Source organism: Dermacentor silvarum, chromosome 2, assembly GCF_013339745.2.
Source record: "Dermacentor silvarum isolate Dsil-2018 chromosome 2, BIME_Dsil_1.4, whole genome shotgun sequence".
NCBI classification, from domain to species: Eukaryota; Metazoa; Arthropoda; class Arachnida; order Ixodida; family Ixodidae; genus Dermacentor; species Dermacentor silvarum.
Window position 1 is genome coordinate 14,886,603 of NC_051155.1, and position 126,359 is coordinate 15,012,961.

General features: G+C 48.2%; 1 protein-coding gene and 1 pseudogene across 1 annotated transcript; one reads left to right on the plus strand and one right to left on the minus strand.

The window, feature by feature from the left end:
• Positions 1-19,632: 19,632 nt before the first annotated feature.
• LOC119441331 (replication protein A 14 kDa subunit) lies at positions 19,633-71,809 on the plus strand. Its single transcript, XM_037705948.2, has 4 exons — positions 19,633-19,798; positions 20,140-20,214; positions 41,281-41,392; positions 71,568-71,809. Exons 1-4 carry the CDS (start codon positions 19,727-19,729, stop codon positions 71,642-71,644), a joined length of 336 nt encoding a protein of 111 aa, XP_037561876.1. The 5' UTR covers positions 19,633-19,726; the 3' UTR covers positions 71,645-71,809.
• Positions 71,810-95,547: 23,738 nt separating this feature from the next.
• Positions 95,548-96,960, minus strand: LOC125942909 (uncharacterized; annotated as a pseudogene).
• Positions 96,961-126,359: the final 29,399 nt, after the last annotated feature.

Below are 126,359 nucleotides of genomic sequence, written 5' to 3' on the forward strand. Positions count from 1 at the left end.
CGACGGCAGAAATCTGCTTTGGAGTGTCCATATAATTGCCATCGCAATAAAAATTGTCGCAGTTTCACCAGAAAGGCGCAGCATCAATTGTGATCGCAAATTAGTAGAGAGCTATACGGAGTAAGGATAGCAGTTTTATCAGCTGTATAAACTTGGACGTGCAGCAGAACCAGCAACGCGCAGAACTGTTCCCGATGCCGTCGGCGTTTTGCCCGCGTTCGCACCGAACGCGCGCGGCGTTGGTGACTGTTGCCGTTGCCTCTGGGGGCGGCTCGGAGGTTTTCGACGAGATCAGATCGGGACACTTGTCGAGCAGCGTCGGAAGTCTTTACCACCTTCTCGCCTCGCAACGTTTTTATATAAATAGACATTTGATGCCGCAGCTAAACGTCGCCTCCCCTCCCTCCCTCCCGTTCCCACACGGCCTTTCGCGCGACGGAAGCAGCCGCGTTTGCTCTATATATATAGTGATTGTAAACGAGGGAAGAGACGCTTAATTCTGCAGCCCTTCATGGAGTACGGCGCAGAACACGCGTTTGCTCTCCGCCATGCGTTCGCTCCCCGTGAAAGCGCGCGTCCCTCACGCCCTTTCACTCGCACATACAGCATACGGCGCGCGGTGACGATTTCATCGCCGTTGACGTCGATACGGAACCTCACGGAGAATGCGACGGCGACAGCGATGGCTTTGGAGTGTCCACTTTGGAATCACTTTGGAGTGTCCATATAATTGCTATCGCAATAAAATAACCACCCGCACGCGAGACAGCTAAACGAGCGTCCCTCGCGCCCTTTCACTCGCACATACAGCGTCCGGAGCGCGGCGACGATTTCATCGCCGTTGACGTCATACGGAACCTCACGGCGACGGCGACGCCGTCGGCAGAAATCTGCTTTGGAGTGTCCATATAATTGCTATCGCAATAAAAAAAGTTCTCGCAGTTTCACCTGAAAGGCGAAGCATCAATTGCGATAGCAAATTTGTAGAGAGCTATACGGAGTAATGATATTAGCTTTATCAGCTGTATAAATTTGGACATGCAGCAGCACCGGCAACACGCTGAACTTGTCGACGCCGTCGGCGTTTTGCCCGCGTTTGCTCAAAATGCGTGTGGCGTTGGTGACTGTTGCCGGAGCCTCTGATATAAATAGGCACTTGGTGCCGCAGCTAAACGTCGCCTCCCACCCCCCCCCTCCCCCACGGCCTCTCGCGCGTCGGAAGAAGGCGCGTTTGCTCTACATATATGGTGATTGTAAAGGAGGAAAGAGACGCCTACTTCTGCAGCCCTTAAGCGATCACGGCTCAGAACGCGCGTTTGTTCTCCGCCGTGCGTTCACTCCCCGTGAAAGCGCGCGCCCCTCACGCCCTTTCACTCGCACATACAGCGTTCGGCGCGCGGCAACGATTTCATCTCCATTGACGTCATACGGAACCTCACGGCGACGGCGACGGCGATGACGACGGCGACGCCGACGGCAGAAATCTGCTTTTGAGTGTCCATATAAGTGCTATCGCAATAAAACTCTCAGTGGCCGTATGCTGTATTTGCGAGTGAAAGCGCGTGAGGGCGTGGGACGCGCGCTTTCACGGGGAGCGATCGCACAGCGGAGAGCAAACGCGACTTATCTGGAGTGAAAGCGCGTGAGGGCGAGGAACGAGCGCTTTCACGGGGAGCGAGCGCACGGCGGAGCGCAAACGTGACTCACGTGCGAGTGAAAGCGCGCGAGGGCGAGGGATGCGCGCTTTCGGGGAGCGAACGCACGGCGGAGAGCAAATGCGACTTCCCAGTCGAAAGGGAGCGGTGGGCGAAGAGGGAGGGCATCGAGGCACCCTAGACCAACGTTTAGGAGGCGTTGCCTAGACTGTGTGTGCGTGCCCGCTCTCGCACTGCGGTGCATGCGCGCAGCGTTGCGTTGACTCTCTCTGGGCTCTCGCCCGCCTCTCCCCTAACAGTGTCAACAACGGCGTTTAGCCGTTCCGTCAAATATTTGACAGCGGTTGTGTGCGGTCACACAACGCGCACAGCTGTTGACGGCGGCTGCGTTTTGCCCGCGTTCGCACCGAACGCGCGCGGCATTGGCGACATGTTTATGAAGAACGTGCCAACCTTTGCCGTGCGCCCTATGGTGATGTACCGTCGGCATTGGTGACATGTTTATGAAGAACGAGCCAACCTTTGCCGTGAACCCTATGGCGATGTACCGTAGCGACCATAAGGCGATGGTCCCTGTGGTCACTAAATAAATGAAAACCACCGGATCATATGTATTTCTCATTCTTTAATCGTTCAAATAACCAATTATACCATCACATCTTAATAATCATAATTGGAAATATATAATTCCCACCATAGTACAGCTTCGCTGGTCTTCCATCTCCACCCTAGTGGAAGGGCTGACAGTTGTTTTTTCAGGGGCTTTAGGAGGCTGGAGCGCATAGAGTTAGTATACTGACTCTAGAGGAAAATCTGGGCGAAAAAAGTGGGGACCGCATAGGCGCCGCCATGTTGCTGCGACTAATTTTTGGAGTACTAAAAATATGCAAAATATTATTCGAAAGGAAGCACTTACTTACACGTATCACGGAGACACGGACAACATTTGAAGTTCATTCGGTATAGTTTTCAGAACGATCGGATGGCTTTTTAGAAAATTTTGATGCAATATTTACGGTGTACTAAAGGCTGCGTTTGCAGGCGCGTTAACTAGATGGCACTACCATACTGACGGAGGCTCGGGATCACGTTGCTTGCGCGCCTTGTCTCAATGGCATCTCGTCGTGTGCGCCTCCGCGCCTCCACAGAGTAGCATCATGGCTGCGCCCTCGTGGTTTCCGATTTCAATACATGGGCGCTATGGGGAGCTTTTCCTTTAGAGTTGGTTATATTAACACTATGCTTATAGTGCCTAGAATATTAGCTAGTGTGCCGAGCACCCTCCCTTTACAATAGGGTAGTGTGGCGCCGTCTGCAATGAATGCCCACAGTGGCCGGCAGGGGTCGCAGCCGTGTAACGTGGGTGCCGCCAACGCGTGTCGATCGTCTGCTTGGCTAGAGCAGTTTCGCTGCGGTTGCGTCGATTTCTGTTTGCGTTTTGAGTGTCATTACGGTGTTGCATGTTTGTTCTTGCGTCGACAAAGCTTGCAGTGAGTGGTTGGTGTGTTCCCGTGCCTGTTAGTAGGAGAACTACGTGACGGTGGTGAAAGAATACTGAAATCACAGCTACAGTGAAGAGAGGACTTGCTTTGCGTGGTTGTGCTGGAGTAGTTACTGCTCGAGCAGAGGGATTGTATTCTTGTTCACTGCACCATCTAACGGCACGCGGCTCACAGAATGGGAAGGAGGATAAAAAGAAACGACAAATCTCTGACGCCAACTGCTGTGGTTTGCGAGAAGTATTTCAAAAGCCGTTTCATCGAACGCACGTTCACTATCATCGTGAACGGCGTTTTCAACGATCTCCGCCGCGATAAATCGCGTCTGAAATTGATGCGATACGTACGATATTCCATAAGTATCCTATACAGCCTTGTATCTCAAAGCAGAAAATTAGGAGACAAAATATATATTCGTGCGAAATAACTTCCATCAAAGTGGCACAGGCGCACCGAATCGGTGGCCTCCTTGTTGTGCTCAGCCGTTGAGAGCGCCGAATGGAAGAACTTCAAAGGATCTGGTGTCCACCGCTGTATCGGAAGAGTGCGCCCCATGCTGTATTTTCAAAGCCGCGAGCGTTGATGGATTGCAAAATGATGGTGCACAGCGGCCGCAAACCACCAGCGAAAGTCGCCATCTGTACTGCAATACGCCCTCGTGGAGTCTTTATGGTAAATAAATTAAATGAAATCTTGATCTCTATTCCAGTCATGTGGATGAAAGTGCTATCTGGGCTAGTGGCATCATTAGCACATACCTATTGAGAAGGTGAAATGAATAACTTAAAATAATTTACTTACCACGTTTATTTAAAGAAAATGGTAGTATTCTGAATGCTGTGATGAAGACAGAAGACAAAACTGGTCGCACAACTAGTGATGAGGTAGTGATCAAGAAAGTGCCTACTTAGCAGCTGCAGTTTGTTTATGGTCGACGCAGATTAATTAAAGCCTGCTTCAAAGAAGCAGTACTATAGAGACATGGTTCTCGCTAAAAAATGCTAGTTATAGCTTATGAAAAGAAGTACAATGTACGGGGGACATTGTACGTATTTTCTGCATCTAACAAACAGTTCTCATGTACCAATCAAGCTACCATCCTTCTCGGCTCACCTTCGCAAGCTTCCGCTCGCACCTACATAATACGGCGTGCAGCCGCAATGTTATCGCACTTGGACTTCATATACGGAACGTCACGGCGACGGTGGAAATTCGCCGGGAGTGTCCACACAATTGCTATTGCAAAAAAAAGCGAAAGTGCAGGAAAGTATGGGGGAAACGAGCAATCGATCGGAATAATTCCATATAGGAACATTTTCGCAAATGAAGCAAAAGTTAATATTTTGCCCTGAAAGAGCAGCTCTTGTTGCACGACGTCGGGCACCGCTCGACGTCACCGCCCTGCGTGCCCTGTCAATCAGGCTAAGCTGATCGTCCAAGGCCCTGTTGGCCAGCAGCGACTCCCACCGCTCCGCGCTCGGGTGTTGGATGGGGGGTACAGCAGTGGTTGCACGACACGCCCATGTAATGTGGAATAGAGTGGCTTTCTCGGAACACCACCGGCAGCGTGAAGGGTGTGCCGTGGGGTGGATTTTGCTGAGGAGGTGGAGGTTGGGGTAGATACCTGCCTGGATAAGTCTCCAGCTGGTAGCCTCCTCTTTGGTGAGTGAGCGATGGGGGGGGGGGGGGGGAGTATTTTTTTCGGGTACCCTTATAATAATTTATAATGGACGAATAGTCACACGGTACTGGAACGGGTGCCTCAGGGGCAGGGTGATCGGGTGCTCGGCTTGTATACCCTCGAGCGGCCCTGTCCGCCACCTGGTTTCCCTCCAGCCCCGCGTGTCCAGGTGTCCATATGATCTTATGCCTGATCTGAGGTGTTCGAATATGCTCGCCAGCATCATGTGCCCTTAGGAGGACATCGAGCGCTGGTTGACAAACGTGGCCTTTTAGGTAGTTGCGGCAGGCGGCCTGGCAGTCCGTGAGAACGTGAACCGACCATCCTAGCTTGTTGCCGTGAGCGAGAGCGATGGCAAGTGCGATGGCAACTTCTTCAGCGTCCGTGATGTTCTGGCAGTGGAGAGAGGCACTGGCTAGCTCCCTGTGGTGGTGGTCGAGGACGACCGCCACTGCTCGAGTGTGGGTGGTGTCATACAGTGCTGCGTCGGTGTAGCAAGTGGTGTTCTCACCGTCCATGAGGTCGAAGGCCTCAACTCGTGCTTCCCGTCGGCCTTGGTACAATAGGGGGGTCCATGTTGCTGGGAATAGGCGCAACAGTGTGTGTTGAGCGGACTTGATCTGGAACTAGGTGTTGTCGGGCTGCCTCCCGGAGGGTACCAGTGTGTCCGAGGTGCTCCAGGAGGGCGCGGCCTGTGGGTGTGAGCGTTATGCGCTGGAGCTGAGTGGCCATTTGTGCTTCCCATAGTTCAGTGAAGGTGTTATGTACCTCCATGGCAAGGAATTTGCTCGTTGGGGCGCCAGAGGGGAGCTTTAAGGCCACCCGATAGACCCGACGCATCATGACGTCAATTTGGTTGCGTTCTTGCTGATTTAGGTGATAGTAGGGGAGGCCGTAGACGATTCGACTCACTATCAGACTTCGAACGAGCTTGAGAGTGTCTTCTTCCCGCGTGCCATGGCGGCGGGTGGTGACACGGGCAATCATGCTGGCCACTTGTAGCGTTGTGTTGAGCAAGAGCGTGAGGGTATGTGTGGCGCGACGGTTGGATTGCAGCCACGCACATAGAACTCTTATGATGGAGCGTTCGGGGACGACTTTGCCAGCGAGGAGGACCCGGATGGGGTTTTCTTGGGCAGTCTGGCGCGGCATGGGTTGTGGAGTGGCGAACTCGGAGCAGCTCATATTTTTCGGTGGAGCAGGCCAGCCCGCAGGCATAAACATATTGCTCGACACAAGTGGCGGCTTGCTGGAGGATGTATTCTTTTTCGCCGAGGGAGCCCTGGGTAGCCCAGACCGTGATATCGTCTGCATACATGGCATGGCAAACGCCCTCGATGTGTTAGTGTTGATGTGCCAGGCACACCATGGCCACGTTGAAAAGGAGGGGGGAGATGACCGAACCCTGCGGCGTACCCTTATTAGGGACTATGAGGGTGTCTGATCGGATCGTCCCCATCCCGACAGTGGCAGTGCGATCAGTCAGGAATGCTTTGACGTAGTTGAAGGCACGGTTGCTGCAGTTCAGGGCTGCAAGGCCTCCGAGAATGGCTGGGTGGCTGACGTTGTCAAATGCTCCCTTGATATCAAGCGCCATGATAACGTCTTCGCCATAGCGAGGTACGGGTTCAATGACTTCCTCTTTTAGTTGGAGGAAGACGTCCTGAGTGGACAGATGCGCACGGAACCCGAACATCCTGTGTGGGAGCAGGTTGCCATCTTCAAGGTAAGTCTGAAAGCGGAAGATGATCACGCGTTCGAAAAGCTTGTCCAGACAAGAAGTAAGGGAGATCGGACGCAGGTTCTCGATTTGCAACTTCGTGCCTGGTTTCGGGATAAGGATCACCTCGGCATGCTTCCACCCCGGGGGGATAGTGGCGTTCTGCCAGTGGGTGTTCAAGAACGCCGTGAGATCTTGCAGGGCGGTGTCATTGATGTTACGGATAAGCGAATATGTAATGCGGTCAGCCCCAGCAGCAGTGTTGCGTGTGCTTGCGCGGACGGCTGCATACACTTCCTCGATCGTTATGGGGCAGTCCAGGAGGGCGTTTTGGGAGCCATTGTAGACAGTGTTGGCAGGGGGTGGGTTGTGATCGCCAAAACATTCCTGTGGAGCTGGTCGAGAAGGTCGTCGTCAGTACCATCAAATGCGTGAATGAGGCGATTCAGGCGTTCCCAGTTTGTGTCGGGCTGTGTCCTTTGTTGTTGGGCAGCCTGCGGGAGCAGCGGGGAGGAGGCTCGGTCGTCATCACTGGCCGAGGTAAGTTCCTCCAGCTCCTGTCGGTCCGCGAGCTCGGGCATTGGGGGGGGGGGGGGGGGGGAGGGGGGCTGGAAGGGGCTGCATGGCCGGAGATTGTCCGGCTTGCAGGCCCGTATGCAGGTGGTGTATCGATGGGGTTAAGGAGGCCACGTCACGAGGCGCAGCAGGTCATCGCTCGCCGAGTGCGAGCTAGGCCTACTTGCAACGTTTAGCGGGTCGGCGCCCGCTTCGTTCTTCTCGAACCGATAAGAGGAGGTGGGATGGTCCTACCGGTTGAGAGTGGGGTCGTCAGGGTCCCGCCGATAAGGGCTCGGATTTCCGGCACAGTGCTTGGGGCGATAGCGAGGTAGACCGGTCAGAACGGGCAAATTTAGCGGAGCCGAGGCGACGTGCGACCACTCAGCCCGGCGGCCATCTTGCTCTCTTCCACCGCCATAGGGTGTATGGCAAAGGTTGGCACGTTCTTCATATACATGTCGCCGACGACGCGCGCGTTCGGTGCGAACGCGAGCAAAACACCGCCGCCGTTGACAATAGTTGTGCGCGTTGTTTGTGTGGCTACTACTACTGGTGTTTATTATGAGTAAGAAAGAGGCGTTTAATTCTGCAGTCGATCAGGGAGCACGGCGCAGCGTGGTAGGGGATAGGGGGAGTAGGAGGTAAAAAGGAAAGAGAGATAGTTCAGGGGGCTCGTCCGCGCATGGGTAGGCAGCAGAGGCGGCAGGGACCGGCATAGGCAGGAACGCTCAGCGGTATGCTGCTGTCCCACTCGTCTCCACGAACTCCATGAGGCTGTGTAGGGCGGGAAGATGGGAGCGGGATGGGAACAGCAGGTTGGTGAGTGAGTCAGCAGGAAGTCCTTCCAGTCTATAGACTCGGATGACCTTCGAACGTTCCTGTGCTAGGGCCGGACAAGCACTCGAGTGTCTCGGGGTCGCCGCATCGTCGGCACGAGGGAGAGATGATGCGGCCTTTGGTATGAAGCCTGGCTGCTGTCCATATACAGCCAGTCCGGAGTCGCAGGGTGGCCCTGTCTCGCCTGGTGAGGCCAGACTCGGGGAGCAGCTTAGGTCCCTTGCCATTTGTCACCCTCGGTCGGGGTGGATCGCCAGTAGAAGCTGCTTCAGTCGTGACCTTGAGTAGTCTGAAGCCGCCACTGATCGAGTGAATGCGACTCCTAGGTGGTGGGCAGCTTTAGCGATCGTGTCCGCCTTCTCGTTACCAGCTATGCCCACATGGGAGGGCAGCCAGTGAAAGGACGCAGACACTCCGGAGGAGGCGAGCGCCTAGAACTTCGCGGCCAAGAGGGACCCCGTCAGTCCAACTCGATGGCAGTTTTAAAGGAACTACAGCGCCGGTTTACTGTCGCATAGCACAGCGACCGGCTGTGCAGGTGGGTCCTCAGCCAGGAGGTCAGCAGCCAGGTGAAGCCCCGCCAGTTCCGCCGCTGTCGAACTCGCTGAGAACGGGATACGGCATTGTCTGCTGATGGCTCTGGCAGGGATGACGCACGCCGCTGCTGCTGGCCCATCCGGCATCACAGATCCGTCGGTGAACACCTGCAGCCGACCCTCCAGCTGCTCCTGGAGTTTGCAGGATGCTGCCTGCTGCAGAGCAGCCACATCATCAGGCTTTGTTATTATAATCAAAACACCTACTCGAGTAACGGTGTCCACCTCGCCTGCGCTAGACTTGCTAATTACAAACTGCGAAATTGTAATTCGTGAATCTGGTACATTAGTATGGGAAATTAGCGACCATTGTCCAATTTTTATGCGTTATGATGCTCCTGGGAAAACCGGAAAACGTCAGTGCGACGCAGTTACTGTTCAGTGCATCTCCGATGATGCCTTAGAGGCTTTCAAATCTAATATCTCTTCGCAAGATTGGTCCTGCGTATATGAAAAAAAAAGAAATATTAATGACACATATTCAGAATATCTGGAGACACTTACGAACATTCACATGATGCATTTTCCTTTTAAAACTTTCAGACCATCCAGAAAAATAAGAAAACCGTGGGTAACGCCTGCACACAAAAGAGAAATAAATCGCAAAAACAAGCTTTTCCACGCTTTCTTAAAGACAAGATGTCCTACTGCACTGAAGAAGTTCAAAGAAGTTAGAAATAAGCTAAATGCGGAACTACGGCGAGCTAAGGCAACTTATCACGAAAATATTTTTGGTAACATTTCAAACAACGACTCCTCTGCAGCATGGAGTGCCGTAAATAAAGTTTTAGGCCATGAAAGAAAAAATGCGTCTCCGGAAGAAATAACGCACGAAAACAGAGTTTATACTGGTGATGCTCTCGCAGAATTTTTTAATAAGCACTTCATTGGCAATAACACTCCTGCTCGGCGATGACTTGGCGATGACCCTACTCGGCGATGACTTGGCCAATATCTGCACTGAAAGTATGTCCCTTCATCCCACATATGAAGTCGAAGTTTATAGGACTTTCATTTCTTTAAATAATGCGAGAGCACTAGACATAGACAACCTCCAAATTAGACCAATCAAAACAATACTTGAATACATAGTGCCCGTACTTGCATACACATATAACTTGTCGATAGCACTAGATGAATTCCCAGATGCAATGAAACGATCAAGAGTGTCTGTTGTATCTAAAGGCGGAGACAAAAACGTGCCTAAAAATTACCGACCTATATCTATCATACCTATCTTTGCTAAAGCCTTTGAAAAAATCCTGCATTATCGGCTCAATAACTATCATACCTATCTTTGCTAAAGCCTTTGAAAAAATCCTCCATTATCGGCTCAATAACTTTTTTCAGAGGATACAGCTTCTGTCAGAATCACAACATGGTTTTCGTAAGGTACGGTCAACCGAATCAGCATTATTAGAATTGAAAGAACATGTACTAATAAACATTCAAAAGAAACTAATAACTCTAGCCTTATTCATAGATTTAATTCAGCAAAGCATTTTATTCACTTGACCATAAAGTTTTAGCACATATCGCATTTGCTCTCCGCCGTGCGTTCGCTCCCCGTGAAAGCGCGCGTCCCTCGCCCTCGCGCGCTTTCACTCCACATAATTCGCATTTGCTCTCCTCCGTGCGTTCGCTCCCCGTGAAAGCGCGCGTCCCTCGCCCTCGCACGCTCTCTCTCCAGATAAGTCGCGTTTGCTCTCCGCCGTACGTTCGCTCCCCGTGAAAGCGCGCGTCCCACGCCCTCACGCGCTTTCACTCGCAAATACAGCATACGGCCACTGAGAGTTTTTATCGCGATATCAATTATATGGACACTCCAAAGCAGATTTCTGTCGTCGGCGTCGCCGTCGGCGTCGCCGTCGCCGTGAGGTTCCGTATGACGTGAACGGCGATGAAATCGTCGCCGCGCTCCGGACGCTGTATGTGCGAGTGAAAGGGCGCGAGGGACGCTCGCTTTCACAGGGAACGAACGCACGTGATAAGTGGTTCTTGAGGGAAAGGGAAAGGTTGGCGCTATCATCTGCAGCCCTTGAGGGAGCACGGCTCAGCGCCAACGGGGAGGGGTAAGTGGGAGCGAAAGAAGGAATAGAGTGGGGTCGCCATGGCTGGGCGAAGCAAAACCGGCAGGCATAGGCGGCACGTATCAGGCCGAGATGGAAGGCCTTGGTGTGCTGCAGAGTCTGCAGGGGTGTTGTGCCAGGCCGGTCAGGCCCGGGGTGGGGTGGGAGGCCGTGAGGCCTTCCCGCTTGTAGAAATGTCCTTAGAGGCGTGCGGAGAGCCCGGACGAGTCAAGGAACTCCACGACGCCTCGAAGTGCAGAAAGGTGGTGTCGGCCGGGGAAGAGGAGATCTTCCTCCTTGCCAGAGGGGAGGCCCAGGCGGCGGAACTCCTGCAGGAGTGGGCCCCGCTGCTGGAGGTACGCCGGGCAGGCCAGCAGGAGATGTTCGATCGTCTCCGGCTCCCCGCAGGAGCTGCAGGCCGGGGACGTCGCTCGTCCCAGTCGGTAGCTGCGTGCTGCCGTCCAGCTGCAGCCGATGCGGAGCCGGAGAAGGAGCGAGGTCTCCCTGCGAGCCAGGCCTCGCAGGGGGAGTGGTCGTGGGGGGCATCCCAGTGCCACCCGTTTGTCTGGGTGGTGGGTCGCCAGGTGTCGCCGCAGCCTCAGTCCTGTGCCCTCCGTCACGGCCCGACTGAGGGGCACAGTGGCGTGGTGGGCGTCCTTCGCCAGGGTGTCGGCTGCCTCGTTGCCCGGGATCCCTACGTGGGCGGGGATCCGTCGGAGAGCAAACGCACGTTCTGCGCCGTGCTCCCTGAAGGGCTGCAGAATTAAGCGCCTCTTTCCTCCTTTCCATACATACAGAGCAAACGCAACTTTTTCCGTCGCGCGAAAGGCTGTGGGGGGACGGGAGGAGGGAGGGGAGGCTACGTTTAGCTGCGGCACCAAATACGTATTTATATAAAAACGCCGCGCGCGTTCGGTGCGAACGCGGGCAAAACGCTGACGGCGTCGACAACAGTTCTGCGCGTTGCTGGTGCTGCTGCATGTCCAAGTTTATACCACTGATAAAACTACTACCCTTAGTCTGTGTAGCTCTCTACTAATTTGCTATCGCAATTGGTGCTTCGCCTTTCGGGTGAAACTGCGACAAACGTTTTTTATATTGCCGGACGCAACCATCGAAGAGTGAGCCCTTAGCAGCTTCGCTGTAATAAATTTTTGCTAATTCGTCTTCTGAAGCTCACTTTCTTATAAGCGGCTATGTCCGCCTCGCCTATGAACTCGTCTGCGAGAACACCACGTTCGCTTCGTTCATTACGTTTTAAAGATAAAAATCTGTATTGTATAACAAAAAAACATCCTATATATGTAGTCAGTTTCACAGGTCCATATAAATTAGGCATTCTCGGGAGCAGCGGGAACGCATTGTCGTCGCTTCAATTCCACGCAACGTTCATCCCGAACACAACGTGGGTCGGAGACGAGCTAGGGTCAAGGCTCTCCTGGGCAAGGCTCGTGAAGAGGCTCCGGATTGCTGTTTTGTTGATGCTGCCCGGTAGCCCGACGGGACGGCGTTCGTAGCGGTGGGCATCGATCACGATGGGAAAATCACGAACTCTGCGACTGTTCGAACGAAGTCGGCCGAGGTGGCGGAGCAGGTGGCCATAGCCCAGACCCTGCTGGACGACAAAAGGACCACGATCTACAGCGACTCGCGGACGGCTGTCCGAGTTTTCGCCAAGGGCACCGTTTCGGAGCAGGTCCTGCGCATTCTGCGGGACAAGGATATCAAGTCGCACACGATCATCTGGTTCCCTGCACACATGGGGCAGATCGAGGGCGCCCCGCCCAACCTCAACTAGTCGGCCCACAGAGCTGCGCGAGGAATCGTTGACCGCGTAGCTGCCGGGTGGCGCGACGCTGAGGTTATGGGCAATTGGGACCCTCCCTCCTCATATAACGAACTTACCAAACATTTTTACATGGGACGGAGACAATATCATCCGCCACCTAGGAAACTAGACAGACCACAGGCGTTGACACTCAGATTACTCCAGGTCGGGGCATACCCTAACCCAGCACTGTTACACAGAATCTATCCAGAGATACAATCGACCAATGCTTACGAGCTATGCTCATACCTAGCTGACTTGAAACATATGCTCTGGCGGTGCCCCGCGTTACACGACGGCGACGATGTCACGTCGACCAAATGGGAGGCTGCCCTAAGCAGCCCCGATCTTGAAGCACAGCTATGGGCTGTCCATCGGGCCCGCGACGCAGCAGAGAGGCTCGGCCTTTCTGTACCAACGAGGGTTCGACACTCAAAACAGAGTTAGCTAATACGTAAGCTCAAACGCAGGCAGCAAGCATTAAATAAGCCTTATTATAGTCAAAAGAAACCCTAAATTAGAAATCACCTTCCTACATGAGAAACTTACTTCTCCTACGGCTTTATAAATACAAAACGCGCAGCTGCCCTGTGAAAACACGGCGGTCTATGAGGAGCGGGCGGCGCCGCGGCACCCACCCGCACTGCTGCGCTCCTAGCGGCAGCCGCCGACATTCATTGCAAACGGTGCCATTCGGGAGGCCGCGGTCGGCACACTAGCCAGAATGGGGCGCCGGGGGGGTGCGACTGTTTTCACAACAAATCCGTGCAGGGGTGGGGCCTCGCCGCGTTGACGCATCAGCATTTTCTTTTTTTTCTCTCTCTCTCTCTCTGTTTGGCGGCGCGGTCGATGTGCAGCGCCTCAGTTCGGATCAGCTCATCCCACGTGAGTCATAAGTTGGCGCGCGTATCATATTCGCGGCGTGCGCTGTTTTGTTTCGCTTGTGAAAGCGCGGAATGCAACGATGAGCGAGCCTCCTGACCGGCAGAAGGTGATCGAAAAGTACCTCTCATTCCACGTGAGCGAGAAGTTGGCGCGCGTATCATATTCGCGGCGTGCGTTGTTTTGTTTCGCTTGTGAAAGCGCCGAATGCAACGATGAGCGAGCCACCTGACCGACAGAAGGTGATCGAAAAGTACCTCTCATTCCACGTGAGCGAGAAGTTGGCGCGCGTATCATATTCGCGGCGTGCGTTGTTTTGTTTCGCTTGTGAAAGCGCGGAATGCAACGATGAGCGAGCCACCTGACCGACAGAAGGTGATCGAAAAGTACCTCAAAGGGTTACATCATCAGGACAACGGCTGCTCCCATGGCTACCTGAAGTCAGACGAGCTGCTTAAGCTTTTTGAGAGGTCCTTGGCTGCCGTCAACGAGAGGTATGCTGTGCAGGCATCAAGAGACCTGAACAAGCCGTCTAAATGTAAGGATGTATTGACTGTTTCTTAATGTTTCGCTCTGCGCGTAGATTTATCATTGAAAAACGCAGTAGTCATTTTGACTAGGGACTTAACACGGCAGAACGACTTGTTTTCAGTTGCGGTTAATGCACAACACTAGACAATTGATTTATCTTGATTCGCCTTTTTGAAGATCTGGTTATCATTGTTCTGGCTGCCGGTTCAGAGTTTCCCTGGCACCGATTTATTTCAGTTTGAGTGGAGTATTGTTCTGGTTACCGCGACATGACCCAATCCTCAGAAATTTTGATAAACGTAAAAATAACTGAACTGTTATTTTTCGGTTTGTTTCAGTCATGATTAGAACCGCGCATGCAAGCTAATTGTGACTTTAAAAAATTAGAAAGTCTGCCCCTGTGCTCTTTACATAAATGCTTCAGAGCTGCGCTTGTGCGTTTGTTTTGTAAGCATCTGCGCTTGTTTTTTTTTTTTTTGTTTTTTTTATAGATTGAAAAAGCAATCGTGCGCAACACGCGCACCACGAGACACGAATTGCCGTGGGGCTGTACTATGGTGGCTATAGAAGGGCCACCATAGCTGTACTCCATGTCGTAACACGGCCGTGTGTGCCATCCGTGGTCCTGCTACAAGGCATAGGCCTGAACGGTTCAATGTTAAAAAAATCAATTTTCAATGAATTGAGTTGAATTCAATGTTCAATGAATGTATTCAATGACTGTATTGAATTCAATGTTCAAAAACACATGCGCAGATGCTTACAAAACAAACGCCTAAGCGCAGCTCTGAAGCATTTGTGTAAAGAGCACAGGGGCAGACTTTCTCATTTTTTAGAGTCACAATTAGCTTGCATGCGCGGTTCTCATCATGACTGAAAACGGAAAATAACAGTTCAGTTATTTTACGCTTATCAAAATTTCTGAGGCAGGTGATGTCGCGGCAACCAGAACAATGCTGCTCTCAAACCGAAATAAGTCGGTGTCAGGGGAACTCTGGACTGGTAACCAGAACAATGATAACCAGATCTTCTAAAAGGCGAATCAATATAAATCAATTGTCTAGTGTTGCGCACTAACCGAAACTGAAAACAAGTCGTTCTGCCGGGTTGAGTCCCTAGTTAAAATTACTACTGCGTTTTTCAATGATAAATATACGCGCAGAGCGAAACATTAAGAAGCAGTCGATACATCCTTACATTTAGACGGCTTATTCAGGTATCTTGATGTCCGCACAGCATACCTCTCGTTGACGGCAGCCAAGGACCTCTCAAAAAGCTTAAGCTCATCGTCTGTCTTCAGGTAGCCTTGGGAGTAGCCGTCGTCATGATGATGTAACCCTTGGAGGTACTTTTGATCACCTTCTGTCGGTCAGGAGGCTCGCTCATCGTTCCATTCCTCGCTTTCACAAGCGAAACAAAACAACTCACGCCGCGAATATGATACGCGCGCCAAGTTCTCGCTCACGTGGATGAGCCGATCCGAACTGAGGCGCCGCACACCGACCGCGCCACCAAACAGAGAAGAAATAAAAATAAAATGGTGATACGTCATCGAGGTGAGGGTACGTCATCGAGGTTATGCCCCGCCCCTGCACGGATTTGTTGTGAAAACAGTCGCACCGGCACCGGGGGACCAGACATTCCCTGGCCACCGTGCTACTGTGTACTACCGTGCTGGGAGCGCGCTTTGCAGCATGTGCTTTTTTACAGTGCCTGCTACTGTTTTAAGCGACAAACCTTAAGCCACTGTCTCAACGTTACTGAATCTTAAAATGGTATTTTAATTGCTGAGGTGCAGTGCTGCATTTTCGAAACCTAAGCGTATATTACTTCTCTCAGTGCCGCGCTGACAGTTATTCACGACGGAAAAGAGACTAGAGACAAATGCAACTTGTAAACAACAACAACAAAAAAAAAAGATGTCAATCGATGTGCAGGAGGCACCTGTACCCATGTAGCCTCTCTCTAGGGCTCCGTGTTTTTGATGTTTATTTTTCTTGAAAATCGGCGGGTGTTTGTCGGAGTTTATATTTCCAGCGGAAATTTGGCGTTTATCGGAGTTTATTTCCCGTAAATCCCCAATTCTCCGAAATTCCAAGTTTTGCATTATTCTCAAAACCCGCAAATCTTAGATCAATTCATATCTGAATACTAAAATATCAAAACACACGAAGCACATTTTATTTTTCCTAGAACGAACAAAAACGTATACGCACAAGGACAAAAACGGACAAAATAGACAAAAATGGACAAAAACGTATACGCACAAGCGAAATACTTGAACACATAACACCTTTAATTTTGCGTATAACAACCTTAGCTTAAAGCTTATTGTAAAACACGCAAGCATACTTTGCGAGATTGCTGTCAGGGATCGAAGCGCGCTCCTTTCTATTGACGACTCTCAGCTTTGAAAACGCCCTTTCAACGTTAGCGCTAGAAACAGCAAGCGCCAGGAGACGCAGCGCGCAGCGAGAAAGCACTGGTCACTCGACATTGTGAAGTCTCCAAAACGACAGGGGTTCAACAATGTTACGTATTTCATAGCACTGATAGTTCGCAAAATCACTCAGGAGCTGGCTCAAGTCGTCAGTTTCAAGAAGCACTAACTTAAAAATAGGCGCATAGGTTTTGAACGCGCAGGGAAGCTCAAACTTCACATTTGGGTTCAAAATTTGAACACAGTACCAAAACGATTCTTTGGTGTACTGGAGTTGATCGCACAGGTTCCTCCCAGATGTCTGTCTCCACTTTTCGGCGACAGCAGCGTAGTATCCGTTAAAGTCTGCGACAGTCGTTAAGCGTTGATTCTCGTCAAGGAGGTCCAACATACTTGTGACATATGAAGGGAAGACCTCGGTTGGATCCCGCCATTGACTGATGAGTGCGTGCAAACGAACTCATCTTGTGAGATAAACTTGCAAGGTGTACCAGGGTACTCTCTGCCTCAAGTTCCTTATTGAGATCACGGCACACGCATTGGTCTTCAGAAACCTCATCTTAACGAGCAAGTCGTGCACAGCTTCAGGCGATGAAACAAGACTGCTGAGCTTCTCACACTTCGTCCCCTTGGCTTCGTCGCTTCTGAAGTAGGACAAAATGGCGCGCCAGTAGTCCAAAATATCTTCTAGAGCTTCATAAAGAGAGAATCACCTCGACGAACATACGGTTTTCAGCGACTTGATGGTCATGCCCATGGCCAAGCACACAAGACCCTACTTACGGCGCAGCTCCCGCGACTATTTCAACATGGCAGGAAAGTGCACAACAAAATCGTGAACTACGTTGAACGAGCTTCTCCTGATTCCATCTTCCAGAGCGTTGTTCAGTAGGTGGCACGGATATTTGAAGTGAAGCGCCTTGAATTCGGGGTTGGATAGTTGCAAGTCCTTGTGACGCTTCTGCATGTAGGAAGCTGAGTCAGCGCACAATACAGCTACGTCGCCTAAGGTCTTTCCAACCTTCTGAAGGGCGGTTTGTATCAACATGCCAATTGATACTTGGCATGCCAATTGATACTTGGCAAGCAACACCACGGCCGGACGTCCACGAAGTTCCGGTGACTCGTCGATGGTGACGGAAATGGGCTCGTCTTTCGTCAAAGAGCTTATCGTCTCAAGGTCTTTGTCACTGACACCATGGAGGTATTTCCGATATAGTTGGTCACTACCTGGCATCGTGCGTGCCGCCGGACACTTGCTTCGAAAGAGGTTGCCAAGAGGTCCATCAGCCTGGTGCAGTGGAATCCCGGCATGACAGAGTGCACGGCAAAACTGATGCAGGATGTCATTCGCATCTTCTCTCTTTGAGCGGGCCCGAGTGATGCATTCTTCCAGAGAACTTTGCTGTGGCGAATTGCCTGTGAGATAGGAATAACAAGACGATGTGTACAAATCAGACTCTAACCATGCAATTAAGTCTGTTTAGACCCTGGCATAGAAGTAAGCGTGCACAATGAAACCCCATGAAACTGTACGAAGCATGCTGCATTGACTCTCACGCAGCCGTTAATTCGAAGCACCAACACGTCAGCAAGATCTGACCTGTGTTTGCGTGGCGCTTCTTCATATCGCCTTAAGCTTTCGTTTTCTTCCCATTTTGCTCGCGCGAAATTTCTCTTGACGCGCCACAGAAATGCGTCATGTGAGCATGCGAAAGTTTCCGTGAGCAGGCTTTCCACGCTTGACCCTCACTGTCGTGGCTGTCTGAAACTGTTCTCTCTCGCGCGTGCCTGCTAGCAGACCAATCACACACACCCAATACTCCGCGTGGCTGCAATTCACTCCAATGAAATCTCTTGAGGGGGGCAGCGGGTGGCGAAGCCCGGGGCCCGTATATTCGATGTTGTCTAGGCGCCCTAGCGCCGCTGTCGCCTGGCGCGCCTTATAGTGTCGCCAGGGAACCGTTTATCAAGATGCCGTCGCGCGCTTCTGGTGCGCCTACATTCGTTGACCTGTTGACGTCTCTCGCTTCGTGCGCGCCGTTATTAAATGTGCGATGGGTGCTGTCTCCGAGATACTGTCGACGCGCAGTAAACTTTAAATCGGTCAAAGCAGAAGTTGTATAAATGAGCGCTTAGAATTGGCCCTTTCGATAAAGAACGGAGCCAGACCATATTGTCCCTTGAAATCGGATTTTATCGGATAAATCCGAATTGTCAAAAATTTTACCGGAGAATGTTTATCGGATTTTTTCGAATAAAACCGAAAACACGGAGCCCTACATATCTCGTAGCCTAGTTTTACACGAGCGTAGCCAGTTTTATCAAATTTGCTCTCCTGGACGTGCTGATGAGAACATATTTATTATGCATTGCTGTCCGTGAACTTGTGACATACGCCGGGTCAAAGTGCTCCTCATCCGTACTTTCCTGATCGCAGGACTCCACATTCGAGAGCATCCTACGAACCATGCAGTGGGCTCTTTTCACTGAGCATGGAAACTCCGCCTTTGCGCATGCAAGACCCGCTGTTGCAGTTTGCTGCGAATCACTTCTTGCCTACAATCCGTCTTCACCAGGCAACGTCGCATCTCGAGATGCAGACTTCTCTTCCCTCTCCTGAGATTCAGACTGTTTGTCTGAATTTTTAAACGCTTACCAAGAACGACGATTATAGATTGCTCAATTTTGAAGTAAACATAAACGTATTCGGGAAATTCCATGATAAAAAATTATCATTTATATGGCTTCCTCTGCTCTGCTTTTAAGGTAGTTCATTGATGCGACCAGTGCAGGCTTTAGAAATCATCAGCGTGATGCAATGCGTTGCGATGAAGGTGCACAGAGAGCAAGCGCGACCAGCCCAGCGAACGGAGAATCGCGTGCCAGAGCCGTCATCCGTCGAACCGGAAGCTCCGAGCAGACGATGTGTCCCATGAGCCCTTGAGAGTTTATGCTGTTTCAGGCTCTTTAAATCGCTTTCGCCGCATTAAACAAGCAATATTATAGCCCTTCAGATCCACGTTTTAAATTCAGAGGACGTCACCCTATAGAGCGTAGATTTAAGCGCGGGGTTATGTCCTCTGAAATTGTAATGCGAGTCTTAAAGGCTGTGCTTTTGCTGATTGAATGCGGCAGAAGTGATTGCAAGAGCCGGAAATTCGTCACAGACGTTGGGTTTTGGACACGAGCTATTCCACCAATACTTTGTTTAGAAAACACATAAAAACGCTCTAGACATATTAAAAATGTTGTTATTTTATATGTTTTGTAAAGATATTGCGACACGCTTACATGACGCAGACCGGTTCAACGAGGGCCGGTTATGACATGATCATCATTGAAATCGGGAACGCGCGGCATTCTCGCGCGGCTCGCAGGCTCGCCACCCTTCAGCTTTTGTGCACGGGTGAAAGTTACTGAGTGCAACATGCGCGTTAACGCCAAGCTCCTCGCTAATTACCAGAGGCAAACTGTGTGCCTTGTCGGCAAGGTTCTCCAGGTACTGTCTTTTTGTCTTCTTCCGTTGTTCTCGAGTCAGCCGAGTGCTTTGAACGATTGGCGCGCGGCACTGGAGCATTTGTTCATTCAAGACAAACCGCAGAACGAGACGTGTACCGTGGAAAGCGATAACCGGCATAGCTTGGTGGCAGTATTTAACAGCAAAATAATCGAGAAAGGGCGCATGCACGAGAAGCAGTAGCTGACTTGTTCGATTGTACGCGTCTTTCTGTATTACGTGATCTTGCTTTTACCACAGACTGACTCAGTACGCGCTGTAAACATTTGCGGGCAAAAGTTCCGCTTACAGTATTATAACTGGATTGCCCTACTCTTACGCAGAGCGAACCCCAGGGCATGTCCTTCAAGATGGAATCCCCAGACAAGCAGGTGGTTCAAGTAATCATGAAGAATCCAGTGAGTTGGAATTGCTGGCTTCTCATGACGGGCGTTGTTTGGCTTTTGGCATGTAGTTCATGCTGTCTTTTATTCGCCTACTGATCTATATTTGATGGAGAGAAAGAGGGGGAGGTCTCGCAGCATGGTGCTGCATGCGGACTTTCTATCAAGAGGTTACGTGAACAGTAAAAAAGCATCGTGTGGTGCTTTTTTGTGTTTTGTGGGCTTCTTTCTGGCTTAGAAAAAAAGTACTGTGTATAAATAACCAGTATAAATAACTTGTGAGAGATTAGGTAACATATTAATCCTAGATGTGTGGTCAGATGTATGCGGAACTGTACAGGTATCGTTTAATCATATTCTTACCACCAGCTTTCGAGAAAATTGACTCATTTGATATAGGCCGTTGCATTGCCACAGCATACGAAAAGCCACCATGAAGTTTGTCTTGAACAGCACTAGATACCTGCTGCAGTGGCTAAGATGCTGAGCATGAGGTTGCTGGATCGAATCCCAGCCACGTTGGCTGCATTTTGATGGAGGCAAAATGCAAAAATGCCCGTGTGATTGCGTTGTAGTGCACGTTAAAGAACCCCAGGTGGTCAAAATTAATATGGAGCCCTCCACTACGGCATGCCTCATAATCAGAACTCGTTTTGGCACGAACCCCAGGACGAACAAGATGAACGCAGGCACTTTTCCCTTGATTAAAGATTCCTTACACATACCGCAAACTCTAAAAAGAAGAAACAGCACTTGATAAGTAGAAAATCAAGGATCCAGTGTCAACACGGCAACCCATCATATGATGTTGCATCATCTACATGTTTATGTAAAGGAACACAGTTTTTACTTTAACGGTGCCCTGAAACACTTTTTTTGAACATTGCAATAAAATGTTGCCGATCTGTCGTAGAGGCTGGTGTGAACACTGGAGCCAAATGTTACTGCACTGCATGCAGCGGGGAATTTACAGTCTTCTGTCGAACACAGTGAGAAATCGCTTGCTCTAGCTTTCCGTAATGCTGCCATGCAGCGTCACTGAGAGCAGCTGGCCCACCAACGCTATTGGCATATTTCATGATCACGAAACCATTCTTATTTTCAGTCTTAATTTTATTTAAATAGTCTGAAGAAGGCAGGAAAATCGTCTCATCCTTGCACTGCATGTAGCTGCATCTGTTGCATGTGGCCTTCGAGCATTATTACGAGATGGTTACTGTCATCGTGTGCTTCCAACATTTAACAGTGACATTTTAACAACAAAAAAAAATTGTTTTTCACCTTTGTAACATGCCAGTCAGTAACAAGAGCCAATGACCATGCGCCGTCTTCAGATCTCTTCTTTCTAGGGTTTTACGTGCCAAAACCAGTTTTGATCATGCGCTTGTCTTCGTCTTCGAAGCTTCTTGCTTGTCATGTCTGTGTGCAAAGTATACAAGCCTGCACGGCATCAACTTCATGCAGCAAATAGCGCAAGTGAGAAATGTGATCTCACAGCTTAAGATCACAAACAACTAAATAAAGGACTGTCACTAAGAAGAATTCAGTATCTTCTAACTGTGCATGGTACTGCAATCTTAATGCTGCCTATCGAAGACATCATGTAATGGTTTTGAAGCAAAGTCATATTCTACAGAGAGCAAAAAATTGCATTGGGGATACACACCTATGTCACCTGGAGCCGTGGTGCTTTATTGCAAACTCACCTGGTGTTTCGTGTGCTGCTCGTTGTTTGAGGCTGTCAGTTGGCTGTGTTATAGTTTGTGCTTTCGCATCCGCTGACGACACTGTAAATGCTACACTTGGGGCTGCAAAGAGAGTTGTGCTTCAGGCCTCGTCAGAGGGACCAATGAAAACCTTTCGCTCACTTGGCCCTTGATTGGGTCTAGCCTTCTTAGGATGTTCAGAGATTGAGAATAGTATACTTGCGGACAACTTTCGGTGGCAATGAATGGAAACGTTTAGGGGTGAAGCTTCTGCATATGTGTTACTGCGGCAAGTAGTTTGGCAGCGCTTTTGGTTTCTCAGAATAGACACTGCAATTGACTCTGCTTCGACGTGCGGCAGTTTGCATTTGCCCATACACCGAAGGCAAAAGATGCAAAGCAAGTCAACTTCAGCACTCTATGGTGTGCTTTGTCTTATTTAGCTGTTGTAGATAAGGTGTCTGTTTTCACTTCCCCAACTTAAACTAACATAGATGAAAATTTGGGACTTTTTTTAGAACCGCTCTCGCTTGTGCACACTTTGCCGCTGTAAATTTCCCTTCATTGCGACTGAAAGTTGTCCGCGAGTATAGCCAAGTGGGAACTGCTCCTGGAACTGCAATGCTAATAACTTTTTTTAAATGATGAGTTGAAGCCACGTAAGGGCTGCATTCCCTTCATTAGAAACACCTTTTTATTGCAGAGTTTTCATTTGTGTAATAAATCCAGTGGGTTCTATTGTCACACGCATGGCTCAACGACATGTAGAGACCATAGGTAGATTTCATGGCTGAGCACGCTGCCAAGTTTTGACGAAAGACAGGTAAAAGAAGACGCAAGTCACACCAGCTAGCCCCTGTCGCTGCTTTACTACCATAGGTAGAAGGGGCTGAACATAATATTGACTTAAAGCGCAGGGCTGCCATGACAGCTGCACTAATGCACTTTGTTGCACTGTTAAAATCCAGTTGTAACATATCTTTACTATATGGCCGCTATGCAGGATAAACCAAATCTGCCATGATGAAGGAAGCTTCTGCTGCAAAGGTTCCTTCTCTTGAATGAATGCCCACATACAGCATGAACTTCTTGTGCAGCACTTAGTTGGCAAACACAATAGGAAGAAATAAGTAGCAGAGACATGAAACCTACATGTTCAGCATTCCTGTATCACTTTTGCTAGTAAAACCCTGCCACCACATCTGTTGCCCTATAAACCAAGGCGTGCATTTACAGTGAAGATGTCCGGCAGATCAGGCAGTGGTTGAAGCAGAGACCATTCCTTCATCAAACTCCCTCGGAGATGGAAGTACTGCGCCATTTTACGACAGTCGATCTAGTTGCGCCTACCTGAGCCAAAACACTAATTTTGAATGAAGTTCACAAATTTAGCAGGATGTGCGTGTTGAGCAGCAACCTCACAGCTGCAGTCATGCGTTGGCTATCGTTTAGCCCTGTAAACCGAGGCTAAGCAATCCGTTTCAGCGTCGGCGTCTTTGGAGTCTGTTTGGTGGTGCGTTGTAATATGGCCACATAGAAATGAAAATCTTTTTGTGCTATACAATGCATTACGAATGTTTTATAAAAGTCTTGTGGCATTTGCATACCATGTGGGCCAGCTGATTTAAACTCGCACCATTTTTTATGCCGCAGTCGGAAAGAAAAGCCATGCTCTCAGCTGAAGGGACGTAGCTCAACAGTTTTATTATACGTTTTAGTGCTCGCTTGTACGTGCTATTGATAAATCTGCGTCAATTAATAGGGGACATTCAAAATCAAATACGTACCACGTCCAGTTACCGGCACGCCGATAAACGACCTGCTTGCTTTCATGAAGCTTCTTGGCCGCAAATATTCGATGGCAACTGTAATCAGACTTCGACTCTGACTACACTATTTTTCACATAACCACACCACACAAAATCAGGCTTTTGCCACCATGGAATGCAAGCCAAGGATGTAAAATTTCAGTTTTGGTCAACCCTATCAGCCAAATGGTAGTTGTCAAATTTTCGTGAAAACACGAAATTGCGTTCATGGCAACAATGTTCATGACGTGATTGGCGCAGGTCAAGTCTGAAAATTTTGTACATCGTTGTGTGGTGTCCAAAATATCGGTTGCCATTTTACATTGGCTTTATGAGGCCTGTGGACGATGTCTGAAGAAGACCGAATAATTGAGCTTTTGTAAAATATTGGTCAACGATCCAGATCGGAAAGCCAGTGAAAATTTTTATCCCTTTATTAGTTTCAAAAATATCAGCTTTTCTTTTTTTCTCCAAGTGATGTGAAATACTGGCAAAGGTGCAATGACCAGGCAAGTAACTTCACTTATTTCTACAGTATGCTGCTATCCCAACTGAATGTCGCCGAGAATTAAAAATGAACAGAGGTCACTGTGAATGGCGTTCACTGAATGTTGATCAGTGCTGGGCATTATCGAAGGTACATGTACCTCAGATACTATCCTAGATAGTACTCCTTGGATATCTTGTATCTGTATCATGATACGACTGGCGAGACATGCATCAGTATCTGTATTTCCTATACATAAAGTAATGTATCATGTATCTTAAGGTACAAGATACTGCAGTCGCAACATCACCGTGCAAAACTATTAACGTTGGCTGAACTCTGCTTCTCAAGCTGATACTGCTGCCATTAAGTCACCTTAATAAAATAAAGGCAGCGACATTTTTTTGATCTTTCTGCCAGAGCCCTCCAGCGAGGGCAGGACATGAGGTCTGCGCGTCCCTATTGGTGAAGCAGTCACATGGTGGCGCTTGCGCCGTCACAACAAAAACAAACACGTGAACGTCTGCACGCAGCCAGCTTAATGTTTTCTCACTTTTTTGTTTTTAGTTGTGTCGGTGCTAGGACACTCGCTCATAGCCACCGTACTTTGCTGCGTATACCCATGCGTGCAGCGTCTTTTGCACAAATTTTTATGCGGATATAGTGCTGTTATCAAAGGTTCTCTTGTGTGGTGCTTTGTTTCAAAGTCTGAAGAATGCACGAATGGGGTTGCCTTGCATCTAGTGGCTTTCACACATAAGTGATTTGAAGAATCGCGTGCTTGTAAGTTTTACTGTTGTGAACCAAAGTGTGGATGGCGCTGCTTCTGGGTAACTTTTGCATAAGGCGGTTGTTTTGTGCGCATGATTGTTGCTCGCAAACCCCAAAAGCAATTTTTTGGACTATTTCACATGATAAGAATTCAGCGAAATATGAATAAACTACTAAAGCTGCACATTATGGACGGACTAGTACTTGTTTATATGATTGCTGCTACATTATATGGATCTATATTAAGAAATTAGCAAATGTATCGAAGTATTTTGAAATACAAATGGAAAGTATTGTATCGGATACAATAATTACGGTAGTATCTTGTATCTATCTCAAATACTTGTTGCCCGAGTATCTTGTATCGTATCATGATACAATTGCAAAGTATCTTTGCCCAGCTCTGACTTTGTTGATTGGGGTTGTTCATAGTTCTCGCTGAGTATTTCTTGTTCATTGTGCACCAATATGTTTTATTAGCTAATTTCATTGTGCCGATGAGCCACCAGGTAGACCGGTAAAGTCGTGGGCTCTCGCGGGAGAACAAAAACGGACACTTGATCTCTTAGTGTAGCATTTTTAATCTCTTTCGGAACGCTAGCCTGTGCCGATGCGTGCCAGCCGCTCGTGCCTCTCGTAGACGCGAGCGTCTACATAATTCTCATGCGATGCCGATGCTGCTGCCGCTACATCATAAACTTACCTAATTGATGAGATGTCAATAATAAAGTTGTGGAGGATGTTAGCAAAGACCCATAACAGCATTTGAACCCCACAAAGCCCAACGTACCATTTTTGATAGGTTGAATTTGATTACATATTAAACTGCTGGAAACCCAATGTAGAGCCCATACTAGTGTTTTTTTATGTGCTGGAGGATCAGTTGTGTCAGTCGTTGGTCATTATGTCAGTTGTAGAAAGTTCGCGAAAATGAAAACCATAATAATTCGTTTTTATTCAATTATTTCACTCTTCATACAAATATACTCTCCATGAGCAGAAATAAATGTGAACAAGTTATTTTTAGTTTCTTTGATGGGAAATAGTGTTCAGGCTTTGTGGGGTTAAAGAAACCTAGGATTCAACACAGTCGCTGTACTGTAATGCAAGGGTTGCGGGTTCAGCTCTTGCCGGCGATAAGTTATCTTTTCGTCCACTTTCATTTCCCTTTTCTTGGTTATTTTCTTCATTCCAATTGCAACCATACCTAATTTCCCCGATGCTTTCTTTGGCTTCAATCTGTTGGCTTTATGGGGTCATGATTAAAAATAAATCTAACCCCTCGGTTCCCCATTTTCTCTGGTTTATTCATTGAGAGGGTCTCGAATCTGGCAGCCTTGATGTCATTAGGTAGCATGCGAGGGTCTATTAGCCACGTGCCTGCTCTCCTACGATCACGTGTTATGTGACGCCATCGGGCTAAAAAGGATGTTCCACATCTGCCCACCAAGGTTCTGAGTGGTGCTGGCTAATACTCCTAGGGCTAGATCTAGTAAAACAAATACCCAAATTAGTGGATGAATTGATGGCCGTTGCCATAGCACAACTGGTAGTGCAACACATGCCTAATGCGGAGGTTGCGGGTTCAGCTCTCGCCGGCGACAAGTTATCCTTTCGTCCCCATTTTATTCCCTTTCCTTCATTATTTTCTACATTCTAAGTGCTACCAAACTTCATTTCCCCGATGCTTTCCTTGGCTTCATTGTCTGTTGGCTTTACGTGGTCATGATTAACAAAATCGAGCCCCTCGGTTCCCCTTCTCTCGACTATCAAAGTAACACAAATGGACACCAGATTGGTGTGTCCATCTACTTTCAAGTAGATAGAAACATCCCTCGCATTTTGTGCAAAAATGTGGCATTGGAGGGCAATATACGATCAGTTCACTGCAGTAAGCGTGTTTCATTACTAGAAAATCAGACCAAATATTTCACAGTGGAATGCCACCATGTACATCTCAATGAGAGCCATCGACCGTCTATCCACACCAACATGGCGACGGTGCTGCCACCTACAGTGTGATCTCGCCACGAATCGTGCGCAAAAACAAAATCTAAAATTGGTTTAGCATAGCCTTGCAAATGTGTGTGATTGCGAATTGTGCAACAAGTCAAAGCTGAAAACAATATCAAGCAATTTCTTTCTCTGTTTGATGTTGTATTTAAATTTTTCGAGTAGGATTACTGGTTCTTTATTGCAGTTGTAGAGTGCTTGTAGTTACATAGTGGTTGTATATTCTGTTACTGTTGCTTATCAGTGCCCCTTTGTTGTATGCAAAATCCACTTATTTTTTGCAGTTGTGCATAGACATCCTTTATGTTCATTTGTCTTTTTGTGAATATTTTGCGCGCTGAATGCTTACATGGTGCTAGAGGCCTAATCAGGGGTTTTCCATGTCACGTTTTGCCCAAGCATTATGACAGTAATGCAGCATTATTGCATTACTGTCATAATACTGGCAGCATTAAGCATTATGGCAGGTGTGGGACTCCTGCGCCAATTGCGCCATTTTGATACAAAGGCAAATTACTGTACCAAACACATAAAATTGACTGAAATTGCACCACACTTCGCCAGAATGGCTTCGGCATGTGTGTTCCGTCAGTGACCGTGAACAACGAGTGGATTGGTTCTCCAAAAAATTACGCAGCCGTTCACATTCCGAAACCGCGTGACGGCGCTTCCGGCCGGCCCATGCGCGGCCACTCCTGGCTGTTGTCGCTGCTGTCGGAACAGCCAGGGTGGCTGTGTTTAGAGTGTACTAGAATACCATCGAGTGAGGCGAGCGACGCAACGCTCCCTAGCTGCAGCGCAAAACAACAAAAAGTAGGCTGAGGGAACAGCGAGAAAACTATATATTGGGGAGGCACATGCTGCAGCGGGTTCAGAGGGCAGGCATCTTGTCCCCAGGGCTGGTATAAAGTAAAACTTCCAATCTGTCTTTATGCCCATATGGGCGAGGCCTGAGCCATTTTGTGCTATCACAAATGGCTAATGGCAGATTTGGAAATGTCGCAGTTTCGCTTGCAAGGCTAAGCATTGATTGCAATAGCAAATTAGTAGACAGCTATGCGAAGTAAGGATAGTAGTTTTATCGGTCTTATAATCTTGTAAACATTCGCTTACTAACTAAATTAACAAGCATGGTGTCACGCATGCACAAGCAAACATGAACACGTCTCGCTCGATCGCTGCTAAAACACTGGAGTGAGGAAGCGCAGCAGCAGCAGCGAGCAAATTGACCTTTGTGGTGCCTCTCGCTTCAACGCGAACTAAGTGGGGAAAACAGCGCACACGAAGCTATCAGCACTCACACTCTGTCCCCATCGCAGATTGCTTTCAAGGTAGGGCCCACGCGGTCGCACCGTACACAGCAGCTGACGGAGTAGAACGCCCCCCCCTCCCTGTGGTACCTTGTGCGCGCAATGGAAGACGGCGCGCTTCCTCCATGCTTGCCTCCCTTGTTTGCGCGAGATTGAGCCGCCATGGTTGGCTCACCCTCGCACGCTTTCACTCACATATACAGTATATGGCACGCGGCGACAATGTTATCGCCCCTGGACTTTATAGGAAACATCACGTCGACGCCAGAAATGCGCCTGGAGTATCCAATCATTGCTATCGCAATAAAAACAGATTGGAATGGTTTTACGTTATACCAGCCTAGGGTCGATTGCAGCTCTCTGGGTCTGCGGTGAAATATTGACAATATTTAACCTTTTCTCAGGGGCTGCATTTCACCCACTAACAACTTAAAGTTATCACTCAGCGCAAGACGTGCCTGCATGATTGGAACTTACTGGAATTTTATCGATGGTTCTATCCATTGTCTGTTGTCACCGAAGCTTGTGTAACCTGATTGCATGCGCGACGCGAATTGTGTAGTACTTTCTGGAAGACATGAATGCACCAGCGATTACTCTGGAACCTTCGATGACTCATGTAAAAAGCCGACGCGCTTGACCCGCTGATCAGATTTTCGAAGTCGCCGGCTGTGTTCGCCGCCATCGTTGTGCTATGAGTGTAGCCTGTTTTTCTGGGCTCAGGTTTGCTACTGTGTTCTTGACCGTCACTACCACTTGACAATATGGTGAACCAGAAATTGTTACAGCGTCGATTGGACCGTCTAATTTGAAAACATTTTTCCACTATCATATTGAGCATCGGCGCAGGAATACATAGTTTGATCATAGTGCAACCAATGTTTCCGGCTTTACAGGAAAGCATGCGTCGTGCCGCCACTCTTCCATATTGTACTCTATCTATACCTAAAAGTGCGCTTCTGCTATGCACTTCGTAAAACTTTCTGCTGGGCGAGTTGGTTCATACTTGCAAAGGGAATGGTTATGCGCAAAACAAAAAACACGGACACAGCGCTCGTCCCCGTCTATTTCTGTGTCCGTGTTTTTTGTTTTGCGCATAACCATTTCCTTTGCAAGTATGCACTTCGTGTTGCTTTATTCTGTGTTTTATCGTGGTTTTGAAGTGCACTGCCATATTTCATTATTCTACCAAAATTCAGATTGGCATGCTCCAAACTGCTTCAAAATGAAATTTTATCTGTTCCAAATTGCTATAAAATCTCATTTTATCGGCTCCAAATTGCTCCTCCAAAATCCAATTTTTTCGGCTCCAACCTGCTGCAAAGCACAATTTGACCTGCTACAACAATTGCTTCAAAATGACTTTGGGCAGTCCCACCCCTGGTACTGCTAACCAAATAAATAAAACTAAAATAAATCGAATTAGTTCTTTGTTATTACAAAAATTAGTGCTTCCGACCATGAATGAGTGGCAGCGATACGCGTTAAGTTGAAACCACCACAAAGGTTAAGTGTTGTGGTCTGAGACGCTTGTGAAACGATATATTTGCCCAAATGCTCAAAAAAAAAAAAACGACTACATCAAAACCTGGTAGCCTGTGGACGACACCTATGATAAGGCACTCAGTATCGGAAAATAATTAGCAGAACACCACCTCGACACAAGGTACCTCAGTCATCTGCACAATCCTCGGACCACTTTTAAACAACACAATGCCCCCTTGAATAGCAAGCTTTTCTATAATGAAACCCTAGCGGTACAAATTCACTATCATATGCATCAGCATGAAGCCACATTTATGTGAGTGTGGTTACATCTGATTCGTGGATGGCAATCAAGTGCTTAAGATCTATTCGTTAAGACGGGAACAAGTAGCACTTGAATGGGACTAAGTGAGTACGACAGAGAAGGTGCTAAACTAACAAGCGCTGGTTTATTGTGGGAAATGCAATATACAGGGTATTTCAGCTAACTTGAGCTAAGTATTTAAAAAAAACATAGGCGCTATGCGTGTCGTATTGGCGCAGTATTGTTCTGAGTCGTATGGAGCATGTCATATTTTTTCCAATCTGTCAAGTTGAGTAATTAACGAAGATTACTTCATGAACTTTTAAAATATTAACTCTAGCGAAAAATCTTCAATACAAAAGTTGTAGCGCTTGTTCAGAAACATCGGATTGTTTCATCTCTGCTAAGATAACTACCCTGACAAATTTTTTCCAGCATTTCTTTGAAGTGCGTGCAATTTTAAAAATACCACATGACTGCCAGCTAAAACGCCGCACTTTTAGTGCCCTCAAATGTAAGTGGAACAAATTAGCGAAGGCTGCTCCGCGTACAGAGGTACTGAGGTTGACTTAGCGGCATATCGTCGAGAGCTCATCCCTTGCACTGAACAAAATCCATATGTCTATTTTACCTGCGACCCTTTTCAATTTATGCGAGAGCTCAGACATAGGGTATGACAGCTGTGCTCACATGAGGTTCTGTGTGTCCTGTCCTGCCCTTCCCCTAGACAGGATCACCAAAAGGCTTTTCTGAAACAGCCATAGGCAGGGCCATAGGATACCCAGCCTGAGTGAGCCGATGCACTCAGTGCATGAAGCTACTAGCCACCTGGTGGTGGCATGAACGGGCCAGAGCTACTCTGAGGCAGGAGACTGCAATCATAGGTCGGCGCACTCACTCACACTCACTCGCACTCATTTCAAAGGCGTGAGTGCGAGTGAGTGCCACTGAGTGTGAGTGCAGGTGAGTGCCAGTGAGTGCGAGTGCGAGTGAGCGCCACTGAGTGTGAGTGCGAGTGAGTGCCAGTGATTGTGAGTGCGAGTGAGTGCCTGTGAGTGTGAGTGGAGGTGAGTGCGAGTGAGTGCCAGTGATTGTGAGTGCGAGTGAGTGCCTGGGAGTGTGAGTGGAGGTGAGTGCAAGAGAGTGCCAATGAGCGCCTGTGAGTGTGAGTGGAGGTGAGTGCGAGTGAGTGCCAGTGAGTGCGACTGGAAGTGAGTGCGAGTGAGTGCCAGTGCGCGTGAGTGCCAGTGCGCGTGAGTGCCAGCGTGCGTGAGTGCCAGCGAGCGTGAGTGCCAGCGAGAGTGAGTGCCAGTGAGTGTGAGTGGAGGTGACAGCGAATGAGTGTGAGTGGAAGTGAGTGTGAACGTGGTGAGTGCTTGTGAGTGTGAGTGGAGATGAGTGCGAACGTGACTAAGTGCTGTGAGTGTGAACAGGGTGAGTGCTTCTGGGTGTGTAGAGGTGAGTGTGAACGTGAGTGTGAGTGCAGGTGAGTGTGAACATGAGTGAGTGGTTGTGAGTGTGAACGTGGTGAGTGCTTGAACGATAAGCAGAGGTGATATCGGTTCACCTTGCTTGCGGAAAAATGGAGGCACGTTGTTTGTACAAGCTCACTAGCGGTGATGACTTATTGCACTAGCAGATTGTGCACGCCAAGATAGAAACCACTCACTAAGGTCGTAATAATCCAAGGATCAGTCATGAGTGAGACAATGCTAATCAGGTGAGTGGATATATTGCGAAAGCAATTATACGGACACTGCAAGAGAACTTCTGCCGTGGTCGTGGATGTCGTTGTGAGGTTCCGTATAAAGTTCAAACACGGTAAAATCGTCGCAGCGTGCCGGCGGTACGCTGCGTGTGCAAGCTTGCGAGGGTCAGCCGACACTTGCTGCTCAATCTCGCGCGTGCGAGGGAAAAGGCGGGGCGGAAGCACGCTGCCTCTGTCGCGCGTCCGGCATTGGGGGGGGGGTCGTCTTGCTCTGGCGGCGGCCGCGTGGGTGTTGTATCTCGAAAGCGATCTGCGACGTGGAAAAAGGGTGCACCCGCGCGCCTCCTCTTCAAAGCGATTTGCGACGTGAACAATGTTCAGCTAGAGCCGGTTACTTCGTATGCGCCGTGTTTTCGACGTTTAGTTCGCTGTGAAGCGAGAGGCGGCACGAAGGTCAATTCGCTCGCGGCTATAGCTGCGCCTCCTTACTCCAGCGTTCTGACAGCGACTTTCCGCGGTCATCGAGCGAGATGCGTTCATGTTTACCTGGGGCGCGATCTTGTACGCGTTCCAAAATGGAACGGAGGCGTTCCGTTCCATCGAGCCGCACACGATTGGTCATTTTGAACGTCGCGGTTGAAATTGACCAATCGTGTGCGGTTCGATGGAACGGAACGCCTCCGTTCCATTTTGGAACACGTACAAGATCGCGCCCCTGTTCGCGCGTGACGCCGTGCTTGTCTATTTAGTTAGTAGGCGAATGTGTACAAGTTTATACGACCCATTAAACTACTATCCTTGCTTCGTATAGCTCTCTACTAATTTGATATCGCAATCGAAGCTTCGCCTTTCGGGCGAAAGTGCGACATTTTCTTTAATACACCGGGGAATATGTATGGGCTGGAGAGCTGATGGCAGACATATCCAAATCATGACCGGCAAATTTTGCCATGACTTCCACTGATTGAAGACGTTTAATACCGTGTGATTTGCTACAGCTTCGCTGGTCATCCGCCTTCAGAGGGTGGAATGGCTCCTCATTTTCTTCCTGCTTCCCTCTTGTACACGTACAGGCTCCTTATATAAACAGACAGAGCGGAAGAGGGACTAGCCAAGTTAGCACAGAGTAACAGACACGCACGCTCGCATACATGGAGAAAAAGCGAAGATGCAATAATAGATACCGCCTTGTTCTCCTTTTTGTGTTTGTTTCGGCGTTAAGTGGTTGACTAAGTATACGGACAGTCAATCTCTCCCTCTATTTCCTGCTCTCTTGGCTCAATCTGACCGAAGGGGAGCTTAGCGAGCATGGGTGGCAAGCATGCACACGTCTAATGTCAATGACGGAGAGATGGACAGAGAGAGTTTGGGGCTGACGTCAATGTTTATGTCACCATGAATAAATTGAAACGAAAACTTAAGTCGTGCTAGTTTTGCTCTACTTTGCAGTGTTAATAAACCAGCTCTCTTTAATAATTTAGTCAATGAATCCGATAAGTTGTATTTATTAAAACATAACCTTATTGCCTTCCTCTACACACCTTCCATTCTTGCAATGAGTTATTTTGTGTACCGAAACCAAACAATATTGGCGTGCTCCAGCACTGTTCGAACAAGCATTTTGGAGGCCAGCAAATTTTATCTGAGGCCGCAAGACGAAGGTGTCTTCTCAGAAAGAAGAGTCGGTTTAGTGCTCAGCATGTACATGGATTTCCACTTGAGGTTATTTTGTTAACATGGCTTTCCCATCGGAGAGCGTATGTTAAAGTGACACCTAAATGTTTACGCTGAAATGCACAAGTGAGAGGTGTGTCATTAATAATGTAAGTAAACTCAGATATCTGTTTCTTTCTTACTATTAGCGTTACAGATTTTTCGGCATTTAGAGTCATCTGCCACTCCTGACACCAAGGCAGAATTTTGTATATGGTGATTATCACTGTGATTAATTTCGCGGTACGAAATACGATAGTCAGCGAATAGACGGATGTTACCATGTAATCGGGAAGGCAAATCTTTTATGTATATAAAAAATAAAGCTGGGTCCAAAACACTGCCTTGGCGCACTCCCGATGCAAAAGGTGCTAAATTGGAAGCTTCGTTATTAATATACACGTATTGTGAGCGGTATAGACCGGCACAGTGACTCATGAGTGCACTCACTCACACTCGCACTCATTTCTAAGGGGTGAGTGCGAGTGAGTGCCAGTGAGTGTGAGTGGAGGTGAGTGCGTGTGAGTGCCAGTGAATGTGAGTGTAAGTGAGTGCGAGTGCGAGCGAGTACCAGTGAGTGTGAGTGCAGGTGAGTGCCAGTGAGTGTGAGTGCAGGTGAGTGTAAGTGAGTGCGAGTACGAGCGAGTGCCAGTGAGTGCGAGTGATTGTGAGTGTAAGTGAATGCGAGTGCGAGCGAGTACCAGTGAGTGTGAGTACAGGTGAGTGCCAGTGAGTGTGAGTGCGAGTGAGTGCTAGTGAGTGTGAGTGCGAGTGAGTGCCAGTGATTGTGAGTGCCAGTGATTGTGAGTGCAGGTGAGTGCGAGTGAGTGCCAGTGAGCGTGAGTGCCAGTGAGTGTGAGTGCAGGTGAGTGCCAGTAAGTGTGAGTGGAGATGAGTGCGAGGGAGTGTCTGTGAGTGTGAGTGGAAGTGAGTGCGAGTGAGTGCTGTGAGTGTGTGTGGAGGTGAGTGTGAAGGTGAGTGAGTGCGGGGCCTGGAAAAAATTATGGTGAGTGAGTGTGAGTGAGTGTTCTCCCACACTGCCGACCTATGACTGCAATATTTCCTTTAACTATTTTTGAGTGCGCAGACGTGAAGGGTAGAATACTTTTCTTCGAGCCGGGATTGTATATCCAGCATGCGTGATAACTTTCAAACAATATCTCGAGGGCTAAAAACCTTATCTTATTGTCTGAGTGATGCTCGATCGTTAGTTCCAAAGGTTTCATTACCCACTCAAAGACGTACAAAATTTCTTTTGCATGGGAAAGATCGCCTGTTTTGTCGGTTCTGTGAAGCACAAGGAAATCATGTACAAACTCGAAAACTTGAGTAACGCTTGTCAGAAGGAGGCTACCCATGAGGCTTCTGTTAAAATGCAGTAGCAAAAGGTTGCTAAGAACGGGAGCAATACTGGTACCAATGACCAACTTCATAACACGCGAGGTTGTGGCACAAAAGGAAAATATTTTTCACCTCAAACGAAACGGCACCTAGTTGCTCAGGGCACCTTAGTCTGAAGGTATATGGGACCACTAAACAAAAATGCTATTTCTTCTGCCTCGATTTCTGAGATCATCAAGCTTTTCCTGGGTCCTTTCCAAATTGTGCTCGATATTACTGACTTATGATTCGACAACAACAAACTTTTCTTGGGTTGAAGTTAGGAGCTCAAGACACGACTTCAAGGAATCGAGCCTGCCCTTGAATTGTTTTAGTGCATAGGTTATGACAATTACCGCAGCACTGAACTCGTTTATGTCCCTTATAATTTCTTTTTGACTGTCAGCAACTGTAAGAATGAGCTCACGATCAGATAAGGCATCTCTGAAAGAATCATAATCATTCACATTATTCCCAGACATTGTGCAAGTTTCACTGCCATCATCACAGCCATCATAGAACCAGAATTTTCTTCCACATCGCCGCAACACGTGTGAGCAGATTGGCATAGAAACACAAGGAAGTAACAGCTTTCTCCAAGTTATCTTTCAAGCTCCATGGGCACAGCAGCAGCAACAGACAAACATTGTTACTACGCAAGTATTTAGTACAAGGTAGGTAACTAACCTACACAAAGAAGATCAAAGGCTTGTAGAACATGTTCGTAGGCGCACTGCTGCCATGCCCACTGAAGCTCTGGGTTTAAATATTAATTGGTTGATGCCATCATACGTGCACAGTTGCACATGTAAGGGTTGGCGACGAGCTTGAGAGGCAGTGCCTTGATGATTCAGCAGGTTGTCCAATTTTTTTTATGTATCTATGCCGTCGGTATGGAATGGTCCTTGTGGGCTCATAGGAATCCGTGATTTCGGCCCACACCTTTGAGGACGTGCATGCTTTGAGAACAAGCTGTTCAGGATCTGCAAAAAGATCAGTGGCTTGTAGAACATGTTTGCTGGCTCACTGCTGCCATGGCCACTGAAGCTCTAGAGCACCAGACGCGGGTTCATTGGTTGATGACGTCATATGTGTGCATGTAAGGGTTGACGACGAACTTGAGAAGTGGTGGCTGGATGATTCTGCAGGTACAGTAAAACCTGATTAACTTGGATTTAACGGCACTGGAAAAAAATTCGATTTATCCGAATGCCAATTATCGAGGGTACCAAGAGAACAATGAACGAATGTTCACTACATCAACATGATTTTTGTTACCAAATGAATGTGCAAATCATGTTTCTATTTTGCACAAAGACAGTGCACAAGCTGCTATTCTCGTCATCTTGTTACTGATTAGCTGTCGTGGCCGCGGAGCAATACCCGTGCCTTTATCCGAGTTGTGCTTTTCGTTGCCGCACGCACATCCCGATTATTTTTTCACCAGTGAGCGGGTCGGCAACAAATCATCCGTCCATCTCAGTGTAGCCGGTGGGTTTCATGCCAGCGTGTGTGCTACAGTATTACTTAAGCATTGCACTGATTCAAAATGAAACTATTGCTTGCCGCATGCCGCTGCAGACTAAACTGCAGTCGCTATCGACGTAACCATGTATGGATGGTGGCCATGCACTTCTGAAGGCATGCAGCAAATGCGCACTGAGTCAAAATAAAACTACTGTTAGGTGCAATCGCTGTGGATGAAACCGGGGTCGTTATCGACGCTGCGATCATGAATGGTGACAGCGCAGTTCTGAAGGCGCATAGCCAACGCACACTGAGTGAAAACGAAACTACTGTTTGCTGCAGCGCTGCAGATGAAACCACAGTCGCGATCGGCGCAATCACGAATGGCAACTATGCTGTTCTGAAAAGCATGCATCCAATGTGCTGTCATGCACAGCGGCAACCGCAAGAATAAAGGCTATAAAGACAAACACAAAGCATTCCAACGTCTGTCGTTTTCGGCTGATGACGCAATGCGGACTCCGCCACTTCATTAAGATGCTGGAGCACGTTATCGCCTCCCAAATTTACGACCATTATTAATGTATTGTTTAGGATACCTTGCAGGCCTTTAGGAAGACATTGGGTCAGAGGAGATTACGGCCATATAAATGCAAAACAAGCATTATTCAGAACAATAAAAAAAGGCATCAGTGTAATAAAAGCACTTCATACAATGCAATAGCATGAAAAGTCAGTGCGAAAATTCATCTGAAATGAAAACTAAGAAGCAAATAGACACAGAATGAAATGTGTGTTACATGAAGATCATTGTAATTTCAGGGTAACCACACAAAGGCAAGGGAAGGTATATCAATTGATAACCCACCGCAATGTAAAACGAGGGGGAAAAAACGAAAGAACACGGCAGACAGCAATAAACTTTGTCATTGACGATAGGCTGAATGTTCACAGCTTATGAAAAATGTGTGAATTCACCTGTGATTTGTTCACAAAAATAATGAACATCAAACACACTTGGAATTTTGTACTACAAATCAATGGAGATGCTTGATTAGAATACAGAAAGTTACAGGGAAAGAATAAAGACACACAAGGAAAAATGAAGACAAAAGGACTAGAGGGTGCAGACCGCAAAGTGTTCGACCAGCCAACTGCGAAATGTGTCATGGTTTTTATGGCATAACTTTTTCTTTCCAAACAAACAAGGATTTAGTAAGGGCTTATCGTACGAAACCCAACTATTTTAATTCACGACTGCATTACATTTTAACCTGAACTAGGGCCTGCGGAACTGACTGGATTTCTTTAGATTTTTCAAAAGCCTTTGATCATGTAGCTCACTGCCGACTAATTTCTAAACTGTGCTCTTTGTGCTTAGATTCACTGATGCTATGTGGGATCCGAAACTTTCTTTTAATTGGCAACAGTTCACTGTTGTTAATTTTTCTTCCCCGCTCTCTTACGTTTCCTATGGTGTGCCACCGGGCAGTGTCCTCAGTCTGCTATGTTTTCTTATATTTATTAACGACTTACCGAGTAACATATCTGCTCAGGTGCAAACTTTTGCTGGTTGTATAATTTACTGGCCGATTACTAGTTCTTAATGCCACATAAAAAGTCAAAATGGCTTTGACCTTATGTCACCTTCTACTCGCTTGGGAGGCGGAGAGTTGCGTATGTGCCCTACTCTCGATGGAGGAGAGACACAACTGGCGGCACAGCGAACGAGGATTTAATATTTACAAGAACGGTAGAAGCACACGGCACACAACACTAAAACCGAAACTCAAAACTAAAGGCACGCAAAACTAAAGACATGACTCAACGTAGGTACTTACTTAATAGAAAATCCAAAACTCTAACTAAATACAACACTACTAAAAAAGAACTATCTAATTTCCGGAGCCTAGCTCCGCCTTATAAGTCTCTAGGTCAGTCCTAGTCTTCGCTCGCCAAAGTCTGGCCACCCTGGCCCCGGCCTAACTGCGTTGCAAATCAGAAACGTAGGCTCTTACGGACCGACGACTTGAAGTTCCTCTCGTCGAGTCCAAGTCGTATTCATTCGGGGCGTCGTTACTGCCGTAGGTGCCGACGACTCGCGTTGCCTCTTTTGTCGGTGGTGAGCTTGTCGGTATCTCGTTGGTGATGAGTTCGTCAGGGATTCTTCAGCGATGGCGCTCGACGCTGCTTAGGCCTACCTGGATAGGCCTAGCGTCGGGATGCATCGCAACCTCTTCGTGAGTGCCGACGTGGCGTCCCGTAGAGAATCGAACGTGCCGGTCTGCCGCAGAAGGGGGATCTTCTCTGGGGTGCCCGGTCCTGCCGTGAGAGGCTGCAGCCAGTCCAGGAGCCTCACTCGAACTTGCCGAGGTCGACGGCCACACCTTGGACGGCCAACGTCACGGACTCGGCCAGACCCCCAAGTCTCCCGTCGCCACCGAAAAGCGCCACCGCGTCAAACTCTTCGCGCCCAGTCGCGGCCTCCGCGCTGTCCGGCGCCGCATCCGAGCCTCCGCACCAAAAGAGAAAGGGAGAAAGCGCATGGCTGCGCGCTGTTCTTTTTCGCAGCCGTCGGTGGGGCGCCGTTTATTCGTATCAACCGACGCGGGTCGAAAATCGATTCGTAAGAACCGTTCTCTAGCATGTTGCAAAGTAATGGGGCTCAGCTGGGACCACAGAAAAATTTGTATCATCCGGAAATTCGTATGAGCCGTGATCGTATCATTGAGATTCCACTGTATATCTGATTTGGCACACGACAGTTGTCTGCATCAGAGAAATCGCCGCTCAACTCGCAGCAGAGCAACCGACGCACACGTCTAAAGCGTAATGGAACCGTGTGTGAGAGCGCACGCAAGAAAACTTGATGGTTGTGCACCCATCACAAAAACAAATGGAGTTATAAACTTGCAGTGATCCTTCATTCTATATGCCAGCGAGGGGCAATTCTCAAGTTTTCTCAAGTCTCAAGAAAATAAATGCAGGCATGGCAGCATCATTTGTATATGGAGGCATCGTTTGCATATACCAGCGCCTGCCTGTGAACAGATGTAATTGCACCCCTGTGCACAATAAACGAGCTAGCATCTAGCGGTGACCCTTTGAGAGATTAGAAGCCAGAAACCGGTTTTTACGAGTGAAACGGATGGAAACAGCCCGTGAGAGGAAACCAAAACTGTCACACACCAGCGCAAAGAAGCCGTTGAATGAAAACCAATAGACTATGAGCGAAAAAAATTCCTTGTATCCACACAACGTGGCAGCACTTGGTGGGCAAGAGTTTAAAAATTGTCACGTTTTTTTTTCAAACATACAAATGGCGGCGTAAATATGACATTGGCCATTTTGGACTTGTTTGCAGCGCCGTACAGTTACGTCTTTCACCCTCAAAGGTTTCCAGGTGTGCAGCCAAATATGTCCGAATAATCGGAGTTTGATGCCATTAAATCATTTATATGCCTGCTGGACAAGAGGACGAGGTTTTAGTGTAGTCCCGTTTTTCCATGTATCGGTGCCATCAATATGAAATGGTCTTGGCATGCGAATAGTAATTTGTGATTTTACCAACTCCCTTGAGGACAACAACACATGCTTTGATAACAAGTTGTTCGGGATCTGTACAAAGATCAAAAGCTTGTACAACATGAACACTCCATGTTGTGCATGCATTTTTATACTGACCCCCAAAGCAGCCATGATGGTGTGGTAAAAACATGAGCAATAATTATTGGCATGGAATGTACAAATTTGTGCAGAAACATGTTTGCACCTGAGCAGCCCGACAGCGACGCAAGATGTCCCCATATTGCTTGGCCAGCCCATTACAACCTTTGCCGTGTCCTGCTTGCCCGTTCAACCTCGTCGGTATAGACTTCTAACAGCGATCGGTAGATAATTGTCGCCATGGGTCACCTTACCCAGTATGCTGAAACTGCAACACTCCCTGTGGCAGCCACTCCTGGCATTGCTTGTTTCCTCTTGCAGCATTTTGTTCTTGGTCACGGTACACCACAAGAATTGCTCGGTGACCACGGTTATGTTCTTTTCGAAGTCATCCAAGAGCTCTTGGCTGCATGTCCGAGTGTCCAGTGTGCGACTAGTATCTGTCATCCTCAGAAAAACCACCTCGTGGAGCACTTCAATCATATCCTAAGGGACATGCTAGCCACATACGGGGCCTTACTCCGACTGTGATAAGGTTTTCCTTTTTCCTACCTTCGTGTACAACCCCACCACTCAAGCTACCACTGGCTTTTCTTTTTCCTATATGCCTTTGAACTATCATGTACACTTGATAAAATGCTCCCACACTGCCCTGATAGGCCCAAGTACAAACCACTTCCTGACGTCGCCCTGCACACTGAAGAGTGCCATCAGCTTGCACAAACTTTCACATCTAACCAGCAAGTCAACAAAAGGGCCTGCGTGACATGAGTAAATTGGACCCCATATTTACCAACAGCACCCTTGTCTGGCCATGCATGCTGTCCACCTCCAAGTTTTCCACAAAGTACCTAGGGCCTTACCATGTCATTGAACACCCTTTCCCAGTGCTAGGGGTAACGCCATGCAGCTAACTACCTTTTTTCGTATTTTATACAGCCAAGTTATGTTTGAATACATTGTGGTACCCCATACTAAATGACTATGTATAACATGAAAAAGAAATAACAAATTATAAATTAATAATGTGATGTTCAACGGCAGCAAATACCGTAAACGATTTAACATTCCAATGATCTCCAAAAGTTTGCTGACATGATTAGATCCCACAACATATTTCTTTTGTGCGGTTTAATTACGAACATAAGAAGTTGATGCCACTGCTCGAAAGAAATGGAAATTCGCTGGAATTTAGATTCTGCTAGGCTGTGCGAGTCTTCCGTGAAATACCTGCGCTCTCAGCAGTGTGCTCTGTTCATGCAGATTCAAGAACCACTGGAGGGCATCATCGAAGTAATTGGTGAAGTGACGGCCAAGTTGGCGATTGTCTGTGAAAGTTACGTGCGCTTCCCACCTGCAACAACAGAAGACTTCGGTAAGCACACGCTGAATGAAATCTAGGGTTTGACGCGAACTCGTCCGATTGGGGGGCACAGTAAATCTGGCACTGACCACAGCAAGAAAAGTTTCAAAGAAAAAAAAGACATTTAGCTTCCCATGTTGATTTGTGAACAAGGCTGCCATATGGAAACTGAAACATCTTTTGTTTCATTTAACCTTTTATTTCTGTGCTCGGTGTCTCTTTTACTATGCCATGAGCGCGTGCTGCTGTGAAATGCTTGAGGGTGGAGTTTGTGTGTTTTGCAGATGTGTCCTGTGGGTTATGACTCCTGCAGAAATTGACTGTGGGTCTTTGATAAGTTTCCAGTGGTTCAAGCAATTCTACATATAGACAGATTTGTGACTGCCATAGCAAGAAACTTCTGGGTGTGTGCGTTCAATGTATGAGAAGTTGCTTTCTGCATTTTCAAATAAAAGGAAGTATCGTGCCTCAACTTAAATATTTACAATTTTGCATACAATATAGACAACATTGGTTTGTAAAGTTGTGATAACCTGCAGGGGAAACTGCAGAAAGTCTTTGGGCTGCTGTTTTGCCCCAATGCTACTACTCGCCATTGTCTTTGCTGACCACTCTAGAGAAAAGCGGAAGCTTACCAGGGTCTCTGTAAACAGCAAAGCAGCGCCATTGCAATGGCAAAAATGCATTTGCCATTAGGCTAGTTTGTCAAGAATATCATGCATAAATGCACTGCCCCTGTCTGTCCCCAGAGTGCAAGCCCTGAGCATGGGTAACAATGAAGGGAACCTACGGAATCAATATTTATAAAAAAGCATACGAAGGCAGTAGACAATAAAACCATGGAAAGCAAGAAACATTTTAGCAAACAACCTTTGAATGCAACCTGAACATGTCAACTTGGTGCATGTTTAACTCTGGCTCTCAACATCTCTTGAAAGTGGGCTAGTTGGTATGACTACCTTCACTGGTACATTGTACCTCTCTCTAGACAAATAAAAACGTGACAGGATGGAGCACTGTTCTTCAACTGAAAAGCGTCAGTTATGTCCAGTGCTCTGTTCACTTCTCCATTACCGTAGACTCGTGATAATGTCACAAAGAATTAATTCAAGCTCGCCGAAAGAGAACAGCCTTCTTTAATGATGGCCGACACTCAAGAGAACGCGCTCACACCTGTGCGCTTCATCGTCTTCTCTCTGGCGATCTTGTGCCTGTAGTGGGCAGCTGACTTCTGATGATCGCTGCCTGTAGTGGGCCGCTTATTTCGCGTCATTACTCCCCACGTGAAAGGCGACCGTCCCGGTCACCAGTCGGAGAGGGTAAAAGGCGACGGAGCGCATGGGAGAGAGTTGATCAGAGGGGCACTTTTTCGCGGGCATAGTACGGCTTCATCTGTACTACTTGGACAATCTCGGCTCGTGCCCGCCGTCGGCTCGAGCTCATATTTGTACTCTGAGGGACGACCTCATAGTCCACGTCGCTGAGTCGCCTGACGATCTTGCACGGGCTGAAGTATCTGCGCAGTAACTTTTCTGACAGCCCCTGATGACGGACGGGTGTCTACACCAAAACGTAGTTGCCGGGTTCGTATTGAATGTTCCTTCAGCCACTGTTGTAATGGCGGGCGTTGGCACTCTGCAGTTGCGGATGCGGTTGCGAGCAAGCTGTCGGGCTTCTTCGGCTTTCTGGACGGTGTCGTCAGCATTGTCACTTGTTTTTCCGTTGTCTACCGGGAGCATGGCATCTAAATCTAAAGGTGTTGTTACGCAGCACCCATAAACCAGTTCAAATGGTGTGAATCGGGTGGTTTGCTGCACAGCCATACTGTATGCGAATGTCATGTATGGTAGAATTTGGTCCCAGGACTTGTGCTCTACGTCAACGTAGATCGAGATCATATCGACCATAGTTCTGTTAGGTGCTCCGTTAGGTCATTAGTTTGTGGGTAATAGGCCACGGTTTTCCGATGATTGGTGTGGGTCAGCGTGACGATCTGCTGCATTAAGTCTGCAGTAAACGCAGTTTCTCGATCGGTTATTAAGATGGTAGGGGCCCCGAGACGTAGTACGATTTCATAGACAAAAAACATCGCGACTTCTGTAGCGGTTCCGCGGGACACAGCTTTGGTTTCCACGTACCACGTTAGGTAGTTCATTGCGACGACTATCCATTTGTTTCCTGTGGAGGGACATAGGGAACGGGCCGAGGAGATCCATTCCCACCTGCTGAAACGGTGCTGGAGGAGGGTCCAGGGGTTGCAGAAGACCAGCAGGTTTCAAAGGTGGAACCTTGCGCCGTTGACAATCACGGCAACTTCTCACGTAGCGCTGAATGGACGAGAATAGTTATGGCCAGTAATACTTTTGGCGTATGCGCGCTAACGTCCTGACGAAGCCTAGGCGTCCGGCACACGGGTCGTCATGACACTCCTGCAGCACTTCGTGCAGTGAAACTGAGATGACAAGAAGGTACGTTTCTTTTCTGTTTTCGAAGTTCTTTTTGTAGAGCACGTCGTTCTGGAGGCAGTAAGAAGTCAGACCTCGTGACATCGGTCGTGGGACAACAACGTCGGCTCCCTGAAGGTATCTGATGAGAGGAAGCTATGTACTGTTTGCACGTTGGAGGTCAACCATCTCAACAGTGTCTACTACACAAAGAAGTGGCAAGTCTTGCTCTACGTCACTGGGCTTCGAAGGTATAGGTGCACGTGAGAAGCAGTCATCGTCGCCGTGCTTCTGTCCGGATCGATATACCACTGTGACGTCGTACTCCTGAAGGCGGAGGCTCCAACGAGCGATGTGGCCTGAAAGGTCCCTAAGACTCGCAAGCCAACACAGTGAGTGGTGATCACTTACTGTGCGAAAAGGTCGGCCATAAAGGTAGGGTCGGAACTTGCCGATGGCCCAAACGACCGCTAGACATTCCTTTTCAGTCGTGGAATAGTTGACCTCCGTCTTTGTCAGACTGCTGCTCACAAAGGCTACTACTCGTTCGGCGCCGTCTTGCCGCTGAACGAGTATAGCACCAAGCCCCACGTTGCGGGCGTTGGTGTGGATTTCTGTGTCAGCCTTGCCATCGAAATGTGCGGGTACAGGGGCTGCCTGCAGTCACTTCCGCAATTCTGTAAAGGCTTCCTGGTGTTCTTCCGTCCACTCGAAGGGTACATCTTGGCGTGTTAGTCTCATTAATGGTTCGGCGACCTGAAAATCTTTGCTTGCTGAATCTGCTGAAAATCTTTCGACAAAACGACGGTAGTAGGCACAGAGAGCTAATAATCGCTGAACTGACTTCTTGTCTGTTGGACGCGGGAACTTGGCGACGGCAGCTAGCTTCTCGGGGTCTGGCCGAACACCACGGAGGCTGACTACGTGTCTGAGAAACATTAGCTCCTGAACGCCAAAATAACATTTCTCAGGCTTGATAGTCAGATTTGCTTTGCTGATTGCGAGGAGTACATTCCTGAGTCGTTCTAGATGTTCATCAAACGTTCTTGAATACACCACAACGTCGTCTAAGTAGACTAAGTACGTCTGCCATTTCAGTCCAGAGAGAACAGTGTCCATCCTATGCTGAAATGTGGCAGGTGCAGAACACAGGCTGAATGGGAGGACTTTAAATTCATATAATGCATCGGGAGTCACAAATGCCGTTTTTTCGCGGTCACGCTCATCTACTTCGATCTGCCAGTACCCAGAGTTAAGTTCCAACGAGGTGAAAAATTGGGCGTGCTGTAGACAGTCCAGAGTGATATCAATCCGTGGCAGGGGATAAACATCGCGTTTGGTGACACTATTAAGCTGTCTATAGTCTACACAGAAGCATAGTGTATTGTCCTTCTTTTTAACTAAAACGACGGGTGACGCCCATGGATTGATGGACTGAATCATGCCATCATTTAACATGTCTTGAATGTGGTGCTTTATCACATCCCTTTCTGCAGGCGCAATGCGGTAAGGATGCTGACAAACAGGGCGTGCTGACTTTGTAGGAATGCGATGCTTCGTAACAGAGGTGCGCCGTACTTTAGACTCAGTTGAGAAGCAGCCAGAGAAGTCATTGACAAGGTCAAGTAGCTTCCGATAAGCCGGAGTTAATCTGAATGCGATCGTTCAGGTTGACCTTTTTTGATGAATTAGGGGAAGCAGTTTCTAGCGAGGCGACAGCTGTGCCTTGCGGTAAATGCTTATATTCATTGCTGAAGTTTGTCAGCAGGACTAATGAGCATCTGTGCTGAAGCTTAACGAGGCCCTGTGCAAACATATTTTTGGTACTTTACTTTAATTCAAGCCAAATTAAAACTATTGGCTGGCCTGCTTTGTCTTCAATGTATTTAAAAGCCACCTAATTTAAACTACACAATTTGTTTCATGCTTTTTGCTTGTCCTTATTAACAAACATCTGCCTTTGCCATCACTAGCTGCACATTTAGGTGTTCATATCACTGAAATAGCTTAAAATAAATCTGATTGCCTGCCTGCACTTGTCAGGGGAGTTGAAACCACATGGACCACTCTGGTGCAAAAAATGTAACACATACATTGTTCTGCACACCTCACTCTCTCCAGTTGTGCCCCCCTGTGTGACAAACAAGGGAGTGTCCACGATAGGTCAAGTGTGGCAGAGCAGCCCACGGTGCAATTAACCAAAAACAGCGAGGGGGCTTTCTTGATCATTTTGAACCTGCCTGTGAGGGGCACATAAAAGTCAAGGAGGGTGTTTCTGAAGTGAGTTCTATTGCACTTTGCATTTTCTCCCCCTTTTTTGGGCTGTATAGTCCCAGTGGCACACATCAGACCTTACACCCTTTATATTATTTGCACATGTCACCTATTTGTCCTCTACCAGAACACTCGATACACATTGCAACCCACGTGGCCTCTCTTGCTGCCACTGCAGAAATGTCCGGGCTCTGGCTCAACATTTGTGCCCCTGGTGCACACTAAACCAGTCCTTCACTGCCCTGTGCGTTAGCATCATTTATTCGCTAATATGTTAAAACATCCATTATTCATTGGCACATTGTTCTTCTAAGTTAATTGGATTCACTGAGGTCAGAGTATATGTCGCCTGTACCACGCAATTGTTCATTATTCCCATTCTTCAGCCCTGTCAGAACGAAACTACCGTTTGCTGCTATAACTGCGGATGAAACCGCAGTCACTGTCGACGCGGTCATGGCGGCAGCCTTGCAGCTACTCAGCTGACACACGCACCGAGCCAGAATTAAACTACCGCTTGCTGCAGTAGTTGCAGTCGACGTGATCATGGACGGCGACTACGCAATTATGACAGAACGTGGCTGATGTGTGTACCGATTCAAAACAAAACTAGTGTTGGTAGCAACTGCTGTGGACGAAACTCTGGTGGCTATTTAGTTATGAAAGCACACGGCCAACGCAATGTTTCCCGCTGCGGTAAACACAGGAATAAAGGCTTTAAAGGGCCCCTGAACCACCTCAGATCTTTTTTGAACATTTAAAGTAAATGCGCATCGAGTTCAAAATGACGCCACAATCAACGATGCCAAACGCTGCAGCGCTACGCGCCGCGGGCGCGCCACAAAATAAAAAAAAACAATGCCGTCCTCCTTTCCTGGTCTTTCCGGTATCCCCAGCGGTCGTTACGATGTCACCAGGGTGCATCTGGTGATGTCAAGCGGGTCGACGATGTCGATTGGTCGAGCAAGAACCTACGAATTCCGGTTAGTCTGCTAGAAGGTACGCACGCTCCCTGCTCTTCCTCGCCGTGATGCTCACTTGTGCGCGCTTGCGAATCGGTAATTACAGCCCGCAACGCAAGTGCCAAATTGCTCACGTTCCAACACAGTCGTGCTTAGCGGTCTGATTAGCTGTGCGAACAGAGTGCGACAGTGTTGGCCTTTCTAGACGTGCGCGCAACACAGGGTCCATAGTGGCACGCTTCGCCTGAGCACGGGCCGGCACGGAAGCAACAGCGGGTAGCCGAGAAGCGCCGAGTCGCGGTTAGCCCGCCCACGTTACCGGCACGGTAACTCTTCGCACGCCGTTTGCCATTCGTGGGCCGCTGTTGTGACGGTGGTTTTGCTCGCAAACAGTGAGATTTGTGTGGCAGCCTCACCGCCGTTGATCGCTCGACGGCACCGATATCATCACTAGGCCTTTTCCGGTTCCCTTAAAAACTAAAGCGGATGGCACTTCGGAATGAATTACCGACGCTTACGAGCCACAATATTTTCTTATCGTTGTTGTTACTCTTCGCAATAATTGTCCACAAAGAAGAAAAATACGCTGATATTAGGAGCGCCGTCCCTTGCGATGCAAGCACAGCCGAGTCGGTCGTGTCCCGTCGGTAGCCATGCGCTGCAGCTGAGCTCGACAAGTATCGGAGCTCTTGTTCATGTTAGACGTTTGACAGCAGATATTGTTTTAATGCGATAGCGTTGAGGGCCCCGTGTCGCAGAAAATGCGGCGTCGGATGCGGGTGGCGGAGAAAATCATCCCCAACTACCCCAACCGCGGAGGCCTTGCCTTCCACGTGGTGCAAGGTTTTGGTGAACAAAAATTGAATTTCGCACAGTGAAATCTGCCAGAAAAATGGTAAATTATGACTTTACCATTCGGCGTCGGATTCGCCGTCGAATTGTTTACCAATCGGCGTGGGATTGTAATTTGAATGTACGAGAAAACCTAATTCTGCTACGAGGAAACTCAAAAACAAACCCCTTTTCCAGCATTTCTACCAGACCTACAGCCACGCGTTGCGATGCGAACGGGTCCTGATAACGCTATCGCTTTCTATTCTTAATGGAACCCTGAAACGATTTTGTACAAACGTACTGAGTCATTAAAGTAGGTCCTTCTGATCATTAATTGACGCATCTAAGCGCTCCGCGTAAAGCGTAATTAATTATGAATTTTTAAAACGCTACATTGCTACCGATCGCAGCGCACCAATCGGCTGAGCCCCCCCTGACCAAGTGACGCGATTTGCCCAGAATATGTCACTGGGCCAGCTATCCGATTGGCTGCCCAGGGCACGCCGATCATCGATAATTTTTCCAACATTATGATGAACAAATGTTGTTAGTAATAGTTTAGATGTTAATTTGTTTCTATAAAAAGAAACTAACAGAAAGAGAATGCACAAGGACATGGATCACTACACTGAAAGCACTTCCGGCCCACAGCAAGTGTCGTCTGCTTGTGTTAAAACATGCTCCGTGTTGACTAGAGCTGCGCAGTCAGTGTTGGTCTTGTTCTTTCTTTCTGCGAACACCATGGGTCACCCTTGTTGCATTGTGGGCCGGAAACGTAGCGATCGGCGAAATGTCAAGGCAGCAGACGAGCAGAGTGGCTGCAGTGCATCGGACTGTCGGTATCCAAACACCGCCACCATCTACGTATATGCGGCCATCACTTCATGTCGAAGGATTGCCACAATAGAGTTTAGCATGTCCGCTATTCAGGTAAGCGCAAGTCTACTGGCCGTTTTAACACATTTTACATGATGAACGAAGGCGCAAACGTGAACTGCTTGCACTGTGCAGCCACCTGGCGGCACAAATCTCAATCAAGCACACAGCTAATATAGCAGTAGCCAAGTTTTTTTCTACTTTGCTGCTGGCTCAAATTTTTGGCAGGAGCGTAATCTTGAACACGTTGTCATGTTTAAAATGTTTTATACTTGGTTACAGGAATATTAGCTCTCTATTTGGCTGGTTAAGCTCTGCGCCACCAGATGGCTGGACCGCGCATGTCTATCAGGCCCTTCATGTACGTCTACGAAGCTCCTTCATCACAGCAGTGTGGAGGGGCTTTAGTTTATGCCTCTGGCTGTCTGTCAAAACACCCAGCTCGCCTGTGATTACTGGAATACCGGACACGGTGCCTTGAAGGGAACCGGAAAAGGCCTAGTGACGATATCAGCGCCGTCGGCGCTGCGACAGAACGCTCGCAACACACGCTGCTTGATCGCTCTCGCTGGGGATCGACAGCCGGGCGGCTGGCGGAGAGGTTGGAGAGCTTTCGCGCGCTGGCTCTAAGACAACCGGAAGTAGATGACATTAGGTCACAACATGACGTAGAGCCAGCCAATGCGGAGCATAGCCCCGATCACTTGGCAAACGAGTTGAGGAGAAAATGCATGGCTAGGGAGGAGGGTAACTTGTAATCGTCCGTAGCTCTCTCAATATGCGATGCATCACTTAAATTGTCACACGAATGTTTTACTGTAGCAGTACCCTACGCACGTACAAAATTTGTCCGAACCGTTTCAGGGACCCTTTAAAGGCGAAGCTTAAGCGTGCTCCAATTTTTCATAAAATGTACAATTTATGCATCGCTTTATCTTGCGGATATAATTTTGCGTCGAACAGAAGCTGCCACCAATGTTTTCGTTGCCGGCGGCGGAGGCGCGCAGCTTTGCGCATCGTCGATTGGCCTGTATACGTGCAACGGGCGGTGCGCCGGCCGAACTGCCGTATACGTTGGACACCTCGCACGCGGCAGACGTGGCACTGGAGGTCGGTTCGCCGTCGGTATATTTGCCGCTAGCGCGGACGTGCCTTAACCAGAAGTAGTCCGTGTTTTGAGAAGCACGTTGGCGACGAGGAATGTCAGGTGACATTTGGAGGCACACTCGGCGAGGAGGAGACAACAGCCGACGAGGAGAGTAGCGAAGGAAAGAGCGAAACGAGCGAGGGCCGTGTTTCGATCATCAAACGCGTGTAACTCCACTATTATGGCGTCATTTCGAAAAGTTCTCGTGGCTACGTGTTCATTGTAGACCCGTGCACAACTGCAACACCACAACTAAATTTCGACCTCTGGGTGCTTTGGGGCCCTTTAAGGGCACAAATCGGCACGAAGCGTACCAGCTTGCTGGCATTGACGTTCGATTTCCGCTGATGACTATGGCGATGCAGACTCCGCCGCTTCCTTTCGGTTGGACACTAGAGCTCTTTTTGCACATTTGCGAAGCCTCCGTGCTGGCCAAGCTCCGAGAGTTGACCGAATTAACTGATGTGCGTCCAAACACGTCCGAATTAATGAGAGCTCGCATTAAATAATGCATGCGCCTGCCAGGACCTGAGGACGAGTCCGAAATGCCCCTCATGTGGCCTTTAAAGGTGGAATAAATGATGATGATGATGTGATTTTTTGAAATAACGATGTTTTACTGTACGTATATAACGGAGATCAAGAAAAAAAAGTTGAACTTGACAAAACATTGATTCCTGTACATGGTGGCATTAGCAATAGTAGCCTGTGGTGAAAAAAAATATTGTTATGAAAACAGAAAAATAATAAAGCAATCTCCAATCAATGTGCAATAAACTAAAGCAATTGCACAGAAGCACACCATACAATATCGTCGAGGGTCACTACCTCGATCTCTAGGTGCATTCGAGACAAGTTCGAAGTGACCCCCATGCCCCGAAATGTCCATCCCGTCCACAACGAGGGCAGACGCAAGGCGAGAGCAGTAGCAATTCTTAAACAGATCGAGCAACAAAGCGTCAGAGCAAGCTTCGTCGACGCCGCGGAGTACAGCGATGGGAAGACCTTTGCCGTCGTCGTGGTCGACTCCAGCGGCAAGATTCCAACAGCACTTCAATTCGCACTTCAGACCCCGAAGTCGCTGAGTAAGCCGCTATCGCCCTCGCCCTGCTAGATGGCCTTGGCTCCGAGATCTATAGTGATTCCAAAACGGCAGTTAGGGCTTTTCTGAAGGGTCGAATCGCCGAGCAAGCTGCTCGTCTTCTTAGCATCTCCAGTCCAGATGCTCTCACGCATCATTCGATTCACTGATTTCCCGCTCAAGTAGGGTCGGTCAAGGGTGCTCCCCCAAACCTCAATGAGTCTGCTCACGAGGCTGCGTGCGACCTCACCGACCGCGCTTCCTCTGTAAGGAAAGACGACACCTCTCCCCCCTACGACCCACAGGGATGCTCCCGCTACTTACGTGGTAACGAAATTCTTCTACATGTCTAGAAGAGTCTTTCCACCCCCTCACCCCAAATTGAATAGGACGCAAGCTGTTTCTCTTAGACATTTACAGACCGGCACATATCCGTGTCTGGCCGTTCTACACGAAGTTTACCCTGACGTATATCGCGACGACACCTGCCCGTTCTGTGGGCAGACCTCCACTCTAGCATACATGCTCTGGGAGTGCGGGTCGAGATACCCCAAGTTCAGCAAGGAGGAGTGGGTCTCGCTTCTGCGTAGCCCCGCTCTAGACAAGCAAATCATGGCTGTCTGGCGTGCCCGCGACCGGGCCGGTGGGCTAGACCTGCCGGTCCCGATGTGGGACTAGCCGGGTGCGCGACGAGTTTGCATCCTCGCCGGGCCTTTAATAAAAGTTATTTCACTCACTCATTCACATGACTGTGATTTCAACAATGCGACTGGTGCGACGCCCAGGGTTGCTTGCTGCCAGGTTTTGTCGCACACGCTGCATAATTTTTTTAATGTAATGAAAAAGACGTGTGCGTTATATTATAATTGACCTATCTTTATTAGGACCAAATACGTGCGTTTTGTAATTTAAAAACACTTCAAATATTAATTTGTTTTGGAGTGCGCAACAGCAGTTTATGAAGTTCAATACGAGGAGACATGGCGGTCGTAAGCAGATGTTCGCAGCTGTTCGTTCAGCGCTGCATGCTGTCTCGTGTGTCTTTTAGGTTCGTGTCGTTCTTCCTGCGATACAACAAATTACTAGAGGACCTATCAACAAGCCCATATAGCTGTTGTCATCGCATATGCAGTATTCGGAATCCGGCTGCAGTCAAGTCGTCATGTCAACGCAGAGACCCTCACTCTACCTGTGCTTAGTGGCAGCTTCTGAAGATGTGTGTATATTGCTCGTAATTGCGCGGAAGCGGTTCCTGCTTCTGGCAATATTCTTGCACCAAACTTAGCAGCAAGCACCAACCCAAAAGCTCACGTCTGCCCCTGAACGAAGCCACAAATGATCTGTGTGTAATTACTGAATGTGCAATGGAATTTGTGTTGTGAACGTTAACCGGTTGGTCGCAGCCGAAAATCGCAGAATCGGCCCTGGCGACTGCGATTTTCGTCGCATGCAACGGAAATCGCACTTCCAGTGCGATGAAAATCGCATCATGTGAAACTGCCTTGACGCGCATGCTGCAATGGACTATAACGTGGCCTTAACCCTCTCTCGGGTAGTGGGACGGCGCTTTTCGCGCCACGCTTCCTCGTGAGTGACGATCTTCTTCGGCCATCCCACAATCATGGTGATGTTCTCGGCGCTGTGGTGCCAGGCGTACTGTCGACTCGCCGCGATGACACGGAGCGTTTATCCTGTGCAGGGACGTCATATCCACAGCTTTTATGTGGCGAGGCTGGTGTGGCCGCTTGGACAGGATGGTCACCTCGCCTAGCGATGACGTCACGTGCGTCGCACCACAGCTGGTGCAAGGTGTTGCTAGGCGACGCACGTGACATCGCTCGGCAAAGTTTTCCAGCGTACAACTGACGGCAAACGCCCAGGTTAAACAGCTTCGCTTTTAATAAAACATTTGAAAAATCAAAGTCAAGTATACAGATGAGGCACACTAACACTTTCAAGACAGAAAGCAAGTTATACAAAAAGTTAGGTGGATGTGATTTATTAACTTGTTATTTAATGGCTTAGGAAGGTTGTAACTAATCATTTGCGGAGTGCAGTTTGTTCAAGGACGTGGTGTGTGCAAGTATTCGTGAACACGAGTGGAGCAGTGAGGCATGTTTCTGTTTAGGTCTTCTATTTTGTGTACAGTCTTAATATTTTGCTTATATTCTTTGGATGATAAGCAGTATTTATAAAAATTGGCAAGTGTGATTACACCGAGTTTTTTAAGCAACATTACTGAAGGAAAGTCATAAAGCATGTTACAGATACAGCAAACAATTTTTTTCTGCAGCATAAACAGTCAATTTATATTTGTTGCAGAAATTGTACTCGAGGCAAGGCAGTAGTAGTTAGTGTGACTAAGAAATAACGAGTTGTATAGCATCTTAACCTTTGTGGGTAGCTATTTCACTGTGTAAAGTTGACCAACTACCTGGGAGAGTTTCCCATCTAGGAAGCTAATGTGAGCATTCCAGGAAAGGTCTTGATAAAAAGTATGCCTAGGATTTCATTTGATGTTACGAGTTCTATTTATGATGAGTTTATTGAAATTTCTGACTCCAAGCTTGCATTTCTGTTTTTACAGCAAAACTTTTAGCCTCTCGGTGGTCGGCATTTTTCGTGTCTGCACCCGTTAGCGAAAATGTGGACCGATTCTGTGCAGGCTAGGAGCAGTGGCTCGTAGCCCCAGAAGGCAGAGCCTTCAAGCACTCGGCAAAGTGAGGCGAACAGTGCATGCATTTTTTGGAATCACACATACAACATACAGAAAGCAACGTTTCAATAAGAACAAGCATCCGGACCACATAATCGATGATAAGGCGCTCCTAATAACAATGCGAAACAAAAGCAAATTGCCCCGCATACGTTTCTGGGTAAAGATTACTGTTGCGCAAGCTGCTGCGGCAGCGGCAGCTTGCGACGTGGAGAATGATGTCCCTAGCCTTTTGTATATAAAAGAAGCAGCCTAGCAACTGATTTCAATGTTGTTGCAGTACCGCTATAGGCGGCTGCGTGCTGTCAAAATTACCATAACTACCATTACCCTAAAGCAATAAAACATTGCATACCCCCCTGAGCAGTTGCGGTGGTTTTCAGCAGCTTCGCGGGACATCCACTTTCGCAGGGCCGTGATGGCAAGTCAATTTTCTTTCTTTTTTGCTTGAAATTATACAGCTTTAGTTTTTGCTGTTTAAGCCATTTTTGGTTCACTATTTGTATATTGCGTCCAGCCCAGCATTCGCTGTTTAAGCTAGCTCTACTCCGTTTGCAGATGTAAAGAGTAGTGTTGCCAGCATAAATTACATATGTTGATTCCGGATCAACGTTAACAATATGATTCACGCAGATATTGAATAGCAGCAGGCCTTATATGCTTCCCTGAAGAACGCCTAGCTTTATTGGTTGCATCTGCAATAAGTTATTGTTAATCTGCACATACTTGCTTCTATGACCTAGGTACGATCGAATCGGCTCTAATGCAACACTACAAATGCCATAATAGGGAAGCTTCATTAGTAGCAATTCATGATTTATACTGTCAAACGCTTTACTAAAGTGGACAAAAACTCCCAATTTAAAAGGGCCAGAACCACTTTTTATCAACGTCGAGAAATGCATTTGAAGTTAAACTATTTCAGAAACACATTGCCACAAAAAGTTCTTCAATGCGTTCAGCAGAAGCAGCGCTATTGGTAAATCAGACATAGCGTTCGTGGTGCTTCCGCTCCTTCAGTGATTTGCACCGCAAAGGCTACGGCGGAGTAGTAGGGTGTACCACAACGCTCCACCTACTGAACGTCACCGTGGCGCGCAGTTCAAATTTAATTTGGGATGTTCACAGACACCACTATTTGTGATTTTGGTACGTACGATGCACCAAATGTGCCAAACACGGTGTCCTCAGCGAGCCGCAGTGCACTCAGCCAGTGAACTTGTCGCTGCACCTCGCGGTGCAGACTGGCATTGTCCTGCACCAGCTTGACCAACAGATTGTAGCCACATCCAACTTGCGCATTTTGAAGCACTAACAATAGTTAGATCATTACGACACAATGTCTGCCAAGGCGTCTAACCAGGAGTGGCCATGAGTGAATGCACACTGACAAGCATGCATATGGTCTGACCTTAAGTGTCGCATGGTTTGAGACTAATTGAGTGTTCAAAACTAGTCAAAATTAACAAGACCCGATGGCTATCACACTGATAAGTAGAGTGGCCAAAGTTAAATCCCTACACGGGCGGTTGAGCGCGAGCAGATGATAGTCTGCTTCTTCCAGAAATACACAATCTTATTGAAATTTGAGAGCAGACGGAGGTTTTTAATTAGCTGTATTGAGATTTCATCGGGTCTTGCTGCCATGTTATTAGGGACATTTCCTTCAGCTTTTTTCCAGTAAAAGCTTTCTGTACTAAATTTTGGTCTCAGGCTTCTCTGTTGCAGTGATGTGATTGTTGCTCCAAACTGCTCCAAAAGGCCAATCCTGCTACATCCTGATACATTTCCGATAATGCGCTCCAAAGCTGCTCCAAAAGGTGTGTTCTGCTATCTTAATAACCAACTAATCTAACAAGCGACATCATTAATCACATGTCATGTGCACATGGAGGACCTAAAAGGTGTGTGCGAGAGTAGGGCTGCTACGTGCTTAAAATGTGGTGGCTTCAGCTATTGCTGAAATGGCGCTTTCAAAACTAAGAGGTGAGAGCACACAACTTTCATAATAACACTATATGGACAAGCTGGTGCAGCAAAGCCTTTTCATGATGTTACTTTCCTGTGTTTTGGTCAAGTGGGGTCATTATGGCTGAAAATTTTGGTAAATGGGGGCAACTCGTTGCACAGGCTGCTGAGCTTGTTTCTCTTCATTGCAATGCTGCCATTTTGCTGTTTTCTTCCGGTGTAGCTTAGTGAGCAAGCATTGCACACTCCTAACACTCTGCCGTGGTCGAGTTCCCCAAATTTCCGTCTCTATGTGCACTTCTACAGTTCCCGCCATTTTAGTGCCCAGCCTCTTGCAAACTGGAAATTGGAGAGATTGCAAACTGGAAACTAGAGATTAGAGAGGTTTGTGGTCATACTATTGTCGTGATGCTGTAATGGTCATACTATTGTCATCACAGCTTCATCATCTAGTTTTGGCGTCATTACTTTGTCATCCATGTTGGGATTCGCATGTTTTAGCACCACAACATTATGTTGAGCTAAATAATTCTTGGTAAAAATGTGCTTGTTTCCCATTGAATTGGACACCCTCCTTCTGTAATCCCTCTTGCGTCTCTCAAAGGGAATTTTTCCCCCTTGGAAATTTGCATTTGATGCTCCAAAAGCTCATTTTTCTGCCCCAAAACGCACTTTTGGCTGCTCCAAGAAGCTGCTCCAAAACGGCCTCGGCCAATCACATCACTGCTGTTGTTGCTGGATCTGTTTGAGTCTGAACTACGCTTTATTTCGAAGTTATCCTTAATAATGTCTGTGATAGCTCCGAGTTCCAGAATCATTTTGGGGGGCATTTTTCTCTTTTGCCAGGGGTGCAACAGCTGCGCCAATTGCGCCATTTTGATACAATTTCGTATTTTTGCGTCAAAACCGTTATATATGTTGAAATTGCGCCATGCTGCGCCAAAACGCCCGTTCAGCCCCCAAATTTCTCAGTTACGCTAGTTTTAGCGGGTACCAAAGATTGCGTTGGCAACCTGCAGCTTGGACATCGCCATCCAATCTAGTCCAATCCAATAGCGCAGACGAGATTACAATGGCTAGAATGGGGAAGTGTGTTGCACGCACCGGCTCGCACGTGCCCCTTTGGGAGGAAACCGCCAGGTGGCGTTGACACACGCTTGCATGGCGGCTAGCAGCTGCAGTGCAAGGGCACTGCGTGGAATGCGATCATCTGAGCGTGCAGCCGAATATGCAATAACAAAAAAGAAAGCTTCGTAATATATATTCTCGCTCGTGTATGGCGCCAAATGGCGATAGAGTGGCTATGCTAGCCCTTTCGTAATTGAAAGGCGCCAAGGTCCAATTGATCCAATTGATCCAATCCAATTGATCGCGCGTCGATGGTAGAATGTAGCTTGCTTTAGACGATTTACTCCGGCTGACACCTTATCGAACTCAAAGTAAGAAAATTCCCAGTGGTAACTCAGAAGTAAACATTTAATTTTTTTACGCACTGTTTACGCAAACAACTAATTTTTGAAGAGTGCCTCACAATCCGTTTAAAACACACCATTCTCCGTCAGCGATTATTTGCTACGCGACGCACCTGAGCTGCTATTTTTTTCTCACGAGAAAAAAAATGTTTTAAATTGTTGACAAACAGTTGAAACAGAACGTTGTCAGCCTTATGTTATTCTCTGCTAAGTGACGCTACTGAGCTTCAGGTGCTTCTTCTTTTCACGGGAAGACTCTCTCTTTGTTGAGTGCCTTCGTGTAGAAGGGAAAACGGATGACCAAAAATAATTTTGTAACTTGGTTGGTAAGGCATGGGGCCATGCGGTGCACAGCCCAACATGACGTCGTTTTTGTGCAGACAGTAGACAAGCTCTTCCAAGCTGTCACTGTGCAGCTCGTTGCAACTGAACCACATCGAAAACAGTGGTTTCAAGGGCGTCTATACAAATGAGAAGAGCTTCTCTGATGGGTGAATGAGGCCCCCATTGATGCAGAACTTGGTGAATATCGCCACCTGTTCGATGGCTTTGCCGGTTGCATGCAAGGAGCTCGTCAAAACATTTTTTATTGCACACAGGCTACAGGTTATTTACCCTGTCATGCAGATGACTAGCCGCGAGTCGCTCATCTTTTCAGGGTAATCATGGTCGAGTAGCATTGCAGATTCAAAACGACAGACTGGTGGGCTAGTTGGTATGACATTATTTACACAGTAGCACAGAAGCACACAGACGGCGAAAGAAACAGACGGGACACAGCGCTAAGAACTGAGTGTTTGTCGCGTTAGGTGCCTGTGTCAGTTGAACTTGCTAGGTTGATTGGTTTGTCTTCTGTGTGGTGATATTTATATATATCTGCTCTCGTCCAATAAACACTCAGTTGTTAGCGCTGTGTTCCATCTGTTGCTTTCACCGTCCGTGTGCTTCTGCGCTATATACTGCGTAAATAAAGCATTGTGGGCTTCTTTATCATGTGAGAAGCTGCTTCAACCTTCCCACTATTCAGCAGCAGTACGTCCAGTTCATGGTCTGCATCCTCAATGCTGAGGAGAAGTGTCAGATTGCCCCCTTCACAGTTGCCACTGCTGGGAGCTTTGAACGAATTGTAGAAACTAAGACAGTTCACGGTGAGCGAAAATTGGGCAGCAGTACGATAGTAGCATCCAGACACGAAACAATGTTTTCGCACCATTAGTACACATATAGACTTGCTGCAGCACAAAGAGAAACGAACAGAACTTTCCACAGGTCAGGGCGGGCGGCGTCATTGAAGCAGCAGAGCCGGTGCGACTCACTTCAGGCGACGTGTCAACGACAGCGCGCACCCCCTCGCGGTTCCCTATCGGCGGCTTCAATGCACCCCGTAGGCGCTGCGTACCGCTCGTCACACTTCCCCATTCTAGCCACTGTAACGAGATCCAAACACCTGCCCAGACGAGATGTTGGTGTGTTTGGTGGTAGGCGCCGAAGAATGTTTTTGCTGTATTGGGGTTGGGACTCGTGGTCTATCCGAAGGTCCGCGAGGTCAATCCCACCGCTGTCCACCTGTTGTTGGAGTTGGGGTCGAGGACTATTCGAGTTCGACGTCAAACTGCGGGTCTTGCCTACGCAGCCGCTGCTACCAGTTGTTGGGGTTGAGGACGGACTTGAAGGCAGGAACATGTTCTCATTGAGAACGGAGAGTATTGGGTTTATTTACACTATTTACATCACGAATATGAGAACGAGACGGTACGTCTCATCAGTCTAGCTTGACTGGGTCAGAGCATACTACATCGAAGCACTGGCTACATCTCAGGGCCGATGGGAGAGCACTCGGCAGATGGGAGAGCACTCTCGATGGCCCCCAAAGTCTCCCTTAAAACCCCTCTGTCCAAGCTGCGGTCCCACCATCCTCCAATCGGAGTGTCGAAAGTCACCGATGATCTGCGTAGAGGGCGAGGGTGCACATAATCCCCCGGCGCCTTTGTTGCCCGACCACATTCGGAGAAGTGCCCTCGGGCACACACTGCTCATTTCCCCACATAAAGGAGGGGACACTCGTGGACAGGTGGCTTCGCACCTGACTTGAACTGACGCCTCTGTTCCTGGAATGGGCCAGCTGGTCTGTCGAGCGGCCGTGAGAACGCGTCTACTTTTCCAAGAGTCTCCTCTTCCTATAGTGTCGAGACACGTACTCTTTGTAAGGTGTAGAGACATGGTGGCGCCGCTGATCTTTTCCAGGCGGGACGGCTTTTCAGCCTCCCGCTGGTCGCCGAACGTAACAGCTGCTGGTTGCAGTGCGGCGTGGTGTATATGCAGTAAAATCTCGCGGAGACACGGAGTGCGCATTGCTTGCAGTAACGAAAGCAGTTCACCATTGCCGCGTTGACTCAACAAGATCCTTGCCATATCTGTGCACGCGGACACGACTAGCTTGTACGGTAACAAGCGTCCCGGCTCTGACAGCGTGAGCTTTGTAGGCAATGCAATGCACAAAACTAGCAAGGGCTCGGTTCCACGCAGCAACAGGCACCGCGTTGCAATGAAACGGTGCCAATTTTCGCTGCACACCGTCAAAACGCCAAAAGATTGTCAAACAGTCGCTGCATGTTTTGGCTACCACCGGAACGTTGCGACACATCGTCGGAAACAAAAAAAAACAAAGGGAACCACTCACGAAGAAATGCAGGTGTACTATCCACATTTTTGGCGGAAAAAGTTGTGTGCGGTGCACTGCTGAGGCGCAATCGAGGTCGTTGTTCGGAGCCCGCATTCAATTTCGTGGGCGCGGCCTAGGTCAACCGTGCACGACGAAACTGAATGCGCGCTCCGAACAACAATCTCCGATCGCACCCCTGCCCTCACCTACGCTGCTAATAGAGAGTTTTAGATTATGGGGACGCAAGCGTTGGGACCCTCTAGCATTTGGGGCCACAGTACTGCGCACGCGCAGACTAGGGGGCCCCTATGCTTGCGTCCCCCTAATCTAAAACTCTCTAATGTGAATTACCGTATATACTCGCGTTATGAACACACTTTTTTTTTCTCCCAGAAATCCAATGCAGAGTTGGGGTGTGGGTTTATTATGCTGGGTAAATGTTATGGCATTTTATGAGTAAGTGTTCTTTGTGAAACTGCTCCAAATTTCGGATTGAGTGCTCCAAAACGCAGTTTTTTTCTATAACCTGCTCCAAAAGCAAGATTTTCATGCTCCAAAAATTGCTCCAAATCCTATTTTGGCTGTTGCACCACTGTTCTGCAAATGTTATGCACCCAACGTTCATTGGTGCATTTAATTTTGTCTTGCACGAGCTCACTCGCCACCCTTTTCTTTTCTCCGTATTTGTTCTATCTAAGGAGCATCTCTTCTTCGTGTAATCCCAACTTTTTGATTTCTCGATGAGCCCTAGATGCCTCTTTACGCTGTTCTATAGCTTGCTTTATTTCCTTGTCCCACCACTTACGTGGTTTCCTCTTTCCAAACCAACAATTTTTTTGCCGTGTCTGTTTTATTTCCTGCTGCATAACATTTACCCGTTCCTTATATTCCCAGAATGTTGTTGGAAAAACCTCCATTTACTTCATCTTTTTTGCGATCTCTGTTATTTGCTCCTCATTCATTTTTAGAAATTCTGATGCTATTTGCTCGTGTTTTGCGTTAGTATCTCTCCCAAACCTTAATGTTAAACGTCTGTGGTCACTATCCAGGCTATTCTTTCCCATATTCGTCTATTATCATTTGGTCTAGTTGTTCATAGACCATTTTTCAGACCAAGGCATAGTCGATACATGACTGCCCGTTTCCGCATTGCAATGTTACCTGTCCTTATTCTCCCTGTTAACAGCTATCAGGTTATGTTCATCGTACAGATCCAGCACCAGAGAACCGTGGTAATCAGTATATCTGTCTAGATCTGCCATGTGTGCATTCATACATCCCACTAATATCACCTGGCCCAATTTCCTCAACTCATTAATATCGCTTCTTATGCAATCAATCAATTCTTTATTTTTAACTCTGCTATCACTACCTGTCAATAGGTAAGCTATTCCCAGCCACGCCTTTTTGCCTTGCCATGTGCCGCTAATTCATAAATTCTCCTTACATGTCTTTTACCCTTTGCCACTTCAGACCTCGCTTAATTAGCATGCCTACGCCTCCGCCTTTCCTTGACCCAGCCGTTCGTTGCACGCTTCCCATTTAAGATTGCCTTAACAGGCGGCTGCTCCAAACCTCGCAGATGCGTTTCAGTCAAGACGTACACACTAATAACTTCGTTATTTAGCTGCGTTTCAATTTCCAGCCACTTTTCCTACTTGCGACCACCCTGCATGTTTATGTAACAAGTTTTTCCTTCTCTATACTTATTCTGTTTGCATCTTTTCTTAACTCCTTGTTTAATTCTGCTCCTTGCTAGTGTATCGCTACATTCAATACTTCACTTACCTCCAGGGTATAGCATCTATCGGAAAGACAGACCTTCCCGTGGCGGTGGCGTAGCTATTATGTTTAAAAGCCACCTAAATGGGACCAGGCTGCCTGACATAGTTGGACTTGAGTGTGTCATTATGAGAATGTATCTTGAGGAACTGCATCTGGTTGTGGGTGCATTTTATCGCCCTCCAGAAGCCGATAGAGCCTTTTTCGATGAAGTGAATGATTTTCTTTGTACCTGTAATACAAATTCATGTAATGTACTCTTAGCTGGCGATTTTAATGTTCCTCACGTTAAGTGGGACAATGACTTCCCAGAGCCACTTTCTAGTGCTGCTGAGCCTTTGGTCGACATTGTCCTCTTCCATGACTTAACACAGCTAGTAAAACAAGCCACCCATGTTCAAAGCAACACACAATCTATTTTGGATCTTTTTCTCGTGAGCGGCAGCATCCTTCGTCGAAATCCGACTTTGCACGTGTTTGATGGTGTATCTGACCACCGAATGTTATCTTTAAGCATTCCATTGCGCATAATGAAAAAAGTGAAAGAAGAACGTGTGGTGCCAAACATTACACGTGCTAATGATGTCGCCATTCTTGACTTGTTAGATATATCATTTTCTGAATTCAATAGTTTGTACGAGTCACGCACTTGCTCTGTTGACGGTTTGTGGGTTTTCTTCAGAAATCTTGTAATGAAATGCGTTACAAACTACGTTCCCACAAAGATTATCAGAGTACATTCTGTTCAGCCATGGATGACAAGAGAAGTAGTGCGCACGCGGAGAAAGCTAAAGAAAGTGCACAAAAGGCTGCACCAGAACTCATCACCGGCTTATGTATCGAAACTTTCCGATATGCGTCTACAGTTAAATGAAACTATAAAAAAGGCTAAAGACTACTATTTTAATACATCTTTGAAAAACTTTCTGCTTTCGTCTCCCGTGAAGTTCTGGTGACACTTGTCACCTAAGAAGCGACAGGCGTACAAAATCCTAATTGACGGTGAATTAGTCACCGATGAATCACTACTTGCGTCATCATTTAACAAGTTCTTTTGTTCTGTCTACATGGTCGACGATGGCAAACAACCCGATTTTATAATTTCTGAGGACGTCCCTCAAATTACTGACATAACGATAACTGAAGAAGGTGTTTTGTCACTGCTTCTTATTACTGACGTAAAGAAAACACCTGGAATTGATTGTATACCAAACACATTTCTAGTAAGGTATGCCGAATGGTGTTCGAAGTACCTGTCACTTATATTCAAAAAATCATTATTCACTGCAGAACTCCCTACAGATTGGAAGCGCGCGAAAGTTGTCCCTATCCTTAAAGCTGAAAACCCTTCACTAATTACTTCATACAGACCAATATCTTTACTATGTGCCTGTTCAAAGATGTTAGAACACATTATTTTTAAGCATGTGTCAAATTTTCTGCAGCGAAATGACGTGCTTGATCGGCGACAACACGGTTTCCGTAAGGGTATGTCGACTGTTACCCAACTCCTTGAGACGATACATGATTTTGCCTTATCTTTAGATAAACACAGTCAAATAGATATTATCTTTTTGGACTTCGAGAAGGCCTTTGATCGTGTCTCACATCAAAAGCTTTTGTTAAAATTAAAACATATACTAAAAAATAATTCCTTGTTGTCATGGATAGAGGCATACTTATCGTCTAGGAGCCAATGTGTATCAATCGCAAACTCGTGTTCATGCCCGGCACCAGTGAAATCCAATATTCCGCAAGGGTCGGCTCTAGGGCCATTATTCTTTTTATTATTCATCAATGACATCGTAAATGAAATACCTGTACAGATCAAGTTGTTCGCAGATGATTGTATCCTTTACCATGAGGTAAATAATCCTAATGACCAGAAATTATTAAGTAGTGCTCTAGACCATGGGTTCTCAAAGTGGGTTCCGCGGAACCTACGGGTTCCGCAGGCCCCTGCTCGGGGTTCCACGAGCCACTGATAAATTTTTCCTGGTCCCGCTCTCGACAAGTGTCTAAAACGGCGAACACGAGGTGCGCTTGATCCAAAAACCTCCATTACCCATGCCCGAGTGTCAAAAAGCACATCACAGTGCGTAACAGCAACGCGCGAACTGCGCAATAAATACGCAAGCAGCTTGTAGCCACCCAACCTCTGAGAACGGGCAGCGCGCCTAAGCTTTCGCACTTGAATCTCGGAGGCCGTAACTTACCACCATGCGCCTTTCTCCTATTTGTAGATAGGGTAGGTGCCGATAGCGTGCGCACTGACCTATACGTTGGAGAAAAAAAAACGCGGAGCACCGCAAATGCGCGCCGCAGAAGAGCAAGAACGGCGTAGCGTCCAACCGAAACGAAGCAGCCCAGTCCGCATCGCCGTGGTCCTCAGCGGCAATCGTACGCGGCACGTGACTGACAGCAACGCCGAAGCGCTTCGTGCCTAATTGTTCCTTTAAAGCCTTTATTCTTGCGTTTATCGTCGCGCGTAACACCGCGTTGGCAGCTAGCCGCGTGCCTCCGTAAGTGCGTAGTCGCTATCTCTGATCGCGTCGATAACCACCGCAGTTTCGTCCACAGCGGTTGCGGCAAATAGTAGTTTCATTTTCACTCGATGCGCACGTCGGCTGCGTGCCTTCACAACTGCGTAGTCGCCTCCCATGGCAGCGTCGATAGCGACCGCAGTTTCGTCCGCACTTCTTGCAGCGAAATGTAGTTTCGTTTTAACTTGGTGCGTCTGTCAGCCAGGCTGCCTGCCTTCTGAACCGTAAAGTGGCCGCCGCGAAGGATGTCGCGAGGCCTTCGCCGCTGCTAGCGCTAATCAGTCATGAGATGAAGAGAATTTCAGCTTCCGCACTGGTCTTGTGCTAAATAGAAACAAGATTTGACGATTCATTGCGTAAATAAAAGCGTGTTGATGTAGTGCAGCATTTGTTTGTTTTCTTGATACCCTCAATAATTCGGTTAAATCGGGGGGGTTCCTTGGCACTTTATGGAGCTTAGCAGGGTTCCCTGGGATGAACGTACCTGAGAACCCCTGCTCTAGACAAACTGCATATTTGGTGCGAAAAATGGCAAATGAGCATCAATACAGAAAAAACTTTGTATGACAATATCAAGAAAGAAGGCGCCACTGACTTTTCCGTACTCGATTAACGGTCGCTGTCTTACTGCTGTAAATTTTATAAATACCTAGGTGTAATAATCACTTCAGACCTCCGGTGGAATGACCACATCACTTTTATAGAAAAGAAAGCCATGAAAAAACTTGGATACCTAAGAAGGTCTCTACACCAGACGACTCAAGAAATAAAATTATTGGCTTATGAAACCTATATCCGTCCACTTTTGGAATATGCCTCCGTGGTTTGGGATCCGTACACTAAGAAAAATATTGATAAACTTGAGAACGTACAGAGAAAATCCGCTTGTTTTATCTTTCGCTCGTACAGTCTTTTGCTAGTAGGCTCTAAAAATGCCCAGCGGAAAGGTTCAGCCATTAGGCTTTAACACGGAGAGTATCTTTGGCTTAAGTTGGACACTACTAACCATCATACCAGAAGGCAATTGATATCATCACAAGGGAAAATGAACTTTAAAAAGCAACCTTAAAAGCTTGAAGCATATGTCCAACTCGGCAGCTGCTAGGTGCTTAGCTGCACGAAATTTCAGCTAAACAGAACGAGATTTCCCTATTTTTCAGTGTGTTCGAATTAAGCGTGTTCGAATTAACGAGATTCGACTAATTACTATCGCAATAAAAGGAGGACATCCTTTCATTGCGTCCACACCCAAATTCAAGGATTCCCCCTCCTTGAATTTTGGCCTTCGGCATCCTTGAAATCCTTGAATTGTCCTTCTACGTTTAATTATATATTCTGTAAAAGCCCTGAAAGATGTCTGAAAAAGATGGCGAACTGGATGCAAAAAACTCGCTGCAAAAATCCCTGAAAGTACCTGTGATCTCGGTGACAAGGTTTCAGCAAAAACAGAGTAACGAGGTTCCTGGTAATTAGGTGAGATTATTACAACCTGTGGGGTCTCACACATGCTCTTGGGACAAAGAAACGACAACACAGTAGCGTAAACAATCAAAAGGGCATTTATTGCACTTTTCATACACTAATACACGCTAGCCGAATTAATACGCTGATGGGCGCGTGACAAATCGAGGAAGTCCGACACACCGCGACCGGATAGCGAGTGAATATTTTCACCCGCATGCGACACCAGTCGCCTAGTCGTTTACATGTACCGTCACGCGAACGGTGGTTGGTTCGAACGATCCGTGTTCGTCCATTCCGGTGTCCTGCTCCTAGCGTCTCGGTCTCGCGAAGCGTGGATCGGCGCACACGCGGTACATCCGCATCGCTCAACGTTCCCTCGTTCAAGAGGAACAGCCTTCTCCCTTTTGCGCCCGTGTAACCCCCCGCCATCAGGTGGTGTTACAGTGCAACTCTCACGCCTTCGTAACATCCACGCCGACCGCCGCCGGCGCTTAGCTACGTGGAGAAGCCGGATTACAGGAGACTGGAGCCATGCGGGGAAAACAACATCAGGGACGCGTGACAATCGCGCATCCCCACATCCCCCCAACCTTAAATCACTGCATACTCCAGCGAAACATGTCAACACGGTCTATCAACGTGTGCGTCGCGAATAAAAGGTAGTACATGCGGCAGTGGCCGTGCTGAGGAAATGTCCACGTGTTGTCCAGAACCTGCACACCGACAATGTCTCTGGGGCACACCGCTGCCGTCTGTTGGTCACAGGAGCAGGTCTGCAGGGTTTGGACACGGCAGCGCAGAAGTCCGCATGAGCAAGCATCACTCGCGCCTACGCGCCCTGCTGGTGAGAGCCGCAGTAACCGTTAGTGACTGCGGGCTCTTTTCCCAACCGCCGAGGGTTGCGAGCCTGACACAGGCGGCTGCCTAAGTCGCTCCGCCAAACTGGCCACAGGCACCTCCGTTGCCAGGGGTGGCTCGAATGTAGGCCGGGGCAGCATCGCAGGCAATGTGCAGGTGGCCGCAAACCAGGGTTGATTCTACTTGCTCTGCGTACACTCAACGCACTCGACAAACACTAAAGTAGTGCAAGGGAGAGGAATTCGGCATGCACATCGCCGACGTAGTACGATGTTCAATTCGGCTAGTAAAATGAACCTTTTTCATGGGGGGTCTCTGCGCATGCACGCGCAATACAATGCGGGAAGCACGCGGCCACCATGTTTTTTGGTGGGTTGCCAGTAGCTGCAGTGCTTCCTTGCGGCTCGTTTCCTCGCCCGTTCCTTCGTTGCTGCGTAGTCGTCGGGCATACTGTGCCATGGTGAAATCGCTGGCGAGATGCCTCAGCAGTGCGCCACCGTGGGATGCTTCCACTCCACTAAAAAGCCAGGAAAAATAGGATTTTTCAGATTCTCTGCGGCATCGCTGCATGCAGCCAAAAGGGCAAAAGTGGGTGCAGGCAATGTGCCATGTGAATGTTGACGGGTCTGCGTGACAGCCGTCAGCCAACTCGTGCCTTTGCAGCGACCACTTTGTGAGCACGGGTTTATCGACTACGAAGGGGGACGCCATCAGCACTGTCGTGTGCGTACAGAAGGAAGCTTTAAAAAAGTGTGCCCATCATCGTGAAGTGCTGCGACCTGTCTAATGACCGGGCTTCATCGAGCAAAGGCAGGTGCTTCTCAGCATTTGTAGCTTGCACCCGGACGAGTGCTGATGAACGCAGCATTCAGTGCGGCGAATGTACTTCTCTTCCTTGAATGCCCATCCTTTGTGCAGTTGCCGATTCGATGCGCCGAAGTGCAAGTCAATCACACTGTCGCTAACCGGTAGCACAAAAGTTAGGTCGTTAGTCCACTGCTTGCCCGTGTTGACAAATCACATGAAGTCCGCCGGTGAAAACATAGTCAACTTCAGGGACAGAAAATGTTCACAACACAAAAGAAAAGAACGCACACTAAAATAATATATTCAGTGTTCGGAACAGCATCAAAGATTCAGTAACACCTGCCGACAGACGGAGCACCGAACCATCAGATGTGATTTCGGCGACCGCCGCTAGGGGTGCCCTTCAATCGTGAAAAAGGTCCATTTAGGGCGGCTACTCGGACGCTAAGATCACGTGAACAAAGCTTGCTTTCTTGAGTCGAACGAATAATTTCAATTCGTGCGAGGCTAACTAAAATGAGGGAAGCAAAGTGCGACACCTCAACACCACGGTCCACCAGGTTATGTCCCTCCACGTGCGCCAGGCGGATTCGTAAAGCCTTAGGCCTAATGCGTCGCTACCTTGACAACAACCAGCATCTAAAAACACCACCTAAAATAGGCACAGGAACAGGCAGCCACAAGGAGTGGTTAGCTCTGTGAGGTGGTCCTACCCCGCTCGGTGCACACAGCATCCGAGTTGATGGCGCCAACCGTCCCAGACGGTGTCGGAGCGCCCGGTGCCAGGCCGTAATACCAGACAGCCCATAGCGGCACCCATGACCCCCGGCCACCTGGCTCCCAGAGCCGCGACTTCCGAAGTCAGAGATAGAAGACGCTATTTACATATGAAATTCTGACCACCCACGAGGCTTCCTTACTCACTCGCTTCAGGCTTGCCAATGCTCCACGGGCGCTAGGCCTCGCTCTCCCAGGATGCAGACCACGTGGCTCTCGTACCGACGAGTGTACTTCAAAACACTCGCAAAAAGGCTTAGCATGTTGAAAAGTTCGAACATGCTACAGCAGCCGTTGCCTCACTCAAGAAAGCACGCCGCCCGACGCTAGCGATCAAAATCCACGCTAGGACTACGCTTCGGTTGAAACAAAGGTTGTCTCGAACCGAGCAAAACTGTCAAAATTATCCGATGCCCCAAAAGGTCCACGTTGGGCAGCCAGATGTGGGATCTCACACGTACTTTTGGGACAAAGGAACGACAACACGGTAGTGCAAACAATCAAAAGGGCATTTATTGCACCTTTCATACACTAATGCGTGCTAGCCGAATTACATTCCATAGAGCATTGACATGGGCGCTCGACAAATCAAGGAAGTCTGACTCACCGCGACTGGATAGCGAGCGAATATGTTCGCCCGCATGCTAGACATCAATCGCCTAGTCGTTCACGTGTACCGTCACTCGAACGATTCGTGTTCGTCCATTCTTGTGTCCTGCTCCTAGCCTCCCGAGACGGTCTCGCAAAGCGTGGGTCAGCGCACACGCAGAACGTCCGCATCGCTCACCGATCCCACATCCAAGAGGAACAGCCTTCTCCCTTATGTGCCCACGTAACCCCCGCCGTCAGGTAGCGTTAGCAGCGCAACCCTCGTGCCCTCTCGTAACATCCACGCCGATCGCCGCCAGTGCTTAGCTACGCGGAGAAGGTGGATTACAGGAGACGGGAGCCATGCGGGGAAGACATCAGCGGACACGTGACAGTCGCACATCCCCACAAACCGTACCAAAAAATAAAGTATAATGAATACAGCTTTGGAAGTGCCATTTCCATGAGTGGGAAAATCAACAAAACAATACATTTAAAAACAACTTAAAAAAAGAAAGCTTTTTGCATGCATCTAACAAGAAAAATGTGCGCAGGATAAGGGAAGTACCTGACTATGGAATAACAATAAGGCTGACAAAAAAGAAATGTGCGATATCAAGTAAAAACCAAATTTAACCAAATAATGGATTGTAACCGCTCGCTCTACCCCAGTCTTTCGTACAAAAGCTTTGTGTTTTGTGTGCCACGAGGACGGTAATCATTTGAAGCAGCCCATTCTTGAGCACAACGACGAAGATCCTTATTTTGCCTAGACATGTTTTCAGTGATTATAACAGCTGATTTAGCATTCATGAGGACTTTTTGCGTTCCCAGCCATCTATCATGGAGCAACTGCCATAAGAAGCGAACAATAATTCTAGGTTGTTTACCTCTCTTGGAAGAAATCCGGTGCATATTTTTTGATATCCTCATCACACAAATTGGGCAGGCTGACTGATTCCGCTTCGACATTCAGCTTTATGAGCGAATTTTCATTTTGGGATTGCAGAATTCTGCACACTTCAATACTATTCCTTCTACTTGCATGTTTGCTGTCATTTAAATGGGCTTTCAGCTGCTGAACTTCATGCACGACAGCGACCCTGCTCTTGATTCCACAAACAAGGATTTTCAGGAAATTTATCTCCTTATTCTGTTGGATTTGCTTGTTGAATATTTCGTCATACTTTTGTGACATCAAATGAACTGATTGCTTCACTTCGTGAACCTGCGCGGGTTAACTCGCAAGAGCATCAAGTCTCTGCGTAATAGCCATGAGACTCGCAACGAGTTACGAGTCACACCAACACCTCACTCTTCAAGTAGTAGCACCGCAAACATCACCATGTCTTATGGCCAGCTTCACCTTTACTTTTAAAGGTAACTTCTCAGCCACCAGAACAACCTCTCACTGGTGGTCCCTCTTAAATTCGCTGCATTTCATCAGCATCCATAGGCAGGTAAGCCCTTTTGGCACTCATCGCAGATTTCAGTCCTGGCTTGCTAGCTGAGGAATTCTCTCATAAAAAAGAAGCTCAAGGGAACAAGAAAGTAGCACCGCAAACATCACCATGTCTTATGGCCAGCTTCACCTTTACTTTTAAAGGTAACTTCTCAGCCACCAGAACAACCTCTCACTGGTGGTCCCTCTTAAATTCGCTGCATTTCATCAGGCATCCATAGGCAGGTAAGCCCTTTTGGCACTCATCGCAGATTTCAGTCCTGGCTTGCTAGCTGAGGAATTCTCTCATAAAAAAGAAGCTCAAGGGAACAAGAAACACAATGGCAACACGGGAGCAGCAGCGGCAGCATACCATAACACCCGGCTTATAGGCTGAGGCCGTTCATCCATTTCTGATTAGCAGTGTTTCGCACTTTTTAGACAGCTTTCTTTATTGTTCGTTCTTTTTTGTCACTGATCAAAGATTTTTTATATTCTCGGCGCGATACGTGAAGTAGTGGTTCCTGAAAATGGTTAAACACATCTGCCAAATAACACAAACATATCAAACAGTAAAACCTGAAGCCTATGTAGAGTAAAGAAAATGTGACAGTGATGCAATGTGATGGTGTCAAACAGTGCCATCAGAAAATCGAAGGTCAATTCATTGATGTGTAGAGCCGTATTTTGTAACAGTTCATTTCATTTTGCATTCTTTTCATTTCATCTGCCTCGCCTAGTGGTGAATGCCGGCAATAGCAGCAGTGTTCAAGCCAATGGTGAAAGAAAAAGTTGCAGTGGCTTAGCTCGGCTATGCCAGGATATACGTAGCGTTAGCAAAGGTTCAGCTGATTATTCTTAGCTTTCCTGGTTGTCTCCAACGCTCAACCGCTAATTGCCAGGCAACTACTTCGGGATCCGATGAGTCAAGCTTCTCCGTTCTTCTGCGCTGTTGAGCAGCATTTGCGCTCTCCTTCTCCATGGCTATACCACACTGGCAAACGCCAGTCAGAAGCGCAGCGGCTCCAGCGCAGTGTCAGACGGCGACTGCACAGCGAGCGCGCTCCGGCGCCAGTGTGTCTACCACGGCTGCGACGTCACTCCTCTGGAATGCGCAGACCGGCGGCGGCGGAGTGCGCGAGAGGTGCCGGCTCCGGTGGCTCCGGTGCGCAAGCCGTGTGACATCACTGATCCTTGCGCATGCGCAGCACGGCTCTTGATGTGCCGCGCGAAACGGGCTTGGCTAGGCCAGTGTAGCTAACGCTACAAAAAAAGACGAATGAAATGTATATCATTAAAAAATACTGCCTATGGTGTTGCTAGAGGGAGTGGTAAAATTAGTTAGACATGTTTTGTAAATACACTAATGGCTCTTCAAGGGTGTCAAGTTTAATGTGAGTGTGGGAATGCATCTAATAAGGGTGGGTCTTGTAAATGACATTGCATTTATTGTTGCACTTGCCCTCAATTGTAGTCTCTTTCTCTTTCCAGACATGGCCACTTACAATGCTGTTGTTGAGACCATACAGAATGTCAAGGATTATTACCCGACCATGGCCTCCGCATAGCATCATGCATATCTTGCACATGTTGAAGCATCTGTTAGCCCTGTGTTTGTACCAGAACTTTTGTATTGCAGTGTCAACACTGTAGTACATAAAATGTATCCTCTACTTTTTTTTTAACCGAATTGAAGACAGCAAAACAAGGAAGCCAATAAATTTTGTACATATATCCAATAAATGTTCTGCATTTTGTTCTACCTTTTTTTCAGACTATCAACTGGGGTAAATCCTCCAAATAGAAAATGTGTTGTAAAGAGGCCCTACAACATTTTTCGAAGGTCACCATGTTTTCTCTAGATCTATTCTCAGCATATAAAATATACGCAGAATGAATTATCACAACGCGTGCGAACATAAGTTATCAGATGCAGAAACTTTGAAATACAACAAAATACCCTCGACTCGTGATTTTCGTGTTTGTGAATCCCATGCAGGAAAGAAAAAAATTCACCGACATTTACGATACTCCCTAATGCAAATTTTGAGCACAGCTGTTTTGAATTCACGATATATTGTGGCAAAGAATTTGAACGACAGGGTCCTCTCGGCGGTGGTGCTGTGAGCCTCTGCTCGGGTAGCCGCAGCAGCAGACGAGGCATTTCCACCGGTTGCGTCGCTCACTGTTCAGAGAGAAAGCGGGAACGCACGGTGCGCAGTGTGAAAGAAAGCGGGGAGTATACGCGGGCGGCATGTGTGAGTAGTCATGAGTGTAAATTAGCACTGAGTGAGTATTCACTCATTGTACCAACCCATGGATTCATCATATTTGACTTCTACGCACTGTGGCGTGATTGCGTACTATGCATAGGCTTCTTTCATTGCAAAGCAATCTTGTCCGAATCAACCCAGTATTGTGCATCTGGAACCTGACCTTTTTCGCGAAACAGCCACTAAAAAGGAAGAAACTGCAGTTTCGATAGTAATCATACATAACTTATGCCTCAAATAAATTCAGAACTTTGTGACCCGAAAAAAAAGTGCGTAGAACTGCATAATTAACTATGATAACAATGCGCCTCCTGACACTCTAGTTTGCATCAAAGGCCGCACATGCTCTAGATTTGAGGTCACCCTTATAATAGTTCGAACTAAGTTCGGTTTCCTCCTAGAACGATCTAAGTGGTTCTGTCTAGAGATTCACATTGTGCTCACTCAGCCCAAGGAGATTTTTTTTTAAATTGACGGTCACTTTAGGATACGCCAAAGAGGGCCTGGGCGCTCAAGAGACATTAATTAAATTGCTTGAAATTCTCATTTGAATGCATTGTTACTTATTTGTTTTCCCCCACCAAAAGTCGTGGGTGAGAATGGCTTAAATAACGCTACCTTAATTAACTTCGCCATAATTAACACCCAAGGTCATGGGTTCGAGTGCCTAAATAACTCTATATTAATTAACTGTGCCTCAGTGAACTTCGGTTTAACACCAGCAGTAGCGGGTTCGACTCCCACATAATCTCGAATGTTCGACTCCCACCGAAGGTCGTGGGTTCGAGTGCCTGAATTAACTCTATCTTAATTAACTTTGCCTTTTTTTGTCATGATAAGCGGCGTCGGAGCCAGCTGTGAAAAAAGACGAACGCGCGAGCTGTGGCACGAGCGCGTCTCTGCGCCAAGCGATCTCACATGACTTTCTGTACTGCACGCTGCGTTTTCAAGGCCACCGTCTGATCAGGCATTTGCTTGGAGTGGAGCTGCCGTCTCAAAACTGAAGCCTGACCGCTGCCATCTTACCATAGGCACGAAAGAAAGTTAGCTAATAGCGAAGAATACACGAAGCGCTTTGTTCCTACTGCGTTCAATTTAGGATTTATTTATTTATTTGACAATACTGCCAGCTGCTTTTTGGCAGCAGGCAGTATTTGAGCTTTTCAAGTTAGCCTAGCATCTTCAATAACTGACCAAAGCAGGAGTGGTACATAGAAAAGAAGGGACACTGTGCAAGCAAAGAAAATGTCGGAATAAAATTCTAACACAGCAAGCTCATACACAGTGCAACACAGATCATACTTGTACGCTACTGCGCTGAACAATATCTGCGAAACTAAAGACACGAGTTGAATAAAAATTCGGTACGAAAGGAATTGCATGCTTCGCTCACAACTGAGAAATAGCTGATAAGAAAGAGTAGACAGTACGCTTGTTCGTTACCTCTCGTGGAAGCCTGTTCCAGTCTCTCATCGTTCTAGGAAAAAAATGAAAATTGATAAGAGACAGTTCTCGCCTGGGGTACAGCAAGGGTAAGTTCGTGCTTTCCGTGGGTGCTTCTACACGTGTTAAACTATAAGTATTTGTCAAAATTCATTTTAGTTTGGCCGTTGACTATCGCGTAAAGCATCTTCAGACGGTGTAACTTGCGACGTTCCTCCAGTTTTGGAAGACCAGACCTTGAACGGAGATCGGATAGTGACACCTGTCTTTTGTAGGCATTAAAAATAAACCTGAGTGCTCTTTTTTGTACTTTTTCCAGCTTATCTGTATCAGTCTTAGTGTGCGGGTCCCAAACGACATCACCATATTCAAGTAGTAGACGCACCAGGGAAGTATAACCAACTAGTTTTGTTTTGCTCGTACAGTGCTTCAGAAGTTGCTGATGTAACCATAGCCTTTTTGAGGCTGACGAAACTATGTTTTTAATGTGCGCACTCCATCTTAAATCGCGAGATATTTCGTTCCCCAGATATTTAAACGTATCAACAAGCGTAATGCTAACGTTAATTTTGTATGCATGCGATAGTGGACTCTTCTTTTTTGTTACGGTCATTTGGGAGCACTTAGGGATATTTAGGCTCATTTTCCAGGTCTGGTATCAGTTAGAAATTCATGTTAAGAGAATTGCTTAAGAGTAATTGGTCATCTTTAGTTTGAATGACATGATAAACAATGCAGTCATCCGCGAAAAATCGACATTGTACAGCAGTGTCAAAAGAGAGATCATTCAGATATACAAGAAAAAGTAATGGTCCAAGGACGGACCCTTGAGGAACGCCTGAAAGGACTGGAGCCATTGTTGATTTAGAGTCACCTATTTGAACATATTGTTGGCGTTGCGTTAGGTAAGAGTCAAGCCACTGCAGAATGCGCTCATTTCTAAAGACATGCTTTAGTTTTAATATCATTTTGGAATGCGACACGCGGTCAAAGGCTTTTTCAAAGTCTAGAAAGATTATGTCGACCTGGCCACTATTGTCAAGAACTGCAAATAAATCATTAGTAATGTGAAGTAACTGTGTCACTGTTGAAAGGCCACGCCTGAATCCGTGCTGACTGTTCAAGATAAACTTTTTGCCTTCTAGGAAGCTGCTTAAATGTTTGAAAAGAAAATGTTCTAATACCTTGATAGCTGTGCACAACAACGACACCGGGCGATAATTAGTTACTGTGAGTCTATCGCCAGTCTTGTGTACCGGTATGGTTTTACCTATACCTAAACAAAAATGCATTTCAGCCGCATATGCATGCTTAACGGATGCTTAATTTAGCCGTATAGATATCGTTGGACGTCTTTCTTTCTCACTGGATTCAGAAGGGAGCCTAAACGTCTTTTAAAATTTTATGGCACATCATGTCATCAATACGCAGCCAAAGGTAACATTTTAAGCAAAAACTTTGAGCTTTTCAAGTTAGCCTAGCATCTTCAATAACTGACCAAAAGGACATGAGCTGATTTCAGACGTTACGGCCCCTTTCAGAGTATTTACCCTTTTCGCGGAGAAGTTTGCTCTAGAGGAACGAGATGGCGCTTTCGGCGGCGCGCCATGCGTTGCCTCAGTGAATGCGCAAGGATACGAAACCATTACTGCGTCTACCCTCCTACTGTGCGATAAGCTGTCGAAAATGCAACTGGGTGTGCGCTAATGCACTGTGCCCAATTCATACTGCAAAATGTGTAACGATAAAGGGAAGACGTGTGCGGTAGTTCGCTGCAAAAATGGTGATTCACATATTAATGCATGGAATCAACCAGTGTCGCAGCTGCTGCATAAGGACTGCCTGTGTTGGCGCCCTTCGCGATGCACGGCTTTCCTCAAGGATAAAAAATATACAATTCATCCGCCTGCGCTGTATTGCTAACCTCCAAAGAAAGGACTTCAACTCCGGAATGTCGGCACTTGGTAGTGAGTACCGCTCGTTACAAAATGAAGTAGTGCCACTTACTGGCATAGTAAGCTTCTCGCACGTTATCTACACATTACTCACACGAAAACTTACGCCCACCCTATCGCCAACGTGTTAGTGAATAGGCGCACACTTGAATCAATGTGCCGGGGCATGAGTGACGGCGACTACACCGACAAGACACGAATGTTGGAAGCTGAATGTTTCGTGACGGTCCACAGAGTAAGCGAGGGACTAGCGATAATACATCTTTGCTACGAGCTACCACAAAGTACAGAACATTTAAATTCCAAGCTTTGTGCGCAGCAAGAACAAATTTATCGCAGCAGAGAATACCCGCGAGTGATTACGCTGAAAATAAACGATCAGATAGTGGCCGCACCGAGGAACTTTACTGAGTCAGAAATATGACAAGCCGCTGGTTCAAAATGTTTGCCAAATAAAGAACGCAGAGCACACTGATCCCGATTTAATTCAAAAGCGGAAAGTTTGGACAGCTTGGAATAAATTTCTAGCCCTGCTTTCAGTACAAGCACCGTATGCGCTGCTCACGCCGTTTGGACAAGGCGTAATGAGCTCTGAAAGCACTTGCATATCCTCTAAAGCTGTGGCCAAAGCTTCGTGTCGTGCACGCAGTCACCGTCTACGATACGCGTCGAAACAGAGGTTTGCTGCGCTGCGCCGGCGTCCCGCGCTTGCATTGTAAACGCGGAGGCAACGGAGGTGGCTGAGGCAAGCAATGGACGCGTCACCACGTGATCAAACATGGCAGCGCCCACGGGAGCACCGCGAAAAGGGTCAATAGGCAAACTCTGGCTTCACCTGTGCTGGTAAGGAACTGCGACGCAGTTTCGTACAATAATCACTAGAGGGAAATCTGGCGCTGCGATCGTTCAGCCACTAAAGGCGCAACCGCATGCACGCGATTTTCGAGCGACGAGCGACAGTCATCGCTTCACCTCATCGCTAGCTGAGGACTAAGTATCGGCGCTCTCTTGTCGTTATTATTGAGATCGGTTGTTTGTTTTGACGCTGTTAGGCCTGAGACGCCACCGAGAGCCGTGAAAGTTTTACTCAACAGATGGCGCCACGGCATTTTACACTGGCGGCATGGGACGGATTTCCACTGAGGATGGATGATAGCATATTTTAGCTAGATCTAGATAAAGTTGAACTTTTGATAAAATTGAGATTTATTTGCGCGCGCACGATAACATTTATTCGCACAATAATGTAAATCCGTCGCTACTCTTTCTCGATGTCGCGTTCATGTGGTTGCTCCACGCCGCGACACGACAGCGCGATAGCGGGTGTGCTTGTCGCGTCGCTTGAATATCGCGTGCATGCGGTTGGGCCTTTAAACCCCTTGATCTTGAAAGTAGCGACACTCACCTCCGCGCGCGCGCTTTCCTCCTTAATTCTCGGATTTCTCCCCTCCCCGGGGAGTGTTCACGACTACATTGACCTCCAAAAAGACATTTTCTCACTCTCAAGCTGGTGCAGAAACAATAATGGTATGTACGCTTAAAAGCTTCCAGAACTATGGCATTAAGTTACACGCGCAAAACATACCATGTACAATTTTCATACGCCCTTCGGGATGCTCCACTGTCCAGTGTCGATGAAATCAAAGATCTTGGTGTGTACTTCGACAAAACACTAAGCTTCTGTTCACACATTAAATATGCACAAAGTGCCCTTCACGCTCTTGGAATTGTATGTCGTATATTGCATGATGACCACTCACCTGTTCTGTTTCTGAAATCGTATGCTGCTGTGTGCCTTCCACTACTAGAGTATGTCTCTGTAGATTGAGGTACAACATGCAAATCTAATTCTGACATCACTGCATGCATCCAGAATAAATTGATATCTGTCTTCCAACACCACTTTTGCCATTCTGGCGACCATAGTCCAGCACTCTCAAATGTACCTCAACTCACACCTCTAGACTCCCTTACACCTTACCCCTTCGATTAATGAAGTTGTTAGTCACTCATCCAAGACTTATTAAATCATGCCTTTTCGTTCCTAAAACTGCGCAATTTGTTGTGCTGCAACAGTATACCAGGTAACATTCCGCATTCTCTGCCTGGCCTTGTTCCAATAAAGACTGTCCTATATATGGCTCGACGCCAGAAAACATAATGAGAATTGTGCCTGCATTGACATATTTCAGAGTTCATTTCCTATGTATTGTATATATGTAGATAATCATGTATGATTAACTGCAGTTTACGCTTCCTTGTTTTCTTTTCCCTTATATGTTTCTCTATTTCGCATTGTTTTGTCGTCCACATTTGTGTTCTCTGTACATTTTGTCTCGCATATTGCTTTTTATGTGCACCAGTCAGAGGCCCTCTAGCTGTTTCAGGGCCCTATAATAAACATTTGATTGATTGGTTATTGTTACTGTAATATGAAATTGATCTTTAAATATGTACTAGTATATTAGTTTAGTTCAGTAGCTTTTGTGCAATATTATTATAGTGTGACAGTTTTTTAAAGCATCCATTAAGTGTAATAAAACGCTGTTTGCTTGATCATATGCATTGTGCCATTAATTTCTTCTGGGGTTTAATAATGGTTGGCTGCAGTCCAGTGTTGTGCAATATATGGCACAGCAATTGTTACATGCCTCACATAACAAATTGAATATCTTTCTCATTCGAAACATCATTGTAGGCTGAAAACAATAAACAAACTGGTATTTCTTTCCGTTTTTTTTTTTTTTTTTTTGTGGGGACTTGAAGTGTATAAATTTTAAAAATAACCTGTTTACATATATTTTTTTCATATTATGCAAATGAGCTGCCCATACATTTGAATAAGTGCTTCAAGAGTACGAATAAGTGCTTCAAGGCTTCCCGATGCGGTGTTGATGCTTCAAAACAACCTAGAAAAATTAAAGGTTCCATGGGAAAGATTAGACAAACAAGAATCAGGAGACAAGCTACGAAACTGGTAAATTTTGGCTGTTCGAAATGTCTCTTTGTGAGCGCCACAAGTGTTTAAACTTTTTTTTTTTTTTTGCTGATTTTCTCAGAACCCACTTACGCATGTCATTCGTGCACCAACAAGCATAATTATATTTATAATACAGATTTTTCACTGACACTTTGCGTAGTTCCTACGTAGTTCTTAGGTAATTCTTACATAGTTGGCTGTGCAACGAACTACAAAAAAAAAAAAAAAAAAGAGATCGTACGAGAGCTACTGATGTGACATGCCATGCTCGTGCAGGTGTTTGCAAAGTGATCTTGCAGACGACAACGCGAACGCAATCGCTGATGTCGATAGCTTGTGCGGTTATGTTCAAGGAAACCGTTGCGGCAGGCGTACATTCATTAATCAAACGTGTTTTTTTATATCTAAAATAGCATACAGATCACTGACTTATTGTTTCAAGCTCAGTTTAGAGAAGGCTGTTTTAGGCCGCACTTGGACAGTTGAAGACAAAATGGTCAAGCAACAGTGCACCGCAGCCGAGGAGCGAGCGCCGGCACGCGTCAGAGCTAGTATCCTGTGGTTGCGCGCCCTTTTCCTCCAGCCGACGCGAAGCGGCGCGTTCGCTTGTCGGCGCGCGCGGAAGCGTGCCGACGCATGCCTGTGGTTGGGGCTTTACCCGTCGGGGAAACAATGGGAGAGTTTCTCAGCACGTTTCGCCACCCGTCGGCGGTAGGGGCGCTGCGACCCTGACCCTTCTGGAATGCTGGAATGCATATCAAGTGACATTAATGAGCTAGGAGAAGGGTGCGAGATTATTATACTAGGAGATATGAACGCACACATAGAAGACATGGACGGGTACACAGACTCAACAGGCAACATGATGCTGGATATGTGTGAAATGCATGACTTAGTTGTATGCAACAGTACTGAGAAGTGTGAAGGGCACATAACGTGGGAGGTAGGGAGCCTGCAGTCGACGATAGATTATGCACTAATGTCACATAGGATGCACGATAGGCTAAATGTAATGAGCATAGATGAATATGGCTCCAGAAGTCTAGGTAGTGATCACAAACGTATTAAGGTGAGTTTTAGAAGGGAAATGAAAGTAGGTAGGAGGCAAGATGAACAACCAGGTGGGATATTTTACTCGGAAAAGCAGCTTGAAATAGCAACCCAGCAAATTGAGGAAGTAATTTCAGAGGATACAAAAACAGAATGGACATATGCAAATTTAACAGGACTATTTGAGCTAGAGCTTACTAAGGTACGAGTCAGGACAAAAGGGAACAGAAGACGTAAACCCAAGAGCTGGTGGGATGAGGAGGTTAAGAAGGCCATAGAGAAACGCCAGGAAGCATCCAGGGAACACAGATATTCAAAGCAGAGGGGTGAACCAGAAGCTGATGTAGGCAGAAAATGGAACAACTTCTTAAGCTGTAGAAGGGAAGCATCCAATTTGATCAATGAGAAGATCAGAAGAAAGGGGAGCCAATGGTTGTCAGAAGTAAACAAAAAGGATAGAAAAGCAGCGAAGAAATTTTGGAAACATCTCAACTCCTTGAGTAATAAGACTAGCCTAGAGCAGAGGTTTATAGTTACAGCTCAAGGCGTTCGACTAGAGGGAGATGAGGCAATGGAACATATAAGAACAATGATGACAGAAAAATTTAAAGAACGAAACATAGCATGTGCTCAATCAGGTGAGGATGGACTAGTCAGTGCAGTGGCTCCACTGGCACAAAGCGAGTGGGAAAGGGCAGAGAAGAGGGTTCCTAGTAGCACGTCGACAGGTCCTGATGGCATCCCAATTATGTTGATAAAGCCATTGGGCCCAAAATCTAAGAAAGCATTAAGAGAGGCAGTGAGCAAAATGATAATGGACGGTAAAGCCCCCGACGGGTGGAGACTGAGCAGGATGAGCATGATATATAAGGGAAAGGGGGACAAAGCCGACATAAACAACTACCGTCCCATAACAGTGACGTCAGTGGTTTACAGGGTGGTGATGCAGATTATAAAGGACAGACTGCAGGCATGGGTGGAGAGCGAGGAGGTGCTGGGGGAACTACAAAATGGGTTCCGAAAACAAAGAAGGTTAGAAGATAATCTGTTCTCATTGACACAGTGTATTGAAATAGCAGAAAAGGAACACAGGCCCCTATGGCTTGCCTTTCTGGATATCAAGGGAGCCTATGACAGCGTAATCCAAAAGGATTTGTGGGACATACTGGGCACTCTAGAGGTGGAAGATGGAGTAAGAAATCTTTTAAAAGATATCTATAAAAGTAACAGGGTGCTTATAAAATGGGAAAACAAGGTATCTGGGCCTATAGAGATACAGCAGGGGCTTAGGCAGGGGTGCCCTCTGTCACCTCTGTTGTTCATGCTGTATTTACAAGGATTAGAGAAAAAATTAGAGAGGAGCGGACTTGGCTTCAACCTTTCCTATTTCAAGCAGGGAGAATGGATTAAACAGTCATTACCAGGACTGATGTATGCAGATGACATTGTACTTATGGCTGACAGCAAGGAAGACTTGCAGAGATTAATGGACATTTGTGGTAAAGAGGGAGATAGCTTAGGTTTGAAGTTTAGTAAAGAAAAATCGGCAGTCATGACTTTTAATGATAATCAGGGCAGCGAGCATAGGATACAGGAGGTTACGCTGGAGGTGGTGGATAAGTACAAATATCTTGGAGTGTGGATAAACAATGGGGCTGAGTACCTAACGGAACATGAAAAATATGTGACGGCTAAAGGTAGCAGAAATGCAGCTGTGATGAAAAATAGGGCACTGTGGAATTACAATAGGTACGAAGTGGTGAGAGGGATTTGGAAAGGGGTGATGGTCCCTAGTTTGACTTTCGGCAATGCGGTCCTGTGCATGAGATCAGAGGTTCGAGCAAGGTTGGAAGTTAAGCAGCGAGGGGTAGGTAGACTGGCTCTGGGAGCACACGGAAATACACCAAATCAGGGGGTACAGGGTGACATGGGATGGACGTCATTCGAGTGCAGGGAAGCCAGCAGCAAGATAGAATTTGAGGAGCGATTGAGAGAGATGGCAGAAAAGCGGTGGGCAAGGAGAGTTTTCAGTTATTTGTACATGAGGAATGTTGATACAAAATGGAGGAAGCTGACCAGAAAACTGTCAATCAAATATTTGGACTGCAGGAGGGGTGCAAACCAGGAAACAGCGGTTAAGAAAAAGGTTAAGGAAACAGAGAGGGGTCTGTGGAAAACAGGGATGCAGACGAAATCAGCACTGGGCACATACCGAACTTTCAAGCAAGAAATTGCCAAAGAAAATATCTACGATAATTCTAGGGGAAGCTCTTTGTTGTTTGAAGCCAGGACGGGAGTATTGCGGACTAAGATGTACCGAGTCAAGTACCAAGGTATAGACACGTTGTGCTGTGCGTGTGGAGAAGAAGAGGAAACGGCTGAACACCTCATACTTTTCTGTAAGGGGCTTAACCCTACAGTGCAAGGCAACGGGGCTGATTTTTTCAAAGCATTGGGGTTTAGGGACAGTGAAGGCAAAATAGACTTTAAGCGGGTAGAAATAACCAAACAGAGGTTATCTGATTGGTGGATAAAATCAAGGCAGGGGTGAAATTTCATACACCACAAAGTACAAAATATGTTAATAGTCATGGCTAGGTGGCGTATGCCACCGCCCGGTTTAAAGGGTTCAGCCTCATCCATCCATCCATCCATCGGCGGCGCGGGGGCGTTCAAAGGATGGCACCACCCTGAACGGCGGCGCTGGCATCGAGGCACCCTATTTATACGTCGCCCGATGCGAGTCGCGCCGGCTCTGCTGCTTCAGTGACGCCGCCCGCCCTGACCTGTGGAAAGTTACGTTCGTTTCTTTTTGTGCTGCAGCATGTCTATATGCGTACTAATGGCGCAAAAACATTGTTTCGTGTCTGGATGCTACTATCGTACTGCTGCCCAATTTTTGCTCGCCGTGAACTGCCTTAGTTATTACGATTTGGTCAAAGCTCCCAGCAGTGGCAACTGTGAAGGGGGCGATCTGACACTTCTCCTCAGCATTGAGGATGCAGACCATGAACTGGATGCACTGCTGGATAGTGGGAAGGCTGAAGAAGCTTCTCACATGATAAAGAAGTCCACAATGGTTTATTTACGCAGGATATAGCGCACAAGCACACGGACGGTGAAAGCAAGCTGGAGGACCACTGAAAGGCGACCACATCGCCTTTGTTGTTTCATCTTTCCTGTGGTCGTAAAATTAGCTCCGGCTTTTTATGAATGAATGCACCAATTCCACCCCCTTTTCTGCTGCCCTCTGTTCTATTGCAATATTCCCATGCATAGTCAGGATTACAGGGAGGTTGCTCCATGTCCCTAAGATGTGTCTCCACAAACCCGTATACCATCAGCTTTTCTTGCCTTAGTTGCTCGTCTATCTCCTCCCACTTCAGCCTATTCCTGCCACCTTGCATGTTAATGTACCCTATGTCAGAATGACCTTGCCCCTGGTGCTTACGTCTATTTCTTCTACCGATTCTACGTTTCTTGAATCTTGGAGCCTCTCTGAGTCCGTCTTCGTCTACACTGGTGGTCTTAGGGCTCTGGGTCCCCCCAAGAAAGCCGTAGCTTGGCGCCCTATCCTACTACCTACGCTCCCGCCCGTGGCACCACTGTAGTGAATGCCATCCTGTGCAAAAGGGTGGGAGACAGACTCGTACACTTCCCGGTTTACCTCCATTATGTCGTACCCAAGTGGTCTGCTCAGACCCCTAATGACCCGGTTAGCCTCAAGCACCCTCCATTCCATCCCGCTAGCCTGGCCCCGGACATGTGGGATTGGGCATATGGTCACATGCACATTCGCAGAGGTTTCTCTGAGTTTACGCAACCCAACCTCTTACTGTCCGTTTAGGTTCTGACTCCTTCCCTTCAGCACATCGTTGAGACCAGCATGGATAACGACCAGATGTTCATGCTCGAGGTTGTCCGATACCACCTTCTGAGCTTTTGCCATTGCGTCAACCATGCACTTCCCTGACTGGGTCTCCACCCTCACCCGCCCGTCTGCCTTCACTGTTGTAAGGACGCCCTCCTTAACCCTAGCTACGTTGGAGTCCCCCACCACTAGGACCCTTCGCTCTACATGTTTGCCTCCCGCCTGCGATTGTAGTCCTCCAGTTCGCGCTAGCTGGTTCTCCACCCGAAGTGCGCCACTGACACGTGACGATGTGCTCCCTGCCGTTCGTCCCTTCCCACCCGAAGCCTGCCGCACTACCTCGCTGTAGAGTTGTGGAACCGCCGTGTTGCCGCCGGCTCTCGCCTGCTGTTCAACGGCCCCTAGGCGTCCCTCCCTGCTCTCATGGCATGCCTCTGCCTGAGTCTCCGCGCTGTCCCCGCCGCCCGCCTGAGCTGACCCGGGATTACGCGCCGCCTGTACCATTAGTGCCTCCACCCGCTCTTCCAGCACGGCCCGCTTTTCCCGTTCTTCTTGTAGCTCGCCAGCTATTCGCTTTACCAGGACGGCCTCGGCCCCCTCCCTGTGAAGCAACTCGCCGATCCGATTTTCGAGCTCAATTCGCCGCTCTCGCTCCACCTTCAGCTCCCCTTTGAGCTCTTCCACACTGGCTGCCCATTCCCCTTCCATCCGCCGCACAGCTCCCTTAAATCCTTCACACGACCTGCACGCGAAGCTAGCCTCCTCAGCATCGGCTAAACTGGCGAAGTGCGTCTCGTCCAAATAACACCAACGTTTGCACTCCTCGCACTGCACCAGCTCGTCATCACCCCTGTCCTTCCTAGCCTGCCGCGCCATTGTCCACCCGTCCACCTAACGAGAAAGCCCAATAAAATACCTGAACAAAGCAGCACGGTAAGCCGTACGGCAAACTCGCTATCCGGCTACCTCCGGTAGCTTCCCTAACGCGGTTTAAAACTGCCGCTTTACACTGCTTTCACCATGCAACACGTGCGCCACAACCCGCTTCGAAAAAAAAAATTGAACTATTCGCTACCTACTAACGTCCTACCAAACTAACCAAGAAACTAAAAAAGCATGAAAAACAATATATCTAGATAGCTCGGGTACTCTAACACTTCTATCAACCAAATAAGAATAAACAAAAATTGAACTTATTCACTGCTCCTGCTGCGCCGAGCTCCACTCGGCCACGACCAGGTCCTGTTCGGCTTCACTCGAGAGAGTGAAGCCGAACTTCTCGCTGCGACGCCATCTTGAATCACAGCGAGCGGTTGCGATTGCTTGGTGCCGGTGCTTAGTTCAAGACAAAGTGTGCGTGGATGCTTCGCTGACGCTTCTACTTGCTGGACAGTGTTCAGCCGCATGAATGACAAGCTTGTAAAGTGCATCGAGTCGACATGACGGGCTGTTGTGTTCCCAAGTGCACCGGATCGACGAGTAAACGGCTTCGTTGTTTGCGCTTCCCCCGGGACCCAGAGCGAAGGAAGAGATGGGAAGCCCAAGTAAGGCGGTATCACTGGAAGGCAACGGATAACTCCTACGTTTGCGAGGTAAGTGTCAAGAAAGTTTAGACTATCGCACTGTGTTTTTCATTAAAAAAATGTCACAGTTTCGCCCTAAGGGCGAAGCAATGAATGCGATAGCAACACAGCAATGTCATACGAAGTAAGGTGAGCGGCTTTGGTAGCAATATGAATTGTAGTAAACATGAGCTGATTAAGTAAGCAGGTGTGCTGCGGCGTAAGTAGACCGACATGAAGAGAGACTCGATGACCACGAGAAGGCGCGTGTGAAACGGTGGTGTTGATGAGAAGCGCTTCCCGTGGGCAGCGCGTGCGAAGGGACACACCTGTAGCGCTGCACTGCCGATCCGGGCAGCATTGCGTGTGTAGCGTGCGTTGGAAAATGTGGCCCGACTATTACGAACTGAATGAACAAGCGTGGTGTGAGCGCGCACAAACACGAAGAGATCACACTGAATGACAGCAGACAACGACTGTCAAAACGCTGGCAGCAAGCATACGCCGCAGCGGGCGAAGGTACGTGCGGTCTATCGCTTCAACGGAAACTGAACTGCGAATGCACGGCGCTTAAAGGTCAGAGCCGTGTGGAGATAAGAGACGGTGCGAGCGAGCGACGAGCGCGGTTGTTGGCAGAGAAGTGCGCCCCCCCCCCCCCCCCCGCTTCCTCCGGCGCTGGCTTCCCGCTTCCTTGCTTGCGCGTGGGAGAGATAAGAGACTGCGGACGAGCGACGAGCGCGGTTGTTGGCAGAGAAGTGCCCCCCCCCCCCCCCCCTGCTCCCTCTGGCGCTGGCTTTCCGCTTCCTTGCTTGCGCGTGGGAGATTGAGTGCGTTCGCTCTCCGTGATAGCGCGCGTCCCCGCACGCTTCCTGTCGGGCATACGGCCCGCGGCGAAGATTTTATCTATAGGGAACCTCACGGCGACGGCGACGACGACGGCGACGCCGACGGCAGAAATCAGGTGCAAGTGTCCATATAATTGCTATCGCAATAAAAAATGTCACAGTTTCGCCCTAAGGGCGAAGCAATGAATGCGATAGCAACACAGCAATGTCATACGAAGTAAGGTGAGCGGCTTTGGTAGCAATATGAATTGTAGTAAACATGAGCTGATTAAGTAAGCAGGTGTGCTGCGGCGTAAGTAGACCGACATGAAGAGAGACTCGATGACCACGAGAAGGCGCGTGTGAAACGGTGGTGTTGATGAGTACCGCTTCCGGTGGGCAGCGCGTGCGAAGGGGCACACCTGTAGCGCTGCACTGCCGATCCGGGCAGCATTGCATGTGTAGCGTGCGTTGGAAAATGTGGCCCGACTATTACTAACTGAATGAACAAGCGTGGTGTGAGCGCGCACAAACACGAATAGATCACACTGAATGACTGCAGACAACGACTGTCAAAACGCTGGCAGCAAGCATCGCCGCAGCGGGCGAAGGTACGTGCGGTCTATCGCTTCAGCGGAAACTGAGCGGCGAAGCGCATAAAGGTCAGAGCCGTGTGGAGATAAGCGACGGTGCGAGCGAGCGACGAGCGCGGTTGTTGGCAGAGTAGAAATGCGCCCCCCCTCCCCCCCCCCCCCGCTCTCTCCGGCGCTCGCTTCCCGCTTCCTTGCTTGCGCGTGGAAGATTGAGTGCGTTCGCTCTCCGTGAGAGCGTGCACCCCGCACGCTTCCGCTCGGGCATACGGCGCGCGGCGAAGATTTTATCTATACGGAACCTCACGGCGACGACGACGGCGACGCGACGGCGACGGCGACGCCGACGGCAGAAATCCGGTGGAAGTGTCCATATAATTGCTATCACAATAAAAATGTCACAGTTTCGCCCTAAGGGCGAAGCAATGAATGCGATAGCAACACAGCAATGTCATACGAAGTAAGGTGAGCGGCTTTGGTAGCAATATGAATTGTAGTAAACATGAGCTGATTAAGTAAGCAGGTGTGCTGCAGCGTAAGTAGACCGACATGAAGAGAGACTCGATGACCACGAGAAGGCGCGTGTGAAACGGTGGTGTTGATGAGAAGCGCTTCCCGTGGGCAGCGCGTGCGAAGGGACACACCTGTAGCGCTGCACTGCCGACCCGGGCAGCATTGCATGTGTAGCGTGCGTTGGAAAATGTGGCCCGACTATTACTAACTGTGGTGTGAGCGCGCACAAACAAACATGAATAGATCACACTGAATGACTGCAGACAACGACTGTCAAAACGCTGGCAGTAAGCGCATATACGTCGCAGCGGGCGAAGGTACGTGCGGTCTATCGCTTCAACGGAAACTGAGCGGTGAATGCACGGCGCATAAAGGTCAGAGCCGTGTGGAGATAAGAGACGGTGCGACCGAGCGACGAGCGCGGTTGTTGGCAGAGTAGAAATGCGCCCCCCCCCCCCCCGCTCCCTCCGGCGCTCGCTTCCCGCTTCCTTGCTTGCGCGTGGAAGATTGAGTGCGTTCGCTCTCCGTGACAGCGTGCGTCCCCGCCTGCTTCCGATCGGGCATACGGCGCGCGGCGAAGATTTTATCTATACGGAACCTCACGGCGACGGCGACGGCAGAAATCCGGTGAAAGTGTCCATATAATTGCTATCGCAATAATAAGAAAGTATTCTCTGATCCTCGCTCACGTACCTACGTTCGCTCATGAACTAAGTACTGCACCGATGCTGTCTGAGTAGCCTATGGTTTGCAAGCGTACGTCGCATAGGCTTTTGCCGTTTTGATCGGCGCAGTCTATGTGAGTAGTGCCCTTATTTTAAGGACTGACGAAGATGCTTCGCCGCGAAATAGTCTTACATTAGCTACAAATCATCATGTAAACCACCTATTTTACTTTATCACGGGAAGCACACATCGTGTGTGTCTTTTGTTTCTTTTTTTTATTGCGATAGCAATTATATGGACACTTCCACCGGATTTCTGCCGTCGGCGTCGCCGTCGCCGTCGCCGTGAGGTTCCGTATAGATAAAATCTTCGCCGCGCGCCGTATGCCCGAGCGGAAGCGCACGCTGTCACGGAGAGCAAACGCACTCAATCTTCCACGCGCAAGCAAGGAAGCGGGAAGCGAGCGCCGGAGGGAGCGAGGGGGGGGAGGGGGGCGCATTTCTACTCTGCCAACAACCGCGCTCGTCGCTCGCTCGCACCGTCTCTTATCTCCACACGGCTCCGACCTTTATGCGCTGTGCATTCGCCGCTCAGTTTCCGTTGAAGCGATAGACCGCACGTACCTTCGCCCGCTGCGGCGTATATGCGCTTGCTGCCAGCGTTTTGACAGTCGTTGTCTGCAGTCATTCAGTGTGATCTATTTATGTTTGTTTGTGCGCGCTCACACCACAGTTAGTAATAGTCGGGCCACATTTTCCAACGCACGCTACACATGCAGTGCTGCCCGGATCGGCAGTGCAGCGCTACAGGTGTGTCCCTTCGCACGCGCTGCCCACGGGCAGCGCTTCTCATCAACACCACCGTTTCACACGCGCTTTCTCGTGGTCATCGAGTCTCTCTTCATGTCGGTCTCCTTACGCCGCAGCACACCTGCTTACTTAATCAGCTCATGTTGACTGCAATTCATATTGCTACCAAAGCCGCTCACCTTACTTCGTATGACATTGCTGTGTTGCTATCGCATTCATTGCTTCGCCCTTAGGGCGAAACTGTGACATTATTTCTCAGTTTCTTTTTTCGCTACTAGTTACTTGGGACTAAAGAACGCAGTGCTTCTTCTGGGGAGAGCGGCTGTTGTGTACGTGGCAAGCGAAGCATTGTGATTTTCTCTGATTTCTCAGCAGATATCTTGCGGATCTCAGGTTGTTAGGTATATAGCTGATTTTTCAGACGAATATATTTGTAGCGTGGTGCTCGTAAGCCGATGGTCATTCGTGCTCATTCCCGATCGTAGTGGGTACTGTGACGGTCTTTAAAAAGCCTGTGCACGGTATGCCCAGGTGTAGTAGAGTTAAAGGGCATCATGGGACCAAAATCTTTCGGCGCTTAACTGCAGACGGGTACCTTCCCAAACCCGTATATCCTACACAAATGGCATCCTGAGGTGCACTCTTCGAAATGCAAAAAAACTGTGAAGGCATAGCGACCCTAAATCACATGCTCTGGGCTTGCCCAGCGCTAAACGGTCTACATGGGAACAAAGAGTCATGGGAATCCTCCCTTCATAGCCAGGAAGAACATGCCCAAAAACAAGCCATCTGTCAAGCCCAGGCCGCCGCCGGAAGCCAACTGATTCCGGCCGACGTCTAGGGGGGAGGTAGACGGTGAAAGGGGTGAGCTGAGTCTCACCCCGATCACCCATACTCTCTGACGGGTGCAAATAAAGTGCTTTCTCTCTCTCTCTCTCTCTCGGCGCTTTCTGGCATGGTGTCTGTTGTAGCCTGTGCATTTCTTAGAAACGTGTGAAGCGAGGTAATACAGCATTACTTCTGCGAAAATTTATTTTTAAGCACTGTAATGGGTTCTCTGTATTTACAAGGCAACTTTTCATATCAATAATCACTTTTGTTGTTTTACTTGTACTTAGAAACACTTTGAAGAGGACCAGTACGAGGGAAATCGACAGGATGGGCGCCGTCTGTTAAAGTCAACAGCCTTACATCATGATGGACTATATTTGCGAATTGAAAAACATCGCTAATCTGTATTTGACTGTGTTGGTTTCATTTGCGGTTTTTGTACGCAATATGTATGCAGTGTTGTTTATTTTTTCAATGTAGTTATCAGTGTTCTAATGGTTATTTATAAAATGTTCTGCACTCGCCATCGATGTGTTTGGCTGATGCGACGTATTCGATGGTAGCTGATGTATTCTGGCTGGATATCTTGATTAATATTACCCGCGGTTGCGTTTTCTTGTTTGTATTCTTGTTTTCGATTTATATTGTGTGTAATAAGGTTGATGTACTCACTTGAAATCCCCCCCCCCCCCATGTAATGAATCAATTAAAAATAACTCTCCCTATCCCGCATTGTGTGTGTCGAGCCTACCTTGCGAATTTTTTTTTTATCTCGTCTTTCAACATAACCTTCAGGCGCCACAGTACATATAATTTTTCATGTACATATCTCTTTCATGATTGACTGTACTAGATATTACTAGGTAAATGTATTTTGTGCATCGTTTGGTTTCTTGTGTGTACTACGAAAGATTGACACAGACAAGTTACGTTACATGTTTCTCCACAGCACTAACTAAACCTTATTTTCACATCGCAGTTATTTTTACACCAGCTTAATCCTGTCAGCACACAGTTTTGTGGGCAAACAAAGCAAGATTGCGCGTAGATATCGTCAAATAATTGCAACGAACGCGAAGAGCACGCGCAACGCAAGGGAAACTAACCGCCGTGCGCGAGTGGTTGGCTACGGTAAAGGAGGCGTGACGTGTAAACCAAAATACAACAGCGAAAAAAACTTCCACACACAAGGGGTCGCAAACCTTATATACCAAGCATCGAAGCGCAAAAAAAAATAAAAAAATAGCGCGTATTTCAAACATGCACACGGCATATTAAATGTGATTGAATTAGGTAACTTGGGGCATGTTCCCGGCGCCATACATTTACGTCTTCGACCTTCGACGAGTTAACGGCTATTGGTTATAAAGATGTGCAGATGCGATACCGATAAAAAATCCTCATCGAGGCAAAGCACTTGGAAGCGCGCCGCGAGTAACACTATTTATGAACGCAAGCGTAGCTGAGTCTGAGCTCGTGTGATTCAATATGGTGGCTCCAGCGGGGTTGTCTCCACTAAAATCCCTATATAAGAAAAGTACCGCCATCCTTTGATAAACGCCGCTTCTCTCTCTCCTGTATCTCCGATTGGACGATGATAGCGCGCGCTTTTCACTTCTTTATATTGTCACGAGCAATGGCAAAGACAAAGACGTTGTAGTGGGGCTGGGTCAGAGGCTCTCTTGTCGGACTGAAAACCTGCTGGAACCTGTGCGCTCTGTGCAGTCTTGACTAGGCAAGCGCTAGCCGTTCACGGTTAATTAAATACTAACCGTAACATCTTTTTGGTGGAGGTACCGGGGTCGATTCCACCCGGCCCTGGATCTTCGGAGCGGACGCCACGTTTCTCCCGCCTCCATGGCCGAAGACGGTACGCAGTCATCGCAGCCCGCGCCTGCGGCGCCGCCGACCGTGGTCCTTTCGCAGCCCCTCGACCCCGGCACTTTTTGCGGCACAGACAACAAAGACGTCGATGATTGGCTCCTATTGTACGAGCGCGTCAGCAAGCACCACAGGTGGGATGAGACTCTAATGCTTGCCAACGTCATTTTCTACCTACGGGGCACGGCTCGGGTGTGGTTTAACACGCACGAAGAAGAACTTACAAGTTGGGACCTATGCAAGGAGAAGATGCGTGCACTGTTTGGCCGATCGGCCGCGCGCCAAATGACAGCCCGGCACGAGCTGGCGGCCAGAGCTCAGACGTCCACGGAGTCGTACGTCGCCTACATTCAAGACGTACTAGCCTTGTGCCGTACCATTGACAAAGACATGCCAGAAACGGACAAGGTTGGCCACGTGTTGAAAGGCATAGCTGACGATGCCTTCAACATCCTCATGTGTAAGAACTGCACCACGGTTGACTCCATTATCACTGAATGCCGGCGGTTTGAACAAGCCAAAAGCAGGCGGATTACTCAGCGCTTTAACAGACTCCCGAATACAGCCGCGACATCCTCGTGCGATGATCCCGTGACGCCCCCTCCGTTCTCGCCGCCTAACAACTTGGCCAGGATTGTTCGCCAGGAGCTCGAAGCCATGGCTCCAGCCGCTTATCAGGCACCTGCTCACGACCATTTGGCGATAATCTCTCTCATTCAGGCCGTCGTACGTCAGGAGGTTGCCAATATGGGCGTCGTATTTCCACGAACATTCCGACGAACAACGTAGAGATCCATCGTTGCTCTCTATTATTGACCGTCTGCAATCCGGCACCATCGACCCTTCACTCAACATGTTCTTGCTTCAGGATAACGTTCTTTACCGCCGCACCATGCACCCCGACGGCGCCGAACTCCTGCTCGTTGTCCCGCATCATCTGCGCAGGGATGTCCTCATCCAGTTTCATGACGCCCCCACTTCCGGGCACTTAGGCGTCTGCAGAACTTATGATCGCATACGACGACGCTTTTTCTGGAAGGGCCTTTATCGGTCCGTTCGCCGCTACGTAACATCTTGTGACCTGTGTCAGCGTCGGAAGAAACCTGCGACTCTACCCGCTGGTCTCCTTCAGCCAATTGACGTTCCAGCCGAGCCATTTCATCGAGTGGGCCTGGACTTGCTGGGTCCCTTTCCAATTTCCACGAAAGGCAACAAATGGATTGCAGTCGCTACGGATTATACCACTCGATTTGCAATTACTCGAGCGTTGCCAACCAGCTGCGCCACAGACGTAGCCGACTTCCTACTGTACGACGTCATCCTCCAACATTATGCTCCACGTCACCTACTCACAGATCGCGGTCGCTGCTTCCTGTCTCGTGTGGTTGACGATCTACTTCGATCATGTGCTACTCATCACAACTTCACGACCTCATATCACCCTCAAACTAATGGACTCACCGAACGCTTAAACCGTACACTGACCGACATGCTTTCCATGTACGTTTCCGATGACCACCATGATTGGGACGTTGCGCTCCCGTTCGTCACATTTGCATACAACTCATCGCGTCATGAAACTGCCGGCTACTCACCCTTCTATCTTCTCTTTGGACGCCATCCCTTACTACCCTTTGACACCTTGCTCCCTTCTGATCCGGCCTCCACGTCCACGACTTCCTATGCGCAAGATGTCATCACGCGTGCGCTCGTCGCGCGCACAGTAGCCCGCGCTCGGCTCACGTCATCGCAGACCGCACAAAAGGCCATCTACGATCGTCAACACCGGGATGCTGATTTTCCACCGGGCTCTCTCGTCCTTCTCTGGCTCCCATCTCGTCGCGTCGGCCTGTGTGAAAAGTTAATGTCGCGGTACGTCGGACCCTATCGCGTGCTGCTTCAGGTGACTCCTGTCACCTATGAGATATCTCCCATGGCATACACCTCATCGACTGCCGCACCGCGAACTGACATCGTACATGTTTCCCGCCTCAAACTTTACAACTGTGATAATCCATTTTGATCACAACAAGCACCGGGACGGTGCTTCATCGGCCGGGGATAATGTCACGAGCAATGGCAAAGACAAAGACGTTGTAGTGGGGCTGGGTCAGAGGCTCTCTCTTGTCGGACTGAAAACCTGCTGGAACCTGTGCGCTCTGTGCAGTCTTGACTAGGCAAGCGCTAGCCGTTCACGGTTAATTCTTTTTTATTGCGATAGCAATTATATGGACACTTGCACCGGATTTCTGCCGTCGGCGTCGCCGTCGTCGTCGCCGTGGTCGTCGCCGTCGTCGTCGCCGTCGCCGTGAGGTTCCCTATAGATAAAATCTGCGCCGCGCGCCGTATGCCCGACAGGAAGCGTGCGGGGACGCGCGCTATCACGGAGAGCGAACGCACTCAATCTCCCACGCGCAAGCAAGGAAGCGGAAAACCAGCGCCGGAGGGAGCAGGGGGGGGGGGGGGGGGGCACTTCTCTGCCAACAACCGCGCTCGTCCGCAGTCTCTTATCTCTCCCACGCGCAAGCAAGGAAGCGGGAAGCCAGCGCCGGAGGAAGCAGGGGGGGGGGGGGGGGGCGCACTTCTCTGCCAACAACCGCGCTCGTCGCTCGCTTGCACCGTCTCTTATCTCCACACGGCTCTGACCTTTAAGCGCCGTGCATTCGCAGTTCAGTTTCCGTTGAAGCGATAGACCGCACGTACCTTCGCCCGCTGCGGCGTATGCTTGCTGCCAGCGTTTTGACAGTCGTTGTCTGCTGTCATTCAGTGTGATCTCTTCGTGTTTGTGCGCGCTCACACCACGCTTGTTCATTCAGTTCGTAATAGTCGGGCCACATTTTCCAACGCACGCTACACACGCAATGCTGCCTGGATCGGCAGTGCAGCGCTACAGGTGTGTCCCTTCGCACGCGCTGCCCACGGGAAGCGCTTCTCATCAACACCACCGTTTCACACGCGCCTTCTCGTGGTCATCGAGTCTCTCTTCATGTCGGTCTACTTACGCCGCAGCACACCTGCTTACTTAATCAGCTCATGTTTACTACAATTCATATTGCTACCAAAGCCGCTCACCTTACTTCGTATGACATTGCTGTGTTGCTATCGCATTCATTGCTTCGCCCTTAGGGCGAAACTGTGACATTTTTTTTTCCGCTTGGGAGCCATGTTGAAAGTCCTCTGCGCAGCCGCAGTCGCCGGCGGCGGCGGCGGCGCGCGCCCGGCCATAGCCTCCTATATTTTTTCATGCCCGCCGAGTGGCGAGCAGAGCAAGGCGCTCCGCCCGTACCTTCTAGTTCATGCGCTCGCCACCACGCCGCGCTGCCGCCCCATACCCAGATTTGCTTACCAGCAAATATGCGACCGGTATGGCCAGCAACATGGCAACAAAGAACGTCAAACGCAAAGTGAGAGAGGCTGAGACAAGGTTATGGGTGGCGGCAATGGAAACGAAACCTGCTATGACTAACTACCTCAAAGGAAAAAGGGAAATCAGGAAAGAAACAATTTATGATAACTCAAAGGGAAGCTCCTTACTTTTCGAAGCGAGATCAGGATGCCTTAGAACGCGCAGTTATAAAGCGAAGTACATCAAGGACGGAGCCGCATGTGCTTGCTGTGGTAAAGATAGAGAAACGGTTTAACATGTTTTATTGGAATGTGAAGAAATCTACCCAGCTGCAAGTGTAGGCTCCTCTGACCTCCTTGAAGTGCTTGGGTTCAGGGATAGCACGGGCAAAGTAAACATGTCAGCTGTAGAGATTAGTAAGAGGCGGTTGGAGGTTTGGTGGCAGAAAAGTAGGGAGACCACAAACAACGGAGACGTACAGAAACAGAGTTCCCAGTAATGGTTCAAAAGGGTGATGCCTGGAATTCTTTGTATTTGTATGTTTCTCAAAATAAAAGGTAGGACATTAGGCAAAATAATAACAAGAGCTTGGTGGCGCAACCCACCACCCCGTTTCAAAGGGGACGCTCATAGCATCCATCCATCCATCCATCCAGAGCAGACGACACGACTACTTTGTTGCGCGAGTGCTTGTGGAGAGACACTTGCGCTCGTATTAGAGATGGAGCTGTGAAATAAATGTGCAGGTTGCACTGGTGTTTGTTCATGATGTACAGAGGTGATGGGAAGAAACGCAAGCAGTGCGGCGCGATGTTTTCATCCTGCTGTGACCCTGGCGGAAATAAAAAGATGGTAGAATAGCTTTATTCTAGTGGCTTCTAGTTATCATGCAGGCTGCAACCACTCGAAAAGAAATGCGAAATATCAGAGAATGTAGGTGCCGCACTGTTCGCGTTTCTTTCCATCCCCACAGTACATTGAAAGCAAGCAACACGAGACATATTGTGAAAACTGGACCTTTCACTTAGGCCCTCAGCTGTGAGATCAAGCTCACAGTTTCAGGGTCTTTCGTGACAGTGGCTTTATTGCGAACACTTTGGCGACGTCTTGTTTGTCTGTCGCTTTCAGAGCGAAATTGGTGAATATTGGGCGAAAGAACTTCGTAAGCAACAATTTGAGCAAATTCTCTTCGTGCCCTGGCTTCGAACACATCAAAGCTTTGAGCTCGCGGAGGATTTCGGTAGCATTGTTCACAGCCTCCTTTAGAGGGTGATGCATACGCCTTCTTCTTGCTAGAAGAACTTCGACGAACTTCTGTAGTGCGTAGAGAACATCTAGAAGTTGTGCGGACGGGTAAAGAAGTCCACCGCGGTCTTGGTGTTTAATGAGCCAGTCCGATGGTGTCGAGGCGTTTGGCTTTGTTAAGAGCGCGAAGCACTCCACACATTCGAAGTATTCTCGTACGGCTCTTGCGAGGTAGCCACCAACCATACAATGCGGCCACATCTGGAGTGGGAAGTAGAGGTTTATCTCGGTTTAGTCGCTCTATGAGCTCCCTACGTGCATCTTCAGGGAATTCCTCGCTGGTTTGCTCCCTTGTGTTTTTCTGTTGCGGCAGCGTTGACAAGCAATCACTCTCTTCTGCTGCCATTATGTTGCTTGTACTCGACGCCGATGCGATACCGGTCTTGAGGGTTTTCTCAATGCCTGTGAGCACGGCGCGGACGTCCGTTTGGTCATTTGATCCTGCTGATTTCCTGAGCCAGCCAAAGAACGACTCGATTGGGTCCGATGACATTTTCCTCGTCAAAACGAAGTGAAAAGACATCTCTTCAAGAAAATATCTAATGCACTCAACGTTCGAACGAGTTGTGATCACAAGACCCTCATAAGTCTCTTTGGTTAGAAAGTTCTTTGCCAGGCACTGACTTTTGGGATCGGCCAGGTAGTCGAGGAAGCTTGTCTCCAGCCAGATTAGTCGTTCATCGCCTGCAGATTCCAACTGCTTGCAGTCAGCATTCTTCTGATGTATGTGCTGGGTACAATTACTCACGTCCATGAGCACGAACCAACGGTGCATGGTGTCCATAAATTGCACCATCGGTCCGACACCCGCGAAGCTTGCGTCGCACGTGTGGCCCGCCTGCTCTTGCAAGAGCTTCATAGCAGCTGTCACGGGAGGACAAAAAACTTGCACTGCTCTCTGGACGTTCATTTTTTCCATATTCGTAGGGAATACGTGCTTTCTCGTCAAAAACCGTACTGGCTTTACAAGGCTGCCTTGCTGCATTCTGTAGAGGCTCTTCAAGTGGTTCTCTGATATTTCGCCGCCTTTTCCGATGTCACGGGACAAAAACTGTGATCGCACGTTTTTGATCAGGTGGCACTGATCGAATGCAAGAAATATCTTTCGATTCGGTTTGCCAGGGTGGTCAATGCAATGCTTGAGGCTTCCGTTGCACAGAAGTTGCATAGCCAAGACATTGATCTTGTGGCTGTCTGTGACAATGCGCACGGCGAAAAATCCTATTTCTTCAACTTCCTTCAGAACGTGAGCATGTGCAGCTCACGGCCAGTGCAGTTTCTCGCGAAAAAGTACGCCACGGGTATTTTGAACGAAACTGAAAGGCCGTTAAGGACGAAACACAAGAGTGAGTTCGCCAGCACAGGCTCATTTGTTGTTTCTTTGGGGAAGTTCACACCATAGTCCACTTCGCCGATGAAGGCATCTCTTTGCTAGTGATACAGTAGCCGTTGTTTGACGCGCATTTCGTCTACAATTAAAGAGCATGCCCTCGCATGCAACGAGGGATGAGAAGCGAGTTCTGCAGACAGCCTTTGCTTCACGAGTTCGGTCATGCCAACTTCTCCACGTGATGAGCCCATAAAGCGCTCGAGGGTACTTCGACAGGGAAGCCGAAGAATACCTGTGCTCCTTACGTGTTCGTATGCACGAGTCGAGAGGTTACGCAAAACCACAGCATGGCGCACTGTCACTTCAGACCACGTTGGTTTCTTCTTCGCGAAATTCTGAACTTGTTCCACTAATATTGAAGCAGCCAGGTCGCTTTCTCCACAGCTTGCAGGAATGCAGACACATAGCATTCTTCCTTGAGCTTTTGCAGTCCCTGTTTGTACTTGTCGATGGTGTTCTTGAGTCGCTCAATTCGCGCGTTCAAGTCTCGCTCCTTACGTGTCCACTTTCGTTTGCCCATTGCCGAAACCGAGCATAATGACGACACCTGCACAGCTCTGTCCACCTGCACGGTCGTAGTGATGCAGCGCTCGCTTGCGCCGTTTTCCAGAGGTAGCGGCAGTTCGGTTGCGGAGCAATCCATCAGTGATAACTCTTGAGAGGCGACGTCGACGGACGGCAAGTCATTGAGAGGAAGCGAAGGAGACTACAGTTGGCTCTCAACTGCTCTTCGTTTCGGCGGTGGTGTGTTCACTGGCGCAGCTGCCCCACGTTTTCTCACAGATGCGTTGCTTGTCTCTCTATTTTTCGGAGGCTGCAGGTACGCAGGATACTCTTCGAAAATGCTGGGAACAGCGTCTTTCTTGAGTTTGCGAATTTTGCAGCCCTCCTTGAAGTCGGAGGAACCGAAGTGTCGGCTGCATACAGTCGAGTAACACGACGTCGTATTCGGTGTCCAGTCGTCCCGAGAAATGACCTTTAGCCATTTCGCTCGCAGTTCCAGATCGCTTGGTATCTCGTGGAACGATATGCCCGGCGTCCGTTGTTTGCTCGAAGACTTGCAACGTGGTACGCAGCAGTACGGCATCTTGTCGGGCGCAGGGTACCCCAACTGATTCCACACTGCGGATAGAAAACCAAATCGGTATGTCGAAAGTAATGCAGCATGAAATATTGTCACGTAGGTGACGGTGAGCTGCCTGGCACACAGGTAGACAAAAAAATGTCACAGTTTCGCCCTAAGGGCGAAGCAATGAATGCGATAGCAACACAGCAATGTCATACGAAGTAAGGTGAGCGGCTTTGGTAGCAATATGAATTGTAGTAAACATGAGCTGATTAAGTAAGCAGGTGTGCTGCGGCGTAAGTAGACCGACATGAAGAGAGACTCGATGACCACGAGAAGGCGCGTGTGAAACGGTGGTGTTGATGAGAAGCGCTTCCCGTGGGCAGCGCGTGCGAAGGGACACACCTGTAGCGCTGCACTGCCGATCCGGGCAGCATTGCGTGTGTAGCGTGCGTTGGAAAATGTGGCCCGACTATTACGAACTGAATGAACAAGCGTGGTGTGAGCGCGCACAAACACGAAGAGATCACACTGAATGACAGCAGACAACGACTGTCAAAACGCTGGCAGCAAGCATACGCCGCAGCGGGCGAAGGTACGTGCGGTCTATCGCTTCAACGGAAACTGAACTGCGAATGCACGGCGCTTAAAGGTCAGAGCCGTGTGGAGATAAGAGACGGTGCAAGCGAGCGACGAGCGCGGTTGTTGGCAGAGAAGTGCGCCCCCCCCCCCCCCCCCTGCTTCCTCCGGCGCTGGCTTCCCGCTTCCTTGCTTGCGCGTGGGAGAGATAAGAGACTGCGGACGAGCGCGGTTGTTGGCAGAGAAGTGCCCCCCCCCTGCTCCCTCCGGCGCTGGCTTTCCGCTTCCTTGCTTGCGCGTGGGAGATTGAGTGCGTTCGCTCTCCGTGATAGCGCGCGTCCCCGCACGCTTCCTGTCGGGCATACGGCGCGCGGCGCAGATTTTATCTATAGGGAACCTCACGGCGACGGCGACGACGACGGCGACGACCACGGCGACGACGACGGCGACGCCGACGGCAGAAATCCGGTGCAAGTGTCCATATAATTGCTATCGCAATAAAAAGTAACACTGCGTCGATGATAAACTTAAAAGAGAATTTATTGGGCGAGCTTGTGCCCCTAAAGCAAGTGAACTCGGCAACAGCGAAAACAGCAAGCGCGCCTACGGCGTTCGTCGGACTCTGGCAGCACGAGCGGTGGACCCGTATTTATACCCTCTAGCGTCGAAGATCGAAACGCGTCGGCAGCAACGACGCTCGCGTCGGCAGGAACGGAGCTCGTGTTCCTGCCGTATGGGGTGCCAATGTCTCCTAAAAAAACAATGCCTGGGACGTCGCTTGCTTTGCCATTGGAGGTACGCTGCCGATGATGATGATGATGATGATTTATTGGCATCCCCTTTGAAACTTGGCGGCGACAAATAGTCACCTAGCCTGCTTGATTTAATCAGGTATACTATGCATGTTCTTTATCTAGCATTTTTGTATACCTCTCATTATCTTTCTTTTTCAAAAATTTAGCTTGTACCGTTGCCTATGATTTTAAGAGATCAGGTCGTATCCATCTTTTCCCTGCTTTTTTTCCACCAGTACTCCAATCGTCTCTTGCTGATCTGTACGGCTGATTTGTTTATGTTTCTTTCCACTTTGAAACCAAGCGCTTCTGGGAGTTGCACGTTACCTACGGTTCTCGCTGGGTGGATCCCGTCGCATTCCATTAGGATGTGCTGAGTGGTCTCTGGATCTTTACTGCAGCATACACATGTCTCATCTAGTTCCGAATATTTGTTCCGATATGTTTTCGTCCTTAGGCAACCGGCTCGAGCCTCAAATAGCAAGGCACTGCCCTTTGTGTTATCGTACAGATTTTCCCTTCTAATTTCTTTCTTCTCATTCTTGTAAATCTCCATTGTCCTTTTCGTTTCCATTCTTTGCATCCAATTCACGGTCTCTATTTCTCTCACTTTCTTTCTGATGACCCCTGGTTGTCTATTCGCAGTTTCGATTATCCTGTACTTGGTTGCCAACTTCCTTGACCTCTTCCTCCATTCTGTGTCCAGGCTTTTCATGTAGAGATACTTGTGCACTTTAGCCGCCCATTTATTTTCATCCATGTTCCTGAGCCTTTCTTCAAAACTAATTTTGCTTTGTGCTTCTATGACTTCAAAAGAGGCCCAACCCATGTCACCATGCACTGCCTCATTTGTCGTATTACCGTGTGCTCCCAAAGCCAACCGGCCTACTGATCTTTGGTTAACTTCCAAACCCGCCAATATATCCGATTTTAAGCATATAATGGCATTTGCGAAGGTTAGCGCTGGCACCATTACTCCTTTCCAGATTCCACGCACCACCTCATACTTATTTTGGCCCCACAGAGCTCTGTGTTTCATTATTGCTGCATTCCGCTTCCCCTTTATTTTCAGATTATCTTGGTGGTTGTTTGAGTAATTCTTTCCTTCGTTTATGTGTACGCCGAGGTACTTATATTGCTTCACTATGGGTATTACTTGCTGTTGAATTGACACCACGAAGTTACTCGTGTGTTCATTAAAGATCATAATTCCTGATTTCTCTGTGCTAAACTTAAGGCCTAGATTTGTCGCTGCATTCACACAGATATTCGCAAGTATCTGTAAATCTTTCTTATTGTCCGCTAGTAGCACAATGTCGTCTGCGTACATCAGTCCAGGGACCTTCTGTTGCACCATTTGTCCATTACGCATGTAGGATAAATCAAAACCTAATTCGCTGTTTTCCAGTCGTCTTTCTATGCCCTTGACGTAAAGCGTGAACAACAATGGTGACAGAGGGCATCCTTGCTTCAATCCTTGGTGAATTCCCACCATTTCATTTCCTTTTCGGCCTTCCCATGCCACTTGTACTTGGTTGTCTCGATATATCTCCCTCAGCAGCTCCACGAAATCGTCATCTATGCCTTCGTATTGAAGAATATCCCACAACAATTCCCTATCTACGTTGTCATAAGCTCCTTTAATATCTAGAAATGCTATCCATAAAGGTCTTTTCTGAGCTACTGAAATCTCTATGCATTGAGTTAGTACAAACATATTGTCTTCTAAGCGTCTGCCTGGCCTGAACCCATTCTGTAGTTCCCCCAATACACCGTTTTCCTCCACCCACTTTGACAGTTCTAATTTTATGGCTTGCATTGCCATTCTATATATCACCGACGTTACTGTAACTGGCCTGTACGAGCTCGTCTTATCCTTATCTCCTTTGCCTTTGTAGATGAGATTCATCGTGCTTTGACGCCATCCAACGGGAATATTCTTTGTTATAATCACTTGCTCTATGGCATTAGTCACTAGTGCCTTGCTTTTTGGACCGAGGTTTTTGATTAGCTGTATTGGGATTTCATCGGATCCTGCTGCCGTGTTGTTAGGGACATTTTCTGTTGCCTTTTTCCAATAAAAGCTTTCTATGCTAAATTTTGATCTCTCAGGCTGGATCTGTTGTTGCTGGATCTCTTGTCTGAACTACGCTTTTTCTCGTGCCGAAGTTATGCCTGATAACGTCTGTGATGTACCGCAGCGCATCATCGCCTTCATAGATGTTACCGTCTTCATCCCTTATAGCCGTCTGCGAGTTTCTAGTTGGAGCTCCGAGTGCTTTTATATGGTTCCGGAATATTTTTGGGGCGCCTTTGTTTCTTTTGTGAATGTTATGCACCCAACGTTCACTTGCGCATTTAATTTTCTCTTGCACGAGCTCACTCGCAATCCTTTTCTTTTCTCGGTATGTATTCCATCTACGGAGCACCTCTTCTTCTTGTAATCCCAACTTTTTGGCTTCTCGATGAACCCTAGATGCCGTGCGTTGCGAGTGAGCGCCGCGTGTTGGCGCTAGCGACTGTACTGCCGGAGTGACGCTGTCGGCAACGCTGTGTCGGCGCAGCTGACTACGGTACAGAAAGTACGCTACAGTGGCCAGAATCACTGTAACTACGCGTTGTGCAGGCGGTTGCTTGCGCGCTCGTGGCGTGCATTTGAGGTGCGGCGTAGAGCGCGCGCCTGCTGCGTGACAAAATTTTTCTTCGAAGGAAGGCCAGCTCTGGGCCGTCCGGCAGAAGATGCCGGCCGAGTCCAAGTCCTAGCTTTTTTATAAGCTTTTTTCGGCCGTCTTTCGACAATGCCGTGTAACGAGTTTTGAAGTTTTGAGCATTACAGTCACTTGGCGGATTTTCGAAGAAGAGTTAAAATTTTGTCAGGATTGGTAAAATCGTGGTACAAAAGAATGCGTGGCAAAATCGTGGTAAAAAAAAATGCGTGGCGGAGAGAGCTACGCTCAAAATTTAACTCGTCTTTAACTCGTGTACAGCGTCGCGTCGCTAGCGCGTTGGAGATGCGTTTGAAGAACGCTGGCATTCTTTCTGCCGACGGTCAACCGTGCATGCTGTGTTCGCCGCTGCCGAATAGTTTCGCCAGAAGCTCGCTTATGGACACAAGTTCGTCCAAATATAGGCTACTGTTTTCCCAAGTCACCTCCTCTCTTTGCCAACTGACAAAGACCGTCACTTCAACGCGACAATATGTAGCATGAATGTCGTCTGGTGAAGCAAAGGTCACTGCAGGCAAGGACGGGCGTGCGTCGTCTGCTCGAGTTACCATGGCACGGCGACGCGCCGCCTCCGCCGCCGCCGCCGCAGGTGTGTTGCAAGCGTTCGCCGCGAGAGGCTCTCGGGGTTGTACCAAGTGGAGAGGAGGAAAAAGTCGCAGTTTCACCTGAAATGCGAAGCATCAATTGCGATAGCAAACTTGTAGAGAGCTATACGCAGTAATGATAGTAGCTTTATCAGGTGTATAACCTTGGACATGCAGCAGCACCGGCAACACGCAGAACTGGTGTCGACGCCGTCGGCGTTTTGCCCGCGTTCGCACAAAATGCGTACGGCGTTGGTGACTGTTGCCGGAGCCTCTGATATAAATAGGCACTCGATGCCGCAGCTAAACGTAGCCCCCCTTCCCTCCCCCTCCCCCCCTCCCCGCCACGACCTTTCGCGCGTCGGAAGAAGGCGCGTTTGTTCTACATATATGGTGATTGTAAAGGAAGAAAGAGACTTCTGCAGCCCTTAAGGCAGCACGGCGCAGAACGCGCGTTTTTTCTTCGCCGTCCGTTCACTCCCCGTGAAAGCGCACGTCCCTCGCGCCCTTTCACTCGCACATTCAGCGTTCGGCGCGCGACGACGATTTAAACTCCACTGACGTCATACGGAATCTCACGGCAACGACGACGGCGACGCCGACGGCAGAAATCTGCTTTGGAGTGTCCATATAACTGCTATCGCAATAAAACGGAAAGGGCAGGGCGCCGCTTCTCCGGCTCACGTCCCAGGCATAGTTTTTTTAGGAGGCATTGGGGGTGCGTATGGGGTGTGGGGTGCGAGCGCCTCTTGCGGAGAAGGCAGGCGTAAATCGAGGAGGAAGGGGGTGGGCAGTGGACGGCTTCCGCCGCTCCACTGCGCGGGCATTAAAAAATATAGGAGGCTATGGCGCGGCCTGAAAGCTTCAACGTGGATTTTCTAGGTGCGCCACCGTCGACTTGGCTTTCGCAAGCAAAAAGTAAAGAAAAAAGCAAACGCTTTAGGAGAGGAGGCGGCGGAGGAAAGAGTAGATGGCGGTACTTTTCTTATATAGGGACCTTAGTCTCCACCCTGAACGGCGTAGCTGGCATCGAGGCACCCTACGTATAAATAAAGTCCCTTGATCAAGGGGCTTTACGTATAAACGTCAGCGCGCGCACCCTCGCGGCTCCCTGCCGGCGGCTTCATGACAATGCGCCCCATAGGCGCTGCCTGCCGCTCGGCACACTTCCCCATTCTAGCCACTATACCTCTACGTCATAGGCGTATCTACCGGGGGGGGGGGGGGCAGGGGGGGCACTTGCCCCCCCCCCCCCACTGTCAAAAGTGGGGGGGGGACAAAGTATTCCCTTTGCCCTGCCCCCCCCCCCCCCACACTTTCGACAGCGGGCACTTTCGGCTACACACTGGAAAGTCCAACAAAACTACAGCTGAAGCTAAAATTTCTTGCGTAATAGACTCACCGCGTTAGTGATGCTTTTCTTTACTACGTATCCCCGGTTTGGGCAGCGAGTATTGTGCGTCCTCGTGACGCGCTGTAGCGGGCGACGCGCGAGATTCGCCATACACGCTTGCATTGCGCAGAAGTCCTGGTGCTGGACAGTTTTCGCAGTTACAAATTACCGCCTAACCACACTTGAAAAAACAGAACTATCGGCTTGATATATTTAACCTTCGGGCGAGGGCAGAGGCCCGGATAAAGTATTTTTATCAGCCGCTCTCAACGATGGGTATGCCTTACTGCATGAAATGGTTGGATTATCAAATGCTGGAACTACAGAATCTCCGTCCAGAGATAGCCTACGTAGCGTTGCAGTATAAATATATATCTTATCACCATCAAAAATCTAATCAAGACACTTACGAATTTCTTTGTGTAATCACGACTTTCGTATATTTGTTTATTTATTAATTTATTCATGATACCTCAAAGGTCCCAGAACGGGACATTACATGAGGGGTGGGCACGTAGAAAAATGGCGGGACAGGTTAGGTGGCGGGATTTGAAAGACGGTCATCAATACCAGCTTTTAAACGGGAAATGTCGGTGATGAGGGCGATGTCAGAAGGAAGGGTGTTCCATTCTCGGGCTGTGTGCGGAAAAAAAGAACGCTGATACGTGGTGGAATGGGCGCGTGGTAGATACACAGCATTGGGATGCGTATGGCGGGAGAAACAATGCGCTGGAATGATGATTTGGTTACCTGTGGACAGCGAATGAAAGAACCTAAAAAATAATAAAAAAGAAAAAAAAATGTCACAGTTTCGCCCTATGGGCGAAGCAATGAATGCGATAGCAACACAGCAATGTCATACGAAGTAAGGTGAGCGGCTTTGGTAGCAATATGAATTGTAGTAAACATGAGCTGATTAAGTAAGCAGGTGTGCTGCGGCGTAAGTAGACCGACATGGAGAGAGACTCGATGACCACGAGAAGGCGCGTGTGAAACGGTGGTGTTGATGAGAAGCGCTTCCCGTGGGCAGCGCGCGTGCGAAGGGACACACCTGTAGCGCTGCACTGCCGATCCGGGCAGCATTACATGTGTAGCGTGCGTTGGAAAATGTGGCCCGACTATTACTAACTGAATGAACAAGCGTGGTGTGAGCGCGCACAAACAAACATGAATAGATCACACTGAATGACTGCAGACAACGACTGTCAAAACGCTGGCAGCAAGCGCGTATATATGCCGCAGCAGCGGGCGAAGGTACGTGCGGTCTATCGCTTCAACAGAAACTGAGCGGCGAACGCATAGTGCATAAAGGTCAGAGCCGTGTGGAGATAAGAGACGGTGCGGCGAGCGACGAGCGCGGTTGTTGGCAGAGGAAAAGTGCGCCCCCCCCCCCCCCCCCCCGCTCTCCCTCCGGCGCTCGCTTCCCGCTTCCTTGCTTGCGCGTGGGAGAGATAAGAGACCGTGCGGTCGAGCGACGAGCACGGTTGCTGGCACAGTAGAAGTGCCCCCCCCCCCCCCCCGCTCCCTCCGGCGCTGGCTTCCCGCTTCGTTGCTTGCGCGTGGGAGATTGAGTGCGTTCGCTCTCCGTGATAGCGCGCGTCCCAGCACGCTTCCGCTCGGGCATACGGCGCGCGGTGAAAATTTTATCTATACAGAACCTCACGGCGACGGCGACGACGACGGCAGAAATCCGGTTGAAGTGTCCATATAATTGCTATCGCAATAAAAGACGAGCACATTTGCGGTGGAAGGTGAGCGAGGGGAGACACAACCGGGATTTTAAGGCTGAGACACTTGTATTATAGGAGTATACAGAGAGAATGAACCTGGCAGCACGGTTCTGAACCGATTCAAGGGAATTAATCATATTAACCTGGTGGTTGTCATAGATAGCACTGGCATACTCTAGTTTAGAACGGATTAGGGTTTTATATGCAAGTTCATTTATTCATGATACCTCAAAGGTCCCAGAACGGGACATTACATGAGGGTCTGCGAGGTGATATGTTCGGGAAATTGACCTCAGTCGAACGTGCAGAGTCATTTCAGTGCCAATAGAACACTTAACTGAATTTTTTCTAAAGGCCTGTGTCACTTCTGCTTTTATCGATTTCATTTTCAGGCCATTTATGAATAAGAGCTCCCCTACTACTTGTTTGCCCGCAGGAGCAAGAACAGCAGATATTTTATATTTTGAAGAAATGAAGACCACCTTATTGTGACGTGTTCCGAAAATTTGAACTGCGGTGGTTGCTTACGTACTCGAAAAACCGATACCGAATACTCGCTCTCCCCCAGTTTTTGTGCTTTATACACGGCATTTGGTTGTTGATCCCGGTATGCTCAGTAAACTATGCGGGGCACGGTGTTAATATTTATTCAAAGTACGAAACAATATCCTGAATGACGAGCGATAAATGTTTTTCTTTGTAGGTTCATTGCAAGCCTTTGTAGAAAGTTACATATTGAAGTGTTCCAGGGTGCTATACCACCGCTTTCCCCGACTCCTAAAACAATTGCATGAGATATGGACTTGAAATTCCATGAAAATAGGGAGAATTTTAAGCGCAATGCGTTGCGAAAATCTCAATTTCCTGCTTTATATGCAAGTGTTGCAGATAATTACTAAACCCTTGTTTTCCCATTTGATCCCGTGCACCATACGGGATGCGTATAGGTTGCTTCTCCGGTATCCTCGGCGAGCTAAACAAGGCATCTTGTTTATATCTGGGGATAATGAAATTTTCTGACGAAGTAAGATGTGTATTGATGAATTTCTGCTTTTTGCGCGTGAGCTAACATTGATGCAATGGAATTCCTCCGATTTCACAAGTGCACGCCTTCATGCCCTGGACCCTATAATTTACAGCTTCGTATTCCATTCGACCTTCCACGACGGGACTGCACACTTCTAATCCGTCTATGGCTTGGAGTAGCATTTTCAAATGCGTACTCCTTTCGTATCGGAATGGCCAATAGCCCACTTTGCGAATCCTGCGGGTGCAACGAAATAATCGCACACCTTCTTTGTGGGTGCCCTCGTTTCAACCCGCAGAGAGCAGCTCTCTCAGCGACAATAGATCAACTGGACAAACGCCCAAAAACAGAAAGGAACATCCTTGGAAACTGGCCTACACAAACAACGGCGCGAGCCGCCCTGAAGGCACTGCTGCGTTACTTGAAAGACACCGGACTCAGTGACAAATTGTGACTCTGCATTGTGTTACTTAGGACGGAACGTTCAGGCTATGCAACACGAGAACGCCTTCGCGGACTTCATGACAGTGCCCACAGAAACAGTTCTGTTTTGTGTGCGTGTGTGATTTTCTTGTTTCCTTCCTTTTTGTTTATTCTTTATTTTCACTTATTTTTCTCTCTCTCTCATTTCGCATCCCTTTACCCCTCCCCCGGTACAGGGTAGCCAACCGGAGATAACCTCTGGTTAACCTACCTGTCTTTCCTTTACCTTTCTCTCTCTCTCTCTGCTTTTTTAAATTTCCAGCAAGAAGTGTTTCAAAGCATTACATGGGGACAAGGTTTAAAACAGAACACTAATATAGGAGTAACTTTTCAAAGTATGCGATGTAATTACTGGAAACTGAAACATTTAGCACAACTGTCCGAAAAAAAAAAACAGCTTCACTAAAAATCGGGTTGTAATTCACCAAGTTCGCACACCTCTGCCGTCTTTTTCTTTTTAGTATTGAGAGTAATTTATGTTGATTGTACTTCGTTCTGTATAACCTCGACAGTACTATTACCTTAACTAGCGATATATTTATGCTGTAGACTTAAACACAAAGTAAACTTCTTTGTATAATTAGTAAAATTGACTGCAACAAATGTCTATTTTTTTTGTGAGCTGCACTGCTGCTACTGGGTTGGATCAGGGACCTCTGGGCACTCAATGCAATTTGTCCCTGTTTCACATATAGATTTTATAGCGACAAGAAATAAATGCAAATTCAAATAATTTTTCGGGCCTCGATGGTTCACCATGTATTATTGAGAAATAGGTCTATTGTTACAAATAAAAATACCTGACAGATGCATTTCCACGCTTTGTCACCTATTATATTAGTAATTATATATATATATATATATATATATATATATATATATATTATAGAGAGAGAGAGAGAGAGTCAGATCTGCGGTTTGCCCCCCCACTCGAGAAATAGTTGGTACGCCTCTGGGCGCTCGCAGTCTGCAGCTGGTCGTCCGACCACTCGAAAAATGTGATTCACACTGTACGGTATGTGGTTATTCTTAACCAAACTATTTTATTTGTAGGCGGAAACCTTGCAAAGCAAACAAGGCAGTCGCCCAGTGCATCTACACATAACAACTTGAATGCTTGTCAAAGTAAACAGCACGACTTGTTCTCCAGCAGAAGGGTACCCTGGCTGTCAGGATCGTCAAATGTTTGGTAACTACTTGTTGCAGCTAAACCAGAGCTTAGAATTACAGTACTGAGAATGCTGCAGTAAGGTAACATTTGTGAAACGAATTTTCAGAAATACCTAACTGATATCCGAGGCTGATTGTAAGCTCAAACAAACGCGCACACCTCGCGCTGGGTGCTCCGTCCACCCAACACCAGCAGTTACTCCAGCCGCTTAATTACTTAAATTCGTTTACTACGCCTCACAGGCCCATTCCCGACGTAGAAGACGCCATTTCATGCTAAATAGACCACGCGAGTGCGAAAACATCCACCAGAAACTTCCGCCGAGCATATACAGCACACAACACGAGCGTTCGCCCAAGTCAGCATGCCAACTGCCCATAGGTGGCGCCACTGCCTACGGCCGACTAAAACCCCTTGATGTTAGAAAGTAGCGACACGCTTTGATCTACGCCGCAACGCCCTCGCCGACACGGTCAACCTCCTCTTTTTCTCCCCCTCTTTCGCGGAGGCAGCGCATCCGCCACGCTGAATGGCTGCGGCGCGCGAGACTACCCCGTCAGGTGACCCTGACGTCACGAAAACGGCGCGAAACTTGCTTTCGCGCGCCTTTAGTTTCTCCCGCCCGCCATGCGCAGTCCAAGTGGTGGTCGCCCTGCCGCTCCGAACGTGTGTTTCCCAAGTTTTTCCATCCTTTCGTAGGAATCTGAGATTCGTTCTCCGTGAAAATGCCTTGCTGCTGCGCGTTTCAATGCAGCAGCAGGCCAGAGAAAGGGCAAGCCTTATTTTATACCCCCCGAGGTGAACGGAATGTCGTGCGTCCGAAGCAGTGGCTCCATAACATCGGGAGAAGGGATTTCGCCCCTTCTAAGCACGCCGTTCTTTGCGAGGTGAATGTTGCAGCTTTCCTCATACTTATGGATGAAGTTGCATGGCGATTTTAATGCTCTTCGCATAGCTGGACTCTTCGTTCAGTTCAATACAGAGCACCGATAACTGTGCATACAGTTTTTTTTTTAAGTGAGTCGGCTGAAATTTTCGTTGACTCTTCGAGCCGTGACAAAGCTTTTTGTGTTTTCGCGCGTGCGTTAGTTTTCAAATGTATGTAATTTGTGAGTTAATGCCTGTAACTCATATTTTGTAGTTGTGTGCGTGCGTGTGTGCGTGTATGTGTGTGCATGTATGTGTGTGTGCGTGTGTGTGTGTGTGCGGGTGATCGTTGCGCCTGATACTTGTGAAGCCAAGGAACTATTTTACTCTTATTGCGTGCTTATTGTATATTTGCAAAGTTTCAATACTGCGAGCATTTTTTTCTTTACGTACTTTACGTTGCGAAGGCATGACCGCAATATATAGGTAGATAAGTGGTATTATGTATTATTCGCGCATGCTCATTAAGTACAAACCGCGCGCTTCTGATAATCTCCCTCAATTCTGATAAACTTGACATCTTGAAGTCTGTAAGTTAATTATCAAGTGTCAGTCTTAGCAGTTTCCGTGTAAGCAATCAGCCTTTTTTTTTTTTTGAGAGAGAGAGACTTAGGTTACTCCCAGAGGTGATGGAATGTAATTTCTCGTCATTTCATAGTGACGGAATACAGGCGCGTGTGTAAGTTCTATGTTGGCTGTTTCGCAAACACAGCACGTATTTTGCACAGTGGCATTGGTACAAAGGCTTTTGGCCCACTCATTTTGGCGAATTAACTTTAAGTAAACTATCACATTTCTTCTTGGTTACCTTCTCTGAGCCTTTTAAGAGCGAAGATTGTGAACCAATTCTCGTTTATACTCTACGCTGCTTATATTGTATGCACCCAATACACAGACGCAGACCCAACCCTCCTCACAGAGACGTGGGAGGCTGCGATCTCCAAGCCGGACCTGGTCGACCAGCGCGAACTCGTCGCCCGGGCCCGGAGGGCGATCCAAGCCAGAGGGTTCCTGGAATAAGGGACCCTCCCACCTCGATTGCCAACTAATTCACTGTTTCAAATGAAGGTTTATTCATTCATTCATACCCAATACACCCCCGCGTTACGGACAACCCAAGTGTCGACGTAGAGGTAAACAGCTCAGCCACTGCTTGGTACTCATTTTTTCGGAGCGCTTCCGCTTGTATTTATCGAAGCGTCCTCAAAAAAAGATGTCACGGCGTTCTATCGGAAACGTACTTTCGTCATGACAGTTTCACAAGGAATAAATTCCCATACAACGCTTCAAAGGGCCGAATAAACTAGCGCGCGCATTGATTCTAATGCGGCTGCAGCGAGCCACTGGAGGGTTCAGCGCCGCGCCGGGCCGGTGAGGGGGAGAAATCCGAGGAGAATTGAGGAGGAAAGCGCGGGGGGGGGGGGGAGAGTGTCGCTACTTTCTAACATCAAGGGGCTTTACGGCCGACTAGGGTGCCTCTATAGTGAACTATAGGTGCCTCGATGCCAGCACCGCCGTTAAGGGTGGTGCCATCCTTTGACCGCCCCCGCGCCGCCGCTTTCTCGCTGCGACGCCATCTTGAATCACAGCGAGCGGTTGCGATTGCATGGTGCCGGTGCTTAGTTCGAGACACAGTGCGCGCGGTTGCTTCGCTGACGCTTCTACTTGCTGGACAGTGTTCAGCCGCATGAATGACAAGCTTGTCAAGTGCATTGAGTCGACATGACGGGCTGTTGTGTTCCCAAGTGCACCGGATCGACGCGTAAAGGACTTCTTTGTTTACGCTTCCCCCGGGACCCAGAGCGAAGGAAGAGATGGGAAACCCAAGTAAAGCGGTATCACTGGGAGGCAACGGATAGCTCCTACATTTGCGAGGTAAGTGTCAAGAAAGTTTAGACTATCGTACCGTGTTTTTCATTTAAATAACAAACTATTCTCTGGTCCTCGCTCACGTACCTACGTTCGCTCACGAACTAAGCACTGCACCGATGCTGTCTGAGTAGCCTATGGTTTGCGAGCGCGCGTCGCATAGGCTTTTGCCGTTTTGATCAGCGCAGTCTATGCGAGTAGTACCCTTATTTTAAGGACTGACGAAGATGCTTCGCCGCGAAATAGTCTTGCATTAGCTACATATCGTCATGTAAACCACCTATTTTACTTTATCACGGGAAGCACACATCGTGTGTGTCTCCTGTTTCCTTTTTTTTTCTCAGTTTCTTTTTTCGCTACTGGTTATTTGGGACTAAAGAACGCAGTGCTTCTTCTGGGGAGAGCGGCTGTTGTGCACGTGGCAAGCGAAGCATTGTGATTTTCTCTGATTTCTCAGCAGATATCTTGCGGATCTCAGGTTGTTCGTTATATAGCTGATTTTTTAGACGAATATATTTGTAACGCGGTGCTCGTAAGCCGATGGTCATTCGTGTTCATTCCCGATCGTAGTGGGTACTGTGACGGTCTTTAAATGCCTGTGCACGGTATGCCCAGGTGTAGTAGAGTTTAGGGTCATCATGGGACCAAAATGTTTCGGCACTTTCTGGCATGGTGTCTGTTGTAGCCTGTGCATTTCTTCGAAGCGTGTGAAGCAAGGTAATACAGCATTACTTCTGCGAAAATTTATTTTTAAGCAGTGTAATGGGTTCTCTGTATATACAAGGCAACTTTTTATATCAATAATCACTTTTGTTGTTTTACTTGTACTTAGAAACACTTTGAAGGGACCAGTACGAGGGAAATCGAAAGGATGGGCGCCGTCTGTTAAAGTCAACAGCCCTACTTCATCATGGACTATATTTTCGAAGTGAAAAACATTGCTAATCTGTATTTGGCTATCTTAGTTTCATTTACGGTTTTTGTACGCGATATGTATGCAGTGTTGTTTATTTTTAATGTAGTTATCTGTGTTCTAATGGCTATTTATAAAATGTTCTGTACTCGCCATCGATGTGTTTGGCTGATGCGACGTATTCGATGGTAGCTGATGTATTCTGGTTGGATATCTTGATTAATATTACCCGGGGTTGCGTTTTCTTGTTTGTATTCTTGTTTTCTATTTATATTGTGTGTTATAAGGTTGATGTACTCACTTGATACCCGCCCCCCATGTAATGAATAAATTTTAAAAAACTCTCCCTATCCCGAATTGTGTGTGTCGAGCCTACCTTGCGATTTTTTTTATCTCGTGTTTCAACATAACCTTCAGGCGCCACACAGTACATATAATTTTTCATGTACATATCTCTTTCATGATTGACTGTACTAGACATTACTAAGTAAATGTATTTTGTGCATCGTTTGGTTTCTTGTGTGTACTACGCAAGATTGACACAGACAAGTTACGTTAAATTTTTCTCTACCGCACTAACTAAACCTTATTTTCACATCACAGTTATTTTTACACCAGCTGAATCCTGTCAGCACACAGCTTTGTGCGCAAGAAAAGCAAAATTGCGCGTAGATATCGTCAAATCAAAGAGCACGCGCAACGCAAGGGAAACTAACCGCCGTGCGCGAGTGGCTGGCTACGGTAAAGGAGGCGTGACGTATAAACCAAAATACAACAGCGAAAAAAAAAAACTTCCACACACAGGCTGTCGCAAACCTTATATACCAAGCATCGAAGCGCAAAAAAAATAGTGCCTATTTCAGACATACACACGGCATATTAAATGTGATTGAATTAGGCAACTTGGGGCATGTTCCCGGCGCCATACATTTACGTCTTCGGTCTTCGACGAGTTAACGGCTATTGGTTATAAAGATATGCAGATGCGATACCGATAAAAAAATCCTCATCAAAGCAAAGCACTTGCAAGTGCGCGGCGAGTAACACTATTTATGAACGCAAGCGTAGCCGAGTCTGAGCTCGTGTGATTCAATATGGCGGCGCCAGAGGGGTTGTCTCCACCCTGAACGGCGGCGCTGGCATCGAAGCACCCTACGGCCGACGGGAGCGGACGTGTCGAGCTGAGGTGCCGTCTCAGCGCAGCATGAGCAGCGTGCAAAAGAGATAAGTTTTCTTATTTTATATTTCGCTCTTGGTTTTTATTGCGATATATGGACACTTCACCCGGATTTCTGCCGTCGCCGTGAGGTTCCCTATAGATAAAATCTTCGCCGCGCGCCGTATGCCCGAGCGGAAGAGTGCGGGGACGCGCGCTATCACGGAGAGCGAACACAATCACCCACGCGCAAGCAAGGAAGCGGGAAGCCAGCGCCAGAGGGAGCGCGGGGGGAGGGGCGCACTTCTACTCTGCCAACAACCGCGCTCGTCGCTCGCTCGCCCGCACCGTCTCTTATCTCCACACGGCTCTGACCTTTATGCGCCGTGCATTCGCCGCTCAGTTTCCGTTGCAGCGATAGACCGCACGTACCTTCGCCCGCGGCGGCGTATGCGCTCGCTGCCAGCGTTTTGACAGTCGTTGTCTGCAGTCATTCAGTGTGATCTATTCATGTTTGTTTGTGCGCGCTCACACCACGCTTGTTCATTCAGTTAGTAATAGTCGGGCCACATTTTCCAACGCACGCTACACATGCAATGCTGCCCGGATCGGCAGTGCAGCACTACAGGTGTGTCCCTTCGCACGCGCTGCCCACGGGAAGCGCTTCTCATCAACACCACCGTTTCACACGCGCCTTCTCGTGGTCATCGAGTCTCTCTTCATGTCGGTCTACTTACGCCGCAGCACACCTGCTGCGGCGTAATCACAGCACACCTGCTTAATCAGCTCATGTTTACTACAATTCATATTACTACCAAAGCCGCTCACCTTACTTCGTATGACATTGCTGTGTTGCTATCGCATTCATTGCTTCGCCCTTAGGGCGAAACTGTGACATTTTATTTAGGAGTGTTAGCTTAGCCAAACAATCTTTATAAATTATTTTCGTGCTTTTCAGTTTCTTGGTCTTTTCGCTTAGATAAAAGTAGGTAATGAATAATTGTTTTTGTTGTTGTTGTTTTCGTCACATCTACAAGGGCCTTGTTAGTACAAGATGATGGTTGGTACTAGGGGGAACCCATGCTTGCGTTGTTCTGAGTGCGAGCGTTCTTACGCGTGAGAAAAAACGCGGTATAAGTCAGCACGCGAAGCGAACGGTGCAGATTTTATCTCTAGGATGTGTGTGCTAGGGTCGTGGCTAGACCGTCTAGAGCAAGAGAAGGATAAGCTAGCTAAGTGGGTTCGAAAGCTAGAAAAGGAACTTAGCGAGCAGGAGCACAGGAAGGAGGTAGAAGAAAAGCTAGCTAAAGCAGAAATGCAGCCGAGGGCCACCATTCCGCAAAGCAATGGTGAACGCATCGAGGCGAGCACCGCGAACGGAGCTGGCTCCGATGCGAGTGCAGCTAAGACAGCCGAACCCGCCACGCCGGGAAGCATTGGCGGAAACGTCAGTGATGGTCACGAAGGGGATACCACTGATGCGGCCGCGGGAGAAAACAAAGCCAAGGGCAAGGATAAGAAAGGAGGGGAGGACATTGTGACCTCAGGGGCAGCTTTCGGCAGTGAGGGGGAAGAAAAGCGTCGAGTTGTCTTTGTTGGGGATCGCAACATGCGTAAAGTAGAACCGACGATAACAGAGAGGGTAGGTGCAGGCAAACGAGTCCAGCTAGGTTAGCGCGCTTCCGGGAAAGCTGATTAGAGAGGTGATAGCGAAGGCCAAGAAACCCTTGTGATGATGATGGTGATGATTTATTGGCATCCCCTTTGAAACGGGGCGGCGACAAATAGTCACCTAGCCTGCTTGATTTAATCAGGTATACTAGACCTGTTCTTTATCTAGTATTTTTGTATACCTCTCATTATTTTTATTTTTCAAAAATTTACCTTAAATTGTACCGCTGCCTACGATTTTAAGAGATCAGGTCGTATCCATCTTTTCCCTGCTTTTTTTTCCACCAGTACTCTAATCGTCTCTTGCTGGTCTCTACGGATGATCTGTTTATGTTTCCTTCCACTTTAAACCCAAGCGCTTCTGGGAGTTGCACGTTACCTACGGTTCTCGCTGGGTGGATCTCGTCGCATTCCATCAGGATGTGCTGAGTGGTTTCTGGATTTTTACTGCAGCATACACATGTCTCATCTAGTTCCGAATATTTGTTCCGATATGTGTGGGACACAATGGAGGAGAGACACCTAGTGGTGATAATGGGCGGAGTGATTGACGTACGGCACGGACCAGGGGCACAGATCACAAAGCAAATAGCCAAAGGGGTCACCCACCTGCGGAATGTTTCAAAAGAAGTACAAATCGCGGTGTGCACGGTGCCAGAGGTTGAAAGGCAGGGGTATGAAATTGAAAGGGCAGCTCTTGCAGTAAACAGGGAAATTTGGACTCTAGCTAAAGCAATGAATTTTACGGTCATTGACATCAACCGAGAAGTGCACCGAGCAGGCGGCGAAGGCGCTTTCGTGCGTGACGGGATACATTTTAGTGAAAGTGTAGCAACACCAGTCGAACGTCGATTCAAAGCGAGCTGTAGCTTTCTTAGGCGGGCCACAGGCAATCAGGAAGCAGGATTAAGTATTGAACATAGCGAAACACCAGTAAAGGGCAGAATCAGACGACCAGGAGTCAGGAAAGGACGCCGAAAGGATAATAATAGAGAATGTAAAATTAAGTAGATTTTAATGAAGAGAAGGGTGGAGAGGTCGGCCTGGAGAGCGTGTCTCTAGCCTGCTACTCTTCACTAAGGTAAGGGGAAGTGGGAGATACAGGGAGAGGTAGGTGGCAGGTGATTATGATATCGTACAATGAGCTACTATTTACATACGTTGTCCAATACGCGGTTGTGCACTTTTCACACACTACACGCAGGAGTAGTGTTGTCCACACAAGACGTCATCGCACAAACACATTTCGCGCACTGCACACTGCACAGGTCCTAGAGACCACGTCTAAGCCCGTCTCACACACAAAGTTCAAAAGTGATCTTATGGTGCGCTGGGCATGATCAACGCTTCTCCGTGCGCCTAAAGCCTTGGCTTCCGAAAAGGGGCGGGAGTCCAAACAGTCAACACTACTCTTTAGTGTCCTTCGCTCGGCCGCATATTGAGGGCACACGCAGAGTATGTGTTCTATTGTCTCGGGAGTGTGACAGACGCTACAATCAGGGTCCCGTTCTCGTCCAATCTTGTGAATGTATTTGGGAGTGTACGCCACACCAAGCCGTAATCGATGGATTAGTGTTTCCTGGCCTCTCCGCATGCGAAGTGGAAGTCGGAATCGCAAACCGGCGTCAAGTCTATAGAGGCGCTCTTGCCGATGTTCGGGGTTGTCCCACTGTCGCTCCATAGACATTTTAATGGAGTTGTGTAGCAAGGCATTGATGTCATAACAGCAAAAGGGAAGTTTTATAATCTTACCGTCAGTGTGCGCCATTTTTGCTTCCGCGTCAACCTGCTCATTTCCGGCTATTCCACACTGACTCTCGGCAGAATAGTGTGCGTGTATTCGGGGAACTAGAGAATGGGTTCAGGCCAGGCAGACGCTTAGACGATAATATGTTTGTACTAACTCAGTGCATAGAGATTTCAGTAGCTCAGAAAAGACCTTTATCGATAGCATTTCTAGATATTAAAGGAGCTTATGACAACGTAGACAGGAAATTGTTATGGGATATTGTTCAGCACGAAGGCATAGATGATTATTTCGTGGAGCTGCTGAGGGAGATATATAGAGACAACCAAGTACAAGTGGTATGGGAAGGTCGAAAGGGTAATGAAATGGTGGGAATTCACCGAGGATTGAAGCAAGGATGCCCTCTGTCACCATTGTTGTTCACACTTTCCGTTAAGGGTATAGAAAGACGACTGGAAAACAGCGAATTAGGTTTTGATTTATCCTACATGCGTAATGGACAAATGGTGCAACAGAAGGTCCCTGGACTGATGTACGCAGACGACATTGTGCTACTAGCGGACAATAAAAATGCGTTTCGGTCAAGGCGTACACGCTAATCGCTTCATCATTCAGGTGCGTTTGAATTTCCAGACATTTTTCCTGCTTGCGACCACCCTGCATGTTAATGTAGCAAATTTTACATTCTCTATTATTATTCTTTCAGAGTCCTTTCCTGACTCCTGGTCGCCTGATTCTGCCCTTTACTGGTGTTTCGCTACGTTCAATACTTAATCCTGCTTCCTGATTGCCTGTGGCCCGCCTAAAAAAGCTACAGCTCGCGCCGCGAATCGACGTCCGACTGGTGTTGCTACACTTTCACTAAAATGCATCCCGTTACGCACTAAAGCGCCTTCGCCGCCTGCTCGGTGCATTTCTCGGTTGATGTCAATGACCGTAAAATTCAGTGCTTTAGCTAGAGTCCAAATTTCCCTGTTTACTGCAAGAGCTGCCCTTTCAATTTCATACCCCTGCCTTTCTACCTCTGGCACCGTGCACACCGCGATTTGTACTTCTTTTGAAACATTCCGCAGGTCGGTGACCCCTTTGGCTATTTGCTTTGTGATCTCTGCCCCTGGCCCGTGCCGTACGTCAATCACTCCGCCCATTATCACCACTAGGTGTCTCTCCTCCATTGTGTCCCACACATATCGTAACAAATATTCGGAACTAGATGAGACATGTGTATGCTGCAGTAAAAATCCAGAAACCACTCAGCACATCCTGATGGAATGCGACGAGATCCACCCAGCGAGAACCGTAGGTAACGTGCAACTCCCCGAAGCGCTTGGGTTTAAAGTGGAAGGAAACATAAACAGATCATCCGTAGAGATCAGCAAGAGACGATTAGAGTACTGGTGGAAAAAAAGCTGGGAAACGATGGATACGACCTGATCTCTTAAAATCATAGGCAGCGGTACAATTTAAGGTAAATTTTTGAAAAATAAAAATAATGAGAGGTATACAAAAATACTAGATAAAGAACAGGTCTAGTATACCTGATTAAATCAAGCAGGCTAGGTGACTATTTGTCGCCGCCCCGTTTCAAAGGGGATGCCAATAAATCATCACCATCATCATCACAAGGGTTTCTTGGCCTTCGCTATCACCTCTCTAATCAGCTTTCCCGGAAGCGCGCTAACCTAGCTGGACTCGTTTGCCTGCACCTACCCTCTGTTATCGTCGGTTCTACTTTACGCATGTTGCGATCCCCAACAAAGACAACTCGACGCTTTTCTTCCCCCTCACTGCCGAAAGCTGCCCCTGAGGTCACAATGTCCTCCCCTCCTTTCTTATCCTTGCCCTTGGCTTTGTTTTCTCCCGCGGCCGCATCAGTGGTATCCCCTTCGTGACCATCACTGACGTTTCCGCCAATGCTTCCCGGCGTGGCGGGTTCGGCTGTCTTAGCTGCACTCGCATCGGAGCCAGCTCCGTTCGCGGTGCTCGCCTCGATGCGTTCACCATTGCTTTGCGGAATGGTGGCCCTCAGCTGCATTTCTGCTTTAGGTAGCTTTTCTTCTAACTCCTTCCTGTGCTCCTGCTCGCTTTTAAGTTCCTTTTCTAGCTTTCGAACCCACTTAGCTAGCTTATCCTTCTCTTGCTCTAGACGGTCTAGCCACGACCCTAGCACACACATCCTAGAGATAAAATCTGCACCGTTCGCTTCGCGTGCTGACTTATACCGCGTTTTTTCTCACGCGTAAGAACGCTCGCACTCAGAACAACGCAAGCGTGGGTTCCCCCTAGTACCAACCATCATCTTGTACTAACAAGGCGTAGATGTGACGAAAACAACAACAACAAAAACAATTATTCGTTGCCTACTTTTATCTAAGCGAAAAGACCAAGAAACTGAAAAGCACGAAAATAATTTATAAAGATTGTTTGGCTAAGCTAACACTCCTAAATAAAATGTCACAGTTCCGCCCTAAGGGCGAAGCAATGAATGCGATAGCAACACAGCAATGTCATACGAAGTAAGGTGAGCGGCTTTGGTAGCAATATGAATTGTAGTAAACATGAGCTGATTAAGCAGGTGTGCTGTGATTACGCCGCAGCAGGTGTGCTGCGGCGTAAGTAGACCGACATGAAGAGAAACTCGATGACCACGAGAAGGCGCGTGTGAAACGGTGGTGTTGATGAGAAGCGCTTCCCGTGGGCAGCGCGTGCGAAAGGACACACCTGTTGTGCTGCACTGCCGATCCGGGCAGCATTGCATGTGTAGCGTGCGTTGGAAAATGTGGCCCGACTATTACTAACTGAATGAACAAGCGTGGTGTGAGCGCGCACAAACAAACATAAATAGATCACACTGAATGACTGCAGACAACGACTGTCAAAACGCTGGCAGCGAGCGCATACGCCGCCGCGGGCGAAGGTACGTGCGGTCTATCGCTGCAACGGAAACTGAGCGGCGAATGCACGGCGCATAAAGGTCAGAGCCGTGTGGAGATAAGAGACGGTGCGGGCGAGCGAGCGACGAGCGCGTTTGTTGGCAGAGTAGAAGTGCGCCCCTGCCCCCACGCTCCCTCCGGCGCTGGTTTCCCGCTTCCTTGCTTGCGCGTGGGTGATTGAGTGCGTTCGCTCTCCGTGATAGCGCGCGTCCCCGCACGCTTCCGCTCGGGCATACGGCGCGCGGCGAAGATTTTATCTATAGGGAACCTCACGGCGACGGCGACGGCAGAAATCCGGTTGAAGTGTCCATATAATTGCTATCGCAATAAAACATTGACAGATACTTGCGAATATCTGTGGGAATGCAGCGACAAATCTACGCCTTAAGTTTAGCACAGAGAAATCAGTAATTATGATCTTTAATGAAGAGACGAGCAACTTAGTGGTGTCAATTCAACAGCAATTAATACTCATAGGGAAGCAATATAAGTACCTCGGCGTACACATAAACGAAGGAAAGAATTACTCAAGCAACTACCAAGATAATCTGAAAATAAAGGGGAAGCGGAATGCAGCAATAATGAAACACAGAGCACTGTGGGGCCACAATAAGTCTGAGGTGGTGCGTGTAATCTGGAAAGGGGTAGTGGTGCCAGCGCTAACATTCGCAAATGCCATTTTATGCTTAAAATCGGATATCTTGTCGGGTTTGGAAGTTAACCAAAGATCAGTAGGCTGGTTGGCTTTGGGATCCCACGGTAATACCACAAATGAACCAGTGCAGGGTGACATGGGTTGGACCTCTTTTGAAGTCAGAGAAGCACAGAGCAAAATTAGTTTTGAAGAAAGGCTCAGGAATTAACATGGATGAAAATAAATGGGCGGCTAAAGTGCACAAGTATCTCTACATGAAAAGCGTGGACACAGAATGGAGGAAGAGGTCAAGGAAGTTGGAAACCAAGTACAGGATAATCGAAACTGTAAATAGACAACCAGGAGTCATCAGAAAGAAAGTGAGAGAACTAGAAACCGTGAATTAGATGCAAGGAATGGAAGCAAAAGGACAATGGAGATCTACGCGCCAAGTATTTTAATCCTCACGCCAGTGAATTTAATCCAAACTGTAGGTCCACTTGCGGGGTGTTATAGGAAGTTCAAAATAACGACGAAATGTTATAATTTTGCGCAGACCAAACGTAACTGAAGTAGACTTCGTCATACGCTACGAAGCATACTTCAAACCACATGAAAAAGAGTCACGTGACATAACGTAACTTTCTTGAGGCTCTCATGGGTCATTCCCAACCATACTGACATGGATATCAAACGAACGGGAATTGAAGAAGCTCTATGATGGTACACACGTAAAGGACGTCAAACCAGGTGGGAAAATGGTGTCACGTGACCTCACGTATAATTTGCTAGTCCATGCGTGATTCCCAACAATAATGACATGGATATCAAATGAACGGGCTTCGAACAAGCTTTGCCATGGCACACACGCAACGAACGTCAAACCAGTGGGAAAATGGTGTCACGGGACCTCACGTATAATTCGCTGGTCCTTGCGTGATTCCCAACCATATCGACATGGATATCAAACGAACGGGCTTCGAAGAAGCTTTGCGATGGTACACACGTAACGAACGTTAAACCGGGTGGGAAAAAGGTGTCACGTCACCTGACGTACCTTTCTTCGGGCCCTGATGGGTCATCTCCAACCATACTGACATGGATATCAAACGAACGGGAATTGAAGAAGCTATGCGATGGGACACACATAACGAACATCAAACCAGGTGGGAAAAGGGTGTCACGTGACCTCACGTATCCTTCGCTAGCCCATGCGTGATTCCCAACCTTGCTTACATGGTTATCAAACGAACGGGCTTCGAAGAAGCTCGGCGATGATAAGCACGTCGCATACTTCAAATAACGTGAAAAAGAGTCACGTGACATCACGTAACTTTCGCCAGGCTCTCATGGGTCATTCCCAACCATACTGACATGGATATCAAACGAACAGGCTTCGAGGAAGTTCTGCGTTTGTACCCACACAAAGCACGTCAGACCACGTATAAAGCAGTGTCACGCGACCTCAAAACTTTCAACAGCCATTGGGTGATTCACGAACATACTAATATGCATATGCACAAGGCCATCACGACGCCCCTACTCAATTCCAGGAAGTTTACGCCAAGTTCTGTGAAGTCCTCAATGTCTTCACACTGACAAAGGAGTATCCTGAGAATGACAGCCTTTGTTTCCTAGACCTCAAGCTAACGTGCAAGCAGGATCACGTTTGTTGGGAGTATACTCCTCGCTCAAAGATGGGCCTTCTCCCGTTCAGGTCGGCCCACAGCAAGCTCATCAAGAGAGGTGTTGCCTCAGCCGCGCTGGGAAACGCTCTCCAGCGCTCCTGCTATCACCAGGTGCACACCAGCTTCTGTTCCCAAGTGGAGAAGCTGCTCAGTGCAGGATACCCGCGTCCACTCCTCACCGGCGTCGCGGAAAAACTTCTTGAAAAGTGTGCAAAGCTGTCGCCCTTGAAGACGGCGGCAGAAGCAGGTATGCCATCATTCATGGCGTTCCCTACATTCATGGCGTCTCCCACAGCATAAAGAAAATCGCGCAGCGGGCAGGTGTTCGTGTAGTTTTGTCCGCGCCTAACAAGCTAGGTCGACTTTGCCGCCAGGTCAACCAGGAGACACCCAGACAACCTGCGTGTATAAATAACCATGCCACACCATTCGTCCAGTGCAAACCAGGCGTGGTGTACGAGGTGCCTCTCCCCTGTGGTCCCTCCTACATTGGACAGACTGGTCGTTTCCTAAACGATCGCTTAAGAGAGCATGCCTACAGCCTTCGCTCCGCTACTGGCAGCAACTTGGCCTTGCACTACAGTGTTTGTGATCTGTGCCGTAATCCGGGACTTGACTTTTCGCAGTGCATGATTCGCAGGCGCCACCATGACGCGTGTGCCCGAGAAATCTTTGAGGCTGCTGCCATTGCAAGGAATGGTGCGTCTTGCGTCAGCACTTCGTCTGTGGCCTTGTCTGAGGCAGAACTAACATATCTCCGGAACCGTCATAATTCGCGGGAAATCCAAATCTAATCAGTGTCTATTTTTTGCCCATGCGCAGTGATATACCCTTCTTTTCTTTCTTTTTCTTTTTTGGTATATATGTGTTCCGTTCTGAATAAAGAATTCAGTCGTCAGTCAGCGCTGGTGTGTGTCTCCCTTCTTGTCTTCTTGTGTTTTTTCGCGCTGTTTCCCTCTCGAATAATTTTATTTAATTTTTTAACAGCGAAGCTTTTTAAGCCAGCCGTAACTTGTCGTGCGTAGCCGTGGTAGCCATGGCAACCCAAAGGAGGAGGAGAGCGCGTGGCGGTCTCCTCCTCGCCAGCTCCTTGCTTTCCCGACCACCGCCTCTCTTCTCTCCGCATCGTGCTGAGCCAGGAGAGAGAGAGAAAAAAAAAGGCGAAAGCTTGCACTAGGCCGCGCAAAGCTCAAGACCAAGGAGGATTAATCCTCCTTGCTCAAGACACAGCGAAGCTGGCCGATATCGAAGGGCTATACTCGCGGAAAACTTTCTAGCAATGAAAGGAAAGCTACGGTGGCTAAGCGCGCACAAGTGAGAGCGCTTCTGAAAAGAGTCCCTCGCTTAAATACTGGTTTGTTTAGGCTGGGGAAAAGAAAACAGAAACACCGTATTAGCAACAGGTAAATAGGACAGAACACACAACTGAATGCAAAAGTTTGCTTATTTTGCGGCTTTTGCCTTCCGCGTCCGAGCAAACGCGAAACCGTCGCACGTGGAAGCTGCGTCGATTCAGCGTCTGTTCCGAGCAACCAAAAGCACTGTAAAACGCTGCCGAACTACTTGGCGCGGTAACACATGTGCAGCAGCCACGCGCCCGTAGCTTTCCTCTCATTGCCAGAGAAAGTTGTCCGCGAGTATAGCCTCCAACGCGTTCGGCGGCTGCAAGCAGCAGCGTTCGTGGCATTGTGCCAACCTTCGTTAGCCTGCCTGTGTTTGTGGCATGTCAGGAACGCTGTCGCTCTTAGGCGCCGACGCGTCCAGCGCTAGTCACGCGAAATGTCGCCAACGCGTTCGGCGTCGGCAAGCGACAGCGTTCTTGGCACTGTACCAAACTCGGTTAGCCTGCCTGCATTTGTGGTATGCCAGGAGCGCTGTCGCTCGCAGGCGCCTATGCGTCCTGCGCTAGTCACGCGAAATGTCGCGAAAGGGAAGGTACCTCCGACAATTATCGCTCGAGAATACCTTCCTACATGCGTAGTTAAGTCAAACCAAGTTAAGACCTAGCAGCACGCAAGTTCATGCCTAGTAGTAGTAGCCAGTAAGCTTCGCTGTGCCTAAGCTTTGCGCGACCGTGTGCAAACTTGCCCGATCTTTTTTTTTGTAGCCGAGTCAGGATCCTTCTGTTGCTCAGTACATGCTGCATAAAAGTGTTCTTTCTAGCATCAAATAAGCCCCCGAATACACGCAAAATTTCCGCGTGACTGGCCGCTCGAGGCACTTTGCGTGTATTCGCGAGCTTCTTACACGCTCGGAAAAACATTTTTATGTAGCACGTATTGAGAAACAAAAAGCTGTATTTGCAGTTTTTCATGTTGCTCTACAAATTTCTCATTGAAACATTTCAACTAATTTTTATCTTTGACAAGTTGATTAATTAATAGTAATTATGTAATTAGGCAGAATGCAAAAATAATTTCAGTATCTCCAAGCGACGGCAAGCCAGATTACCTCGGTTCTCTCCAGCTACGTGCCATTTGCATATCTTTAAATCTTGGGGCATGATAGTTGCGACACCCTGTATCGTATATGTCACAAAAGAGCGCGTAATCCAAGCGCGCGCCGAGTGTCACGCAAGCCAGCGAAAGAACACGCCGGCCCAGCGGCAACTTCAACAGAGGGGGAGAGCGCATACGCCTCAAACAACAACGCTAACAACGGCGCTGAAACGTGTGGACGAGACTCGACGAAGCGACGTTAACCGGAGAGAGAGAGAGAGAGAGAGCACACGCGCGCGCGCCGGGACACCTTCTCACCCGGCGAGTCGACAGACATTACTACCGCGCGAGCGCGCGCCAACAGCATGAGTCATCTAGAGTCATCACCCCCCCCCTCGAGAATGCTCCGACGGCGGCGGTAGAAGGAGCGAGAAAAATGTCACAGTTTCGCCCTAAGCGCGAAGCAATGAATGCGATAGCAACACAGCAATGTCATACGAAGTAAGGTGAGCGGCTTTGGTAGCAATATGAATTGTAGTAAACATGAGCTGATTAAGTAAGCAGGTGTGCTGCGGCGTAAGTAGACCGACATGAAGAGAGACTCGATGACCACGAGAAGGCGCGTGTGAAACGGTGGTGTTGATGAGAAGCGCTTCCCGTGGGCAGCGCGTGCGAAGGGACACACCTGTAGCGCTGCACTGCCGCTCCGGGCAGCATTGCATGTGTAGCGTGCGTTGGAAAATGTGGCCCGACTATTACTAACTGAATGAACAAGCGTGGTGTAAGCGCGCACAAACAAACACGAATAGATCACACTGAATGACTGCAGACGACTGTCAAAACGCTGGCAGCAAGCATACGCCGCCGCGGGCGATCGGCGAATGCACGGCGCATAAAGGTCAGAGCCGTGTGGAGGTAAGAGACGGTGCGGACGAGCGACGAGCGCAGTTGTTGGCAGCGTAGAAGTGCCCCCCCCCCCCCCCCCCCCCCCGCTTCCTCCAGCGCTGGCTTCCTGCTTCCTTGCTTGCGCTTGGGAGATGAGTGCGTTCGCTCTCCGTGATAGCGCGCGTCCCCGCACGCTTCCGCTCGGGCATAGGGCGCGCGGTGAAGATTTTATCTATAGGGAACCTGACGGCGACGGCGACGCCGACGGCAGAAATCCGGTTGAAGTGTCCATATAATTGCTATCGCAATAAAAGAGTAGAAGCTTCACAGGCTTTGGCCATGCTACGAGATCACGACACCGATAGGAAGGTTCGAGAACGCCCGTGGAAGCTATATAACCGCCGTGCGAGAATCAGACGCCAAACAACGCGGGTATGTCGGCTATCTTGTCAAAAGCGCGTTTGACAACCTCCGCATGACGCCATCATGGACGCACTCCGCGCCATTCGTGTTTGTTTTAAAAGAGTTGAATGTTGGGCTAGTTGGTATTTTGACATAAGAACCATCTTGAAATGCAGCG

Excerpts from the sequence above, each read along its gene's own strand:
- LOC119441331 (XM_037705948.2), top strand. The coding sequence starts at position 19,727 with ATGCGCGTTAACGCCAAGCTCCTCGCTAATTACCAGAGGCAAACTGTG. Across the intron at positions 20,215-41,280 it reads AAGTAATCATGAAGAATCCA|ATTCAAGAACCACTGGAGGG; the intron begins GTGAGTTGGAAT and ends CTGTTCATGCAG. Across the intron at positions 41,393-71,567 it reads TGCAACAACAGAAGACTTCG|ACATGGCCACTTACAATGCT; the intron begins GTAAGCACACGC and ends TTCTCTTTCCAG.